This window comes from Gymnoscopelus braueri, assembly GCF_963280865.1.
Source record: "Gymnoscopelus braueri genome assembly, chromosome: 11".
NCBI classification, from domain to species: Eukaryota; Metazoa; Chordata; class Actinopteri; order Myctophiformes; family Myctophidae; genus Gymnoscopelus; species Gymnoscopelus braueri.
Genome location: NC_137613.1, coordinates 15,031,213 through 15,136,492, shown reverse-complemented (window position 1 = coordinate 15,136,492; position 105,280 = coordinate 15,031,213). Strand labels below are relative to the sequence as shown.

General features: G+C 43.3%; 1 protein-coding gene and 2 long non-coding RNA genes across 4 annotated transcripts; 1 reads left to right on the top strand and 2 right to left on the bottom strand.

Moving 5' to 3' along the window:
- The first annotated feature begins 1,954 nt into the window (after positions 1–1,954).
- Positions 1,955–19,215, top strand: LOC308095897. The gene is made up of 2 exons (XR_013934090.1): positions 1,955–2,039; positions 16,114–19,215. It is a non-coding gene; the product is annotated as an uncharacterized lncRNA (long non-coding RNA).
- Positions 14,708–15,823, bottom strand: LOC308095410. Its single transcript, XR_013934066.1, has 2 exons — positions 15,223–15,823; positions 14,708–15,179 (listed from the first exon to the last, which is right to left on the bottom strand). It is a non-coding gene; the product is annotated as an uncharacterized lncRNA (long non-coding RNA).
- Positions 19,111–100,699, bottom strand: rapgef5a (Rap guanine nucleotide exchange factor (GEF) 5a). 2 transcript variants are annotated; one of them, XM_080443029.1, is made up of 26 exons: positions 100,361–100,699; positions 87,891–87,941; positions 87,440–87,546; positions 83,539–83,660; positions 79,973–80,150; positions 70,268–70,346; positions 68,975–69,023; positions 68,769–68,845; positions 63,762–63,968; positions 49,898–50,049; positions 48,337–48,437; positions 40,919–40,997; positions 40,422–40,566; positions 35,710–35,801; positions 35,175–35,205; positions 34,951–35,029; positions 34,491–34,640; positions 33,385–33,482; positions 32,511–32,633; positions 23,973–24,151; positions 22,501–22,591; positions 22,343–22,393; positions 21,808–21,895; positions 21,570–21,634; positions 21,284–21,338; positions 19,111–20,310 (listed from the first exon to the last, which is right to left on the bottom strand). In XM_080443029.1, exons 1-26 carry the CDS (start codon positions 100,541–100,543, stop codon positions 20,192–20,194), a joined length of 2,751 nt encoding a protein of 916 aa, XP_080299155.1. In that variant the 5' UTR covers positions 100,544–100,699; the 3' UTR covers positions 19,111–20,191. The 2 variants fall into 2 exon arrangements, with proteins under 2 accessions (XP_080299155.1, XP_080299156.1); XM_080443030.1 differs by having other exon boundaries at positions 87,891–87,938.
- Between the last annotated feature and the right edge of the window lie 4,581 nt (positions 100,700–105,280).

Sequence of the window (105,280 nt, the reverse complement as noted above, 5' to 3'; positions counted from 1 at the left end):
CACATGGCCATATTTCATGTACCTTTTATTAAGGAAACCTGGTAGTGGTCTTGTTGTTTGTATGCATACTCCATGTTATTTGTATTATCTGAATTGTCTGGATGCCCCTTGGTGAAATTCACTCTGGACCCACATCAGATCAGAGGAGCATGTCAGCCTGAGGTTGTCTTTGTTAGTGGAGCTTGGATTAGGGTCTTATTGATAGGAATCTTGAGGCTGGCCTAAGACTGTTGTTGAGATCAGGTCCTTTATAGAAGACAACTGTTTAAAGCTGGCAGACTTTTAGCTTTTAATTTACACAAATATATGTGTACAGAGTCAGAAGTCTTTTATCTGCTGAGATTAACGTCACTGTGAAGTTTAAATTATTGAGAAAAATGTAATTAAAATAAAACACATTTTGCTTCTCTGAAACATAGAATATTGGTTAACAAAATGAGTCGCAGCAAAACACCATATCTATCTCCCCAGTGATAAGACTGTTGTTCCCTTTCCACTCCATGATTGAAATCTTGCCAATTCCAGCACCTGCTTCTTTTCCCTCTGTGTTCCTCATTTGTTTATTTGTCTGTTCTGTTTGTCCTCTTGCCTTAATCACAATTCAGGAAAGATTTTAAGGTCCTTTCTAGCTTTTCCAACTGAAGCAAAACACACTATACCTTTCCAGGGGTTTGTATCCATTCCCAACTTCATAATGTTATCATTTCAGGATAAATACTATATAGTCAGGACTGAAAATGGAGAACAATCCTAGAAAACAATGTGGTAGGCATTTTTCTGGTATTCATGTGTCGTTTCTATATATTTTTTGTCTCAGCAAATCAAGGTTTGACAAATGACCAACTGCACACCAGTAAATGTCACATAAAACCTATAATTTATTAATTTTCACTTTCAGTAAAACTTTGACATAGTAAAATGCGGCTTTAGAAAAGACGTGTGGCTTTGACTGTCTGGGGGGGATTTGAGGGGACACGAGGGGGACACGTATCGCTTTTATGTTTGACTTGTTTTCCTAGATAAACAACAACATACTACATAGGCATATATTTACACATCAACAATATTACAGTAGTACAAAGTCTCTTGAATTGTGAGCATGTGCGGGTCTTAAAGGGATAGTTCACCCCCAAAATGACTTTCTTTCTATTGATTAGTCACCCCATGGAGACTTGAATTCATGGATATTTTTAGTTATATATAGATATAGTTTACTCTTTGTGTCTCCTACCCGTACCGCTGCCGGTCATCAAATTATTGGCTTAGGAATGCGACAAAAACAAAAAAATATCCATGAATTCAAGTCTCTATGGGGTGACTAATCGATAGAAAAATTTTCATTTTGGGGGTGAACTATCCCTTTAAGTTTTCTTGTCACGTCATGCAAACAGGTTCAAACACATTCTTGTAAAACAGAACTATACATAGTCATGACAATGGCCTTTGAAACACTATAACTCTCTCTGAACATGGCACATCAACTGAGACATTCTGCCACCCCGGCAATACATAAATAATATTACAATGAATAAGAAGTAGCACACATAATGTATGCTGCATTTGGCCCCTAGGTGAGCAGAGGTGGGGTGTGTGTGTGTGTGTGTGTGTGTGTGTGTGTGTGTGTGTGTGTGTGTGTGTGTGTGTGTGTGTGTGTGTGTGTGTGTGTGTGTGTGTGTGTGTGTGTGTGTGTGTGTGTGTGTGTGTGTGTGTGTGTGTACGGTTAAAATCTAAACTTAGTTTGAAAACCTATGCCAGTAGTTCTCAAGCTTTTTAGTGGCAAGGACCCCCAAATTGACACATATTAGCCCACAGACCCCCCCCCCCCCCCCTTTGAAAAGATATACCAGTGTCCCAGCATAATAGAAGATTTTTACAGCTACAGTATAGCAGTGATTCTCAACCATTTATTATTTTTTTAATTAAAGGACCCCTGTTTGCCCCACAATCCAGTGGTCCTCTGACCCCACTTTGAGAACCACTGCTCTATGATACTGAATTTGAACAGAACATAGCCTTTTATTTTTATTTTTTTCAAATAAGTTTCTGAGAAGGCTAGTCAAGGATCAGATCAGGCTTTCTCACAAATATCTAAACCCCACTCAGGTCAGGACTCATGGGAGTTATTCCTATGATCGTGGCAAAAAACATTTTCAGATGGGGGTCCGCGGACAAATACATATCATTTTGGGGGTCCGCAGCATGAAAAGGTTTGAGAACTACTGATTTAGAAGGCATTTGTAGAATCGGCCTCAGGTCTCAATGGATAGTGGCTACTGTATGCATCCAGTATTCAAGGGACCATGCACCATCACTAATGGTTCAGACCTAAAGAAATGTTTAACACCACTAGGCGCTCGATCGGCTGGAGCAGGGGTAAAGTTCCTGTCCACCACGGCAGAAAACGATGGGTTTGAGTAAACTCCTGTCCCACATACAGTGTACACATACACTCCACGTATCTAAGTGAGTGGTTATTATTAAAGATTGCTTCAGTAATCAAATCAATTTCTGTAGGCCTAAATTTAGCTTTTTAATGGATGAAATTACTAAATAATGTACCTATAACTTAACCCGACTCCGCCAGATGGGGGCGGTATTGACTAATGTGACGCAAGCTTCTTCCTTCTGGCAGAGTCAGGTTACCCATAATTGTCCTAAGCCAGTAAAACCTGATAAAAGTATCAAACTCCCAAAATGTACCAGAATACAGGAAATTGCATCTACACTGTTAAAAGCTTTCTGGAGGGGGCCCCCAGACCTCCCGCTTGAGGGTGTAGTCAGTGGCCACGCACCCCCACAAACCTCCTTCATTCTCACAGTCTGAGGTTGGCAGGTATGCTCAGAAGTATTATATAGTGCAGTTTTGCATATTAAAATGATGCAGTCAAGATGCTGTGTTGTGAACAGCAACAACAGAAAGAAAGAGCGGCAGCCAGGCAGCTGTTCCACCTGTGGAACTGGCTCGTGAGTGACACAACGAGAGAAGAAACAAAACAAAAAAAAAACTCTGTCACTGCCACAGGGCTAACACAAAAAAAATACAAGTAGCGTAATCGGTCCGACGAGCGCACACTGTACACATACAAACACACACCACTCTTTGTGCATAAAAGTAGACTAAATCCTGGTTGACTACACAAGTCCATTATTTAAATTCTTCACAGTTTGCATGAGTATGAGGTTTTCAAATATCCAATAAGGTATAATGACTATCAGAAAATGACAGAAGATCATGGTACTGGGAGGAGAGAGAGATAATATTGTTTAATATGAGTGTTGTTCTTTACCATAGAGACACACTGAAATTGATTGCACCAGTAAACACATGAAGATATTTAAAGTAAATTTATTATGGAGACCCAGTACAATTCGGTGGGTTGAATGAGACAATCATATCATTTAGCAATCGACACGAGTTGCACAGACAGAAGCTGACTTTTGAGAGCATGAAAAGTCATGCCATCCATTTCCACAGTTCATGTGGACACATCGACCGCTGTTGTCTGGGGCTCCACTTCCCCACATGTCTGCAACAAAATATTTGTCTGCTTTGCACCCATCAGACCACATCCAGAATTCATCCATGTGAATGTCACTTAGTCCAATCCAGGTCCCAGGATTGCCCTTGACCAGGGATGAGACATAGACTTGCTCTTCAGGACTGCGGATGGACACCAGGTTTCCACCTTCATCCTGGCAGTTGTCTTCTGCTTGGGCCCAGGTCAGTTTCCTAGAGTTGTACTTGTAGCAGCGACCATCAAAGTACTGCCATCCGTGTTTACAGCTTGCACGCTCTATCTTCATCTCAGCAAAGGCAGCAGGGTCCACAGTGTCTAGTGCCAGGGTTTCACGCTGTAGGTGCACCTCAGCCGAGGCAGCAGGGTGCACGGTGTCTAGTGGCAGGGTTTCACGCTGTAGCTGCTCCTCAGCCGAGGAAGCAGGGTGCACGGTGTCTAGTGGCAGGATTTCATTCTGTAGATTCACCTCAGTCAAGGGACTGGTGTGCACAGTGCCTAGTGCCAGCAGGCCCAGCAAGCCTAGGAGATGAGGAATCAGGAACATGTCAGCCTCAGGTTGTCTCTCTGTCAGTGGAGCTTGGATTGGAGTCTTGGAGAATCTCTGTCTGTATCTTGCAGACGTTAGACTGCTTGTCTTTATATCTGCTCCACAGAGGGCGTCTGCACAGCTGATGTAATATGATTGGTCGTAATGCAGTTGGCACATTGTCAGTACTAAAGGTAATATACAGAGATTAAGAACTGCCAACAGAAGAGATCAAATAGAATAAAATAAAACAGGTGGCACAGGGGAAAATACAATTACGATAAAGACAATAAGGAAGTAAAAATACGTCAAAATAAATAACTGATGGCCTCTGCCTTCTGAATCACTGGAGAGACCAGACATGAAAGGCTTTAGACATGATCAGTAAATGCATTTAGTTCAATTTAAGTGATATTGATAAATTCCAAATATTATCAAAGTATTCTGAGGCACCCCTGGGCACCCACTTTGAGAAACCCCACTACAACACCTCTGCCTGTCTGTAGTGGTATGAATCAATATCAATGAACTATGAATTAAAGAGAAAATCTATTGCAACCAGTGTGTGCACCATGTGGAAAACAGATTACAGTGCTGAAAATATATTTTAAAACACCTTAAAACTTTATTTTTGAGTTTCCATTTTTGATAAGCAGTAAGCTACTATTAGGCTACAATTAAACTACTAATAGCTCAGACTATTTTGATTTACTGTACGCAACTGCAAAGGCTAAAATGGAAGTGGGGAGGAGGCAGGACATCCTCTTTTCTCCCAGATCATTTTCAGCGCTTCTTTTGACTGTATGACGGAAGTATTTTAAAATGGTGTGAGTTAACAGTCTGGCTCGAGAGACTACTCAAACATAGCTGTTCTAGATCGGTGCTTCTCAAACTTTTCATGTCAAGGACCCCCAAAATGATATGTATTTGGCTGCGGACCCCCACCTGAAAAATATGTTGTGCCAGGGACCAAAAAAGGAGATCTACAAGCCCATAGCGTGGCACAAAGTGATGCGCTATGAGCTTATGTAGCTATTTTTTAGTAGAAAAAGTATGAAATATGGTTAAAATGATTGCGGCGCTATATTAACTAATTTTGCTACATGGACACCCCCTGGTACCCCCCAAGGACCCACTTTGAGAATCAATGTTCTAAATGGCTACTGGCCCCAGGGCCTTGTGTCCACCAAGCATGTCCTTTACAGAACTAGCAGCTTTGAATATGCTATAAGGGTATGTGCTCATCTTCACTTCTGTTTGATGTGGAGTTTCTTCTGAAAATCTACCTGATGGCTAAAGGTTTTTTATTTCCCCCCCTCAATTACTGACTCTGAGTAGAAGACACAGAAAGACTTAAAGAAAGCAGAGATTCTGCAGACACTTCTTTATTCAATACATTTTTTGAGACCCAAACAGCAGCATGTATTTATTCAACTTAGAAAAAGATATTGCAGGCATTGTAAAGGTATTGAACAAGCTATGGTCAGTCATTATCTCATCTGACTGTAATAGCTATTGGAGCAATTCCTTCAGACTATAGTGAAGTCAAAGACAGACTGCGAAGTGGCCTTCCCAGGGAGACAACACCCCAAGAAGACCAGTTCCTCACCCTTGCTTCACTGAGGAACCATAGGCTTTCTTTCAGAGATTTACAGACAAGATTGATTTGCACAACGGTACCACAGACAGATGTCAAAGTTGCGGGGCCCATGCTCAGGTGCCAGTCACACACTTGTGACTGACACACCTGCCAGCAAATGTTTTGGGGGGGCGCTATCCCATGTTTAGCTGTGTTGCTCCTTCCACTAATGCACAATCCTTGCAAGTTATACCTCGTTGTAAAGGTGACTAATCAACGATAAAAAATATACAAAATACAATACCAAATGGTATAATTGAAGGGGAGAAATAATCGACCCATAAGTTTCCAAACCTTTTGTGAGGAGTTTAGATACGTTATCTGAGGTGAACATCTTAGTTCAGTAACCCTGGAGACACTTGGCCAACCAACTACGGTAAACAGGGCATGGTTTATGATGACAAATATTATTTATATGGGAGAAAAAGATAAGATTTGATCCTTAAACTAACTGACTACGGTTTCCCAGAAGTTATCAATGATTTGAATAAGTGTCGTGTCAACCAATGGCCTTGGATACATGGGTTATGATGACAAACATACTTTATATGAGACAAAGATAAGATATGATCAGTACAACTATGTGGGATACTGTTTCCCATAAGCTATCAATTATTAGTTTAATAATTGTTGTTGACAGATTGACCAAGGGACACTTGTTTTAAGGGACACTTAAAGAGGTTTAAAATAGTTCAAATGCATACAGTAAGTGTAAGTATTATACAAAATCAAATATATATATAAGTATGTAGTGATTTACTCTTTAATTCATAGTTCATTCTTTATTTCTTTCTTTTTCCTTTATTTATTCAGGGAAACCCATTGAGAGCAAGCTCTCTTTTTCAAGGACGCAAAAAAAACCTGACCTGATCAGACAGGGTCAGAGGAATCCAATCAGTATCATAATATCTGTCTGTTCTCTATTAAGTTTTTAATAATTAAATGCTCATTTAAATGAAATCAATAATTGAAATACTGCATGCAACACTTTAAAAAAAATCTTTGTACATACTTTTTAAACATAGACATGGCATTTTAACCAAACACATCTTCACACTCTTGTAAAGCGCATGGCAAAATGGATTACACTTACAATTACTAATTATTCACAAATAATTCAAATGTATTTGAAATAAAACATCCTTAATTGAAAAACATCAACAGTCTCACCGATTCTGTGTGAAACAGGCTGGGCACAAACATGTAATGGCTGCCCCAGTCAATCCACAATTGGTTTCTAGATGTTAATCAACACCAAAACCAACGTAATTTCACATATTTGTTACTCTCAAATGAACGTATGACAATTTGGGTGAGTTACCTTAATTCTCTGTGGTTTATATTAATTAGTTTCTTCTAGTTTTCAACACCTTTTCACTCTGTGTTCTGTGCACTTCTCATCCTGTCTGTGACTGTGGCTTTTTTCTCTGCTTCAACATCATCAGCTCCATAGATCAGCTCAACTGACTCTAGCTTGATTAGTGCAGGACTGCAGGTGGGAGGGACTCCCTGCTTTTACAGGTTGTTGTTAGGCCTGAACTGACTGCTGATTGGCCAGAACCACATGTCACTCGGTCTCTATTACTTCGTGATTATTAGATAATGATACATGAATACGTTGTCGTTGTGTGTGGTTTGTCCAGTTGAATATGTCCTCATGCTAGTATGCTAGTGGTTCATTAATCTAGTGGCTGTTTTATCAGATCACACACACACACACACACACGCACGCACGCACGCACGCACGCACGCACGCACGCACGCACGCACGCACGCACGCACGCACACACACACACACACACACACACACACACACACACACACACACACACACACACACACACACACACACACACACACACACACACACACACACACACACACGCACACACACCACTTGTTTATAAAAGTAGACTAAATCCTTGTTGATGTACTGCACAAGTCTATCATTTATTTAAATTCATCACAGTTTGCATGAGTATGACCATAATACAGATGATATGGGTAGGGTTTGGTTTCATTATACTGTATGCAATAAGGTAATGACTAAAGGACAGAAAATTACAGAAGATCATGTAACTGGGGGAGAGAGAGAGAGAGAGAGAGAGAGAGAGAGAGAGAGAGAGAGAGAGAGAGAGAGAGAGAGAGAGAGAGAGAGAGATAATTCCTCTACTATTGTTTAATATGAGCATGAATGAAACATTTTTAAAGTAAAATGTATTATGGAGACCCAGTACAATTCAATGGGTTGAATGAGACAATCCTATCATTTTGGACAGTCGGTACGCACAAACAGAAGTTGAATGCTGAGACAGTTCATATGGACACATTTGCCACCATTGTCTGGCGCTCCAGGTCTCCATGTGGGGATGCGCAATTGGGACCCATCAGACCACATCCAAAAACAATTCATGTGAATGTCACTCATTCCAATCCAGGCCCAATTCTGTTGTGGGTCATGGAGCTGGACTAGGGTTGAACAAAGCTGTCCTGTCCTCAAAGTCACTGTGGATGGACACCGCAGGTTGCCGCCTGGAAACAGGCAGTTCCGTTCTGCTCCGGCCCAGGTCATAAGTGCAGCGACGTACTTGTATCAGCGACCGTTGAAAACGTGCCATGAGCGTGGACAGCTGATGTGTCTGCACAGCTGATGTGATAGGTCGTAATGCTGTTGGCACATTGTCAGTACTAAAGTTAAGATAAAGAGATTAAAGGGATATTTCACTTTCAAAAAAACGTTTGGTCATTTTATCGTCTACTCAGGCCTTTGTGAGCCCTCCAGACCGTATTTAAGTTGCTTGATTCAGTATTTAGATATTTGATATTCATTTTATCAGACACGCCCCCTTCCTATACAAACCCATTATAACTTCAAACTCCATTTTTAACATGTTAGATTCATCAAAAACACCCGTCCTTGGTTCTGGTGACTCACCCTGCTCTCCTAATACGCGAGGGGGCCGTGTTTTTTCGATTACTTTTTTCATTTATTTTTTATATATTTTTTGGAAAATGAAAAAAAATAAATACAATCAAGAACGTTCTGTAACTAATAATTGGGCCGCGCGACCCGGAAATGACCGTAATAATCCTAAAACGGGAGCAAAAATATTTTTCCATTGGCCCAGCGGCCCACCGGGCATTTGCCCGGTATGCCAATTGGCCAGTCCGCCGCTGAGAGAGAGACAGACAGACAGACAGACAGACAGACAGACAGACAGACAGACAGATTGTGGGGTGGGGTAGAAAGAAGAAACAATGACCCTAAAACCCACTGGCTAGCTTAACACCCCTTGTCTTGTACTTTTTACTTTTAGCTCATAAAACTCCCCATGTAGAGCTGGAGATATCGACAACAACCAGGAGTTGTTTTTGTTTATACCACCTAAACATACTTTCTCTTAGGAACTGGTTATATAGCCTTTTATGGTAATTAATTCATCACATTGCAGCCTAAATGCATTTACTGATAATGTCTAAAGCCTTATGTCTGGTCTCTCCAGTGAGCCAGAAGGGGTGGCCGCCTCATTGTTTCCAAATCCCGGCCGGCTCACTGTCAGGGCTCCTCAGCTATGGAAATACTTGCTCAAGAGTCTCAGGTTAGCTAAATCAGAATTTATTATGCTTGTTTATTCTTTAGTTTTATTATTTTATCAGATTTTTATCGTAATTGTCTTGTCTAGTTCAGTAACCCTGGAGACACTTTGTGGCCAACCAACTACTGTAAACAGGGCATGGGTTATGATGACAAATATTCTTTATGAGAGAGAGAAAGATAAGATTTGATCCTTAAACTAATGTAGACTACGGTTTCCCAGAAGTTATAAATGTTTTGAATAATTGTCGGTGTCAACCAATGGCCTTTGATACATGGGTTATGATGTCAAACATACTTTATATGAGACAAAGATAAGATATGATCAATTCAACTATGTGGATTAATACTGTTTCCCATAAGCTATTAAATATTAGTTTAATAATTGTTAGACAACTTGACTAATTAGGGACACTTGTTTTAAGGGACACCTGTCTTAAAGAGGTTTAAAAAAAATCAAATGCATACAATAAGTGTGAGTTTTATACAAAATCAAATATATATCGAAATATTGGTTGCCAGTATAAAGATAATATTATACAGTATACAGTATTGTAGTGATTTTCTCTTTAATTCATAGTTCATTGATATTGATTGATACTGTATTACTACTACAGACAGGTAGTGGTGCAGTCTACATCAGGGTTTCTCAAAGTGGGTGCCGTTACACCCTAGGGTGCCGTTACACAAGTACAAGTGCAGCCGAATATTTTGATATTATTTCGAATTGATCAATATCACTTCAATTTAACCAACTTAAATATACTTAAATAAAACAGACCTGAGTTGCACTGTACTTGGTGCGTTCTTTTTCAATCTACACAAATCTCTCGATAAACATTCGCCAAAAATAGCAGATCTACAACGCATTGTGAGCTTGTACAGTAGATCTCCTATTTTTGGCCAATGTTCCAACCAGAATAGGGAAGCTGGGGTGGTTAAACGTTATTTTCAATCTGTCCTAATGGAAACAGATATTCTCTCAAGTTTTCCTCATGACATACTGTGTCTTACTCTTAGGGGGAAAGATTTACATATTTACGTACTGTAATATGACATAAATGTAAGGTTTTTAAAGTAGGCTACAAGTAACAATGTAATTCAGGGGTGCCGTTATTTACAGGGGTTCCCTGAGCCAAAAAACGTACATGATAAACATTTATACACTGTATATATACCCACTAAAGAAAACAGCAGGATTTCTGCTGTACAGTATATTCTGTGATCCATTCACTTCAGTGATTTTGTCACAAATACCAGGTTGAGTATATAGGCCTAACTGCAATAAATCATGTTTTCATAATGAAGGCATCTTCTCTCTAAAACTCACACTTCGATTCGTAAAATCAACCTAGGTTACAAGGGCCTTTGTGTTTGGACGTGACCTGAGGCTGTGACCTTGAACACAAACACAATTGCTTGACAGCAGTCATTTCCCAGTAGCTCTATGGCGTTGCAAGTTTAAAATGAGCTAACGGTAATGTAGAATCACTATATACATTACAGAAGTACTGTAGGATACTAAAGGAGATATGAAAGTAAAGCAAACTACTCTTTCAGTGTTTTCACACTCCCTGCTACTTTGGTTGGCATTTTACAGTAACTGCAGATGACAGAAATAGAAGAACATCCTGATACTAAAATAAAATAAATATCTACAATAGTGAAAATATGGGATATACTTGTGACGCATTGTGAGCTTGTAGATCTGCCATTTTCACTATACAGGTTTTTGAAATAGGGCTGAAGTGGTTAATTCATAATATACATTTTCCCTTCCTAGAAATGTAGTGTAGTCAAAAGTAGCCAAAAATACTCAAGTACAGAGTAAGGAAAGTACTGTCGTATACAGCAATACAAAGGTAAGAAACAACAATAAGAAGCACCATCAATACAAATGTAAGTTGTTATGTAACACTGTCACAATGAAAAGTTGTTCGTGGACCCCAGGAAGAATAGCTGCTCTAATGAAGCTAATGGTGGATGACAAACAAACAAACAAACAACCTTGCCATAGTATGTAGACCCCACCCCTCATCAGAGGAGCAGATGTATGCCTGTGGCATTGTCCTATATCCTTCTCAAATCACCTAAAAGAAAGTCTGTCTCCTAAAATAATAAACTTAAAATAAACAAATATACTAATGTACTTTTAATACTAATATTCAGCAAACATGTACTATTTCTAACATTATTGAATAGACATAACTTATTTACCATGAACATATTAAGACACTTCTTATAGATATGTTATCTGAGGTGAACACAATAGAATCAACCTTTCATCTTAGCTCAGAAACCCACACCTCACATCCAGGTCCACTGGCATCCTCATGGGATATGATGACAAGCATACTTTATATGAGAGAGAAAGATAAGATAATGATCCTTAAAATGATGTGGACTAGGCCTACTGTTTCCCAGAAGCTATCAACTTGATTTGATTATTTATCAGTGGTGCCAACCAACGGCCTTGGATACATGGTTTATTACAAACATACTTCTTATGAAATAGAAAGATAAGATTTGATCAATAAAATTATGTGGACTACTGTTTCCCAGAAGATGAAGAAGTGACCTTGAACACAAACGATTGCTTGATGGCAGTAATTTCCCAGTTGCTCTTGCAGTGTTGCAAGTTTAAAATAAGCCAACGTTAATGTAGAATCGCTGTACCATGTACATCTGGACAACAGTCTATCTGGCCGACCCGAGGGCACTGCACTCCCTCGGGTCATCAGCAATCCTCGCGGAGTTGAAGTCAATCAGTCGGACAGTACTCGAGATACGTGAACTGCAGACGGACAGAGATTTGGCACATTTATAGTAGGATGTAATGTATAAGGACGCTGATCAGGGGTCTGCTCTGATCTGCACCAATGCTGGCACTAACAATGTTCAGGGGTCTGACATGAGAATAGTCACACCAGGGACTACATTGTAAAACCCACTTTACTGCTGCCAAAGACCCCTGAGGGCTACACGTTGTACAATCCAGATTACTGCTGACAGGGGCCCACATATTGTCGAGGCGCACCATTGCTCCAATCCACACCATCGCTCTGATCAGCACAATGTAGTACTAGATTTAAAGGCTGCATCTAATATTTAAAAAAAATCTAATATAGTACATGTGCATATAATTGTGTATCTATATCCAAAATGAGACTTTTTAATACAAAAAAGGGAGAAAAAAGGAAATTACAGCCTCCCTAATATCAAGTATAAACTGTGGTTGTGTGGCTATAGTACTGTACTGTAGAAAAATAAGCTTCCAGGCAATACCACTACAACAGTATGACTTGCTACCATAAAGTCGCAGGCGTACAAGTAACCTTATTATAGAGAGGAAACCATGAGTATACATGTGTTAATACAGTTCACAGTTTTAAGAGTAGCCATTCCAAATAAAACATTGCATTACTAGAAATAAGTAAATTTCTGCTGACGTGTGGCAGGATAAAGAATGCAGGGAGAGCTGTGAAGAGCTTCCAATATGAACCCAAGATGCACCCTCTATATTAAAAGTAGACATGGTAAATCCCTTTTTGATCTACTACATGTTTTAAAGTAGATTATTTGAATTCTTCATAGTCTATGACCGTAATACACATGATATCATGGTAGATAAAGGTTCATTTTCAATTGCTTTAATAGGGTAATGACTAAATGACAGATCACGTAACCGGGGAGAGAGAGAGAGAGAAATAAAAGACTGCATGAATACAGTACATTTGATGTGAATGTATTTATTACCCAGTACAAGTCAGTGGGTTGAATCAGACAATCAGGGACAGAGTGTACGAGATGCACAAACAGAAGGTTAAGTAAGTCCTTCTGTACATGCATAGTTATTCCACTGTTTGTTATGGTTTGTAAGCCCACAGTGTTCATTTCCACCAACATTGTCTGGCTGTCCCACACGGTGAAGCTCACTTTTCACCCATCAGACCACACCCACCAACCCTCCATGTGAATGTCACTCAGGCCAATCAGGTCCATCCCTCTGATGGGTCAAAGTTCTGGATCACGGTTCGGACAAAGTCACGCTCATCTGCACTGTGGATGGACACCAGGTTGTCACCTTGAGACGTGCAGTTTCGCTCTGCCTCGGCCCTTTGTCATATGTGTACCTAAATACTTGCAGCAGCGGCCATTGAAGCTGAACCAAAACATTGGACAAGAGCCACGCTCTAGCTTCACCTCAGCAGCGGCAGCGTGTGCACGGAGTCTAGTGCCAGCAAACTCATTTAACAATAGCGTCCTCGAAGCCGACAAAACCACAGAAAGTTTTGCTCTTTCATCATAGAAACAAGTGGGCTTATAACCAAAACGATCCATGTTCTTTGGGAGAAATGGTGTTAGTGAGTGTTCCGTGGAGAAATAGTTAGTGGGAATGAAAACATAGGTGTGCACCACTGGAAGTGGAGGGCTGAAGGCATGTCCAAACCCCGGTTTCCAGTGAGCATAGGTCTAGTTAACCCCCCCTCCCCCCCAGAGTCAAAAGCAAACTGCAAAAATGAGGAATCAGGAGCATGATGTCAGCCTGAGGTTATGTCTCTGTCAGTGGAGCTTGGATTGGGGTCTTCTTGATGTCTCTCTGTTGCTGTCTGTATCTTGCAGACCTTAGACAGCTTGTCTTTTTATATCTATGGGTATTTTTATATCGCAGCTTTAACATATTCATATCACCCCACACCTTTATACACACACCACATGTACACGCAATTTATCTTGCAGCTGTGGAATTCACATATGATAGGCTACACACACGCGCGTGTGGCAGACAGTGAAAGTTAACAAGCTAAAACGGCTTTTTTAATCTACACGTTTTAAAGGTAGATAATAATACAGATGACAATAGTACAGTTTGTGAAGGTAATGAGTACAATGACATAGATTATAAAACTATGGGAGAAAGGCTGAGAAACTATTGTAGTCTACTGTATAAATGCCCTATGGCATGTATGTTTTTTTTTACAATGGAGACGCACATTAAACACATATTTCATGTACTTAAAGGGGAATTTTGGACCACGGTTTTCTTACCTTTTCTATGATGTTATGATATCTTAGGATGAATGGTACAGTAGAACATTTTCATAACTCCATCCCGGGTCCGCCAGAGCTAAAAACGCGCACCAATAGGCCTCGCACTAGATCGCATATTTTGATCGTTTTTTTTCTCTTTTTTTTTGGTGAGATTTGACGTTCATAGTGACAGAACACTATGCAATGTGATTGTCTTGAATGCGCCCCACCAGAAGTCTCACTAGACGAGATTGAAATCTTGAGATTGAAAGGACTGAAAATGGAAAACAATCCTAGAAAACAATGTGGTAGGCATTTTTCTGGTATTCATGTGTTGTTTCTATATATTCTTTGTCTCAGCAAATCGTTCGACAAATGACCAATTGCACACCAGTAAATGTCACATAAAACCTATAATTTATTAATTTTCACTTTCAGTAAAACTTTGACATAGTAAAATGCGGCTTTAGAAAAGACGTGTGGCTTTGACTGTCTGGGGGGGATTTGAGGGGACACGAGGGGGACACGTATTGCTTTTATGTTTGACTTGTTTTCCTCTTACGATAGATAAATAATGACATCCCAAACATAGGCATATATTTACACATCAACAATATTACAGTAGTACAAAGTCTCTTGCATTGTGAGCATGTGGGGATCTTAAGTTTTCTTGTCACGTCATGCAAACAGGTTCAAACTACATTCTTGTAAAACAGAACTATACATAGTCATGACAATGGCCTTTGAAACACTAGATACAGCCCCTCTCTCGCTCTCTGTTTTCGCCTCAAAATGTCCTGTCCTCCGATGCCCACAAAACTCAAAAAGTAGCAAGTTTACATTCCAGTGTTGCAGCTTTAAACCACAAACCTCTTTTCCTTTCATTGATTTTTTATTTTTTATGGAATTCCACAACAGTCCCATGAAGCCTCTGAACATGGCACATCAAATGAGACATTCTGCCACCCCGGCAATACATAAATAAACAATATATTACAATAAATAAGTAGTAGCACACATACTGTATGCTGCATTTGGCCCCTAGGTGAGCAGAGGTGTAGGTGTGTGTGTGTGTGTGTGTGTGTGTGTGTGTGTGTACTCAATTATCATTTAATTTGAAAACCTCTATGACAATGGTACTCAAGCTTTATACCAGGGTCCCTCATAAGAGAAGATTTCTACAGCGACAGTATAGCAGTGATGCTCAACCATTTTAAATAGGGATGCACCGATATCGAAATTCTTGGCCGACACCGATTCCGATATTTGTTTATTTCGTTTTTGGTGTTATTTCCTCCTTTTGTGCCAGGGAACAAATAAATATTCATTATAAGAAATAACTGAATCTACAGCTTGGTAGGTTACACATAACCAATGCACCAACATAACCGGCGCAAAATTTATGCTTATCAACAACATAAAAATATCGGCTACTGCCATCGGTGAATGTCAACTTTATTTGCCGATACCGATATTGACCGATATATCGGCGCATCCGTAATTTTAAATTTAAGGACCCCCCCCCCAGTTTGCCCCACAATCCCCCATTTGATACAATTTTGATCTCTGGGACCCCGCAATCTGCACTGTAGTATCATCAGTGTTAATTTAACACAGAGAGTACAAATGGAACCAAATTGAGTTACAGACACTTCAGAGTCCATTTGGTTCCTAACAATCAATCAACCATTTTGCTGGGGAACCCCCTCAAGGACCCCTGGGGGTCCTCGGACACCACTTTGAGAACCACTGCTCTATGATACTGAATTTGAACAGAACAGAACATGGCCTTTTATTTTCTCAGAAGATCAGTAACTTGGAACTGGCTTTCTCACAAACATCTAAACCCACTCCAGGTCAGGACACATGGGAGTTATTCATATGATCTTGGCACAAAACATTTTCAGATGGGGTTTCCCAAATACATATCATTTTGGGGGTCCTGGACATGAAAAAGTTACTGCTTTAGAAGGCATTCGTAGAATGGGCCTCAGGTCTATGTTGTGTTAAAGTGCATTGAGGAACGCTGCTCATGACTACATAACCCAGTGCCTTGTGAGCCGAGAAACCAAACAGAATCTCAACTAGCGTTTTCTTCAGGAAGGCTTAACAACATCACTGCTTCTCTCAGTGTCAGGTCCGGTGACGCACCTCATGGGTCCATTTGGCACAAAACATTTTCAGATGGGGGTCCGCGGCTAAATGTATATCAATTTGGGGGTCCTTGACACAAAAATAATTGAGAACTACTGACTTAGAAGGCATTTGTAGAATCGGCATCAGGTCTTAATGGGTTACACGCATCCAGTATTCAAGGGACCATGCACCACGTGTCACTGAATGGTTCAGACCTAAAGAAATGTTTAACACCACTAGGCGGCGCTCGGCAGGCGCAGGGGTAAAGTTCCTGTCCACCACGGCAGAAAACGATGTGTTTGAATCGTCCGCAGTGCCTCCGGCTCGGCCCTCCGGCTCGGCCCTCCGGCATCCATTTGAGCACCTCGGCTGTGTTTCGGAGGAGGGAAGCTGAGCCGGGGGAGGAGGGTGATCTTTTGTCACCGCACCATTGGCTGCTGTAGTGATGGGTCGTTCATGATCGATTTGTTCAAAAGAACTAGAACACTTTGGCGTGAACATGAAGGAACCCGTTCACTTCCTGAAGCGGTTACGTTCACGCTTTCGTTCATGCACCGTACACAGGACGGGAGGGTGGGCTGTTCCCGCGACAGACAGACAGCGGTGCGGTTGAGTTGTTTTTCACTAGACATGAACGAATCATTTGAACGGATCATTGCCGTGAACGTAAATGAAATCGTTCGTTCACTGAAATGAACGAACGTTTTTTCCCCACCACTAAGCGACTGAACGTCGGTGAGGAGTAGGATGTTCCTCCACATGCACTACAACAGCAGCAGTGCACGGAAATATATGTGGTGAATCCCGGAATTGGCATAATGACTATATTGGGATAAAACAGGGAATTCTTTTTTTTTGGCAACTCTAAATTTAGAGAGAGAAATTAAGGAGTGCTTTGATGCAGGGCAACTGGACCAAATAATGGAGACAATAATATGAACGGTCAGCAGCAAACGACTGTATTGGAGTATAACACTGACTGAGACGAGGCTGTATTTCCTTACATGATTTCGACTGGATCAGCCCTTTATTGACAAAAACATAAAAGGGGGAAAAAAGGGCAAATTACAACTATGGGTCCGTAATAGTAAACCCGTCTTGTCTTTTTGGGAATCTATCAGCACCTATTAGGCATGAGCATCAACCCTGATTTATACAGTCTCTTACATCTTGTGACATCATGATTATCTCTGGGTTCACATATGGGGAAGTGGGCCTTCTGCCACTTACATCTGACAACAGGAATAAGCAGCAGCCTCCTGCGCCTCCTTCCCAGTAGCTCCACATCATTGTGTTCTCGCCAACTCCCGTCTCTACAGCAGTGGTTCTCAACCTGTTCAGGCTGCGACCCTCCAAAATAATCATATTTGAACTGGGGACCCCCCAAAATAATCATATTTGAACTGGGGACCCCCCAAAATAATCATATTTGAACTGGGGACCCCCCAAAATAATCATATTTGATGAACTGGGGACCCCCCAAAATAATCATATTTGATGAACTGGGGACCCCCCAAAATAATCATATTTGATGAACTGGGGACCCCCCCCAACCCTGACAAGCACTTGGAATTGTAGAAGTTGAGACATTACATTTTAGTTTGACTCGGTTCCACAGATAAATATTGTGAAAATAGCCAATCTACAAGCTGCGAGGCGTTGCGAGTTTGTAGATCGGCTATTTTCAACATTGTTGCCTTTCTTATATTATTTGACAATTTGGCCAATGTTTGACCATCTTTTATAGTATAATAGTAGTATAATATAATAAATGTGTTGTGTACTTTTGATGCAGCAATCGTCTTTTTTTATTTCATTTATCGTCTTTTTTTTGGGGGTATTAAAAAGGTCTTAAAAGTCCTTACATTGTCCCTTTATACTGTCATCTGAGGACCCCCCAAAAATCACGTGAGGACCCCCCTGGGTCTCTCACAGGTTGAGAACCACTGCTCTACAGTATACTGTATCATTGACTCACTGTGGCAGGGTGTTTGGCACTGGAACGTGTGGCGGTACATAAATATATACAGTATACAATGTAAATTTCATACAAAACTGTAATGGTTTTGGGCGGGGGACGGGGGACGGGGGGGAAGGGCTGCGTCCTGTGGCTGAGAACTTGTCAGAATCCTGAAATGGAGACCCAAGAAAGGAAGGCCAAAGCAAATGGCAAACCTAATGGCGGCACGACATATGGCGGCACGACATAATGAGGGCGTCTTTTGGCGTGGAACTATGGCACGATGGGGGGAGCGCAGAGTTTCAATTGTCGAATTTGGATGGAGGATGAAGTATGTGTCACGGTACAACTTCTTTGACATGCCAGCGTTGTGTGCTGCAGTATTCAGACGTCTCGAACATCGGAACCTGCGTATTATGCTACGGCACAATAACCAATAAGCAGCGAAACGGCGAACATCAAAAAAATAACCATTAACGTGACGAGACACCGCAGTTTTCTAATACACAGAGGGCATGAATATAAAATACGAAATAATGGCATCTAAAGACACCCGGCGAGTTGACATGATCATATCCATCGGATTGTTTTTTTCTTCCAAAACATAACTCATAAATCCTATACAATACAGTGCAGTTTTGCAGATTTAAAATGATGCAGTCAAGATGCTGTCGAGTCACTTGGGGGAGGGGGGGGGGGGCTGTGTGTGTTGTGAACAGCAACAACAGAAAGCAAAGAGTGGCAGGCAGCTGTTCCACCTGTGGAACTGGCTCGTGAGCGCCACAACGAGAGAAAAAAAAAAAAAGCAAACGTCCCTCACTGTCACAGGGCTAATACGGATACAAGAAGAGTGGGCGCCGAAGAAGAGTGGCCACCTCAATGTAAAATGTTCTATTTTGTCCAAAATGGTCTTAAAGTAAAGTATACATGACGTGAACCTGCACGCATCATCATTATCAGACTTACATTTACCCTTCAACTTCTTGATATATTACAGGTTTTGTAGCAATTTGTAGCAATTGTAGAAATATCAGACCTTTATTGTGGAATGTTCAAGCATGTTCTAATCATGTATACTTTACATCACTTTTCCATTTCCCAAATATATATATATTTTTGGACAAAATAGCGAATTTTACATCGAGGTGCCCACTCTTCCTTAGTGCCCAGTCTTCCTGATACCGCTAATACAAAAACAACAACAGCAAGAAGCGTAATGGGTCCGACCAGCGCACACTGTACTGTCTCTGTTGTACTACAGTCTCCTGTGGTCTCGAGTCTTTTGGCAAAATCACTTTCAGTGTGGAGAGTCTGTAGGTGCGGACGGTTGGCAGAATGAAATGCCGCGGAGGAGAAGGAGGTGGAGGAGGAGGAGGAGAGAGGCCCGTAAAGCCTTTATAACGGCACGTCTCTGCCGTTTCAAAGGCTTCAGGGAAGAAGAAGAAGCGGCGCAGCGGCCGCCGCGGCCCATACTGTCACGGTTGAGGCAGAGTGCAGCTTCGTGTCTTATCGCCACCCTAGGGGCTTTAGGGAAGAACACATGGCACTTTTTAATGTCCACTCAGTCATGCTGGTAGTGCGGTTCTCTGTGTGTGTGTGTGTGTGTGTGTGTGTGTGTGTGTGTGTGTGTGTGTGTGTGTGTGTGTGTGTGTGTGTGTGTGAAAGAGACATATGTTGCAGTGTGTCCACTGTACCAGATACACTAGGTGCTGGCATTTCCACGATGTTGTCGCACATGTCCGTTCTGCTTGTGTGTGCTTGTGTGTGTGTGTGTGTGTGTGTGTGTTCAGGCCCTTGGCTCCAGTTTGTGTGAGAGCTGGAACAGAGTCTGCTGATTGTCGATGATGTGCAGATAGTGAACGCTGGCTCTCACCTCCGCACTGTCACCCCCGCTTATCTCGTTGCCTAGGAGACGGACACACACACAGACACACGCACGCACACACACACATACACAAATTAATCACACAGTAGGAGAGGATCCTGCTACATGTAAGTGTACACATTCACACACACACACACACACACACACACACACACACACACACACAGATAGATGTGTGTGTAGGCCTGTGACAATTATTGCAGAATCGCCTGATCGCAATAATTTGAGATAATCACAATAATTTGTTTCAAATTCGTTATAATCGTTTCCATGTTGAAAAATGTTCATATATTTTCAAACATTTTCAAAAATAGTGGAAATAGCAATTCCCACTATTCTTGTTTTGTTTTTAAGTAAAAAGTTATTAAATTATGTAAGTTATTTGTTATATCTGCCCTGTGCAACTTTTGTTTACGAACAGAAATGCAATTTTTATTCATAATGTTCAGAAACACAATTAAATCGTTAATCACAATTATTTGAGCGACAATTAAATCGCCAAGTAAAATGTCATAATCGTGACAGCCCTATGTGTGTGTACACACACATTTATTACGCACAGGTATTGTATTGGGACCATATAGACAGCAAAAAGTCAGTTGTCCCTGAAAACGGTTGCTTGGAAACTGTAGGTGCAAACTGCAAACTGCAAACTGCGTGGGAGAGTCAAGAGAACCAAGCACGCCCCCCTAAGGCTGCAGTATGCAAACTCAAACACCAGGGGGCAACAGACCCACAGAAATAAATGGATGGGAAACTAATTCCCTTCCAGTTGTGAGTAGGCTGTAGTATGCTCAATAAGACAGAGTGTCTATCAGTAATAGTCAGTGGATGTGCTTCTATTGCCAACTGTCCTTTTGTTTTGTTGTCACATCACCATGCGCCAAAAGAAAGAAAAACAAACAAATAAACAAATACGCAGGTTCCGATGTTCGAGACGTTGTGTTTTTTTATTTGAATCCTGAAAAGTAACAGTTTTGGACATTCACTCACCGGGTTGATCGCTTTGGCAGTGACGAATTAAACGCACCGTGTCTGCGATCATGTGCTGTGGAGTCAGGAGAGAACAGACGAGCTGCCATCAGCAACAATACAAGAGAGAACTACAGGATGTAGATTGAACACATAAACCACTTGATTAAAAAAGCCTTAAAAAGTCCTTAAATAGTTGCAGCCCAGAGTGGACAGTGAAACACACACGCACACACACTCACACACACAACGGTGACAACAAATTCTAAAAACAACTACAGTCAGTAAGGTGACGGTCCAAACTCACCAGCTTCTCAAAATTGACCAGGTTGTCGTGAAATGTCTTGTTTCCTTCGTGGATAAAGGTGATATCTGGGTAGAAGACAAAGGTGTTACGACAGAGTGTGTGAGGCCGTGTCGTGAGTGTGTGTGTGTGTTTGTGTGTCTTTGTCAGTGTGTGCATGTCTCTGTGCATTTGTGTGTTTTCTTTCTGAGTGTGTGTGAAGTGAACATTCAAAATGAGACAAAGCATGTGTGTAGTGTACCTTTCAGAAGCAGAGGCATGAAGGGGATTTTGGGCGGCTTCATCCGTTTGAAGGCCTCTCTGTAAGCCTTGTGGTTCAGAGATGGGTCCTGGACAGGCACATAACAATACCAAGGAGAAGGAGGAGAAGAAAACCCAGTGAGTGAAGAAAAGAACGAAGAGGAGAAAAAGGAGAGAGACAGAGACGGAGAGAGGAAGTAGAGGGGAGGGAGGGATGGAGAGTGAGTGGCGATCTCTCTATAACCATATCTCAAACCTGAGTTATACTTAGTTGCACGCAGGTATTGCGCACCAGAAATAGCTAATCTACAAGCACAGTAAATCGGCGATTTTTGGTGCACAACATCGCGCACAACAAAATATAAATCAGGCATCAAATCTCTCTCTCTGCCTCAAATTCAACATTTATCAGCCGTACAACAGAATGTGTTGCCATGTCCATTTGGACGAGGTACAAAAGCGTGTCTACAGTACAATGCCATAACAGATATGACTATAACGTTGAGCTGTTTGAGAGGGAGGAGAGTGCTGCTTACCGTGATCAGCTCCAGCTCAGAGAAGAGCTTCTTAAACTTCCCCGGACATTTCTGCAAAGGAAAATATAAAATGAGAACAGGACAGGATGGATACGATACATGCTGCCGGTATACACATACGCACACACACGCACGCGCGCGCACACACACACACTTACCTCCCAAGTTTGGTTGAGTCTGCTGACTGCTGCTGTGTTGAGGCCCATGATGATGGCAAAGGCTGAGTTCAAATTACGCTGGGCCTTACAGCTACACACACACACACAAAAACACACAGGTTAAGAAATGATATTCATTATGTAGATAGATACTGTGCGTATGAATACATGCATCTATCTACATGTGTCAATGCATCAATGTTTGTGTGTACCTGCTTGTGTCTTTGTGAGCGTGTTTTAGCCTTGTGTATGTGGTTGTTCATGCCAGTTTGAGTCGAGTAATTGCCTTTCTCATTGCATGATCACATGGCCGATCATTATGTTCTGTAAGTATGTTAATTAGGGTTTTCAATGTCACCCGAGTCAGTGGCACCGTGCTTCTTTTCCAATGTGGCAGCATTACTCCCAGAAAGCAAACCAACAAAATATATTTCTGCAGATTTGAAAGCAGCAGTAACTCTGCATTAAATAACGGTGTAAATATACAGTTTTCCCCATCCACAGTGAAAATGTTTGGCATCAGAAGAATTGAATTATGCTACACAAGCAGTATGGAGTGGTTCTATGGTAATGTATGGTCTTGGCTACCATTATTTTTTTACCAAAAGCTGTTCAAATGTTTTGCAGGCAAACTCTATATGCAGTTGTATGGAGTGTGAACTACTTCTTACTTTATCTGTGTTTCAAGTAGGCATGAGGGTGATTAACTATTAGCTGAAACCTACATTTACATATTCATACTAGTTTTAGAGAAAATTTTACTTTGCTATGGAAAAACAACAACTTTTAAATAAGCACACAAAAACAATAGTGACATGGGCTAAACCTATCTATTCACAGCATTATGATTTCATATTAAGCATGTTGCATGTCCAAGAAAGGTTTTTGATCGTAAATCGATTTTAAACGGGCTCATTAATTTGAAACGTATGCTGCTGCATGTTCTCTCTGTGCGTGCAGTAAAATAGCTAGAAAATACATATTTCTGATTGGCGATTGGATCGGATGATCAGCTGATCATGCCACCAAAAAAGAATCACCCATACAAATTCTGATGGGTGCATCCATTCCCCAGCCTGTGTGATTGTCTCTGTAATAGTGTGTGCACAGTATTAGGGCTGGGGCGACATGACTTCTAATCAATATCAGGATTATTTCAAACTTTTGTCTTGATTATGATGATTAATGAACGATTATTCAAAAAGAAAATAGAGACCTACAAGCTCATAATATGTTGCATCACATCGCGTTGTGAGCTTGTAGATCGGCTATTTAAAAATCATTTTTACACCACCATTGTACAACAAAGTATGATCAGACTGATAGATTTAGTTGATTATTTAGTTGAACATTTTCAATCAATTATTCGATTAAACTACATGAGCAAGATTAAGTCGGTTCTAAACGTCGATTTCGATATATGTTCGGTTAATTGCCAGCCCTAGCGTTCGTGTGCATGCAGATGTCCTTACTGCGCGGCGATCTTGATGAACTTCTTGAGCAGCTGCACCCTCTTGCTGAGCGACGGACACATGAGCACCTCGGACATCACCCACTGCTGCACCTCGTTGCAGCGCTGCAGCAGCACGGACAGCGCCCCCGCCTGGCCGCTGCCGGGAGCGCGGCTCAGAGTGTAGTACACCAGCTCCTGCTGCAGGGCCATGACATGACAAAGATCATCACAATCTATTCATTTGCCCGGTGCATTTGCAACATAAATGGTAGGGTAAGTGATTTTCTTTGGTTAAAATAAGTGCTAAATAGCTCTATATTCTGACAGTACTCATTGCTGTTTGTTCAGTAACAGTCTCCATCTCTCCAGCTCTTTAAATGCATTTTCAGGTCGGAATAGCAATTTTATCCAATCAGGATAGAGAACACAGTCAGCCAGGATACAAATTAGAAATTGGAAGTGATGACACTAAGAAATGAGCAGACAAATTTGCAACCGTAACATTATAAAATGAAGCTGATGAATGGGTAAAACTCTCTCCTGATTGGCTGAAATTTTGTCACCTACCTGAACTTTTGTTTCCCTACCTTTAAATATGAGTACACAGCAGAATAAATATGATATATACAGTATCGTTTTGACACTTTTCTACATTTACCATGACATACTGTAGCTACAGTATATACAGTATGTCATGGTAAATGACTGATCATGTACAGTAAAATCCTCCGTGTTAGAGATCTACATTGACATTTTTTGCACTAAAAGCCATGCTTATAGCCTGGCATTGTCAGACTGATCATGTGGGATTCACTCACAAGTTCACGTGTTGTTAGTGAAATCGAGAGTTATGCATATAACTAAGGTTCTACGAATTCCGGATGACCGCCAGAGGCAGTGTTTTCAACACCTGGATATCCATCACGCGCTCGCGTATGGGTCGAATATTAATACCAACAAAGTCACTCGTGACCTGTGTGCACGCACGCCACCTATATAGGGGCGGGGCACACAGCGTTCATCCTCCTGAAATCTTTTCGTCGAGAATGAGATTCCGAGTGACAGTCAACTCTGGCGGTCATCCGGAATTCGTAGAACCTTAGTTATATGCATAACTCTCGTTCTACTTCATTCCTACTGACCGCCAGAGGCAGTGTTTTCAACACCTGGATGACTAATACCAACATAGTCACGAGGAATCTGCGCTTACCGAAGTCGGTTTGCAGATAGAATAAACAGACAACACCACAGCCGTCGCCACAGGATGCGAGACGGCCAGGTTGACTATATATAGGAGCGGGCAAAAGCCCATGAAAGATGAAGCCCATTCGGCTGCATCTCCTGGCCTGCTCCAAGCCTGTATCACTGAGGGAGAGGCTCTGGCAACACCCACGGTCAAGAAAGGCCTTGGGGGAACCTAGAGGCCCCCTGAAGACGTACATTTGCCTGAACGCAGCAATGAAAGTCTCCATTAAGCCAAGGCACAGCTGTGCCCTTCCTCACAGACAAATACAACCAAACTCCAGCCATCACAGCTATGTCCTGCCACAGAGCCCGGACGGGACACAATAGGCAGGTACTAGAATGCAGTTGCTCCACCTCTGGTTGAGGAGCAAACTAACAAATCCATAGGCTAGCTGACGTGAAATGCAGAAAGCCTCTGAGGACGTAAGGAGGGGTCGGCCATATGGTAAACCCAGACCCATCGGAATCCCACTTTAACAGTCTCTGGCAATGGCCAGGGCATGAAGCCCATCTACTCACTTTTGCAGTGAGGACAAAGAATACTAGCAGATAGTCATCTGAGAGCAGCCCGATGTACTGGCTGGGGACAAAGCTTCCAATACCACAGGCAAGCATCATGAAGGCACCCATGCAACCTGTGGGGGCCACACGCGGAGAGCATCTCAATGGTAGAGAGGCTGAACCCTCTATCCACCATCATCCGCAGATATCTAGGGCAGCATAAGCACAGAGCAACGCTCCAACCTATGCAGTGGCCCGTGTCCCTACTAGAGCACAGTCTACACTCGCTGGCGTGCAACGCCCTGGTGTACGATGCACAAAAATCCAGTAATTTTCGGACAATAGTTTTGAATTTCAGTGGTCAATGACGCCGCCGAAGGTTAGGAGTGAGGATGCCACATGCACCTCCCCCCCTAACTGTGACAGGAGATCTTGTCTCTGTGGAGAGGCCAAGGCACTTCATTGAGAAGCTGCAGTAGGCCAGAGCATCTTGCCCTAACGGACTGGTCTGTCCCGGAAGGGAGACCTACAGTCAACAACGCGTTATGCCCTCAAGGCTAACGGTACTACCGCTCTGCCATAGCTATGCCTGTGATCCGAACTGCTATCGGATCCAAGAGGCTTCCAGTGGGAACCATGTCCGCAGCCTGGACTGTACACCCAACAAGCGCATTGCTATGAAATTCGCAAGATGAGGCAAGGTCCACGAAAGGAGCTTCCAAGCCTCCTGCAGAGACTGACTGGGTCAAGCGCCCCAGAAGGCAGACTGTTGACAAATTGTGTTATTGAACACGGCATAAACATCCTGAGGGCCAGGTGCACTGCACGCAGGTCCAGTGCATTAGCGACACTGGCTGGAGACCCACACCATTCTGTTGCAGTCTTGGGGTTCGAAGCCCAAGCCACAAAATATATATGCACATTTGAACATGCGTGACATTTGTCCGCTGTATTTATTTACCCATCCTAGAACTACTAGGAGCCGTGAGCAGCCATTCTCCGGCGCTCATGGGGCAATTAAGGGCTCAGACAGGGGCACACATTGACCCACTTCTGGCCTGGCGTCGAACCCGGGACACCCAGAGGCTCTGGCTCACTACCAAAGTAGACAGTGCCAATTCTCCAATCATGCAAGCAAACGCCTAGAGTGATAGGCGCTGTATAGGCGCTGGATAGGCGCTGGATAGGCGCTGGATAGGCGCTGTGTCTGCGCATCAACACTCGCATGCCGGAGGGCCAGGGCGAGGTAGCCAAGGGAATGTCCAATACGTCACATTCCAGCCGCTGTGGCATGGCTCTAGCAGATCAGAGACTAACACTGTGGCCATGAGCAACGGTCATCCAGCTCGACAGCTTCATCTAGTGACACCACCAGAGAAGCAATGCTCACAGTTTACCGTTTAGGCGTTTAGCAGGCGCTCTTAATCCGGATCGACTTACAGTAAGGTAATGTAAGTAAAGTAAGCAATGTTGGCATCAACCACCAGCCTTAGGTCTAGCCATATTGGGCTGTACTCCCCATGGCTGACAAGTCCTTGGTAAGAGGTTCTGGAACTGGCCCACATGCCAAATCTCATGATGTACGGCACCAAGGGTGTACAATGACGATAGTTGTTGGACGCATCCATCTAGGGCTAGGCCAAGCCGTTATATGGCCAGCTGGGCTATGTACTCTCAACGCTTTCGTCCAGCGACAAGCAGTAGCGGAGTGGGACACACTTACTATGCTGAAGCTATGTTGCGGTGGTCCGCACATGGTTCCTCCAAGCGGCAGAATGGGATACATTCTCAACGCTGACCCCTTTTTCCTTTCGTCCAGCGACAAGCAATAGCGGAGTGGGACACGTACTATGCTGAAGCTACGTTACGGTGGGCCGCACGTGGTTCCTTTCCTTTTCCTCTGGCCAGCGACCAGCAGCAGCGGAGCAAGACATACTCCCAATGCCAGCGGTATATTCCAGTGGGCGCACGCCGCAGTGGCGTGGTACCTCCAAAAGCGGCAGAGCGAGACACTCTCAACGCTAATACTTTCCACTCCTTTCGTCCAGCGACAAGCAGTAGCGGAGCGAGACACACTCCTAATGCTTACGCTATATGGCGGTGGGCCGCCCGCCATGATTTCTCAAAGCGGCAGAGCGAGATGCACTCTCAACGCTAATCCTTTTCCCTTCTGTCGTCCATTGACAAGCAGTAGTGGAGCTACCAGCAGCAGCGGAGCGAGACACACTCCCAATGCTAGCGGTATATTCCAGTGGGCGCACGCCGCAGTGGCGTGGTCCCTCAAAAGCGGCAGAGCGAGATGCACTCTCAACGCTATATCGCTGATCCTTTTCCCTTCTTTCGTCCAGTGACAAGCAGCAGCGGAGCGAGACACTCCCAATGCTAGGGGTATATTCCATTGGGGGGCACACCGCAGTGGCGCTTACAAATGCAAAATACAGCATGCAGCTGGTATAACATGACTGTCAGTCGTTATTCCTTGTGTCTTTTTTTTCCTGTCCAGCCTCATCATGATCTGTGTGCATGGGGATCTCATCTTAAACAAGCTCAGTGCTTAATGAGTTTTCCAATTTAGTAGACCTTGTATTGTGAATTTGTACTTCCATGTACTGCTTTCAATTCAGTGACCCAGAGTTCGTCATCCTGACAATTCCTCTAGCTGAGAAAGCATCCTGAGGGCTCAATGCTAGCATCCCTGTGGGAGGCAAATCAGCCACAACCACGGCCAACCCAGTCGACCTTTCTGCCAGCAGTATGCTGCTGCAATTAGAGCCAATACATTCACAGCCATAGTCTGTGTCAGGCACCATAGTCAGGACATGACCGGCACAAGTAATGGACCTTCCCTTCTGGGACCAGCAATTGTTGCAATAATCCATGGGCAACAGCAACAGAGTGAGACACTCAATACTACTGATGACGTAGCCGTAGCAAAAGCACGAGAATTGTTCAAGCTACAGCGTCAAGTACATATGTACTTGTTAATGTATTGCGTCTTGGACACAATTAACACAATTAACAGTAATGTTAATTAATGTCGTCTTGGACCCCAGGAAGAATAGCTGCTGGTTTCCCTTTTGCCGCAGCTAATGGGGATCCATTGCCAATAAACAAAGCTTATTGATTATCAGTACACAGAGTACAATGTTACTAATATGTAACTTCGTCGTAGCAAGGAGCAAGAACCACTCAAGCCACAGTGTCAAGTCATGTGTCAAGTACCCACAGTATGATAACCAAGTGATGGCAAGCAAGACACACTTGAACCATACCAGTATTATAGTTCCATTTTACTACCAAGCGCAAAGCAGTTTAACCTGAATAGCAGCAGCGAGTCACACTCAAGCTATGATACACACTCAAACTGTGAGGTTAAGCACCCACAGTGGCAGTATTGGCATATCCCTGTATGTCACGGGCAAAATATGCTGCTTAAGTCAGTAGGCTACTCCTGAGCAGCGTTCTACCACTTGACATGTGTTCTGGCGCTCAGGAGCTGGGACATGTAGCACACATCAGCTTGGTAGTGTGTTACTCTCTGAACATAGCACCAAGTACATGCAGTAATAGGTACACAGTATATCGTCCCATAACGACAGAGTGAAGCACACTATGGATGCTAAAAAGCATTATTCTACACTTTGGGCTATTCAAAAATAGCAGATCTACAAGCTCATAGCGCGGCACCAAGTACATGTAGTAATAGGTACACAGTATATCGTCCAATAACGACAGAGTGAAGCACCCTATGGATGCTAAAAAGCATTATTTTACACTTTGGGCTATTCAAAAATAGCAGATCTACAAGCTCATAGCGCGGCACCAAGTACATGTAGTAACAGGTACACATATCGTCCAATAACGACAGAGTGAAGCCCACTATGGATGTCCTTTATTAGCTGCAGCTAAATTATATTTGGACTGGTTAAATTGGGGTTTGAACCAGGGACCTACAGACTTGCAGGTAGACAGTGTACTGACTGAGCCATTGGATAGCAATCAAGCTAACAAGCGCCACCTGTCTGGTAGATAGAATGTCTGCGTCAGAGTGAGAACCACTTCCAGCAAAAACCTTCACAGAAGCGCTCATACAGTGGTGTAAAGTAACTAAGTACATGTACTCAGTACTGTACTTAAGTACAATTTCGAGGTATTTGTACTTTAATGGAGCCCAGTTCTCTGCCACTGCGCTCATTAACGCTTTGGTCGTCTCCTCGAGGCGAAAGAACACCTTCTATGAGACACATTACAGGCGCACTGCAGTGACATTTTCGGTCATTTTATTTTGAAGGTTCAGTCTGAAACGTCGGCTCAACCGACTCTACACCAATCAGAAGGTCCCATCCCTTCAGCTATGGGACGTTGGATCTCAATCACTTCAGCCGTGCGCAACACGGCTAGTGTTTGTTTACAAGTGAGAGAGCGACGGCCAGTGAAGCACGTCGGATATGCTCAAAGCGGCAGAATGGGATACATTCTCAACGCTGAATACTTTCCCCTCTTTTACTTTATTTGTCTGTAAACAGCACAATACATGCACTCACCGTCGCCAATGTACAGCTATGGCTCCATAGTTCAACACAACGGTGGTGCGGGGAAAGCTCACGGTGTTATTGTCGTTAGCTCCAATGCTAGCAAGCAACCGCTAACTCCATTCACCGTCGCACTTTTTTTTTTTCCTTCCTTGTTCCTTTCCGACAGCCCCTATAAACGGGGTAACGTAATTCCATGGTAGCAGGCTACGCAGTCTCTGGAGGACGGACCGTAGTCCGTAGCCCCAACCGTGTTGGTTTACGAAACTTCACGCGCAGCTGCAAGTATCGACCTACGCTTTGGAGGCGAAAAGATGAAAAAGGATGAACGCTGTGTGCCCCGCCCCTATATAGGTGGCGTGCGTGCACACAGGTCACGAGTGACTTTGTTGGTATTAATATTCGACCCATACGCGAGCGCGTGATGGATATCCAGGTGTTGAAAACACTGCCTCTGGCGGTCAGTAGGAATGAAGTAGAACCCCCGTGATCAGTCTGGCAATGCCAGGCTACTATTCTATACCTTAGTGTACTACAATGTCGCAAAGCAAAAATAGCTGATCTACAAAATAGCCATTTCACCAGCTGTATTTTTTTTAAAAGTGCAATATGTAGTGGATGTACGTGTTCTGGTGGTCTAAATTCTTATTGTATGTATGAATTATGGATGTTTTTATTTGACGACAGACTATGACGGACCTAACAGTTTATGGCATAATGATGCTGCATCTGTATTTCTTTGTTGATGCTGCTACAGTATATGATTTTAAGTGGATGCACTAAACAACATCTTATCTTATATTTTGGGCTATAACGGCAGTTTAAAAGTGGTTAAATGGACACTGAGCATTTTGCTTTGTGCAGAGGGCTTTCTGCATCTCCAGCCCTCCAGTTAACAACATAATAAATGTTTCATGTTTATGTTCTTGCCATTTCCATACAACAGATATAAATTAATCATTACGTGTGTGTGTGTGTGTGGGCCAGTGTGCGTGTTTGTCTGTATGTGCATAATGTGTGTGCAAAGTCATCTTGTGTTTGTGAGTGTATTCGTGTCTTATCCATCAACTTATTATTCATTTTTATGTGTGTGTGTATCTGTACTGTACTGTATTTATGTATGTGAGTGCACTTCTCTATGTATTGTATGTGTGTGTGTGTATGTGTGTGTATGTGTGTGTATGTCTATGTATTGTCTATGTATTGTATGTGTGTGTGTGTGTGTGTGTGTGTGTGTGTGTGTGTGTGTGTGTGTGTGTGTGTACGTCTATGTATTGTATGTGTGCAGTACGTGTGTGTGTGTGTGTGTGTGTGTGTGTGTGTGTGTGTGTGTGTGTATTGTATGAGCGTATGTGCGTGTACTGTATGTCTCTATGTACTGTATGTGTGTGTGTGTGTGTGTGTGTGTGTGTGTGTGTGTGTGTGTGTGTGTGTGTGTGTGTGTGTGTGTGCGTGTGCGTGCTTGCTTGCGTCTCTATGTATTCTAATGTGTATACGTAAGTCTTGTGTTGCGATCTAATCCGTAGATTGATTGCAACTATCTACAGTAAGGATATTAAGTGCTTGTATCGCAGCGTGAGTATTAGATTCCTGTCAGGTTGATAAGTGGTCTGGCATTTCACAATACATATTTGAGTGATGTTCTGGATGGACCTGTAACGAGATGGAGGAGACGATGCTTCTTGTATCCGTGATCTGTATCCTGAAACACTCGTTTCTCAAGTTTGTGCATCTGCTATTGTTTGCGTTCTAGAATTTCTCGTTGAACGTGAACGCAAATAAAGATGTTAAATGTGTGCCTCGTAGACGGAGTTGAAGAGGCTCCAGTCCAGGAGTGTGAGAGAGTACGTCTCTAAGGGGCCGTGTCCACTGAGGCTTTCTCCCCCCGCCTGAAAACGCCAAGGCGCTTTGCCTAAAAATGCTTCCAAACGCCTGAGTTGAAAATATTTTCAGCTCTCAGCAAGCAGAGAAAAACATTGCAAGCGCAAAGTAAATGCTCAGCACCTCATCGCACTGCTAGGGCTTCTAAAAACGTGGCGCTAACCAATTCAAAGCACACGCTGAGCTCAGAAAAACAATGTGTCCATAGATTGGAATAAAGGGAGGTTCCATCCATTTATCCATCGATTGATTGCAGCTACCTCTATTTGAGTGATGTTCTGGATTGACCTGTAACGACTGTGTTTGTTTGAGTGTGTGTGTGTGTGTGTGTGTGTGTGTGTGTGTGTGTGTGTGTGTGTGTGTGTGTGTGTGTGTGTGTGTGTGTGTGTGTACAGTACCTCATGTATGGAGTTGAACAGGCTCCAGTCCAGCAGTGTGAGGGCGGCCGCCACGTCCCAGGTGTTCATCCCCAGCAAACGCACCGTCCTCCTGCACAGCTCTGCACTGTCTGTGAGAGGAGGCTGCACACACACGCACACACACACACACACACACACACACACAATAAATAGACACATTAATTCCAGTGGTGATTGAACATAAGTATACTCAATTAAATAGTACATTTTCTTATTTTTAAGTATCAATGCATTGCTGTATTGTTTTACTTTCCCCAAAACAAGTTTAACAAAATTCAGACATTTCCCCCCCAAAAAAACTTCCCTAACAGTTCAGGGGGCCTGAAGAAGACAACTTGTTGTTCGACACCATAATAACTTTTGTTTGCACATTTAATTATTCGGAGCAGCAGCTGTAGTTTGTGCGTACTTGTTTTATTTATTCTTAGAGAGTTCCCTGAAGAAGACCTATTCCAGGTTGAAACGTTGGTATTTCTTTAAATAAATCCTGCATCGTGGCTATGAGTGTGCGGTCTTTTCTTCACTTTTCGGACTTGTTTTATTCTTAGAAACTGTTTACTGTTTGTCCTGTACCAACGACTATTTTGTCTGTCCAGGTGGAAACCTCATTATGTCCAAAACAGTTAGGCCTATACTTTTCAGGATTCAAATAAAAAAATAGCTAAAGTAGCAGATCTACAAGCTCAAAACGCAGAGCTCTGCTACTTTTGGTGTGACGTTGCAGTATGATCGAGTAGGGCGTTAATTTACGAAAAAAATAACACACCAAAAGTTAAAATATTGACTTATAGAGGTTTCTGCCCAGACAGCAACGATTTGCATGAGCAACAACAATCTCTTCCATGTACTGTACCATGATCTCTGTGAGGTCTCTGCGACAGGCCACCAGCCTGCCCTGGGGAGTCAACGACTCTGAGTAAACACAGTCACTGGAGTGTAACAACCTCCTCTCTGCGCGCGCGCGCACACACACACACACACACACACACACACACACACACACACACACACACACACACACACACACACACACACACACACACACACACACACACACACACACACACACACACACACACACACACACACACACACACACACACACACACACACACACACACAGGAAATAAGGAAGAGGGAAACAGTCAGAGAAAAGTAATAATTAAATCAGTTTATCAACATAAGGCCTCTCAAGGCATAAATGTTTTTTTGTCCCTGATAATGTACATTGACGAAAAACTCAATGCCAAACACAAAACGCTATGGCATTGGGGTTAACCTTTCAAGTACTTAAGACACCAATGAAATAGATACATTAGAACATAATGGAACAAAAATTTAAAATGTGCACATTTCATAGAAAGGTTCTGCCTAGTGGAGTAATTCATTGGTTCTCGACCTTGTCAGTCCGCGACCCCCTAAAGTAATCATATTTGAACTGGGGACCCGCCCCAAAAAATCATATTTGAACTGGGGACTCTCAAAACCCTGACAAGCACTTGGAATTGTAGGAACTGAGGCATTACATTTCGTTTGACTCGGTTCCACAGATAAATATTGTGAAAATAGCTGATCTGAGGCGTTGTGAGCATGTAAATCAGCTATTTTCACAAGTTGTGCCCCTTTCTTAGGCAATATTTAACACTTTGGCCAATGTTTGACCATTTCTAAAGTATAGTTTGTTGATTACATTTGACGCAATGACATTTTTCATTTCAGAGGTACAAAGAAGTCTTAAAAGTTCTTAAATTGTTACTTTAGAAATGTGCAGATGCCCTGTATACACTTATACTGCATGTTGGATTGTTTACAGTTAAGTAAGAAAACAATATTGCACTTTAAGCAAATCAACTGGGGACCGCCCCAAAAAAATCACTTCGGGGACCCCCCTGGGGGTACTGACCCACAGGTTGAGAACCACTGGAGAAATTAGTATTTTTTGACAGTATGTATGTATACCTCCGGTGTGTGAAACCACAGCGAGCACCATCTCCTCCTCTGCTCTGTCCATCTTCAGACCCACAATCCTTAGCAGCTCCTGTGCTTCCAGCGAGGAGTACGTGTGGACGCTCAGGTACGAGTCAGAACTAACATGCACACGACAAATCACTGGAAAACACACAGAACAATTACAGTTAAACTTTAGCTCAGTCATTTTTCTCCAACAACTCCTTACATAACATCACTATACTTCAGTTTACCAGTACAACCACAGTATTCTACTGTTAGCCGCTAGGAGACCAGTACAACAACAGTCTACTTCCAGTTGGCCAATGGTGAAGTTGGTGACATCAATTTATGAGCAATTCTCTGCAATCCAGTATGTGCGATTGTGCGTGTGCGTGTCTGTGTCTGTGTCTGTGTGTGTGTGTGTGTGTGTGTGTGTGTGTGTGTGTGTGTGTGTGTGTGCATTAATCACCCTCTCTATTCTCAGTCTGTGAGCTGCGTAGCTGTAGGCAATTCTCCTTCAAACTCAACTGCTGGTACAGTGTCTTACTCTGAGAGAGTGAGAGAGAGAGAGAGAGAGGGGGGGGGGGGCATTATACCATCTAATATATAAATAATTAATATCTAGAATCAATTCAGCAACAGTTTATAAAGTAAACATATGGGTTACAGATGGATTCGTGCAGTTTGTCTTACTTTCTGGCTTGGAGGGCAGTCGTCCACTGTGCTGCAAGAAACAAACACACACAGACGATTATAATCACTAACACAGAGAAAATAATGTCTCTTCACGCGCGCACACACACACACACACACACACACACACACACACACACACACACACACACACACACACACACACACACACACACACACACACACACACACACACACACACACACACACACACACACACACACACACACACACACACACACACACACACACAAGGTGCTCTTAACCCAGAGCGACTTACAGTAAGCAAGGAAAACACGAGGTAATACATCAAATACATAGTAATATAGGATCATACAGTGGTACTGTGGTAATACTGTAGGTAAACCAAGAACCTATCATCAGTCTAAACCGTATAATATAAAAATATATACAGTATATAATAATAATCTGTACATTGAAACTATACAAACTAGGATGCCAGCTCAACAAATGAACCTGGCTGGCATCTGTCTACATAACATAATATCTAAATGACATTTTAACACACACTTACTGTCTGCGGCGTAGAAGCTTTTGAAATTCCTTGAGGTCTTTCTCCAACGTAGGAAACTCATAGAGGTCCTCTAACACACACCTGTACAGAGTCTGAGAGAGACACACACACACACACACACACACACACACACACACACACACACAGATGAGAGATATTAACAGACAGAAACTATATGATACCCATGTACAGTACAGTACCTCACAGAAGCAAAGATTTGAGTTACAAATGTTCGCTTTAAAAACATTTATATTCAAAGATTCGCAAAACATTTCGTAATTTTTCAAAAATAGCAGCTCTACAAGCTCATAGCGCTCAAGCATGAGCTTGTAGGTCTGCTATTTTTGAATAGCCAAAGAAATCTAAAATGACACAGATGCGTTCCAGGATTGAACGGGTTAAGCCATATATACTTTGTCGTTTGTAAAACTAATATAACAATTTTGGAAAATGTATGGAAATGTTTGAACATTTGCCAGAAATATGGATGACTAATGTTGTAGTACACAGTGAGCGTACACATTTTACAGAAGAGATGAGAGATATAAGGGTCATAGTGTGATGATCTGAGTTGGACTCCAAATCCACACCGCGTTTTGAGCACACGATTCGTTGTCCTGCTCCATGTTCTGTATAGAAAGCACCCCCACGTTTTGACAACTGCACTGTGGTGGGTAGCTTACATTCACAACAAAATACTACAGGGGGTGTAGCAGAGTGAAGGTGTAGCTTACAAACGTGTGTGTGTGTGTGTGTGTGTGTGTGTGTGTGTGTGTGTGTGTGTGTGTGTGTGTGTGTGTGTGTGTGTGTGTGTGTGTGTGTGTGTGTGTGTGTACTGTGTAAGAATGCATGAATGAATGAACATTTTATTTCCGTGTCAGGACAATGTCTTGACCTATCCCCACATGGGGGGGATTATCAGACACACCAATTAAAACACAAAACATTCCAGTGATTAGGATAAGGATAATTCCTTTTACCAGGACGTTCATGAAAGTCCTTGCGGGCTTGTTTCCAATGAGGGCCTGTGAGCAATTAGGGGTTAAGAGTCTTGCTCAGGGACAAATTTCATTTCATCGACACATATGCTGGCGTGGCCTGGAATCGTACCTGGGGCAACCAGGGCCTCTGGCTCCCTAGGCGGGCTCACTAACCACTCAGCTATGGCCGCCCCATAAACAAGAGTATATACAGTACATACATTCATACATACAGACCTGCTCATAGAATATGACAAAATAAAAATAAGTGAAAGTTCAGCTATTATAAGTCCCCCTTTACTTCTCCTCCTATCCCACGCTTTAAAAATATATTCAGAAAATGCAATAATATGATAAAAAAGAGCTTATATTTGCGTGTGTGTGTGTGTGTGTGTGTGTGTGTGTGTGTGTGTGTGTACACATAATGAAGGCATACATTTCAGCATTTATTCCACAGCATGCTTTGGGGAGCAACATTAATGCCCTTTACAACTTGTGCACACACACGCACGCACACACACACACACACACACACACACACACACACACACACACACACACACACACACACACACACACACACACACACACACACACACACACACACACACACACACACACACACACACACACACACACACACACACACACACACACACACACACACACACACACACACACACACACACACACACAACCTTAGCACTGTCATTGACCCAAAGTGGAGCTCCCATCCCATCTCAGCTCCCTTACTCCCTCGTCTGTTGCTAGGCAACGATCACCTGGGCTACACTTTTTTCCATTTGAGATTATACCCATGCCAACCCTCACACTCTGGTTTCCATGGCAACCCTGCACAGAGCAACGTACTGCTGGGTTACGGAGGGACAAGTGATCGCTGTGTGTTGCTATAACGTGTGCACAAAATTGTGAAAATAGCAGGTCTGCAAGCTCACAACGTGTCGCGTTGTGAGCTTGTAGATCTGCTATTTTCACTACCTTTGTGTGACACTCTTGTATGATAAAGTAGGGCAATAATTTATGAAAAAACATAAAAAGTTGGAGGTATGAGTTTTTTTTGCCTACAATATGCAGTATGTGTACGCATTGATTATATTCTTAGCGATTATTCTATCAATTACTTTTTCGATTAATCAAATAATCGGGAAGCGCATTTAAAAAACTAATATATATATTATATTTTCTACATGTTTCGTGTGTATGTCTGTGTGTCTGTGTCTGTGTCTGTGTCTGTGTGTGTGTGTGTGTACGAGCATTATACGTGCACAATAATGTCTGCATCGGTATGTGTTAAAGGGAGGGTGACTTCTAAACATTTAAATGCTAAAAACATCAACAAAAATGTTAAACGTCTACAAGAAATCTCTGGCTATTTAAACAGAGCAAAGAAAAAGCGATCTCTCACGTGATAACGTGGGTGTAATGTACGTGACTTTGAGATAGTGAGTTGGTTTACTCCCAACGGCACTGGAGCGAGGCAAACCTCATTTAAGGTTTAAACACCCAGACAGTGTCATCGAGGGATGATAGCGGCAGTGATGATATCAGCAGAGAGCCTGACTTGCTCATCACAGCGAACATCAATACAGTACTTTCACTGTGGAAAACCTGAGACAAAACTCTGCAAGAATGTGTGACCAAGGTAGAGAGTGTCAAAATGATCAGCCTGATCAACGATCTGTGTAATTTTTAGATTTCTTTGGCTATTAAAAAATTGCAGATAAACAAGCTCATAGCATGGCACAGAGTGACGCGCTATGAGCATGTACTGTAGATCTGCAATTCTTTAGAAAAATTGCTAAAATCTTTAGTTTGCATATATATATATATATATATATATATATATATCGATTTTTTTAAAGCGAACATTTGTAAGTCAAATCTCTGCTTCTGGGGGATTCTACAAACATCTTCTAAATCCTAACAGGTTTCTGAAAAACGTATGTTTCTATATCAGTGGTTCTCAAACTCTTTCATGTCAAGGACCTCCCAAATTATATGTATTTGGCCGCGGACCCCCCCATCTCAAAATATTTAGTTCCAGGGACCCCCACCAGAAGCAAAGATTTGAGTTACAAATGTTTGCTTAAAAATATATATATTCAAAGATTTGCACACATTTTCATGATTTTTCAAAAAAATACCAGCATAGCAGCTCAAGCTCATATAGTGTGGCACTCTGTGCCGCGATATGAGCTAGAATATCTGCTATTTTTGAATAGCCAAATTTTTTTTAAATGACACAGATGGCGGATTTCACTGTGGAAAACGTGTAACAAAACTCTGCAAGAATGTGTGACCAAGGTCACGAAAAAACACAAAAAGTTAGAATATGGAGATAAGAGGTTTCTGCCCGACAGCAACAACATACGATGTCTTTTCTCCCCCCCCCACCCAGTAGAACATAAGAATATGAATTGTGCCCCCGAGTATGAATTGTATGTATTTTTTCCCCACTATTTTGTTGGTGTTCATGTCTTACCAGCCGTAGGATTAATTCATACAGAGCACTAAATGTCTTGTTTTGAATTGATAATAGTGCCCGCTAACTTATTATGGAGAGTCGATTACAGTGGATTATATGAGCGTTGTTCCTGAACGCTTGGGCCCGTTGTCTCTGCTCCCTGCTGAGGAGACCATTCAGCTCCCTGCGGGAGGGGAGGGCTGAGATGCAGTTAATGGAGACATTGGCTGACAAATAGGCTTTGGTACTCAGGGAAGAGAGAGACACACACACACACACACACACACACACACACACACACACACACACACACACACACACACACACACACACACACACACACACACACACACACACACACACACACACACACACACACACACACACACACACACACACACACACACACACACACACACACACACACACACACAAAGCCAGAGAGAGAGTAAGAAACAGAGAAGTGAGTGTGACATATTACGTCCCAACACTCCTCTGATGTTTCATCTCAGGTAAAAAGACAACAACACCCTGAAACCATGATGGAGCCATCAGAGAGAGACAGAGAGAGAGAGAGAACGGCTGATGAAGAGAGAGACTGAACAAGAGAGAGGAGGGAGTGGGAGAAAGATGAGGAGAAACAGAGCGATAAAGGTAGAATCAGGATAAAGGTAGAAGAGAGACCGACACAGAGAAAAAGAGAGAAATGGACCAAGAGAGTAATGGAGACAAAGAGAAAATATGGAGAGAGAGACAGAAAGATGCAGAGAGGAGAGAGAGAGAGGAAGAGAGAGAGATGGAGGGAGAAAGGGAAAGACGCAGAGAAAGAGAAACCTAGCTAAACACTTCTTGAGTTGTAAAAATGGACCCTTCTGGGTCACAGTTCAATGAACCCTCATATATTTCACTGTGCAGATCAGTGGTTCTCATAGTGGGGTCCTGGGACAAAACATTTTCAGCTGGGGGGTCCGCGGCCAAATAAATATCAATTAGGGGGGTCCTTTTATCCTTTCCTTGTTCTGCCTTTATTTTGATAGGAAAGTAGACTGACAGGAAACAGGGGGAGAGATGGGGGGGTGACACGCAGCAAAAGTCGTCGGGGACGGGAGTCGAACCCGCTACACGCTGTCAAGGTGCCCAGACAGTTACGCCAACAGTCCGGGCCAATTAGGGGGGTCCTTGACACGAAAAAGTTTGAGAACCAATGGTGCAGATGACATCATGTACGTGAAGGGGGCGGGGCATACCTTCATGAAGCTCTTGACGTGCTCCTCCTCTCGCAGGAAGTCCTTGTAGAGGCGGCTCCAGTGGGACACCAGCTGCAGCACCTTGCGCTTCCTGAAGAGGGCGTCCTTGCCCTCCTCCTGGCCGCGGCACCGGCCACTGCTGTAGGTGAGGACCAGTCAAGGGAGACACACCAAGGTGAATGGTGTTTGGGGGACGGGCAAGGGGGGGGACGGGCACCACACACGAGGTGGGATACTCAAGTGTGTGTGTGTGTGTGTGTGTGTGTGTGTGTGTGTGTGTGTGTGTGTGTGTGTGTGTGTGCATACTTCTATTACTATACTTGTGAGGAATATGTTTTTATAAATACATTGTTGAGGAGAATTTTCCTGATCCTCACAAGAGAAATGGTTGCTTAACTGGTTAAAAAAAGATTTTAGATTCCAGTTAGGAAGAGATTGAGGTTAGGGGTTAGAGATTAGGCATTTAGAGGTTAGGTTTAGCTGTACAGTAAGGATATTGTCCCAGCAGGGCCTGACACAGGTCTTTGGTGGACATGAACACCAGGTAGGTCAACAGGAAGTCATCCAACAGCGTCTCTGGAAGACAAGAAGAAACTTCATCAGACATTTGTCAGTTGTTGGCCGTGACAGACTGATCACGTGGGATCACTCACAAATTCGCCAGACTGACTCAACTGGCCCCTCGCTGGCCAAACAGGCTACCAAAGCTTTTCCATTTACAGTGTGTAATCCACCCCAACAAAAGTAGACTACATGTCCCTATAATGGACACAAAGACATGTTCCATATGTAGCTCTAAGCGTGAGCTCAATGAGGAAGATCTCTCTCTTTCTCACGCTTTCATCTTTATTGCAGGGTACGCTCCGAAAACCTCCTTTCATTCACAGCTTCAAAATGTGAGCACTTCTAGCTCAATCTGCAGTCAGCCAATCAGGTCGATTGAGCTCCGTCTTTAAATATCACTGCCTCTGAACCTATCGTTCTCTTTTCAGCAAAGCGACGAGCAACCTGCCTCCATCACCAACCCCACCTTCTCAATTGTCTAGAGCAGTGGTTTTCAACCCTTTTCATATCAAGGTCCATTATTTATTCGGCATTAGAGCCACGGTCCACCGTTTGATGAGACTCTCAGACCCAAAACGTAGAATATTTTGTGATCGTTGGATAAGATTTTGTCCACAATTCCATGCTGTGTTGATGTTGGTAACATAGGAGAGATAACAGGCAAATGTTGATCAAAATAATAATTATTCTACATTCTCTAATTGTGTAGACTTCTTGTAAATTAAGTAATGCAGATGTTTAACAATAATTTATCTCTTGAGAGCGTAAAATGAAACCAAATGGACCCTTACGGGTTCATTTGGTTTCATTTTACGCTCTCAAGAGTTAAAGATCTACAAGAGTCCATTTCGTTACCAACTCTCCATCATTTAGCTGGGGACCACCTGGATGTCCCTCAAGGACCACTGGTGGTCCCCGGACCACTGGTTGAGAGCCACTGGTCTAGAGTTGAGAAGGAAGGAGGTTCATCTGCACTGTCTCACCACCAGCGTCTATAGACTCCAGGCGGGGGGTCTTCTCTCTATTAAAAGCTAATCTTATACATTAAATGTTAACGATGAGTCTAATCGCCAAAATGTTTTATCTTTTATTCAATGAAACTTTTCGTTTTGCATCAACTTGATCTCTCCTTTATTGAAATACTCTTGGCTCGTTACAAACCTCAGAAACTGTGTGTGTGTGTGTGTGTGTGTGTGTGTGTGTGTGTGTGTGTGTGCTCGTGTGCGTGTGTGTGTGTGAATGTGTTTGCACCAAGCTCAGCAGGTGAGAAGCGAAAACAAAACGGCTCCCGAGGCACATGGCTAAATGAGCCGTTGTCGGCAGGCAAGGGCTGTGCTGCGTCAAACACCTTCCCTGGGAAAACGTGTGTGACCCAAATATGGTTCCAGGGGGCCACAGAGCGAGGCGAATCCATTATAGAGGAACTCGAGCGGAGCGCCTCGCCATCAATAATTCATCAGCCCCGCATTTCCCTGTAGAAAGACTTTTTTTCCCTTTCTTTCTCACAGAGTGATGCCTATTTCTCTCACCTGCTTTGTTTATACCTCTCTACCTTTTTTTCAGTGGTGTAAGTAACTAAGTACATTTACTCAAGTACTGTACTTAAGTACAATTTTGTACAAATGTGAAAACTTGAAATGGGACATTCTGCCTAATGAGTACTTTTACTCTTGGTACTTTAACACATTGGGTGCCAAAACCGTATATATACGGTTTTGGCCATACTAACGTTGAGTGCCAAAACCGTTTTTTTTCCTTCACAGCAACAGGAAATATCACTCCTACAAGATTTTGACTCCAATCCACCTCCTGGTTAACTTATGACTTCAAAAACCTGTATCTCGGCTCCTGTGCACTTTTTTTTTTTACAATGTTAATTTAACTATTTTCAACTGGCTGCAACTATGGAATGGATTTCCGAATGTTTTTAATTTTTTCCCCCCGATTGTACGAGACCTGTATGTGTGTAATGAGGGGATCACCGTGAGGACGGTGATCACTGAAAATATTTTGTGACTACTTGAAAAAGGTTCAAAATTAAAAAAAAAAAATGGCACTCACAAGGTATAATATTTTAATAAACCTTGTAAGTACATTATGATGCCAATACTTTTGTACTTTTACTCAATTACAGAGTTTTACTTGTAACAGAGTATTTCTATATTGCAGTATTGAAATGCGAGTACTTTTCCCACCACTGCTTTTTTTTATGTAAATATCTTATTGTTGCGTTGTTCAAATGCACCAGGCTAATAAAAAAATTAATCCCACTCCCCATCTCTCTCTCTCTCTCTCTCTGCCTGTGTTCGCACCGTTAAGGTTGTTACTCGCCCGGGGGGGGCGACAAATTAACGATGCGAAAATCTCCATGGAGTGTTTTGCCTACAGCCTACAATGCCACAAACAACAGTTTAAATTCATGGAAATTAATCGCACTAAATAACCCCTCCACCCCCCCCCCCCCAAGTGTGTGTGGACCATTAAACCCTACACTTTGTTGTGTACTAGTGTAATACTAGTGACGTTTCTGTTTTCGGCTCTGACATTAAAGTTTTTTCGTTGCGGAGAAAAATGGCAGCGGTCTGAAATACCTGTTATTTAAGTTTGCGCTCATTCAGCTCCAGTCCTGTTTTTCACGCTGGTAGGCCTGTCACAGTTATTAAATAATCACCTAATCGTAATTATTTGAGAAAATCACAATTATTTTTGCATAATCATCATAATCATGTTGAAAATGTTGAACATTTTTGAAAAATTGCAATATATATTTTCAAACATTTTCAAAAATATTGGAAATAGCCGATCTACAAGCTCCAAACGCGCCACAATGTGGCGCGTTTGGAGCTTGTAGATCGGCTATTTCCACTATTCATGTTTTTTGCAGTAAAGTATAAAGTTATTAAATTATTTAAGTTATTTGTCATATCTGCCCTGAGTTAGCCTGGTAAACCCTCCCTCCGGAAATCTCATTTGTAATTTATTTCAGGAGTGAGTCTGGCATGATCGCCCATTCTGCAATATTGGCTGTGGGCTGGAGTTGGGCGGGAGTAATACCGTTGACTGACAACCCCTTCAGCCAATGATCGTTGTTCCCCTTCAGCCAATTGCAGTGCATTTTTACCACCTCCAGACTAATGTGACGCAACGGGACTTTTGAGATGGCCATGCCCAAAATATGTTGCCTTATTCGGATACATGCGTGTCACTGCCCGCCCCTGCCGGTTCTCTGAATTTTTATTTTTAAATAGGCTCCGTCATGATTAACACATTCCATGCCAGAGTTTAATCTCATAATGTACTCACCAGTGCCAGCGTTTTATTGTTGTTTTTTAGTTTTTTTCATGTCGCCACAGACCTCGCTAAATAAGTTAAAAGTGCGCGTTCATTTGGTTCTAAACACACAGCGGATCCGTGAGAAACGGTCAGCGAAAACAGTTTCCAAATCCGTGCCGCCATCTTGAAGCTACAGCCGATACACGGTAAACAGTGATCAGCGAGGAGAAAAACAACAACCAGAGAAAATCGAGTTTTAAACAGGATCCCAGACAGGAAGCGGATACGATCGAAAAAACCGGAACCCGAATAATTCCGTTTCCGACCGGAAACCGGAAACGGAAATGGATCAAAAAAATTCGGAAAGTGCACCTGGGGCACTTAACATGGGAATCGGCGGTTCGCGTAGATCTACGCGACTGGCACGCTGCGGCTTTAAATAGGTTCGCGTAGATCTACGCGACTGGCATGCAATGTGTTAATTGACCACATATATGAAGTTAAACAACTAAATTCTATCCAAACGATATCTTATAAGTAAATTCCGTGCCTCAAAAAATAAGTTTGAGAGCGTTTTAAAACCGAAAGTAGAAACTGCCCACAGAAACAATGGCTGCCGTTCGTGTTTGGTCGGCTGTACTCAGGCTGCACTCGGGTCCATTCGGGCTCACTCGAACTCGCCACCTGATTGGCCAACTTTTGCTGTCAATCACAGAACGATGAGCGACGACTCTGATAGGCTTGTTTTTTTGGTAATGCGCTAGAAACGCCCAGACAAGCCTTCAGGCCAGACTCCTTCCTGAAATCAAATGGAAATTAGATTTTCCGGAGGGAGGGGCTTTACCAGGCTAGCCCTGAGTACCTTTTGTTAACAAAGCATAAAAGCCAAACAGAAAAGTAATTTTAATTTGTAATGTTCGAATCGTCAAGTAAAATGTCATAATCGTGACACAGCCCTACTCGCTGGTTACTTTCACACTCTGTTCCTCCTATGTTCTCTCTCTCTGCACAGTGATAAATATCCATTTTCATCTACAACATATGCCCTCTGCTCTCGCCCGCTGGCACGTATGCTACCAAATCTCTCTCTCTCTCTCTCTCTCTCACACACACACACACACACACACACACACACACACACACACACACACACACACACACACACACACACACACACACACACACACACACACACACACACACACACACACACACACACACACACACACACACACACACACACACACACACACACACACACACACACACACACACACACACACACACACACACACACACACCTCATTCAGCTCTGACCTTGGGGAATTATTTTTTTATCTCCAGTAGGGGAGATAGAGAGCTCGGAGGGGAAGAAAGAGATGCGTTTCTGCTGAACTAATCGCAGTAATCCGTTATTTTCATATTATTTTATTTTTACACTGTGTGTGTGGGTGTGTGTGTGTGTGTGTGTGTGTGTGTGTGTGTGTGTGTTGGGAGGGGGGGCAGTAATCTCTCTGTCTGTGCTTGTTGCAGCCTGTTCGACATGCTATGCTACGGCGCTAAACCCCCGCCAAAACAGCACAATGATGCACCGTGCCTCCCCAGAGGACACACACACACACACACACACACACACAGCCAGGCTCATCCTCATGTTTATTCTACATGCACAGGCAGACAGAAAGACAGACAAGTGCACAGATACACCGACAAAGATAGACAAGGCTACGCACACACACACACGATCTTGTCTCTCTCCCCCTCCCTCCCTCCCTCCCTGCTCGTCCTAAAAACTCAACCCGCCTCAAGATGAGAAGAAGAGTGTGACTTCTCTTTTCTTCCACAAAGACACTCTCAGTTCTCTATCTCTCTTCTCCTCCACGACTTCCTCCCCTCCTGCCCTGCATTCATCCGTCTCCCTCGGTCTCCTCTCTGTATCCTACATCCTGTGGTGTTCAGTGAGATATAGCTCCCTGTGGCCCTGCTAGGAAATGTTTCTGTTTCTCGGGTGCAGATGCATAAAGAAGCCTCGTCTTAAGATGGTTACAAACAAGGCAGCGGAGGGTTTAGACAAACATAAAGCCTGAGCTATACTATGCTGTACCTCTCGAAATACCAACCCCGCAACATCCAAGTCATGAGAGGCGGAAGCGGCTTAAAGTACGTAATTGCCAAGGCAGAGTGGGGTGGGGTGGGGGGGGGGGGGTTGCACTGACTGCCACCCGGGTCGTTACGATAGCCATGAAGGCCTGCCTGCATGGATCCACCTAGAAACATGCTTGCTGGCCCAACGCCGGGCCCTGGTAAAGGTTAAGTGGACCAATCACCCGCTTTAGTGGATAAACATGATAACAAAACATTTATGAAAAACTTACAGCAAGGTTTGGAAGTGACCGAACGACCACCTGGAAGAAGTTTGCGGTGCGAAGCGACGCGTTTTGAGCTTGTAGATCTGCTACTTTTGATATTTTTAAATTAAAATCCTGAAGAGTAATGTTGGACATATGAGGTTTCCACCCAACAGAGACGATAGAGGTTTAAAGTGGTTAACATGCTTCATAGATTAATTATAGAAAATTTACCAAAACAACTCCTTAAAGAAAATGTAATTAATTTCCTTCCAACTGTGCGAATGGTATATAATCTAGGATGAAAATATTACGCATAAATATCCATGCATTACAGACGACGACCATCGTGGAAGTCCACTGCAGGAGATAATGTTTGGGAATTTCTATACTATGTGGTGCAAGACTTATACTTTGTGTGAATGCATTTGAGTAAATACTCAAACACATGTTTTACTGGTCAGACAGACTACAGAGAAAAGAAAAATCTTTGCTTCTGGGGGTCACTGGAACAAAATATTTTGAGATGGGGGTCCGCGGCCAAAAACATATCTAAAAATGTCTTCTAAATCCTAACAGTATGTTGCTATAATATCAGTGGTGCTCCAACTTTTCCCATGTCAAGGGCCCCCAAAATGATATGTATTTGACCGCAGACCCCCCCCCCCATCTCAAAATATGTTGTTCCAGGGACCCCCAGAAGCACAGATCGGAGTTAAAAATGTTCGCTTTAAAACATATATATATATTCAAAGATTTGCCAAAAAAATTAACACCTTGTGATTGGTAGATAAGAATAGATTTGATTCTGTCTGCCTTGATAGGGAAAGAAAGGGGAAGCAACCAGGAACTACATGGAAGCGCTTGCTAGCTTAGCTTGACAAATTAGACGTAGAACTCACACTGAATAAATAGTGAACATGCAGACTGGTCTGTCATCTTTGCTCAAAGTGCCTTTTTCCTCGAGAGATCGCAACGATAACTTTTGACACGAAAGATCAAAAACTGCACCTCAGGTGACATCATAAAAAAGGAATGATTTCTGCTCAGAGCAAACTGCTAATGAAACTTTGACATAACTGACGTTTAAAAAAAGAGGACAGTAAAAAAATCTTTTGCTGAGGGGGATCATAAACGTCTCTGGTATCCTGGGGTCTAAGTAACTCATTAGAAAGTGTAACACCCCCCACATTTACATGTCACAGTTGAATGCACACGAGCCACACACACACACACACACACACGCACACACATTGTCCCAGCCGTGCTGTCAGCGTGATCAAGGGGAAAGCCATTACCCCTGTGGGGACTTGGAGCAACTCCACATCGCTCCACAGAGAAAGAAGAGTAGTGTGTGTGCGTGAGTGAGTGCAGCCAAGGCCAAAAAGAGGTGTGTTCAAAGAATGACAAACCGTGAATGGGGGGCCGTGTTGTGACTTGAACATGACATTCCTAGTCTGAATACCTCTCAAATACCAGTGGTCAAACCGCTAACACGCAAGACAAGAGACGCTCCCTCTCTTAAGTCCTATTCGTAGTTTGTCGTAGTACAGTGGCACGCACCCCCGAAAACCAGCAGATCTACAAGCTCACAGCATGACACCGCTCTACGGCAGGGCAAGTGTCCTCACTGCTTTATACTGTAGCTAGCTGTGCAACTTTTAGCTAACTTATGGTTTTGGGACAGTGGAAATGTGTACTATAATGTATGTGTGTGTCCAAAGACTCACCGCTCTCCCGGTTCTCTGGCGTCCCCCGCTGGTCGTCCAGCCGCAGGTCGCTCAGCAGGTGCTCCAGGATCTTGAGGGGCGTCCCCGACACCACCCGGTACCTGTGGGGCAACGGAGAAGAAGAACCACAATGATGGTCTTCTTCCTCACTGCTGGAACAACACACAGTCTGGCCGCAGCCTTCCCCCTCCCGCCTCCCTCTCGCTCCCTCCCTCTCTCCTCGCCCTCTCCCTCCCCCCCTCTCGCCCCCCTCCGCGACCCCGTCCTCGTCGATGTAGCGGAGGTCGGGCACGTCAAACGTTCGCGGCGCGCACGCACCGGCGTCTTCCTCTTCTTCTTCATCGTCGCTGTCGTCGTCGTCATCATCGTCGTCGCTGTCATCGCCACCCTCGGCCACGGCGAGCGTGGCCGTCTTAGAAGTCATCTTCCTCCTCTTCCTCCTCCTCCTACCTGTGGAGGACCCCCCTCCACCGGTCCATCGCTACAACCCCGGTCGTTTTAGCTCGACATTTAGCCCGGAGAGTGTGTTCCCTCTTCGGGGAGAAAGCGCCTCGCATCTCCCCTCTCCTTCCTTCCCTTCAGCGCGGAGGTTTCAACCCTTGTCCTCTGACAGCTCCAGGCACTGATGCTAGCTACTGTACACACACACGCACACACACACACACACACACACACACACACACACACTAAACCTGCCTGTTCCTGACACTCCCTGCGCCTGTGCCCGGAGGTCCTGAAAACCACACATAAACACTTAACACATGCACATGTTTCGAGATTGTACACACAGGCCCGGCCCGTGCTGCAACTCGAGGAAAAAATAATACTTCGGAGGCATGCGTGCGTGTGTGTGTGTGTGTGGTGTGGTGGTGCACACGCGTGCTGAATAAACTCCGGGCGTGCGTGCACAGTCTGCACACACACAAACACACGCTCTTACACACTCACTCATGCACAGGAAGCCAAATGGTATGCTGTCTGTCCGTCGTCTTGTTTGCCTTCTCTGTTGAAAACAAGAAAACCATTCTCTGCCTAGGCCCAGAGGCTAAAGCATACATTATCTCACGCACGCAGCCGCGCACACACACACACACACACACACACACACACACACACACACTCCAAGAGTGGTGACAGACTAGTGCAAGGGATGTTGTATGTGTGTGGTCGATGTTGGTCGGTGGCTGTTGCAGCTTGAGTCATTTAAGCTGGAGTTATATTTAGTTGCGCACGGTTGTCGCACAGCTACTGTAAAGTAGTCAATCTACAAGCTCACAACGAGTTGCAGCACAATGCGTTGTGAGCTTGTAGATCGGCTATTTTGCAACTGCTGTAAGTAAGTCAGGCATCAGGAGGAGAAAGGGGGGCTGAAATCGAGAGGACGTTACTGGAGGTATAGAGGCACAGAGAATGAAAGAGAGAGAGGAAAACAGAAAGAGGGAAAGACAGAGGGAATAATAGAACAAAAGAGAGGCAGAAACCTCAGAGGGTTTAAAACAAGTTAATTCATTGTAAAGAAAGAAAAAACAACAAACAAAACAAAAACAAAAAACGATCTCACCTCTTTTCACTATCCTCCTCCCTAGCTCCGCCTCCTGACGATGACGTTGGGGAGGGGCGGTCCGACGTCGTCGCCACTGATGATGTCACTCTCTGTAGGACTAGAACGTCCCGCCCCCTCTCCTTTAGACACACCCTCCCCACGGCCTCCCCCTGAGAGAGAGAGAGAGAGAGAGAGAGAGAGAGAGAGAGAGCGAGAGAGAGAGAGAAAGAGCAAAATCAGCTTTATTGTCACATCACAGGTTTACAAGTGTGAAACAGTGGGTGAAATCCTTTTTTGTGTCCATTTTTGTTATTTCCAGAAAGAGAGAGAAAAGAGCATATCAGTGGCCTTGTGGTTAGAGTGTCCGACCTGAGGTTGGGTGGACGGGGTTCGATTCCCCGGCCGGGTCATACCATGGGACCCAATGCCTCCCCACTTGGCACTCAGCATCTAGGGCTGGATTGGGGGGGTAAGCCCCTGCAACATACCAGTATCATGTCCAAGGGGTGCGTATGTACTTGTACATCAAGGTGCCTCACGCTACAGAAACAGGAGATAGGCTCCTGTCCCTATGGGCCTCATGGCTCGACAAGGCTTACTAATTACTTGCTTATATCCATCTGGTTCAAAAGGTACATGAGGTTAGACACAAGGTGCATGAACAGCTATACATTAGACAGAGAGAGAGAGAGGTTGAAAGCTAGAGATGGCTTAGCACAAGAAAGATGAAGAGAAAGACAGAGAAAGTGTTATTAGACAAAGACAAGGAGAAACCGGGACAGCACTGCTTGTTCACCCACCGAAGAATATGAAATATGTCATTAAATATTAATACATCAATTCATCAGCTCAATACAACATCATAGAAAGAGTATAGGCATTAAATAATAATATGCTCCATATCTCAACCATACGTGCAACACACACACACACACACACACACACACACACACGTTTTTGTGGGTAGTTGAACCTTGATGATGGTTGATGCAAAGCATATACAAACTCACACAGAATAGACACGGGTACAGTACATGCACACGCACAGACACAAATATAACGCACTCGCACACAGGTGCAAAAAAGACATAGCTTAATAATTCAGACTCACACACATTGATGTAAAAAAATAAATAAGGATCTGTGTACATGCTCACGCGCCCACACACACATGCTGTACACACTCACACAGGTGTGCGGTGAGGGTGCAATGAGGACAGGGTTCCACATGTACAAAGGAGCACAATGACAAAGTCCCTGAGGAGGAGAGAGAAGAGAGAGAGAGAGAGAGAGATCAAAGGAGGAGGACAAGGGGAAGAGGAGAGATGAGGCCATGTCTCTGTGCCATCTGTCACAGCCTGAGGACAGGAGATCCATTGTGGACGGACTGGATAGACGGGGACACACACAAACACACACGCGCACACACACACAGACACTACTAATGCATGCTATGTAGGCCTGTCTGTTGCTCTCTATAGCCTCAGTCATACTTAGTAAATAGCAGATCTACAAGCTCTCAAGGCGTCACGAATGTGACGCGTTGTGAGCTTGTAGATCTGCTATTTACGGCATGCAACACCGGCACACAACTAAGTATAAATTAGGCTTAACACACACACGTTTCTTGCATCTATGTTGTCTGCGGCCGTTTCTACTAGAACACACATGCAAAGACACTCAAAGACGCACACACACACTGCAGGGTGCCACGCGCAAAGGAACACACGGAGACACACACATATGCTCTCGCTTTCTAACACACAACAGTATGCATGTATGTGCGGTCGCTTTTTTTGTGGGTTGTGAACTTGTGTGCTGACAGTAGAAAGTAGACCGGCGGGCAGACAGACAAGACATATTGTCGGGGTGAAAGGAGCAGTCTGACACCTGAGAGACAGCAGGTGTGATGTGTCTGTGAGACAGATACAGCATGTGTCTGTGAGACAGATACAGCAGCATACCTAAAGGTGACTCTCCACCAAACAGATTACTTCAGACCAGGGCCGGATTCAGCCTTCGTTTCACGCGTTTCACCGTTTTAGCGGTCCTTCAGCAGCCGCTGGTTCTAAATGTCGGCGCTTTTTCTGCGATAGTTCAGTCTTCTTTCACGTTCTCCCCGCCGTTCGGTGCCCCAACCCCAAGGTTAGTGCCCTGTGCTTCAGCACCTAAAACCCTTCCGTTAATCCTGCACTGTCTGCTTCAGACTACAACAGACTGGCAGTCTGTTGGCAAAAGTTGGCATTCAAGTTCAGCACAAACTGTCGGACGTTAATGAGGACTCATTATTACAGGCAGTGTTGCCATATTTTGTGAGAGAAATAAGCAACCAGGCCTAGGAAAACAAGCCCAAAAAGAAGCAACTTAGGCCACATGAGCACTTTAAACCTATATGGTAAATGGTGCATTTATATAGCGCTTTTATCCAAAGCGCTTTACATAGATTGTACATTCCATTCACCCATTCACACACACATTCATACACCGATGGCGGAGGAAACCATGCAAGGCACCAACCTGCTCATCGGGAGCAATTAGGGGTTCAGTGTCTTGCTCAAGGACACTTCGACACTAACTCTGGGGGAGCCCCCCAGCCCGGGATCGAACTGGGAACCATGCAGTTTCCAGTTCACTCTACCCGGCCACTCTACCCCTGAGCCACTGCCGCACCCATACAATTACATAGCCGATGCCGATGCATATACAAGCATTGTGAGCTTGTAGAACGGCCATTTAAAAAAAAACTCGGCTTTACTGGTCGGGACACGACCGAACCTGCTCGGTCGTTGATCGACAATATTATAGAAGACCCGACGGCACGCACTGCGCTATCTACAACAGGTTGTCGGCAGGAGACGCTTTCCAACGCCTTCCGAGGCCGAGTCGGGCCGATATCGGCGCGGTGGAGAGTTGGCTTAAGTGCTGTGTGAGTGGACCTCTGACATACAGTAGACCTACTGCACATATAAACAGAGCTGCTACCTTTAAACACATTCTAAATCTGAGGCTTTTTGTATACTATTTTAAATGGCTTTGGGAAAAATGCTGCTAATTGTCCCAAAAGTGACTGCAAAACCTTGAAAGATTGCTGGTATTTGTTTCAAAAAGCTTTATGCCCTTGCCAACATGTATACAGTATATAACGTTGAAATGTGACATGTCTGTTTAACACAATGCTGTACCCCCTCCAACTGTATATACTTTCTCTTATTTTTTTCTTTAATTGTTTTTATTATGTTTTGACACTTGCTATGGCAATGTAAACGTATGTTTTTTGCCAATAAAGCTCATTTGAATTGAATTGAATGTATGTGCTTGCGTGCGACTACCTGCCAACCTCAGACCGTCAGATAAAAGGAGATTATTTTTTCCCCAGAAAGTACAGAGTACAAGTAATATCCAGTATTCTGGTGGATTTGACACATGGGTTGCCACGCAAAAAGAGTGAAATCCCCCAAAACAGGAGAAAAACATGAGAAATGGAAGAACAGGGGTCGGCCAGGAGAAATGGTCAAATAACAGGACTCGTCTCCTGGCAAAAACAGGACGCACGCACGCAGTCACTGCGTGCGTGCGTGTGTGCGTGCAGGTCAGGTGTCTTTGCATGTGCATGCTGTTTTTAATTTGAGTATGTGTATGTGTGCATGTATGAGTGTCCTCGTGCTGCAAGGTGAACATGCCTGTGTGTGTGTGTGTGTGTGTGTGTGTGTGTGTGTGTGTGTGTGTGTGTGTGTGTGTGTGTGTGTGTGTGTGTGTGTGTGTGTGTGTGTGTGTGTGTGCAGACACGCTCTGGTGACTCAGACTGTGTCTGTGTCTGGTCCAGGTGTTTCAGAGGGAATGAGGGCAGCATGTCCCTCTCCTCTCCTCTCTCTGAAGTGTCAGCCATGCTGCAGCCTGTCCCTCTCCTCTACCTCTCTCCCTTTCGCTCTCTCACTCTCTCTCTCCCTCTCTGAGGTGTCAGCCATGCTGCAGCCTGTCCCTCTCTCCCTCTCCTCTCTCTGCGGTGTCAGCCATGCGGTCTTCCTCCCTGGGGGGAGCAGAGAAAACCACTGTGGCCGAGAGTTAGGCTTTACTCCTGCTCTGAGTCACCCTAAATGAGGATGTTGGGCTCAAGCCGCTAAAATCACCCACACACACGCGAGCAAAATGTGTTGGCGTATACGCCCCACCCGCACCGTCACGACACGTTGTCCAACAATGACTGTGTGTGAAAGTGTTCAAAACAAAACAAAGGAGGTCCTAGTCTAGCGCAATGGTTCCCAAACTGGGAATATGCAGGATTTTCATGCTTTTGCAGAGTTAATTAATGGCCGGGCTGGATGAACTTTCTGCAACATCTGTGTTTGTGGCAAATAAAGGAGATGCCGAGCTTATGCATAAACAATTTGGTGATCAAGAGGGGGGCACAACTAACTAATATAAACCAGGGCTTGCCGTTGACGGTGGTAATATTAACCACAATATTAAGTTGGGGTGCTCCATAGTTGGTTGTCAGGAGTGTTGGTTAGAACATTGTTTCGGGACCCCCCAGGGGGGGTCCCCAAATTATTTTGGGTGGTCCCCAGATGATTAGCTTAATGTGCTCCCTGTACACGTTTCCCTCCCTCGAGTGCTTATCTGAGCTTTGGCAGTGTTATCAATGTCAAGGACACTTGCACAGATACACGTTTATCCGTACAGTAGGAGTAAGAACCTTGCACACAGAATTTCCATGCACCTTAAAGAGATAGTTCACCCAAAAAAAAAAAAAGAATCTACACACAAAGGAGACTCTTTGTCTCTCCTACAGGAACCGCTGCCGGTCATCAAATTATTGCCTTAGGAATGCGACAAAAACAAAAAAATCTCCATGGGGTGCCTTTGTTAGGGAATTTATATACATGGTGATATGCAAGATTCATATTGTACATTGTGTGTATGTATTGAGTAAATACTCTTGTAATACATTTGTTTATAGGTCGACAGGTTACAGACGAGTAGATTGCTTCATCACCTTCTCTGCTTGAACTGCTATATTAAGAATGATGAAACATGAGGACACATGTGATATCTGGAAGGGTCACACTGACCAGTTACTGGACACTTTGTGTGTACTGGTCACTAAAGGTCTCCCGATTTAAATACAGATGAGAAGGAGACAGGACATATTAACCCTAGGATAGGGTTAATATTCATAGGATCCCAACCCTATGAATACGCAGACTGATCTGTCATCTTTACTCAAAGTGCCTTTTTCCTTGAGGGAAGACACAACACAGAAAAGTGTGGAGACATTGTATAACAGTGGTTCTCAAACCTTTTCATGTCAAGGACCCCCAAAATGTATTTGGCTGCAGACCCCCCATCTCAAAAATGTTTTTTTTCTAAAATAGCAGATATACAGTTATAAGTTCATAGCGCGGCACTCTGTGCCGTGCTATGAGTTTGTATATCTGATATTTTTGAATAGCCAAAGTTTAAAATATGGTTAAAGTGGTTAAAATGATTGTGACGCTATAGCTATATTAACACATTTTGCTGGGGACCACCTGCTAACCCCCCAAGGACACCTGGGGGTCCCCAGACCCCACTTTGAGAACCACTGCTGCATGCAGTGCCAGAGGGCAGAGAAAGGGCCCTTCTTTACGGTGTGACACATCAGTAACCAGATCCGTTGTATGTTGCACTGTCTGAGTCAGCAGGACAACCCTTCAATTATCTTATTTTTTTTTTAGAATGAGATTTACGAGGAGTTCTTTGTGACTGAAACAGTTAGCGCCCTGTCAGTGAACAAAGACAAATGCCCTCCATTCAACCCTTAGCAAAAAAAAAAGAAGATCCCATATGAAACTGATGTGTTTCAGTTTGCTAATAATGATCCCTATAAGAAACAGTTGAAACCATTTGATTCTGTAAACAGAACCATGTGGGTTTGTTAAAAAAAGATTCATATATACAGTAAAAGTATCAGAGTTCATTTATCGATTTGTAACTCCCAGGGGGTACAATACACTCCTAAAGTTACATTTTGACCAGCTCAGTGTCCGCCCTGACATACCAAAGACATACCGTCCGGGTCATACCAAAGACTATAAAACATGGTACCCAATGCCTCCCTGCTTGGCACTCAGCATCAAGGGTGGGATTGGGGGTAAGTCCCTGTGACATACTAGCCTCATGTCCAGGGGGTGTTACTTGTACAGCAAGCTGCCTCACACTACAAAAACACGGCAAGGCTTACTAGAGTTAAACTAGAAAAAGTGCTCCTTGGAGCACAGGTCTCCGGCAGGTCAGGTAGGTTATTGTGGCCTCCTGGTGGCGCTATAATAGGCCAATGTGAAAAGGGTGCCATTTCTTCTTAGGACTTTCACTGCAATCGGACACTGCATTCATGATTTGAGGCATTTTGTTCCAAAACTGTGTTTTGCTAAATTAGACCTGCTGGTGGCACTATAACAGGCCATAACATGTGAAAAGGGTGGTATTTCTTCCTCTGCCTAGTGGGAATGTGCGTGCAAGATTTCACGGAAATCGCATGCTGTGTTCATGATTTGAGGCATTTTGTTCAAAACGGACCTCTCCTGCAAACTTTGGAAGCCAATGTTAGCCAAATAGGATGGAATATGGAATATCGGACAGATCCGTCTTGATCACATGACTATAGAGATACTGCGTACCGATTTGCATGATGTTTTGGACAGAATCTGAAGGAGTAATAGCAAAAAATGTGTTTTACAAAAGTCAGCCTCCTGGTGGCGCTATAACCGAAGAAATTCGGCTTTGACATCCAAGGAGTGTGCGAGCACAATTTCGCAGCGACCGGGCCAACAGTGCCGGAGATTAACAGACAATTAACTCCAAGGATTTTACAGTGAATGTGTGTGTGTGGACAGGGGGAGGGGGGGGGGGCTTTGATCTTGCTCACTGAAGTCAATATCATTTAGTGTTTAGACAACCATCTTTTGGCCTTTTCTCTGCACTGTTCTCCTGCGGCCCCCCCCCCCCCTAACTCCTCTCTTGCTCCAGTGATCCTGGGGCGATATCAACATTATTATGTAACCTTTGACCACAGCCATTGTAAAAACACCTCGCTTAGCAGCAGCAGCCCTGGGACATGTTAACAAACTGTTGATCTGGCCCGACAACACAGACTACTTTCTACTGAATCCAACAAAAACAAAAACTCCCGGCCCACGGAGGGCAGGCAGGAGCCAGCCAGTAACACACACAAACACGCACGCACGTACGTGCGCTCAATGTGTATATACAGCAAGTACCACACACACACACACACACACAAAAGTTTACTTTAAATCGTGAAGACCTGAGGCCGATTCTACAAATGCCTTCTAAATCAGTAGTTCTCAAAAAATGTTGGGCGAAGGACCCCCAAATTTATATGTATTTGTCTGCGGACACCCCCATGTGAAAATGTTTTGCGCTCAGGGACCCCCAGAATAGAAGATTTGCGTTAAGAAAATTCAAAATTATTCAACTTTTTTCAAACTTTTTTCAAAAATAGCAGATCTACAAGCTCGCACAGTAAGCTTGTATATCGGCTATTTTAAAATAGCCAACGCAAAAAAATCTAAAATTACAATACTTAACAGCATACTCAAAAACTTCCCATTCTGCATACTAACATACACACATATGTGTATGTTAGGGGGGTACCAGGGGGTCCCCAGCTAAATTAGTTAATATAGCGTCACAATCATTTTAACCACTTTAACCATATTTTATATCTTGGCTATTCAAAATAGCAGATATACAAGCTCATAGCGCGGCACTCGGTGCTGTGCTATGAGCTTGTAGATCTGCTATTTTTGAAAAAAATCCCTGGTACAAAATAGTTTTGAGATGGGGGGGTCCGCAGCCATATAAATATAAAATTTGGGGGTCCTTGACATGAAAAAGTTTGAGAACCACTGACGCAGATGACAAATGTACAAAACTAGACAGCTGACATGCTGAAGGAGAAGGAGGAGGAGGAGGAGGGGGAGGAGGAGGAGAGAGGCCAGACAGTTATGTAAGAGACAGAAACGCACTGAGGTAAAACTGAGATATGGAGAGAATACAAGGCGAGGAGAGGAGGGGGAACTAACTGGGTGAAGGGCGCTGGAAGAGAAGAACGAAAGACGGAGGAAAAGAGACAAAGGGTGAGAGAGGTGCAGAGAGAAGAGAGAGAGAGAGAGAGTGAAGCTGGTGTGTTTTTAAGGTCATCCGTTGATCGAATAACAGGTGTGTCTGTCTGCAACTTCCTTCCCTTTGTCTCCACCAGGAACTCATCAGCCTACACCTCCTTCTCCTACCCTCTCCTTCACCTTTTGCCTCCATCTCTCTCTCTCTCTCTCTCTGTGGATTAACCCATTAAGACCGGGAAGGCATCTGGGTCATTTTACATTTCTTTGGCCATTCAAAAATGAAAGATCTACAAGAAAATGTGTGCAAATCTTTGAATATATATTTTTAAAGCGAACATTTGTAACTCTAATATTTGCCTCTTGGGGTCCCTGGAACAAAATATTTTGAGATGGGGGTCCACGGCCAAATTATCATTTTGGGGGTCCTTGACATGGAAAAGTTTGAGAACCACTGAAAGGTAGGTTTTTTTCAAAAAAACTGTTGTGTAGAATCGGTCTCAGGTCTTAATGGGTGAATGCAAAATAAAATCTCACGTTTGTATGACCAAGACCTAACGTGCGATTTGTGAAACAGTATGAAAGGAGCGATAAACAATTAACACAATATGGAAAATTATGTTTTAGTAATGTTGTTCCTGCTGTTCTACATACTGCCAACCAGGTGGAAACATTAATCACAGATTGAGGCTTTACTCTGTCGGAAACAGGTTTTGTTGTCTCTTTTCCTCTCTCGCTCTCTCTCTCTGCCCGTCTCTCATTTATGAAAATTAATATGGACAACACAGGGAACATGCAGACAGACCTACTGTATACTATAACCTTTAGATGGTACACTGACACTGTGTGCACAGTCAGTCACACACACACACACACGCACGCACACACACACGCACACTAGATGACGTAGTTTATAGAGGAAAGGTGGTTCTCATGGAAAGCTTAAAAGGAAGCACTCTCTGTTCCCTTCCTGTTCCTATCAGTGTGTGTGTGTGTGTATGTGTATGTGTATGTGTGTGTGTGTGTGTGTGTGTGTGTGTGTGTGTGTGTGTGTGTGTGTGTGTGTGTGTGTGTGTGTGTGGTAACCAAGCCATATCTATGTTATGTGATAGATCTGGGCCCAATTCCTGGAAGTAATGATAAAAAAGAAACACAATGCTTTTAGGTCACAAACACTGGCTCCAAAATACACACGGTACTTAATTGTTGAATATGTCATTGTGTGTGCGACAAAGTATAAAATACTTGTATCTCAACACTGGCCATGGAACGCCTTGGGACCGTAAAGGCTTACGTGGTCAATCGATTCGTTGATATATACAAAGTTTACAAACATATATTTAACGGTTTATATAATATATATATGTTTTAATATATCATTGATATATTTAAACATAAAAAATATATGTTTCGCGATTATTCAATGAATCTCAAAAATGTATCAATGGAATAATGGCTAAGAAATTAATCAAGGCGCTCGGGTGGCGCAGTGGTAAAGTGCCACAGTGGAAGGTTGTGGGTTCGAATCCACCGCGGTGCATTTGGCTTAGTCGAGCGTCTATACGAACACAATTGGCAAGGGAAGCCGGGGGGGAGGGTGATATTTGTGTCATTGCACGTATTCCTACAGGCTGGGGGCGGCACCTGTCAGCAGGGAGTGCTGAGCGGGAGGAGTAGGACGGAGGCTGACTGTCCTCACGGTGGGGGCTCCTCACTGGCAAGTGAGTCAGTAGGATACAACAGCAGTGACAACACACAAATGTGTGTGGGGAGGAAGGCATTGGCATAACGACTAAATGGGTAAAAAGCTAAAAAAAACAATTAAAGACAAAGAAAGTAATGGATAGTTGCAGCCCTACATTGAAACGTCAAGCTTCCAGACCAATACACACATCAGTAACATGTCGTTGTTGCCGGGCAGAAACCTCTCATCTCCATATTTAAACGTTTTGTGTTTATTTTCGTAAATCAACGCCCTACTTGATCACACTACAGCGTCACACAAAAGCATCAAAATTAGCAGATCTACAAGCTCGAAACGTGTCGCTAGCTTGTAGGTCTGCTACCTTTGATGCTTTCGAAATTGAAATTGAATCCTGAAGAGTAACAGTTTTGGACATTATGAGGATTTCCACCCGACGACAGAGAGACGATATTAAATGCAGACCGGGTCTGCAAAAACAAGGCTAACGTTCACTTCAAAAGGAGCCTCTCGTCAGATTTTTTTGGTTGTCATGGCGATGTAGTGACGGACAAACTCGGGCGAGAAAAAAAAAAGAAGGCTCCTGCAGGTTGTTTCCATAGCGACATCATTCACGTATGAGTGGAGTGGAGCCGTGTTCAAGTCTGGGTGCCACTCACATAACGCACATGCGCGCGCACACACACACACACACACACACACACACACACACACACACACACAGTATTATGAGATAAGAAGACAGGCTGCATTGGCATCGTTTCCTGCCCTCGCATGGATTGCAGATTTGGGATTAACCCATTAAATCCGGGTCATTTAAAGATTTCTTTGGCTATTCAAAAATAGCAGATCTACAAGCTCATAGCGCGGCACCGAGTGCCGCGCTATGAGCTTGTAGATCTGCTATTGTTGAAAACATCTTGAACATTTGTGCAAATCATTGAATTTATATATATTTTAGAAAGCGAACGTCTTTAACTCAAATCTTTGATTCTGGGGGGGTCCCTGGAACAACATATTTTGAGATGGGGGGGGGGCACGGCCAAATACATAGAATTTTGGGGGTCCTCAACATGGAAAAGTTGGAGCACCACTGATATAGCAACATACTGTTAGGATTTAGAAAATATTTTTAGATATGTATTTGGCCGGCGGACCCCCCCCCCCCCCCATCTCAAAATATTTTGTTCCAGGGACCTCCCAGAAGCAACAAATATATACATTCAAAGATTTGCACAACATTTCCCACGATTTTTTAAAGAAATAGCAGATCTACAAGCTCATAGCACAGCACTCTGCGCTATGAGCTTGTATATCTGCATTTTTTTTTTTATAGCCAAAGAAATCTATAAAATGACACAGATGCGTTCCTGGTCTTAATGGATTAAACAGCACAACGCTTCACAAACACCACCGCACTCATTACACACACTGAGTCAGCCTGCCACACACACACACACACACACACACACACACACACACATATGTATGATGCACTGTATATGACACAAAAGAGACAGTCATGTATGATGTAAAAACCTCTTGGTGTATGCATCTGTGTATGTGCTTGTGTCTACTCAACTGTTCGCCTACTGTGTGTGTGTACACGTGTGTTGTGCCTTTGTATGACTGCATGTGCGTCTTGTCTATGCCCAACGTGTGTGTGTGTGTGTGTGTGTGTGTGTGTGTGTGTGTGTGTGTGTGTGTGTGTGTGTGTGTGTGTGTGTGTGTGTGTGTGTGTGTGTGTACGCCTGTAAACCCGTTGCTAATGCTGACAGCTCTCTCTCTCCTCCTGACCCACGTCGTGTACATGTACAATCGTCTCTGTCGGGTGGAAAACCTCACATGTCCAAAACAGTTACTTTTCAGGATTCAGATTCAAAAACAGCAAAAGTAGCAGATCTACAAGCTTGAAACGCGTCGCTTCGCGCCGCGTTTCAAGCTTGTGGATCTGCTACTTTTGGATGCTTTTCGTGTGATGCTGTACGATCAAGTAGGATGTTAATTTATGAAAGAAAAACACAAAAAGATAAGAATATGGAGATAAGAGGTTTTTGCCCGACAGCGACGACATGTTATGTGTGCCTGTCCACCTGACCTGACTGACTGACTGACTGACTGACTGACTCACTCAGCCAGCAGATGCTGACGCCAGCCATGACCATGCACAATGCCACACATGCTGACGTGGGCCCCACCCAGTCTTATCCTCTGACTCTACTGTGCAGACACACAACCTCCATCCACCCTTCCCCTTTACCAGCACAAAAACACTGATTAAAAACAACCGCGGTCATCATTCAATCCATGTTATACAACTCCAGCGTGTTTTCAAACTGAAGACCAGTGAGGTTCCCTTTACACGCACAAAAACACTCATTAACCCATTCAATCCGGGAAAGCGTCCGTGTCACTTTTAGATTTCTTTGGCTATTCAAAAATAGCAGATATACGAGATCTACGAACTTTGTAGATCTGCTTTTTTTTGAGAAAAAAATCTTGAAAATGTGTGCAAATCTTTGAATACATATATTTTTAAAGCGAACATTTGTAACGCAAATCTGGGGGTCCATGGAACAAAATATTTTACAAATGTTCACTTAAAAAATATATATACTATATATATTCAAAGATTTGCACAAATTCTCATGTATTTTCTAAAAAATAGCAGATCTACAAGCTCATAGCACTCGGTGCTGCGCTATGAGCTTGTACTGTATATCTGCTATTTTTGAATAGCCAAAGTATAAAATAATGGTGATAGCTAAAATCTAAAATGACACAGATGCGTACCCGGATTGAATGGGTTAAAACAACGCATGTCATTACAATCCATGTTACACAACTCTAGCGTGTTTTTAAACTGACGACCACGTGTCTCATGAGGTGATATATAACACCAGTTCCAGAACAAGCCATATGACCACCAGAAAAAGGTATTAAACAACGCAGTCATTTCAATCCTTATTGGTGCATCCATGTTATACAACTAAACGCGCTAGAGTTGATATATAACAAGTGATAAGACTGATCAGAAAAGGTATTAAAAAACATTTTTGCAGTTCATTCCCATAATATGAAACTCATGAGGTGCTTTTTTCCCCCTGATTTAAGCTCATAGCCGCGCTATGAGCTTGTAGATTTGCTATTTTCGGGAAAATGTGTGCAAATCTTTAATCTGAACATATATATTTGAGTTACAAATGTTTACTTTGAAAAATGTACCAGTATGTATATTCAAAGATTTGCACACATTTTCACGATAAAAAAAAAAGTAGATCTACAAGCTCATAGCATGGCACGAGCTTGTATATCTGCTATTTTTGAATAGCCAAAGAAATCAAAAAATCGCCATGAATCTCACCAGGCAGGCACCAGCAGGCAGGCAGGCAGGCACCCCCTGCTGTGTTATTGTGTTGTATTGTAAATGTGACATGATGCATTTTGTGGTGAACACACGTTTCGAAACTAGCTTTGTGAACAGAAAATGAAAAATAAATGAACACGTACAAAAGCCAAAAGGGGAAAAAAGCCATTGTCCCCACACAATGAAATAAAATAAAAACACAATGACAACAACACATCATAACAAAATAACGACAACAACATCATTACTCTCACAGTGGACCCTCGGGGGGTCCAGCAGGATTTTGACTCTGTTTTATGTCAGTGATACTCAAAGTGGGGGTCCGGGGACTCGCCAGGGGTCCTTGAGAGCTATTTTTTTGCTAAGTTTTGGGAAAAATCTCGATTTCAGATGGGGGATCCGTGGCCAAATACATATCCATTTGGGGGTCCCTGGCACAAAACGTTTTCAGATGGGGGATCCGTGGCCAAATACACATCAATTTGGGGGTCCCTGGCACAAAACGTTTTCAGATGGGGGATCCGTGGCCAAATACATTGAGAACTACTGATATGGAAGGCATTGGTAGAATGGGATAAAATAAAAGAACACTTTGACAACACATCATAACACATAATGACAGCATCATTACTCTAACAGTGGACACCTCGGGGGTCCAGCAGGACTTTGACTGTGTGGTATTATGACACTCACCGTGTGGCCGCGGTCGGGCAGCCGGTAGTTGTGGTTCTGCAGCAGTCGGCAGCCGTCCTTGGCCAGGCGCTGCACGGCCTCCAGCCCCAGCCTGCTGGTCAGCTCCTCACGGCCGCATGACACGCTCCTCACCATGCCTCCTCCTCCTCCTCCTCCTCCTCCTCCTCCTCCTCCCACCACCATACCGCCGCCGCAGACCCCGCCCAGCTGCAACGCAGGAGGCAAAGAGAAGACCAACCTCAGCCCGCAGTCCCACGACATGATGGGAAAAACAAAAAGAGGTCCAGGGGGCTGACGACTCCAGGTAGTGGTTTGTAGATGTGTGTGTGTGTGTGTGTGTGGTGCCGCTGGCCTAGTGGTTAAGGCGCATACCACATAGAGGCTCTAATGCAAGCCTGACAGCGAGTCTCGGGTTCGATTCCCGACGTCTCTGACGACCTTTGCTGCGTATCACTCCCCGTCTTTCTCCCCGTTAACCTGTCGTTTTCCACTGTACTATCCAAATAAAACGCCAGAAAATCCCAACAAATATAATAAAATAAAATAAAAATGATGTTTCCCTCTGTCTACTGTGCTAAAAAATGTTAAATAAACATAAGGTTAAAAAAATATAATAAAAAGTGTTTGAGGGGTGTCCTGTCCAGGCGTACGTGTGTGAATGATGTGTGTGTTGTAGCAGGTCAGCTCGCCAAGGAACACGCAGGCACACGCTTCTTCTTCAGTGTTGGGTCCAACGGTGGAGACAAGTCTCTGAACCTCCGTCTCCGTGCACGATGTGAGAGAAGGAGCGCAGTGGTAATCCAGCTCTCTCAGGCTCTTTCAGGTGTTCTCGCTGATTCAATCAGTCTTATCTGTTACAGGGTTTAATTATACTTATATCTGTTCCCGTCTCTGTCTGTCTGTCTCTCTCTCTCTGTGTCTGACTACTCACTGTGAGGATCTGCTCCAGAAAGTGTGTGTGCGAGAGTCTCCACCCCCTATGACTGTAGTTCGGGACTCTGGAGAGTGTGTTAACTTTCCTCTAAGCCCGGCTAAAGAGAGAGGGTGTGTGTGTGTGTGTGTGTGTGTGTGTGTGTGTGTGTGTGTGTGTGTGTGTGTGTGTGTGTGTGTGTGTGTGTGTGTGTGTGTGTGTGTGTGTGTGTGTGTGTGTGTGTGTGTGTGTGTGTGTGTGTGCGCGTGCGTGCGTGAGAGAGAGAGAGACAGAAAGAGAAAGAAAGAGTGAAAGTGAAAGAGAGAGGGAAATAGAGAATGTGAGAGAGAAATAGAAAAGAGAGAGGGAAAAGGAGGAATACTGTATACAGAGGATGGGAAAGTCCCGCCAAAGAGTGAAGGAAAGAAAATTAGAGAAAAAGAGAAGAACATGATTGAAAGAGAAAGAGAAGAATGAGAAAGAATTACTGATGGAGGTAAAAACATTACTTTTCACTTAGTTGTTGACCATATCAAACATCCCTACTGTGTGTGTGTGTGTGTGTGTGTGTGTGTGTGTGTGTGTGTGTGTGTGTGTGTGTGTGTGTGTGTGTGTGTGTGTGTGTGAGAGATGCTATCGTCTGTGGCAGAACTGTGTATTTGTTTTCCTTGGAAGAGAGTGAGACAGAGAGAACTGTGTTTTGATTGGATGGGAGTTTGGTACCCTTTCCTGTAGGCTCAACTATCCCACGTTGCCCTGCTCTACTAGAGGGTAACACACACACACACACACACACGCTGACTAACTCCCACGCTGCATGTTGTTTACTAGCAAAACAGCATAGAAAACAACTCTTATCTGTTAAACTAGGCGTGCATACACACACACACACACAGACACACGTACACTCCCACAATCAGAGCCAGAGTCCCCTGTCCCTGGCTTCTTCCTGTACGTCTGTTCTCAACTTCCTGGTCTCCACAGTGAACACACCAAGCTCAGCGACATGGAGCACGTAATGTACATGTGTTTCTTTTAACCCCCCCCCCCCCCCCCCCATGGCTCCTTTATTCCTGATACTGTACTTTCTCTTTGGGCAGAGGACAGTTTTCACATGTAAAATCCACCCACCTGGACGAACCTAGTTGTAAAACATTTAGTGTTGTGCATCTGCCATTAAAGTTTTACCGACATCCTTCTGTGCACTGTACACCAAAAGAAAGGACAGTGTACAGTCGACTACCTTTGAATAGGTCTTTACTCTTTACTGAGACAAACTGAAGGAGAGATCAGCAGAGCTAAGAGCTGAGAGGGAGACAGTGTAGTGGAGACAACCGGTAGGAAAGATGAGAGGGAGACAGTGTAGTGGAGACAAACGGTAGGAAAGATGAGAGGGACAGTGTAGGAGAGAGACAGTAGGAACGCTGAGAGGGAGACAGTGTAGGAGAGACAGACGGTAGGACATCTGAGAGGGAGACAGTGTGGGAGAGAGACAAAAGGCGGCTTTCCATATACATGGACTTACCTAGCCCCACCCCACACCGCCCACCACAGCGACGGTTTCCACTACAATGAAGTGGGTAGAGTGGTGTGTAAGTGGTACTAAACTGGTGCCTAAAAAGTACCCAGTCTTGGGTAGGTCTGAGCTGGGCTAAGCGGGGCTAAAGCTGTGATAAAGCTGATTGGTCGGCTCACAGCTGTGTCTGTCCACTCAGGTGTCTGTAAAATGTAAACACTACGGTAGCAGTGTTGCCATGTCCACTTATTATAAGCAACATTGGGCTTATTTTTCTGTAAAGTTGCTTGTAAATATTGGTAGTACTTTTACTCCACTACAATTATCTGAAAACGTATTAGTTACTAGTTACTTTTCAGATATAAATGATTACATTATAAAACATACATTAAGCCCTATTTTATACCTAGGCTATTTGAAAATAGCCGATCTACAAGCTCACAACGCATCGCATCATTGTAGATCTGCTATTTTCAAACATTTTAGTACTTACTTTTGGTACCTTAAGTACATTTTGATACCAATAGTTTTTGTACTTTTACTCAAGTAATTCCAGACTTTCACTTGTAGAGTGCTTCTACATTGCAGTATTGATACTTTTACTTAAGTAAAACATTTGAGTACTTTTTCCACCACTGCTTGTTTCTAAAATGTAGTTGATTATTTGGGGCTTGTTTCATATGTTGTTGAAACCAGTGGTTCTTAAACATTTTCATGTCAAGGACCCCCAAATTAATATGTATTTGTCAACATTATATATGTATATATTTTTTTTAAATAGCAGATGCACACACTCACAATGCGTCGCATCGCTACGCGTTGTGAGTTTGTAGATCTGCTATTTTCAAATAGCCGTAGATAGTCGCTTCTTTTGGGATTGTTTTCATAGACCTGATTGCTTATTTTTTTCTGCTAAACCTGGCAACAATGAATGTGCGACGATACACGCTAATAATGTTTTTTATATAAGTGATGGCAACGTGTTTAAACACCACACAGGTCTTCCCAACAATAGCGAAGATTAAAGTCAGGGTGAACATGGCCAAATAATAACTTAAGAGCCAAACTAGCTCTGAGGAAGCACGCTAGCATTTAGGCTAACCCTGTAGCCTGAGGCTAAGTTGGTGTGTTAAAGAAAGGGGCGTTGATTTCCTTCGGGAGGGGAGGGGAGGGTGGGGATTTTGCGAGTGGGGACTTTTGTGCAATGGAAACGCAAGACATTTTGAAGTGGTGCGGTGCGGTTCTGGACTGTACTGGACAGTGTCGTGCTTATGCTGTGATGGAAAAGCGGCTAAAGAGTATGATATCAGGGAAGGAGACAGTGTAGGAGAGAGAGACAGGATAGAGAAGGCTCTGGCAGGATTTGATCTGAGGTCAGTCAGGGGGTGTGTGTGTGTGTGTGTGGTTCCACTGTACTATCAACTCAACTCTTATCAACTGTTTTTCTTTTTCTTTTTTTTCTGCTCTGCTCTTCTCTACTTCTTTCATCTATGGCGAGATGGATAGAATGAATAATTGAAGGAACAGAAAAGAGTTTTCAGCCTGCATGGAGCTCAGAGTCAAGAGCATACAGCCCCCCCCCCCCCCCCCCCCGTTGCTCTCGTTGTGACCCCCTTTTCTCAAATGCATTGCTCGTGCGCACGCACACATGCACACTCACTCACTCTTGAACTCGATGACCTCCGAATAAAGAACCCAACACACACCCCTGCCCTGCTCTTGGTATATGCACATGTAAGAGTGTGTGTGTGTGTGTGTGTGTGTGTGTGTGTGTGTGTGTGTGTGTGTGTGTGTGTGTGTGTGTGTGTGTGTGTGTGTGTGTGTGTGTGTGTGTACACCAGATGTTGTTGTCGTTGTTGTTGATGAGGACAGACGCGTTGTACAAGCTTACTGCTATTTTTTTTTTTTTTTGTATAATAACATTAAATATGTCAGTAATTTCTTTTTATATTTAAGTTATTTGTCAAATCTGCCCTGTGCAATTTCTGATTACGAAGCTCCTTTGTATTCACATGTTCCAAAGTTCAAAATTAAATCGTTAAATCGCAATTTTTTGTGTGACAACTAATCGTCAACTTAAATGTGTAATCGTGACAGCCCTATACAGCCCTATGCGACCACAGCCTGGAAGAGGCATTCCTTACCACGGTGCTAAAGTACCAACCTCTTAAGGATTCTATTATACAGCTTGGTTACAAATGTGTTCATATTTGGAAGCCTCTGTAATGTCCATAAATTAGTTGTGAGAGGCCTGCAGTCCCAGGCCAAGAGCGATAAGGCACTGGTTACATTCTGTTCAGTGTCAGTGTGATTATTGTAAGTCGCCACATACAGTATGGAGGACACCATGCTCTCTGTATCCGTGATCTATATCCTGAAACACTTGATGTTGAGTTTCCCCAAGGTTGTGCATCTACTATTGTTTGTGTTCAAGAATTTCTTGTTAAAAGTGAACGCAAATAAAGATGTTAAATGTGTGTGTGTGTGTGTGTGTGTGTGTGTGTGTGTGTGTGTGTGTGTGTGTGTGTGTGTGTGTGTGTGTGTGTGTGTGTGTGTGTGTGTGTGTGTGTGTGTGTCATACCGGGCTGCTCTCCTCGCTGGGCGTGCGAGGCTCTGGGTGGTGTGTGCTCTCCGACGTCTCAGAGTCCCGCTCTGACACTGCAGGCGAAAATCACACACACACACAAAACGGGATGAAGTCACACTCACATGACTTTCAATTTTCTTTATAAAAGGAAAGAAAAGAAAATCACAAAAAACTGCCAACACAAAAAAAAACACACTTACAAGCTTTGCGAGTCTTGCGGGCAAGGGCAGCTGCCAGCTCACTTTGTACCTGATGGAAAAGGAGAAAAAAACATGTCATTACTGACTCACAAACACACACACACAGGCAACCTTATGACAGTTCTGCAGTTTGTAGGGAGGCAGCCAGCACTGTATTAAGCATCCACATCTCAACAAACTCCCCATTGATATGCAGGTGTGTGTGTGTGTGTGTGTATGTGTATGTGTATGTGTATGTGTATGTGTGTGTGTGTGTGTGTGTGTGTGTGTGTGTGTGTGTGTGTGTGTGTGCGTGTGTGCGCGTGTGTGTTCACTCAATAGCTTGAAGTAAAGTGCCAATCCAAACATCTTCTATATTGTGATGTTGATAGGTGTTGGGAGTTCTTTTTTTGTATCAACAAAATAAAGAGTGTAATAAATTACATGATGACTGATGATGGACTTAACAGTTTATTATTGCATAACACTGCTGTATTTGTATGAGGATGCTGCTATTTGACGTGGGTGCACCCAAAAAAAAACCATTGTATTATGAATACAATGACAATAAACATCTTATCGTCGCTAGCGTCATATCCAGGGTGTACTCGTACGTCAAGCTGCCTCACGCTACAGAAACAGGAGATAGGCTCCTTAATTATGGTCTCTGTCGGGTGGAAACCTCATGTCCAAAACTGTTACTTTTCAGGATTCAAATTCAATTCATATACTTAAAGTACCAAAAGTAAAAGTACTAAAATGTTTGAAAATAGCAGATCAACAAGCTCAAAACACGTTTCGAGCTTGTAGATCTTGCAACTTAGTTCTACTACTTGATGCTTTTGTGCAAACCATAGACTGTAAAAATGAATGGACAAAGTGACACCATTGGTTTCTACAGACCTGTTTTTAAGCCTATTTTTCAGCGATTTCAAATCCGCCATCTTTCTATATCCGGTCCGAAATGCTACCGGAAACAACTACTATTGGCTGCAACCGCAGCGAGGGCACTCGGTAGAACCAGTAAAAACTCTAGAAACATACCCTACTTAATTATTAATTTTAAAATTAATGGGACCATAATTTACTAAACGCATATCATGATGATAGCGATTGAAAACATAAAATGTTTATGAAAAGGTTTACTAAGGTCATAAAATCAAGTGTAAAGTTCGCCCAAAGCGTCATTGGCTGAGATTATAATGCATTGCTGCATGGGCCATTAATAGGAACAGCGGGCTGAAAGAGAACCGGGAAGTGAGCTTCAATTCCAGTGGAGATTCCTTGCCGCCTGGTGCAGACAAACACACTTACCGTGGAAGTGAGTCTCTCTAGAGCTTTCATCTGGAGAATCTCACTGCAGATGTCTCTGTTCCCCTCAGAGTCCTCCTCCCTAGAACACACACACACAGTTAATTACTGTTGACCAGTGAGTTGTTCTGATGGCATCAAACTGTCCCCAGAGAACAAGCAATAGCCAGGGGCAACAGTGGAGTGCTCTACACTGCCCCCTGGCTTACTGGGACAGTACTACAGTCACAACACTGCTATCGTAATAGCCGTGGCGACTACGCTACACTGAACAGTAATTAAAAATAAATAAATAAATGAAAGGATGAGAGAGGGGATTAACCTAAACCCCTTAGACTAAACCCAAACCAATATTAAAGCTGCAATCCGGATTTTATTTTTAATGAATAAAACATTTGAACCATACTATTTATGGTAGAGTAGGTTAAGTCAAAATAAATGCCTGAGCACATAAGCCCAGTATCTCCCCTGGTCAACAGGGGACTCCCTCTTGGATGAGTGGATGTTTGGTATTTGACATGGGGTCTGTGTTTTTTCAATTGCTTTTTTCATTTATTTTATTTTATCATTTTATTTATTTTTTTCATTTAAAAAAGTAATTGAAAAACACTCGGCCTGCTCACGGATTAGAAGGACAATATCAGTCACCAGGAGCAAGGAGGACATGTGTTTTCAATAAATCTAACATGGTTAAAATGGAGTTTGAAGTAACGATGGGTTTGAATAGGAAGGGGGCGTGTCTGATAAAATGTATATCAAATATCGAAATACTGAATCAAGCAACTTAAAAACTGTCTGGGGTGCACACAAACGCCCGAGTATACATTAAAATGACCCCAAACATGTGAAATATCCCTTTAAGTGGTTAACCAGATCTGCTGATGTGCACAAACTGCTTGACATATCCATACACCCCAAAAGACTAAACACTGATGTGACTCAGCTTTCATATTAATAAACAAAATCAATACTACAATATTTTTAATCCTACAAGCACTAGTCTGAACTCGGAACAACATTTTTGCCAAATATTAGGTTCATACTATACAGAGAATTACAACAACCTGAAAGAACAGTTGATAATTGATTCAATAATAATACAGGAATAACATTAGTGCAATGTGTGAATGTACATTCACTCAGTAGACTACAGAAAACTACAGTAGACTAGACAGGCAACCGGCAAAGCTCTGAAGTTTAAATTCTGTAAAAATGTAAAGGCATTTAGGAGGAATAGCAAATTATACCAGAGCCCCAGGATCCAGTGCACCAGTTTTCATGACAATAAATGTTATACAGCGCAGAATTAGTGCATGAAAAAACAAGTAATGCTAGAATGTGCATAACTGCACAACAGTGTTCATTTTGTGTTTTGGTCGGCTACCTTTTTTCACTTTTTGATTGATTGATTACTTTATTAACAGTTTGCAAAAAAAAAAGGCACGGTGACACAAATGGTTTTGTTTTAGTTGACTATGACTAAAACTAAATCAAAATTTGCTGGCAAAATGAAGACTGCTGCACTACAGTTACAGCTTTTATGCACATTGTGCTGCATAATCTATATGAAATGTGCTGTTCCGAGGACAGTGGGTGTCGTTTGTTTCCCGTAAAGCCCTTTGAGACTGCAGCAGTGATTAAGGGCTATACAAATACATTTGCTATGCAAATAAAATGACATTTATAGGTTAACTGATTCATTGACTAATTGGTGTGTGTGTGTGTGTGTGTGTGTGTGTGTGTGTGTGTGTGTGTGTGTGTGTGTGTGTGTGTGTGTGTGTGTGTGTGTGTCCACGCTTCGTTGGGTTAGTTTCTGTGTGTGCGTGTGCGTGTGTGTGTGTGTGTCAATGAAGGCAAAATTAGACGATAATAATAATTGAGGGCCAGTACACCATCAATTAACCAAATTAACCCCTATTCTGGCCATGTCATACTAGGCGAACATTCGCCAAATATAGCGGATCTACATCGTGATGCGTTGTGAGCTTCGGCGAAGAGATTTGTGTAGATGGAAAAAAGGAGCCATAGGCCTATATATATATATATATATATATATATATATATATATATATGCCTAAGGTTTAAGTTGTTAATTAAACCCTGAGCAAGTAAGGGTCCATTTTTACTATCTCAGAGTTAAACTAACACTTTGGATTTGGCTGTGTAAAGGTTAAAAGGGGCCACTTTCCATTGAGTTATTTTTTTTTACCTATAAAATATACATCATACATAAAAAACGATATACTACATTATGTAGTGTGTGTGACTAGGCTCTGTCACGTTCCTCCCCCTCCCCCAGTCTTTGTGAAGCTCTACCGTATATACAGTACATACTGCATGTCTCTCACCACCAACCCCACCCCTCTCTTCTCTCTCTTAACCCATTCAATCCGGGAATCTCTTGTCTCTTAGATTTCTTTGGGCTACGTTTTTTTTTTCAAAAATAGCAGATCTACAAGCTCATAGCGCGGCACTCGGTGCCGCGCTATGAGCTTGTATATCTGCTATTTTTTAAGAAATAAAACGTGAAAACTTTTTGAAGAAACGTGAAAAATCGTGAAAACAAATATTTAGTTCCAGGGACTCCCCAGAAGCAAAGATTTGAGCTCCAAATGTTCGCTTAAAAAAAGATTTGCACAAAAGATTTGCACACATTTTCAACAAAAAAAAATAGCAGATCTACAAGCTCACTCGGTGCCCCGCTGTGAGCTTGTATATCTGCTATTTTTGAATAGCCCAAAGTATAAAATAGTGGTTTAACTGGTTACACAGATGCGTTCCCGACTTCCCGGTCTTAATGGGTTAAATGTGGTTTCATGTAAAGTAGCTCCACGACACTCCTCTTCATTGATGTGTGTGTGTGTGTGTGTGTGTGTGTGTGTGTGTGTGTGTGTGTGTGTGTGTGTGCGTGTGTGCGTGCGTGCGTGTCAGCGTACCCTTGTAAGAGGATGTACTGTGTGTAAAGACGTGTAATCAATCCGTCGTTGAGCATGCGTCTCACGTGAACAGGTGGTTGTGTGTTGCTAAGCTGCACATTATTCCCAGAGAAATAATGAGGGGGCTGTAGCGTTTTGTCTTTAAGAGAAGCAGACAACCCCTCAGCTAATATGTTATATAAAACCACACACTCACAAACACAAACAAACACTCTCTCCCTCTCTCACACACACACACACACTAATTTGCATACAATTTGGATTTTATAAGCGGCTTCAGTGGCACTGGTAATAGCCGTGTAGGTGGAATGAAGATGGGGCTCTGTGTGTGTGTGTGTGTGTGTGTGTGTGTGTGTGTGTGTGTGTGTGTGTGTGTGTGTGTGTGTGTGTGTGTGTGTGTGTGTGTGTGTGTATCTGATAAAAGCATGATGGATGTGCTAGCGGGTGGTGATGATAAGATCTATGTGTCGGCTTTACTAAGAGAGGACATGCAGCCCTGAGCCTGAACACTTCACCGTCACCTCACACCAAGTAGAGACTGAACACTTCACTGTCACCTCACACCAAGAAGTAGAGACTGAACACTTCACTGTCACCTCACACCAAGTAGAGACTGAACACTTCACTATCACCTCACACCAAGTACAGAGACTGAACACTTCACTGTCACCTCACACCAAGGAGAGACTGAACACTTCACTGTCACCTCACACCAAGTAGAGACTGAACACTTCACTGTCACCTCACACCAAGTAGAGACTGAACACTTCACTGTCATCTCACACCAAGGAGAGACTGAACACTTCACTATCACCTCACACCAGGTAGAGAGAGACTGAACACATCACTATCACCTCACACCAAGTAGAGACTGAACACTTCACTATAACCTCACATCAAGTAGAGACTGAACACTTCACTATAACCTCACATCAAGTAGAGACTGAACACTTCACTATAACCTCACATCAAGTAGAGAGACTGAACACTTCACTATTACCTCACACCAGGTAGAGAGAGACTGAACACTTCACTATCACCTCACACCAAGCAGAGACTGAACACTTCACTATCACCTCATACCAAGTAGAGACTGAACACTTCACTATCACCTCACACCAAGTAGAGACTGAACACTTCACTATCACCTCACACCAAGTAGAGACTGAACACTTCACTATCACCTCACACCAAGCAGAGACTGAACACTTCACTATCACCTCACACCAAGTAGAGACTGAACACTTCACTATAACCTCACACCAAGGAGAGAGAGAGACGGAAACAAATGCAGAGAGACAGGGGGTGCGTTCGGATATAAGACACTGAGTGCACTGGTCCAATACAAACCAATACGCGAGTGCACTCCCGGTGCAGCTATGGGCTGATCAAGTGTCTGTGTGTGTGTGTACACAGGTTGTACATTATGAAACAAGATGCTAATGCTTACACGGTAAAATCCGAAGTGTTCATTTAACTTGGGAGTAATTTTTTTTACCCTTTTAAGGTCATTGAGTTAACGTTACCGTCTTTACCGTACCGTACGTGTTTTTACAGTGTACGGGTATTAAAGTTGATTAGACATTCAGGAAAGTGGATTGTGTGAAAACCCGGTGGGTCTTGCCCTCATGTCCTTGTAAATGTTTAGCTGCACGGTGACGAAGCTCGGTCCCGTCTGATTCGCCCTAACTGCTAAAATGTACTTCACTGACAGGGGTCCCCCCAGTGGTCCCTACTTGGGCCCCTCAGTTCCCTCTACACCAAATCTCTTCGCCAAAATTAGCCGATGTACAAGCTCACAACGTGTCGTGTTGCAACGCTTGTAGATATTTATTTTTCGCCTATGTTTGCCAAGTGTTCGCCTATTACGACATGTCCAGAATAGGGACGCTAGGGCAGTGGTTCTCAAACATTTTCGTGCCAAGGACCCCCAAATTAATATGTCTGTGGCCACGGACCCCCATCTGAAAATATGTTGTTCCAGGGACCCCCATAAGCAAAGATTTGTGTTTAAAAATGTTTGCCTAAAAGATGTAAAGATTTGCACACATTTTCAATATTTTTCAAAAATAGCAGATCTACTAGCTCATAGCCACACTTGTTTTGAATAGCCAAAGTATAAAATATGGATAAAGGGGTTAAAATGATTGTGATGCTTTATTAACTAATTTAGCTGGGGACCCCCTGGTACCCCCCCAAGGACCCCTGGGGGTCCCCAGACCCCACTTTGAGAACCAATGCGCTAGGGTTCATCTGGTTCTTCGGTTGGCGTCACTGGAAAACATCAGTGGGCAGATCCATTGTGGCTGCTCAAGCCGCCTGGTGCATTATTATCGGTATACAAAAGTGCGTTCAAGAGAATGGGATCGCACTCAACGGCAAGGATCTCATCTCCACGGACTATGATACAGGCCGGAGGGCTCAACAACCAATTCAAACACTGTAAAATATTCTCGCCCCGGAAGCAAGCATCCCATTGTGGTTCCATTCTTTTGTCAGGGCAAACTCTCCCGGTTTGAATGTCAGCGAGTCTTCCAGCCGTTAACTGTTGTTGTTCTTTTCTTTGTTTGTATACTGTTTTGTAATTCAGATTTTTGTTACTTGCTTACCTGTCCGTATTTCTGTTTGTCTGTTGCTTTCTCTTCCTCTCTCAACCATGGCTGCGGCTACCGGTTATTTTCTTGCTGATAATTCTATTGATTACTTTTTAGAATAATCAAATCAAAATGTTACCTCATTTTCATATATTACCAAAATTACAATCTACGCATTGCGACCCCAAATCGATTGTTATAAAAAAAATATGTATATATATTGATTAAATTGATTCATTTGATTATCGTTGCACCCCTACTCTCAGCCTATAGCTGCTATTCTGGACATGTCGTAATAGGCGAACATTTGGCAAACATAGGCGAAAAATAAAATTGCAACACGACACGTTGTGAGCTTGTACATCGGCTAATTTTGGCAAATAGATTTGGTGTAGAGGGAACTGAGGGGCCCAAGTAGGGACCACTGGGGGGACCCCTGTCAGTGAAGTACATTTTAGCAGTTAGGGCGAATCAAACGGGACCGAGCTTCGTCACCGTGCAGCTAAACATTTACAAGGACATGAGAGGGCAAGACCCACCGGGTTCTCACACAATCCACTTTCCTGAATGTCTAATCAACTTTAATACCCGTACACTGTAAAAACACGTACGGTACGGTAAAGGCGGTAACGTTAACTCAATGACCTTAAAAGGGTAAAAAAAATTACTCCCAAGTTAAATGAACACTTCGGATTTTACCGTGTAAGCATTAGCATCTTGTTTCATAATGTACAACCTGTGTACACACACACACACACATAGACACTTGACACCAACGAGCAACACAACACTGATTCAATGCTTGTTTTTGTTTTTTTGGCGGCATGTACTAGGCCTACGGCTGTAACCGCGCTACCTCGTCTCATGTGACACAGGCACAGGAAAATGTCTGTCCTTCTCGCCTTAATATTCAGCTGAAATGTTGCTGCGTTGGTAAATCATAAATCTTAGGCGAATAAAACAAAAAGGTCGAGGGATCGTCTCTTGGCGGCGGGCGGCTGGGTGTTGTTGGCGTGTCAAAGAGAGCGGAGCACTTTCAAACGCTGCTGTACATGTATGTAGAACATGTGCAGCTATGGGAGCAGAAAAATGATACGTGAAATGGAGCGGTGCATGGCCCTGCCCTACGCACACACACACGCGCATGCACGCACGCACGCACGCACGCACGCACACGCACACACACTCCACTGTGCAAAGATTCTTTGAAGTCAACACAGATACACGTGTCGACATGCGCTCTCGTTCCATCATCATCATTGCTCTTCTTTTCACCATCTGCTCTTCTCCCTTCCCCCTACCTTTCCCTTCCCCTCTCTCTCCCTGTCCATCCATTTCCTTCCTCTACCTTCCTCTCTCTCTCTCTCTGTCTATCTCCTTCTTTCTCTCTTCCTCACTCTTTACCAGGGTTTGAATCTCTGAGTGTGTGTGTGTGTGGGGGGGGGGGTGGGGGGAGGGGAACCATGCCTGTGCTTTCGATATCTCCCCTCTGGTTATACATTTTTATCAGATTGGATCCCTACGTTTGGTCAGACTGAATGCATTTCCTTTCGGGAAATGAAGACTGTGGGGTTTATTTGATATTTATGTCGGATTAACCTCGTGACACTTTCCTGGTCCTAATGGGTTAATAAATGTACCCCCCTGTTTTTCTGTTTTCTTTTAGTTTTTATACAAATCAAACTGTCCCCCTGTCTCTCTTTACTGCCGTTTTCATGTCTGAGTGACAGATTGGGTTCAGTAGCAGCAGTCTCAGCAGGAGGAACCCAGTACACTCTGGCTGCCTGCGAGTGGCTCTGCGAGTAGTGTTGCCAGATCTCGCGAGGGAAACAAGCAACCAGGTCTATGAAAACAAGCCCAAAAGAAGCGACTAGGGCTACGGCATTTTGAAATCGACGATCTACAAGCTCACTGTGAGTTTGTAGAGCGGCTATTTCAAAAAAAGAAGGGGAAAGAATAGTCTTTTTAAAATATTTTTGAAATATTTTAACAACACAAAGCTTGTATGGGGTTCCCTGGCACAAAATATTTTCAGATGGGGGGGGGGTGTCTGCGAACAAATAGATATTAATTTTGGGGTCCTTGCCATGAGAGAACCATTGGTTTAACAACATTAGGATAGGAAACAAGCCCAAAAAAGCAACTACACTTTAAAAAAAACGCAACCACCAATATTTACAAGCCACTTTACAGAAAAAACAAGCCCAAAGTCGCTTATAATAAGCGGACATGGCAACACTGACAGTGAGTGTCTGGGTGCATGCGTACGTACGTGCATGCGTACGTGTGTCTGAACCTAGCATACCTTGCACTTTCTGCTGCGAGAGAACGTTGTGTGTCTGTTCTTTCATACATACACACCTACCTAGTACCTCTTGGGCAGGCGTGCACATGTTGCTTCTACATGTCTTGAGTGTGTGTGCACTGTGCACGCATCATACAGATAAAGGATTTGGCAGTCTGTGAGAAGAGATTAGGTAGAACCGTGGGGGGAATTTTGAGTAAAGCCTGATTTACTCGGTTTGCTCGCCGTGTGGTGCAATGGAAATAGGAGATCTACAAGCTCACACCGCAGCTTGTACTGCAGAACGACTCGAGTGCACGACACCAGCGGTGCACAAGTATAAATCTTTATGCTCAGGCTCGCTGCCAAGGATGCACGTTGACACCCTTGCCAAGTGCACGCATTGCTTAGGTAACACGTGCAATGATGCGCAGGATTTACATGCTTTTGCATAGTAAATGAATGGCAGAGCCGGATGATCTTCCTGCAGCATTTGTGTTCGTGCTGCTAAGAGAGATGCCGAGCTTATGGATAAACAATTTGGTGATCAAGAGGGGGGGCACAGGCACACCTGACTAATACAAACCAGGGGCGTGCCTTTGTGGGTTGTACTATTAACCAGTGGTGGAAAAAGTACTCACATTTCTTATGGGGGATAGTTCAGCCAAAAAAAATACTTTTTTCTATCAATTAGTCACCCCATGGAGACTTGAATTCATAGATATTTATTTGTTTTTGTCGCATTCCTAAGCCAATAATTTGATGACCAGCGGACCGGTAGGCAGTGGTTCTGGTAGGAGACACAAAGGAGACTCTTTGTGTCTCCTACCGGAATCGCTGCCGGTCATCAAATTATTGGCATAGGAATGCGACAAAAACAAAGAAATATCCATGAATTCAAGTCTCCATGGGGTGAATAATCGATAGAAAGAATGTTTGGGGTGAACTATCCCTTTAAGTAAACGTATTAATACTGCAGTGTAGAAATACTCTGTTCCAAGTAAAAGTCCGGAATTAAAAATGTACTTGAGTAAAAAAGTACAAAGGTATTGGTATCAAAATGTACCTAAAGTAAAAGTATAATATTTGCCCCTGAGATGTAGTGGAGTAGAAGTAAAAGTATTGAAAATGTGAAATACTAGAGTAAAGTAAAAAATGTTACTTAAGTACAGTACTTCAGTAAATGTACTTAGTTACTTTACATCACTGCTATTAACCACAATAGTATAGAGCCCTGAGGGACCCCATATGGTCAACCATACAGGGTTTAAGTGGTTAAGAGTGTTGGTTAGAGCAACGACTATACTGTACTGTAGTCAAAATGTCACTGGTTTGAGTCAAAGTCCTGGGTTGAAGGCGATCTACGACTAAAATATACAATAAAGCACAAAAACAATACAGACTAATGCAATTTCCAAATCACAGGAATCTGCAGTTTTGCTTTGTTTTTCCGTAGCAGCAGAAATGTCCCAGACTGCTAGATAAGAGGAAGCTCAGACCAGTGCAAATCTAATTGGATGTCATGGGGAAAACTTTAATAGGATTCCTATAACCTCAGCAAATAGCAAGCTTCAGCATTCTCAAAGTTGTACATTTTATAGATAAATTGTTAAACATTTATATATTGTTGTTGTCGCCTTGTCGGGCATAAACCTCTCATCTTATTATAACCTTTTGTGATTTTTCATAAATTAATGCCCTACTTGATCATACTACGGCATCACACAAGAGTATCAAAACTAGTAGATCTGGAAGCTCGAAACGCGACACAAAGCTACGCGTTTTGAGCTTGTAGATCGGCTACTTTTGCTATTCTTGAATTTGAATCGTGAAAAGTAACAGTTTCGGACATTTCCACCCCACAGAGACTATGATAGAAGAGGATTGTACTTACGGGCTGTTGGCCCCGCCCCCAGAGCGGAACTGGACGTATGGCGCGAGCTGGAGGAGGAGCCTGACCGCCTCAGGCCACTCCCCCTCGTTGGAGCGGAACTCGCAGGAGGCGGACTCGCACTCCTCGAAGCAGAACTGGTAGTAGGAGTTGGAGTCGGCAAACGTAATGCGCTGGTCCACTGGAGACAAAGACAAAACAATAATCAGACAACACACACACAAAATTATGCATCCTTTTGCTTTCCACTCGATACAGACTCACTCCCAATCTTCCGCCGTAATCTTCAGACTCACCTCTTCAGACTCCACCTTACCCTGGCCTGTAGCAATTGGCCCTGGCCTTGATGACCTTGCAGGCTTATGCAAAGGTTAAAATGTAATTTAGATAGCATGTTATGTAGACAGATGCCAGGTTCATTTGTTGACCCGGCATTCTATGGTTTGTATAGTTTCAATATACAGATTACATTTTTGAGCGGTGTAACCGCTCCTATAAGAGGGTTTAGGACCCATCCGTGGTGAAAGTTTTTCTTTCCGTCGCGAAAATGTGTCTTTCGCTGTGACGCCATGCTGTGGAAAACACGCCCATAGGCTAACTTTGCAGGAGGTGCTGTGATTGGCTAGCGAGACACATGATGAAATTAACTTCAAACTTCGCAGACGCGCCGTGATTGGCTAGCGAGACGCATGATGAAATTAATAATAATGTAAAAAATGTAAGCACGTCACTTCGCAGGACGTGCTGTGATTGGCTACCGAGATGCATGATGAAATTAATAACTCATAAATAGCACCGCTCACTTCACACTGGGTGTGATTTTTTTATAGACTGATGATAGGTTCTTGGTTTACCTATGATCCTAGATGACCATTTCTATGCATTTGATGTGGTCTCGTGTTTAGATTAAATGTATCCCCCGAGGAAGCAGGCAGGCTCTATAAGCTCAATGGTACTCGCGCAGGAAACCAGGTTCAAATCCGGGGTAGAAGAGGAAGGTTACATAGCGCAGCCTTAATGTTATATTATCATTTTAATCTTAGTGGTTTTGCCAGTCATTTTGGGGACCACTTGCAGTACCCTCGCGGCCCACCAGTGGGCCCCGGCCCTCAAGTTGAGAATCACTGCGATAAGCCAACTCCCATCTGACTTTGCTAATTGTATCCCTTGTGTATCCCAAGCTGATCATTTTGTATCAATTTGCCACTTAACCCATTCAATCCGGTAACGCATCTGTGTCATTGTAGATTTCTTTGGCTATTCAAAACAAATATATATATAAAAATAGCAGATCTACAAGCTCATAGTGCGGCACTCGGTGCCGCACTATGAGCATGTATATCTGCTATTTTTGATTGAATGGGTTAATAGGCTAACTGATGAAATTGTGATGAAAAGGATAGCGCACGCACTTCCATGGCCCAGCAGGTGCAGGACAAACAGCAGTTTCACAAGAAGAAATAAAGTCTGCGCACCGGTAATGCTGCAAAAGCTCCGCTGTATTTTTATCGACGTCAACGTTTCGATTACTCTGTGATCTTCATACTGTACGTCCTGATGAAGATCGCAGAGTGATCGAAATGTTGACAGCGATAAAAATAGAGCAGTTTTTTTACCCAGCATTACCACTGTGTAGACTTTATAACTGATGAAATTATCATCATCATTATTGTGGAAAGCCAAGATAACATCAAATAGCACCAAAGAGTCGCAGAACACGAGCGTCAACAGCTTTTAATAATATCTTCTAATACGGTGCATAATATAAGAAAAGAAAGAGAGAGGAATTTTCACATACAGCATATTTCGTGTGTGAAATCGCTGCAGTGAACACGACTGTGCTGTCAGGCACACAGAGCACGCTGTGTAGAGACACCTCAGCGGCTGTCAAACACACACACACACACACACACACACACACACACACACACACACACACACACACACACACACAGCCTCCAGTCACCTCACCATAGCACATCTTCACCACCTGCACATATGATGATTGTGTAATTTAGCGAAGTCTGGAAATAAAGCCAGTGACAAGCTCTCGCACAATCATTACACTCCATTGCCTCATTATAACCGTAATGCAGGCCAGGCTCAACATAACAAAACTTATCCCCACGGTAAAGGGGGGAGGGTGGGGGGGGTACCACTGAATGTCGCAATCATTTCGGCAAGGTGTTAACCCATTAAAACCGGGAAAGCATCTGTGTCATTTTAGCTATATACATATATACACCCAACAACATAGGTTTAAAAAATTGCAGATATACAATTTTTTAGTGTTTGAAAGAATTTTTAATATATTTTTTTTTTAACACAAATCTGCTCCTCTAGTGGTCCCCTTTCATAAATCATTTCCAGCTGGGGGGGGGAGGGGTCCACGGCCAAATGCATATCATTTTGGGTGGTCCTTGGCACGAAAAAGTTTGAGAACTACTGATTCAGAAGACATTTTGTAGGCCTGAGCAGCTCTTAATGGGTTAAACAAGCAATCAGTTTGATTGCTGTAAACGTGCATAACGCTGCAGTGTGATGGATGCATCGGCACTGCTTAGATTAGAGATGATGAGGGAACGAGTATTCAGGGACCACGAGGATTTCCTGGCCCGTCATCCTGGGCTAATAAGCCGATTTAGACTCCCTATAGAGCAGGGGTTTTCAAAACAGGGGGTCCGGGACCCCTAAGGGGGTCCTCAGAGCTACTATAGCGGGTCCGCCAAATGTTTGTGTGATGGGATCTCTTTTTTTTTACATTAACCACTTGAACCCTGGAATTTATATACCGACACATCGCAGTGCAGACAGTGTTGCCAGATTCTGTGAGAGAAACAAGCAACCAGGTCTAGGAAAACCAGCTCAAAAGAAGCGACTATGGGCCACATGAGCACTTTAACATATACATCAGCTATTTGAATATAGCCGATCTACAAGCTCACAACGCGTCGCATCGCGAATGCAATCTTGCAGGGAAATCATAATAAGCAGATCTGGCAACCCTGAGTGCAGATGCTGCACATTTCTGTGTTGTCACTGCTGTTGTATCCTACTGGCTCACCAGCCAGTGAGGAGCCCCCACCGGGAGGACGTCGTAGAGCTTTCATTCTACTCCTTACGCTGACAGGTGCCCCCCCCAGCCCGTAGGAGTATGTGCTGTGAAAATTATCCCCCTCCCCGCCCGGCTTTCCCGTACCCCCGAACACGGGCCAATTGTGTTCGCATCGGCGACCGACAAAGCCGGATGCACCACGCTGGATTCGAACCCACAACCTCCGTGGTGGTGGGCAGGGACTTTACCACTGCGCCACCGGAGCGCCTCCTGCTGGTAGGATTGTAGAAATTTGAACCGCGCTCATGGGGCTCTGCCCGAAAACAGGAAAAAGATTGTTTTCTTGCGCTTCCCCTGGTTGTTGCCGTGTGTGTGTGTGTGTGTGTGTGTGTGTGTGTGTGTGTGTGTGTGTGTGTGTGTGTGTGTGTGTGTGTGTGTGTGTGTGTGTGTGTGTGTGTGTGTGTGTGTGTGTGTGTGTGTGTGTGTGTGTGTGTGTGTGTGTGTCTATGCTTACCAGACAGCAGGACCCCCAGCTCCAGCAGTACCTGGCAGACGCGCGCGCCGGTGGTCCGACAGCGCACGTACACACACTGCTCACACAACCACTGCACCAGCTCCACGCCCACATAGCTACGCCTGCATGGGAGAACACACACACGTGCGCACAATGTCAAGACACACACACACACACACAGCATTAACTCATAAATCATCTCTGTCGGGTGGAAACCTCCTATGTCCAAAACTGTGACTTCAGTATTCAAAAACGGCAAAAGTAGCAGATCTACAAGCTCGAAACGCGGGGCAAAGCGACGCGTTTTGAGCTTGCAGATCTGCTACTTTTGATACTTTTGTGTGACGCCGTAGTATGATCAAGTTTGGCATTAATTTACGAAAAAAAACACAAAAAGTTAAAATATGGAGATAAGAGGTTTCTGTCCAACGGCAACAAAATAGACAATACTGTACATACCCTGACAGGGACACAAGCAAATACATACAGACACAGACACACACACACACACACACACACACACACACACACACACAATTCCTAAGAAGGCACATACAGTCTAACACATACGCACACCAGTGGTGGATTTTTTGGAATATTTGTTTTTTGAAAGCTAAAGAATTTCACTCCGCTACATTTCAAAATAGAAACATTGTACTTTTGACTTCCACTGCACTTCTGGGAAGGGACTCTTGGGACCAAAAACGTACAAAAATAGATTATGAATTAACCACTTCAGCCCCATTTCACCGCGACGCGTTGTGAGCTTAGTAGACGTGCTATTTTCACTATTTTTGAAGATTTCTGAAAATGTACTTCGGAATTAGTATTCAAAAGTAGACAAAGTACTGTATATACTTTGTCCACCACTGATGCAGACACACACACAATTCCTAAGAAGACACACATACAGTATAATAACACATACAAACACACAATATTCGAGCTAAGCTAATTTGACTACAGACAGAAAGGCACGCACACACCGGGCTGGTCTTTTGTACTAAATCCATATCATTGATTATTCATTAGTTCACTGTAAGCCTTTTTCTCCTCAAACACTTTCCATCCGTTTCCCCCCAGGATAAATCCCTGGTGTGTGTGTGTGTGTGTGTGTGTGTGTGTGTGTGTGTGTGTGTGTGTGTGTGTGTGTGTGTGTGTGTGTGTGTGTGTGTAAGGTATTTAGTAATAGCTTCATGTGTATGTAGATTATGTATATTGATAGTTGTATGCCTGTGTGTGTGTGTGTGTGTGTGTGTGTGTGTGTGTGTGTGTGTGTGTGTGTGTGTGTGTGTGTGTGTGTGTGTGTGTGTGTGTGTGTGTGTGTGTGTGTGTGTGTGTGTGTGTGTGTGTGTGTTTAGGGTATTTAGTAAAAGCTGCATGTAGCTTATGTATGCATATTAATAGTTGTGTGTGCGCGTGTGTTTGTGCACGCACGTGTCTGTGTGTGTGCACGCATGCATGTGTGCCCCACACACACAGGTCTATCAACATGGAGCTTAATGATGACTGGTGAGTCAGTGGTCACGCTTCACTGCATACATTGATTTGGCCCTGTGCACGCAGGCACGCACGCACGCACACACACGCACAGCTTGTGCGACCGGTTCATGGACAACATTCGATCGCTAGCCCTTCAATTAACCCTCAGAACTACTTGTCTGCTCTTCATACTGTAAAGGTCCAGAAGCAACGGGAAGAAATCCAATGGCAAGAGTCATAGTATATAAGAACTTTAACATGAGGAGAGATTTGTTTTTAGATTTTCACATCCTGGGGTGTTATCTGCTCAAGGAGAACGATAAACCGCGACGCTGAAAACTTTTCGCTCGATATTGGCCAGTGGTTCTCAACCTTTTCTCGATCAGGGCCCACTTGAAAGCGTTCGCAGTCGGCACGGCGCGGCAGCTGAACGGCCGTGTTAAGTGGTCAGTTGGGTGGGCTGCGTGCATTTTTTTTAGAGCATGTTTGTTTATTTGAATGATCAATGAATCGATTGTGTTGCGGTCTTGGATCAATGGAACTAACGTAGGATACTTTAAAGGGCAAGAACACTTTGGGTAGAGGTTACAATGTAGGTCAACGAGGAGTGTATTTTGAATTTGAATATTCAATTTCTAATCAATATTTTGGATTTCTTGTCCACTTTTGGAGCTACATCATGGCAAGGTAACAACACAAGCCAAACCTCTTCCAAAGCGTCCTTGGCCTTTAAGTTCTTATTTATCGGTATCACTATGAAGAAGAAAAAAGTCAAGGTTTTTCAAATGAGTTTTTGAAAAAAAGGAAAAAAAACATTGTACAACATTTTTTTTCACATTCAACATTTTTTACCTGTGCGCTGAAAACTGAAGGCATGCTTGCTGGCCCCTAGTGAGGTGTCAGATTTTTACCATGACCTCACAACACAATTGATTGGAATATAGCATAGGCTGATTGGAATATAGCATAGATGTGCTAATATGAATCCATTATGTAGGTCAGAGGGTTTGAACTGCACTCTGAGCCTATGGAGGTAAATTGAACAAGCTGGACATTCTGAGGAAGTAAGCAGAACAAAGCCATGATAAATGGATGGATGGATGGATTATATCCTAATGATCCGTTGTTCTTGGTCCCCTTTTATTTCCTCAAGCAAGCACAATAGTGACATGACTTAGTTGGCAATCGATGTTTTGTAATCACAAAGGGCCCTCTCTCCACACCAAGCACTATCACTATAAATACTGTATATAGTTCCCCACTGTCATCAATTCGTCATAGTTGTGGTGTGGACTCTGCCGTCCACTTGAGTTAGAATGATGTTTTCAACAACATATTCATAGTTCTAGTTATCATGCTTGGTGTGGACAGCCTTAACACTGATGGAATATTCTCTTTTCTTTGTCATCATACCCGTCTCTCTAGCACAGTGTTTATCAAACAGTGGGTCGGGACCCATTTGTGAGTCGTGGAACCATTTTTATGGGACACGACTCTCCAGTAAATGTTTTCATGGATACTTTCCAGGTTAGTAATAGTGTTAACGAATTAGTTTGTATTTTTGCACCCAACATTACCACTCCATAATGTACATATTAATGAGGCCAGGCACGCTGAACTCTCCTGCCCGGTGGCAACCTGGTTTCCACATGCAAATTTCTTGTGTGTGCACACAAAGCACAGGTTGATAGACCAACAGGGATAGTATTTACAGGCAGAGACCTGTGGGTGAGTGATACAGTCGTGCTGCACGTTGGCGTGCCTTGCAATATGCACATTTTTGATTTAATCTCACCCATGCTCAATTACATCAGTCAGAGCGGGAAGAAAAGGCACACGAGTGTGTTGCATTAGTCATGCATCATGCATACGGTTGACCAATACAGAGCTTTCGTTCAGAATAGGGGGAGAAGGATGGTACTTTGACTGTAAAATGACATCCATGAGGAAGAACTTTCCACAGCTCATGCGCACACACACACAAATACATGTATAATACTTCTTGGGTATAATTATAATCTAATCTCATAAATGATAGCTTGATTTCAGGAAATGTTCACCTAATTATACCTCCAAGCTCTAGCCTATGTACTTCTCTCTTGTACAGAGAGAGGAAGGGTTCTCACTCAGAAAGATTTACATCATTGATCGCTCCTCACATTTGGATCTCATAAAGACATAAATACAAGAGCATGTGCAAAACAAACATACATAGATAAGACACTATAAACGTATGAGACAACTATTATAAAATAGTCACATCTATACACACTGTATTTGTAGTACATGTAGTGACTATTTCCTAATGGGTGTGAGTGTATTACACACACCCTGTGAAGGCCTTATGTGCCACAAGGTACGAAGTGGATAGGTAACAGGTATTACACACACATGTATATATATATATATATGTATATACCGTATGATCCTGGCCAGGTGAATCTTGTCTTTAGCTGGGTAGGGTCCATTAGATAAGAAAGCATTCCTCACTGCCCGCGCCGCGCATGGAAAACTCTGGGAGCAAGACTGACACACACACACACACACACAAAAATTTAACTTACAATTTTGTGCAGTTCATAGTCAATGGCAGCACAACTGCAAATTGTGCAACTTTAAGGAGGAATCCTGAATGAAGATCGAACAATAAACAAGTGGCGCTAAGAACCAGTGATACTGTTGATCATTGTTTGTCCAGCAGCACCTGGGTGAGAGATTGGATTGCCTTTGTTACTGTTGGTACAACAAGCATGGAAAGTCCAAGGTGATGTCACCTGTATGTGGGCTAAACAAACACACTTTCATTCACATTATGACTAAGGTAGATGACCTCATCACCGTGTGACAAGTGTGCGTGTGCATGAACCTACCTTGTGTAGTGGAGGTCCAGCGCTGGGTCCAGGGATGGTATCAGGTGACTGCTGTAAAGACAAAATGAACACGGCCCATGAGAAAAGACAGTGACACACACACGCATACCCTCCCACCGGTGGTGGAAGAAGTACTCACATTTTTTACTTGAGTAAAAGTATCGATACCACCATGTAGAAATACTGTTACAAATAAAAGTCAGGAGCATACTTAGAGTACCAAAAGTAAAAGTACTCATTAGCCAGAATGTTCCACTTTCCCAGTTTCCAAATGTATGAATTCCTTTGAAAATAGCAGATCTACAAGCTCTCAAGCATGTACATTGGCTATTTTCAAACAGCCAAAGTATATAGGGCTGATGTGGTTAGTGCATGTTTTGAAATAATAATCTAAATCTACAAAGTAACTAGTAATTAACATTTTCAAATAATCGTAGTGGAGTAAAAGTACAATATTTGCTCCTGAGATGTAGTGGGGTAAAAGTTAAAGTATTGAAACTTGTAAATACTCCAGTAAAGTAAAAAATACATCAAAATGGTCCTTAAGTACAGTACTTGAGTAAATGTACCTAGTTACTTTCCACCGCAGCCGGTGCCTCCCACACCTCATGGTATCACTCCATAACTATTGTCACTTGTTCTGCATCTCAAAAACAATTGATGCAAAGAGATGACGAGACTCACCAAACTATACACATAACCTTTGACACAGAAAGCCCCATGCTTACCCTCTTCACACATACACACACACTGAGTAAACACACTGAACAAACAGGACTGTGAGATGAGAAAGACCAGTTTTCATTCCAATAACATGATTCATGTTAGATCACCTCTGTAAAACCATCAGTCACACATAATAACTTCCCTGTGTCATTTCCATTTTAACAGCCCGACAGCACATCACAAAACTACTGCCGCTGTAAATCATCATTATAAATTCTGTGCGAGTCGACAAATGCATTTCTAATCGTGCGCTTGGGAACGAGGAGTATGTCTGCATGCCGTTTATAAACCGCGTCTGTACGACGACAAGCTTGTAGGAGCTGCGTTTTGTTCCAAGAAGTAATCCACAGTATCCAGGAAGAAGACATAATGACCGAACGGAGGCTTACGATGCAAAACGAAGAATTTAATCCATTAAGTGAGTGATGACGAGTGTAAGCCACAAAAAGCCATTAATTAAAAACGCCAAATAGACCCTATACTAGGCGAAAATAGGCAAATCTTTTTTACGAATTGCAACAATTATCAGATCTGCAAGCTCATCATGATCTTGTAGATCAGCTATTCATCGAAGTATATACTGTAGTGTAGGGCATAAGTGGTTAAGTGTTTTCCATTTTGTGTACATGTAATGTGCAGGTGTAAAGTGACCTAAAACGTTTCGGTTAAGTCCACATTCTGTTCTCATGGTGACACAATCAAACTGGTATGATAAAGGAGTTATTGTCAATTCCATCCATCAAGAAGAAGAAGATCACTGTAATTCAGTAAGGTGTCAGGAGGTAGCAGTAGGGCAAGGCATTTAACCATAAATATATCAAAACCAATATTGACTGCATACGTCACAAAATTGCAAAGATATGTGGACCCTGATGCAGGCCTCTGGCCGAAACACGTTGGTCACCTGCATTTTTTACCTGCCTTGGACCTTCTTTAAGTTCACTGCCTTATTTTTTCCACTGTGATGTCTACAAAGGAAAGGAAGTTAAAAGTCTTGTCCTGAAATGAAACCCTCTCCAAAGAGGGTTCAGTTTGGCATAATTACGGACCCACGCAGCGCTTCTTCATCTACTATTTGATCATTGCGAAAATGCGATTTGATGCCGAGTCTTGCCGACACGTTGTGAGCTTGTAGATCATCTGCTATTTTCACATGTATTTTATAATCGTTCATAAGAATCGTGATATTGATTTGAAGTCATATGGCCCAGCCCTAGGTTGTATCATGTTGCCCTGAATCCAACCAGCATCTCCTCCTGTGCATTCCTCTGACTGTCTCGTTATGCAGCTTTCACAATGTCTCGTCTGTCCCTCCTACACCGTCTCCCTCTCAGCTTTCCCATTGTCTGTCCCTCCTACACTGTCTCCCTCTCGGCTTTCCAACTGTCCGCCTCTCGTACACCGTCTCCCTCACAATAAGAGAACATTTTCAATTAGTAATGATTATCATTATGATGAGCTCCAACAAGAGAATCCTGCATAAGCCTGGTGTTATCACATACAGTATCACAATGACAAATTCCATTTGGCTTACCAACATTGACAGTTAAAAGTAACTCTTTGCTCTGGGTGTAGACTGTCTGCAACTCTGTACTGCCAATCGCGGATTAGGCTGGTAATCTGCATGGATTATCACTATATTACTCCGGCCCGGCAAGAGGACACATGTGTTTGACACAACAGTTACACCCTAGTCAAACAACAGATTAGAGTTTAGATTAGGGGATCGAGCGGAAATTACGTTAAATACTGACTGTTTGTTTGGGTTGTTAGTTGGGACTGTGCTATGATACATTAAAATATTAAATATAGGGATGCTAAATTTGGTCATGGGAGGGGCCAGCTTCAGACTTCAGAGCAACGATGCAGCTAACTTAGCCGGCTTGCTATGCAACGTTTTGTGGTAACCATGTAGTTCTGAGGGACGTCGTCCTTGTATTCCCCCTGTTGACTGCTATACTATTAAATGACAACTTCAATGACAACTCTATAGTCAGCAGCATACTTGGTGGCCGTCACGTCAAAGCAATATGCCCATTCACTCTCACAGGTTACACAATACATTTCACTTTAACCAGTTCAATCCGGGAACACATCTCTGTCATTTTAGATTTCTTTGGCTATTCAAAAATAGCAGATATACAAGCTCATAGCGCTGCCGCAATATGAGCTTGTAGATCTGCCATTTTTGAAAAATCATGAAAATCTTTCCTTCTTGGAGGTCCCTGGTAGAAAATATTTTACAAATGTTCGCTTTAAAAAATATATATTTCAAAAATAGAAGATCTACAAGCTCATAGCTTGAGCTTGTATATCTGCTATTTTTGAATAGCCAAAGAAATCTTAAAATGAGACAGATGCGTTCCCGGTCTTAATGGGTTAAAAGACCACAATGGAAAATAAGATGTTACGGTTTCTTGCATTTTTATCCTTTAGTGAGCATAATGCTAATAAAGATGTACTCCATCGTGTACTTCCTACCACAGTATTACACTGCCCCAGGTTTTGGGTAAAAAAAAATGGCTGATCTCTTGTAAAGCTGTAATTTTCTTAACTCTTATCTAAAGACGTGCCCAAAATAGGGATATGCCAGGTTGAAAGTGGTTAAACTGTGATTATGGGCACTTACGTGCTGCTGATTATACTTTGCTGCACTTAATAACTACTGCATCACAGGATACCAATTATCACATTTTTTTAATACCGTTTCAGATATCATTGCAATTCGGGACCCTGAATTCGGGAGACTTTTTTTTCCTCTGGTTTAAAGCTGCACTATGTAACTTTCCTCGGGTTTGAACCCTGTTTCCTACAAGTGCTGACATTTTTACCATTGAGCTAAAGGCAGGCTTTGCTTGCTTGCTCAGGGGATAAATTCCATTAAGGCCACAATTCATGTCAGATCCTGTGTCTAGGTGAGACATGACCTTTGACACGATCTAAATGTCTCAAGAGAAGAGTAGGGAGACAAAATACAACCACCCCAATTGTATAAGTTATATTGAATTAACATACTCTACCATACAGATTGGACAACATCACATTGTATTCATTAAAAAAATAAAGTTACATAGTGCTGCTTTAAGCTCTGGGGTTTTGTCACAATAACAGAAAGGTTAGAGCAGGTGGAACAAGTCGACATTCATAACCTTTTACCGCAAGACTTTATTACAGAAGATTGAATTACATTGCATCATGTGCCGCCGGATCAGATTAGATTGTGTAGAACTGTATGAAATAAGACGTTTAGATGGTCAATGAGTGTCATGTCGACGACGACGCTCATGAAACGATGAGCACGCCGATACGATGAATGCCTCGTGCAACAGCGGTGTGGCTACATTAATCCATTAAGACCGGAAACGCATCTGTGTAATTTTTAGATTTCTTTGGCTATTCAAAAATAGCAGATGTACAATTTAAGCTATGAGCTTGTAGATCTATTTATTTTTATTTTTTTATCGTGAAAATGTGTGCAAATCTTTGAATATATATATATATATATTTCTTTTTTAAAGCGAACATTTGTAACTCAAATCTTTGCTTCTGGGGGTCCCTGGAACAAAACATTTTGAGATGGGGGTCCGCGGCTAAATCTAAAAATATTTTCTAAATCCTAACAGTATGTTGCTATATCAGTGGTGCTCCAACTTTTCCATGTCAAGGACCCCCAAAATGATACTATGTAATGACGGACCAAAATATGTCGTTCTAGGGACCCCCAGAAGCACAGATCGTTAAAAATGTTCGCTTTAAAACATATATATATATATATATATATATATATATATATTCAAAGATTTGCATAAGATTTCACGATAAAAAAAAAAGCAGATCTCAAAGCTCTTAGCGGCACTCGGTGGCGCGCTATGAGTTTGTATATCTGCTATTTTTGAATAGCCAAAAGAAATCTTAATGAGTTAATCTACGTGTTCAGTTGAAGAGGCACAAGAGGATGTGGATTCAAGTTCTGTAATTGAAATAGCCCTGAGCTCTGCACTAGTAGGCCTGGAGCAATGTGTATATAATTACCCCCAATACAATATAGTGTAATGAACGCTAATATGAACATTTTAACAAATGCCAACATATTGCAAAAAACAAACCTAATTTCCATGGTATCTTTCAAAAGCGTAAAGTAAGCTGAAAGCATCTCTGCTAGTCTGTCTCTCTATTGCTGCTCCGGCGTTTCACCTGTGTTGTTCACATCACAAGTCCGATTTCAGTGAGTAAAGACGTCCCAAAATAACACAAGAGGAACGCTGTTGAATTGTGTGATTATTATGGACACTTTAACCCTTTCTCAAAGTACCACTGGGTACCAGTCGATGAGTTTTTTTTTTTAAGGCTGTTGCCGTTTACCGAGCTGAACCTGTAGTTGATATTTTGTGATATTGACTGGCCTTGCCTGACAGTTTCACAGGCCAGTATATTTGTCTAAACCAGGGGTCTTCAACAGGGGGTCTGAGCCCCCTAGGGGGTCCTCAAAGTTACAACAGGGGGGCCGCCAAATCTTTCTGTGATAGGAACTTTTTTTTTACATTAACCACTTGAACCCTAGCATCCCTATTCTGAGGGGAACGTTAGCCAAAAATAGCAGATCTACAAGCTCACAACGCCTCGCAGAGGCTATTTCCGGCAAAGAGTTTTGGTGTACAGGGTAAAAGGAGCAAACTAGTTTACTGCATATTGAGGGTTTAAGTGGTAAACAAAACATTAATTTACACAACACTGATCATAGTCAATGAAGCTATCTATATGACATCTATGAAAAGGTTTAATCTGCAACATAATGTTATACGTAGTATGTATTTAGTGGGGGGGGGGGGGTCCCTGCTTCATCTCTCTCTCTCAGCTAAGGGGTCCTTGGCTTGAAAAAGGGTTGAAGACCCCTGGTCTAAACCGTCAGACCGAAAGGGAGACGGAGACAGGTGGAGATCAAAACGAAATAATGGACGCCAAGTGCAGCACACAGAATGAGTGGATGTGAACGGACAAGCTGATAACTCACAGTCTATGAATGTGTCAGATAGGATGGCATGGTGGTGTGTGAGATCTGCTCTGAAACCTCTGCCCTCACTTCCTCTCCTCTCTCTCGCGCTCTCTTTCGCACACACACAACTATACAGTACCTGACCTAATCCTAACCAGGTTATAAGATAAGAGCAGGTGTGTGTGTGTGTGTGTGTGTGTGTGTGTGTGTGTGTGTGTGTGTGTGTGTGTGTGTGTGTGTGTGTGTGTGTGTGTGTGAAGTAGAGCACATCAGCCAGCCAAGCACAGACTAAATAAATTCTCTCTATCTTATCTCTCCATCTCATTCCCTCCTCGACGTCTAGAGAGCAGAGAGAGTCTTGTGAGGCACGGTCTTTGTTCTTGCCAATATCATCCCTCCACACACTCACTCACACACACACACACACAATGGCAGTCTGTCACATTCATATCACATGTAAAGACAAACACGTCCGTCACACATGATTTCCATCGCTCCCTTTGCACTTTATTTCCTCCTTACACACACACACACACAATAAAGCTTATCGCTGTCAGCATTAGAGAGGCCATAGTTGAATGATAACTTCCATAACATACAGAGAGAAATTTGGCGAGCTAGATAGAGAATCAGAGAGCATGGCATTTATCTGTATGTTGACTTCAAACTGCACAACGTGAGAGAGAGAGAGAGAGAGAGAGAGAGAGAGAGAGAGAGAGAGAGAGAGAATGGGAAAGGAAAGAAGACAGCAAAAAAAAGAGGGCAAACGAGAGAGGGGAGGCGAGAGAGAGAGGGATGAGAGAGAAAGACGCAGGAGAGGCAAAGGGGAAAGAAGTGGCGAGGAAGAGATTGAGAGAATCATGTGTGAGGAATGGATTACTCTGAGATTAGAGTGCCCTGGCGCGGCGGAGAGAGAGCTGTAGCGCGGTATGACTGTCAAAATCACACACACGCAATGCACAGCTCCTGCCAACTCCTCAATAGATCCATCACGTATGAGGGTGTCAACACTGAGAGATCAAAGCAGACGCAGCCATCATTCCCTGCACACACACACACACACACACACACACTGTAAAAGTGACACACCCATCTGCTGGCAAATATGATCTTTGGCACAGGAAGCAGTCCTGGTACGCGTCTCACTATGCTAATGTCGTCGGGTCTGATTGGAGCTTCTGTCACACTGTACTGTGGCTACACCTGTGTTTCTGTGTGTGTGATTACAGCCAAAACGTATAAGATTTGCTGCACAACTGGCCAAAAATAACAGATGTTTTCGGCTTGAAAATCTTTATTTCATATTAATTACGCTTACGCAAGAAGGGAGAGGTGTGTGCATTTCTCTCGCACTACCACGTGCTTTGCACTTTCATCTATCCTTATTTCTATGTCACTACTATACTATACTCTGCCACCAAAATATGGAACCAACAGCCATTCATTGTCTCGATTCCCTATCCACACCTAAAACTGTCTGGCATAGAATGGGACCCAGAGAGTCAAACAACGCACTTCCTCAGCGAGCTCCACGGAAGGAACCCCGGCCCGTACCTCTCTTTCTTCTGTAAATTGACGTTGACAATTGACGTTGTTACTGATATGGAATGTGTTGGATGTATTGTAAGTCTTGTTGATGAATTGAGTACATTCAGTCCAATGGACCATAATGGAAACAAGCGCGCCTAGGGCTTTTTGTGTGTTGTGTGTGTTTAGTATAGCTTGTTTTTTAACTGTACTGCACCGTACTGTTAATAAACATGTTAATAAATTATTAATTCAATCGATAACCATATGTCACATATACCATACCAATTATATTAGAATGCACTTCAATTGACCTTAAGGTGGAAGGGTTAACTTCCAACAAGACGATTGAATTTCAATGTCATCTAATTAGCAATGTGAGCTGCAATTTAAGCATACGCACTGATGCGTTTGAACTGTGGTGCAGTCAGTGATACAAAAGGACATGTATTTAATTGCCTCTTTGTTTTCTACAACTTTACTCATGAAGCTTAAAATGGGATAATGGGAAGCCCATATCCCCTTTGTAATTTCTTCTTGCTTGAAATGGCCTGTGCAAGACAGTGTAGATGAGGCATTTGTCATTTTCTTCAAAAACACACAGATAGATTTTGTCCAAAACACCAATAAAATGGTACACATTATCTCGGGGGTCATGTGATGAACATAATTCATAGATTAGAACATTCAGATTATTTTATATTCTATTCTGATTGGCTATGATGATTGCTTTCCTGGTTTGCAGATACACCGATGGCATCCGATACCAAAGCACGGCCAATAAATGGGTGCCTGCTTTTGCCTACTTTGCTCATTTGCCAGCCAATGGGGGAGGCAGTGCCTCAGGGGGTAGAGTGGTCGTTTTGTGAGGCAGAATATTCCCAGTGCAATCCCCGGCTCCTCTTGACCTAGTGTCCTTGAGGAGGACAGGACACTGAATCCTCACTCCAGGGTACTCTTCAATAGCTGTCCGCTGCTCCTCGTAGTTAGGACGAGTTAAATGCAAAGGACAAATTCCAGGTATGTGCCAATTACTTGGCCAATACCACCCCCCCCCCCGCCCCCAACAACTAATAGGGGGACACAAACCATTAACAATTTTACATGTTATTCTTTTATTTCTGTTTTGTGCTGCCATGGATCTTAGGCTAGCAGAGTCAGTGTCCTCTTTTAAATGGCTTTGGAAAACACATCTGTATGTAAAGTGTTTTTCCTAAGGATTGTTTTATGGGCTGACTAAAAATGCTGTTTTAATGTTGTGGTTTTTTCTCATTTCTATTTTTCTCTTTCTGATGTTTGCCGTTTTTCACCGATTAAGACCTGAGGCCGATACTCCAAAATGTCTTCTAAATCCTAACAGTTTTTTGAAAAAAATGTCGCATCATCAGTGGTTCTCAAACATTTTCATGTCAAGGACCCCCAAAATTATACGTATTTGGCCGTGGACCCCCATTTCAAAATATTTTGTTGGCAGGGACCCCCAGAAGCAAGGATTCCAGCTACAAATGTATGCTTAAAAATATATATATTGAAAGATTTGCAAACATTTTCACTATTTCTCAAAAATAGCAGATCTGCCAGCTCGTAGCGCGGCACCAATCTTGTAGGTCTGCTATTTTTGAATAGCCAAAGAAATCTAAAATGACACAGATGCGTTCTCGGTCGTAATGGGTTGGTTAACATGTCTGTAAAGCACTTTGTAACTATGTTTGGAAAAGCGCTATACAAATAAAATTCATTAATTCAAGCATGGTGCAGCATGAGCTGTGACTGGTCTACTTTTGAGGGGACAGATGTGCGTAGATACATGCAGAAACACACAGTTAGCCTTTGGGTATCCATCCTGCAAAACTGTAGGTCTTGAGGAGAGTGACGGGGGGGGGGGGCTCAGGCTTTTTTTTTAAAGACCACCCTACTTGCAGCAAATCCCCGACTCCCGTTTTCATCGGATTAAGTCAATCTTCCTGCTCCTCCCTTCAGCAGCAGCAGAAGAGGAGATAATAATGGACAATTAATTGAATGCCAGAACAAGTCACGACACGGATTTAAATGGATACCTGGATTCTTCTCCTATGGGTGAAAGGGTGGCAGCTATAGGAGGCAAAGCCAGGCCTAAAAAAAAGGTGACAGATGGCCGCTCTATTCTCCTCATTCTCTGTTGGCGATTTCAACATCCAACCTGAGTTTATGTTACTTACTGGTGGCCTCTGGGCAGTGGGCACTGCTTAACAATACTTTCAATCTTTTTTTTACAGGACTTGAAAGAGAGAGAAAAACCAACAGACAAACGACTCCAAATGGGAGTGATGTGCATAAGAAAATGTCCAACGCTTGAATTGCAGCATCTGTTGTGTGACCTTGGATTATAACCCATCAAAACCGGGAAAGCATCTGTGTCATTGAGCAACATAAGTCTTTTAGAAAAATCTAAGATTTAGAAAAGTGGTTCTCAAAAGAAATGTGTTTGAAAAATGTTGAATAATTTTGCTCTCTTTTTTTTTTACACAAATCTTTTGTTCTGGAGTCCCTGGCACAAAACATTTTCAGATGGGGGGGGGTCCGCGGCCAAATACATATAATTTTGGGGGTCCTTGGCACAGATTTAGAAGGGATTTGTAGATTCGACCTCAGGTCTTAAAGGTTTAAAACTAACGTGCACTAGTAGTATTCACGGCAGCTTTGCAGGGAAGCCAGCGTATGTTGTTGTTGTTGTGGTTCTGGTCATTCCAGCTCAAAATCCCCATTCTATTTTTTACGATTGCCACATTTCACTATTGCAGTGCAGGGCAGACAGCCCATGGCACAGCAGTCCAACTGTTAACATCCTCAAGGGGAATGTGTGTGTGTGTGTGTGTGTGTGTGTGTGTGTGTGTGTGTGTGTGTGTGTGTGTGTGTGTGTGTGTGTGTGTGTGTGTGTGTGTGTGTGTGTCAGACGAAGCATAGATAACTGCCAACCAGTCTGCACAGAACAGAACAGCCATACCTTTACACTACTTACCTACGCCTCGTCACACACACACACACACACACACACACACACACACACACACACACACACACACACAATGTTCTAGCCGAGATGAAGAGGTCAAGAAAACAAGTGCAACAACTCCTCTCCTGCCCCCTCTGTCTCTCTCCTCGATTCTTCACAGTAATTTAGCCATTCAGTCGATATTATTATATCCGAACCAAAAAGAAAGAAACATCACATGCCTCTCCATCATTTGCAAAACGATTATGCCTACCCCCCGAAGTATGCTAAATCGTTTTAATACATAGCATCAAAATCGGTTTAACCCTTTAACCCTATATACCTATATCTGCAATTTGAAAATCTTGAAACATTTTTAAACACAAATTTGTATGGGGATCCCTGCCACAAAATATTTCAGATGGGGGTCGGTGGCCAAATACATATTAATTTGGGGGTCCTTGACAAAAAGTTTAAGAACCACCACAGTACTGTATAACATTAGTGACATAGTAATAACTATGCATTTCAACTTAAAAGGCATAGTATGCATAATTGTCTCCGCCAGGCCGAAGGCGTGGCCGAGACTATGTTTTGTCCCGTCTGTCTGTCCGTCCGTCCGTGAACAGCTAATCTCCGGCACCATTGTCCCGATCAAAGCGAAACTGTGCACGCACACTCCCTGGATGTCAGAGCAGAACCTCTGATTTTTCAGATCGGTCTGTTATAGCGCCACCAGGAGGTCGGTTTTTGCAAAATAAATGTTTTGATATTGCTCTTACAGATTATGTCCAAACATCATGCAAATCGGTACACACAGTATCTCTATTAGTCAAGTGATCAAGACGGATCCGTCCGATTTTTCATATTCCATCCTGATTGGCTAAGATTGCCATATAAGTTTGCACGAGTGGCTCGTTTTGAACAAAATGCCTCAAATCATGAACGCAGCGTGCAATTGCCGTGAAACTTTGTACGTACATACCCACTAAGCCGAGGAAGAAATGCCACCCTTTCACATTGGCCTGTTATGCCGCCACCAGCAGGCTGAGTTTTGCAACAAAAAAAAATCTCAGATCATGAACGCAGCGTCCGATTGCCATGAAAGACAAGAGGATGAAATGGCGCCCTTTTCACATTAGCCTATTGTAGCGCCACCAGGAGGCCACAATAACCTACCTGACCTTCTAGTTTTGCTCTGTGTTTACATAAAACAATAAAAAACTTTTTTTTACTAATCCTTTCCCTCTATACCAGCACTGTAGTTATTAGCCACTGGAGGAGTAGTGTGGTGGTGTTTTACCTCCTGCAGAAACACACTGCCCTCTCCCTGTATTAGTGTTTTCACTGGTTGTTTTGGTAGACAGGGAACAAAATACAGCACGAGGGCAATGTCTTTCTGCGGGTGAACACCACCACACTACTCCAGTGGCTGATAATAACTGCTGGTATAGAGTGAAATGGGTCGAATAAATATATATATACATTTATTGTTTTGTTATGGAATCACAAAGTTACATAGGCTACTATGCCTTTAATGTAAACTAGTAAGTAAGTAGTCATTTGCGCATGACATAAAGTAACGTTGTGTCAGAAGAACAGCCTTCTGAAGGCCTATTCTTCAGCGGACATCTATTACAGAGTAGTCAGTAGTGTCCATAGTAATCTCTCTCTGAGGAGTCTGAGCAAAAACAGCGCCACTTTCTCCCCTGGCTGCAGCAGCCAGCGTTGCATGTGAGTGGAGCAGACGCCGTATGTACTGTATGCAGTCAGGTGTGTGTGTAGGTGTGTGTGTTCACTCATCATCACGACAAACTGCCACAAGGCACTGACACACACACACACACACACACACACACACACACACACACACACTCTTAATGCTTTTACAGTTAGCCACCTGGCCATAGGAGGTGAATTATAAACACGTCCCTCACACACACACACACACACACACACACACCTCTGTCAATGCCACGGTTAATGCTTGTCCAGCACGATTCCAATCCAACAAAACACCTGAATCGTGACTAGGGTACAAAAACACCCTCTGCTTTCCCCACATATTGTGTTGAAGCTGTGTGTGTGTGTGTGTGTGGTGTGGTGTGGTGTGGTGTGGTGTGGTGTGGTGTGTGTGTGTGTGTGTGTGTGTGTGTGTTGGGGGGGCAGTAGCAGCACCAAAACACGGACAGTTCCAGATAGACAGACAGATAAGATAGATTTTTTTTATCTCTAATAATATATGTGACTCACGCTCTTCTTCCGCAGGTGCAGCCCGTGCTTCAGCAGCCCCGGCAGGTCCCGGATCTTGTGCTTCATCACCGCCTGCTGCTGGTCCCCGGACCCCCGCACCGCGCTGCGGTTCCACCGCAAGCCCGACAGCAAGCCGTCCTCCTGGGAGGAGGGCTGCTGCTGCTCCGCGGAGCACTCCTCCATGGCCACGTCCTCCTCCTCAGTACGTGTCTAGTCCGCCGGGTCCTCCTCCTCTTCGGTTCGGTTCTGTCTCGAGCTCCTCCGGTCCGAGCCCCGGCCGGTGTGTGTGTGTGTGTGTGTGTGTGTGTGTGTGTGTGTGTGTGTGTGTTCAGTGTATCACGCCGCTGTATCTGTAGTACGCCAGCAGCAGCAGACCCCTTCGTCCCCCCACCTCCTCCCCGCCGACTCGCGCCCACACTCCTCCACCACGCACACGCACTCCCGCATCTGCATGCAACAACACACGGTCACGGAAAGGGAGAGAGAGGTATTCTACATAGAGGGAGAGCGAGAGACAGTGGGAGAGAGAGAGATATCTAGTTTTAGAGGGAGAGAGAGAAAGTGAGAGAGAGGGAGAAAGAGAGATATCTAGTTAGAGAGAGAGTGGGAGAGATATCATATAGCCTATCTAGTTAGAGGGAGAGAGAGAGTGGGGGAGAGAGATATCTAGTTAGAGGGGGGGGAGAGAGAGAGAGAGAGAGAGAGAGAGAGACGTTAACGACCGAACTCGCTTGTATATTCCGCAGCACGCGACGCCGCTCTCGTGCTGTAGGCTAGAATAGATACACCTCCTCCTCCTCGGTACTGTGCGTGCAGTCACAGGTGCACACATAGAAACATTGCATCACTTCCACCTCTAAAAGGAGGGGACGGACGGCAGGTGAAAAAACTAAACACCTTGGCAACAGAAAGCTTCGTCAGTTTGTTAATGTTGTCCCTGGTGAAGAACTTTAAGACAAACAAACAAATGGCGACACTGTCCTGGTGATAACTCCCCCCCGAGACAAACCTGAGAACAATGGGTCCGCTGGGGGGAGGGAGGGGGAGGGGGAAGAGGCGCTCATCATTGTGCTACGTCACCACCTCACCTGGCTCAGGTTTCCATAGGTAAACAAAAGGGTACTTACCTAGTGTGTGTGTGTGTGTGTGTGTGTGTGTGTGTGTGTGTGTTAGCTTAGTTTGGCTAACAAAAAGGTGTCTCTATCACTTTTACATTATTATATTTAATTATTATTAAATGGTAAATAATAATAAAAGAAAAAGACCATTACTGCAACAAAAGTAATCAACAAACTATAGACTACTACTATAAAAACTTTGGCCAAATTGTCAAATAATATTAGAAAGAGGCAACATTTGTGAAAATAGGGTCGCAACAAAGCTTGTAGATCTGCTATTTTCACATTTATCTGTGGAACGAGTCAAATTAAATGTTATGCCTCAATTCCTACGATAACAAGTGCTTATCAGGGTTGTGGGTCCTCAGTTCAAATATGATTATTTTGGTGGGTCACGGTCTGAAAACCAAAATTGACAGGCAGACAGACTTCCAGTCTCCCCAGGTGATAAACTACAAGCATGTTTTGATCTGGACAATTTTAAGGCATTCAAACCTGTGATTGATTTTGTGCAGAAATGATTCAGTCTTGAAGAAAGAGACGTCAATGTCAAGCAATTTCTTCTGCGCTCCAGAGTTTCTGTGATAGACCACACACTGGTAGTCAGTAGTGTACAACTTGGCTGCACTACAGTGAGAAGGAAACACTACAGTTTTATTGCAACTAACAATTAATTGCAATTAATGCAACAGTCAATCAAGAAAACAAAAGATTTGTATAATGAAGGAGAACGTGAAGTCACACCATTGAAATAGCTGAAAACCTCGCGCCACTGCCACCTGTCCATTGAACTCCATTGAACAGTTCCTCAAGCTACATACATGTACCTTTCCAAGAGATTCATTTCTGCATAATATATGTATATGGAATAATGTGGGAGGTATGGGGAAATGTAAGGTTTGAAAGTGGGGGGAAATTCTATTGATTCATTGATTGATTGATTCAGATTTTCAGATTCAGAGCAACCGACTGATAAGAGAATTCCACATGAAAAAGGCCACTTTTTTAGGTTGCTGTAGATCTAAGACTGACATGGTATGGTAAAAGTTTTACCATGTCAGTCTTAGTTTTACCGTAAAACTAAGAGGGGCTCAGCTAGAGTGCAGTTTGTTGCATTTTGTAAATGAGATGTCGAGTCTGCTCACCGGTCAGGGCTTGGTAATCTGGGATAATTGGGCCCTGTTTGGGACTTGGATTATACTGACATGGTGGATGCTGCCAGTGCTACTGGGCCAGCAGACACAGGCTGACTACTACTATACACTACAAAGACAAACAAAAACTCACATCTCTTGTTTTGCTCACAATATTATACAATTATAGCAAACACGCACAAAAACAAAACTTTTCTCAAAGACATTTCACATACAGCAAGAACTGTCCATTTGTGATGTTACAGAAATATGCACTCACACAGAAGTTCATCCCCAAAGTACAATTTGTGAGTAACTCTGTACCATTACTTCTCAACTCTTTACACAATATAATGAGTCCGGCTTTCCTGTTTCCTTTTCTCTCTCTCGCTGTCTTTTGGACGTTGGGTTTCACAGTTTGTAAAGAACATCAACAATCTCAATCACAATCATTTGAGACATAGACAGAAAGTTCACTATGATATTGTGTTGCCGTGAATGTGTCTGGGAAGATCAGGGAGGAAGGACTTGGACTGATGGGAATCAGTCAGATTGGAAGGGCCAATCCATGATTCAGTTTTTTCGGATGGTTGGAGGTTAAAGGAGGGTGAATGTAGAATAGTAGCCCTGCTTAAAGCCTAAAGAAGCCTAAAATCTCCATTGGCCGGGGGGGGGGGGGGGGGGGGTTCCCCTAGACCTGGGGTCGAAACCAGGTGGTTCAACCCCATTCCGTTGAGATTCATTCAACTTAAAAGAGTGATGATTCACTCATGCATGTCGCAGTCCAGGTGTTTTCTGTGTCCATCAGACAGAGTGAGTGCTCTATAGAGAGAGTGAAATAACCGTGTCTCTCCCTGCCATGACATCGCAGAAAAAGATGTAGGACAGTATCTAAGCCTAAAGAAGCCTAATACTTCCATTGGCCAGGGGGGATTTCCCCCAGACCTGGGGTCGAAACCAGGTGGTTCCACCAGTAAAAGAAGTAAGTAATGACATGCCACCGTTGCACTGTTTCCACTCTGAGGTTTAGAGCCTCGACCCCATTCCACTGACGTTCATCATCACAACTCAAAAGAGTGATGATTCACTCATGCATGTCGCAGTCCAGGTGTTTTCTGTCTCCACCAGACAGAGTGAGTGCTCTATGGCAGTGGTTCTCAAACCTTTTCATGTCAAGGACCCCCCAAAATCATATGTATTTGGCAGCGGACCCCCATCTCAAAATATTTTGTTCCAGGGACCCCCAGAAGCAAAGATTTGAGTTACAAATGTTCGCTTTAAAAATATATATATTCAAAGATTTGCAGAAATGTTCACAATTTTTCAAAAATAGCAGATCTACAAGCTCATAGCGTGGCACTAACCAGTAGTTTTTGAGAAATGGCATTTTGGACAAAAGTGGTGGATTACAAGCTCACACCTTGTCACAGCGTGCTTGTAGATATGCTATTTTCGGTGTGCAACATGCTGAACGACTAAAAATAAATAAGGCATAATGTGTGCCCATGAGATCATGCAAATTGGCAACAGTCAATTGTTTTGTCTTTTCTTGCTCATTGAATCGCTGACTACTATAGGTGGACATTTTTAATTTAGAAGCAAAGCAATGACATTTTCTTTCAGATGCACACACGCATGCAGCCTTCTGTGTAAAACTGTGAGAGCACAAGGGGGGATATCCCTTGAAACATATGAAACACAGCGATTCATTTTTCAGCGGCAACAAAGAGAAACTTGCTGAGGAGGCAGAAGGAGAGAACCAGAGGCCTTCTACTGTCTAGTCTGGAGCATGATGAAACACTACTCTGAGGTCCCTAGAGAGGAGACACACACACACACACACAGACACAGTACATACATACACACATCTCCATACATGCATGCACACACACATTTCTACACTCTCATATCATTTTAATGTGCACCCACATGCATACACAAACAGAAAACACGCTCTCACATGTACAAACATATACCGTATGCATCGCATACACACATGTAAGTGCACACATGCATGTTGTGCACGTTATACACAATGCATTTTCTCTCACACATACACACAGCAAGATCAAAACTGTATACTTGCATAGTGAGGCAAGACGGAAGCAGAGGAATGGTTTATAGAAGGGGAGGAGCAAAGAAACACATGGAGAAGTGTGTGTGTGTGTGTGTGGGGGGGGGGGGGGGAGAGATGGAGGGAGAAAAGGAGAGAGGGAATAACCACTTGGGTTAGAGAAAACCTTTCATCCCATAAGATGGAATACTTCACCACACACAGCAACGCACGCACACATACATGCACGCACGCACGCACACACACACACACACACACACACACACACACACACACACACACACACACACACACACACACACACACACACACACACACACACACACACACACACACACACACACACACACACACACACACACACACACACACACACAGAGTCATGTCTTCTTATCACTCACACTCACTCACTCACACACATGTTTGGAGCTCTTCAAACAAACGTGCTCTTGATTAAATATTGAAGAGTGCCCGTGGCGGATGGAGCGGAGACACGATTCCTCTTCTCTGGGACTCACATTGGCCTGTCCATGAAAAATAAGTTAAAAACACAAAAACCAAAGAAACGGGAGCGCCCCATATTGTATATGGGAAG

What these genes read in the sequence shown, in the direction of transcription:
- rapgef5a (XM_080443029.1), bottom strand. Translation starts at nt 100,543, where the DNA reads ATGGAGGAGTGCTCCGCGGAGCAGCAGCAGCCCTCCTCCCAGGAGGAC. An exon ending in GAGGAGGATAGTGAAAAGAG is followed by an intron (nt 48,438 to 49,897) that starts GTGAGATCGTTT and finishes GTTGCCCCACAG; the next exon opens with GTACCGGGTGGTGTCGGGGA. An exon ending in GACTCAACCAAACTTGGGAG is followed by an intron (nt 22,394 to 22,500) that starts GTAAGTGTGTGT and finishes TTTCCTTTGCAG; the next exon opens with AAATGTCCGGGGAAGTTTAA.